Below are 144179 nucleotides of genomic sequence, written 5' to 3'. Positions count from 1 at the left end.
GAGGGGACATAACTTTAAACTGAGGGGTAATAGATATAGGACAGAGGTCAGAGGTAGGTTCTTTACGCAAAGAGTAGTGAGGCCGTGGAATGCCCTACCTGCTACAGTAGTGAACTCGCCAACATTGAGGGCATTTAAAAGTTTATTGGATAAACATATGGATGATAATGGCATAGTGTAGGTTAGATGGCTTTTGTTTCGGTGCAACATCGTGGGCCGAAGGGCCTGTACTGCGCTGTATTGTTCTATGTTCTATGTTCTAAGGAGCAGCGCTCCGAAAGCTAGTGACATCGAAACAAACCTGTTGGACTTTAACCTGGTGTTGTAAGACTTCGTACTGTGCTCACCCCAGTCCAACGCCGGCATCTCCACATCATGGCTACTATTAGTGTGAGGACAGAGAGATGGAAAATCCATGTTCACACTTGCGATGGAATACTCTCCACTTGCCAGGATTGGTGCAGCTTCAACAACACCCGAGAAGCTTGACACCATCCAGGACAAAGTAGCCCGCTTGACTGGCAACCCATCCACATTCGCTCCCCCCACCATTGACGCACAGTATCAGCCATATGTACTATCTACAAGACACACTGCAGAAACACACCAAGTCGCCTGAGACAGCTCCTTCCAAACTCACGACCGCTACCATCTAGAAGGACAAGGTCAGAAGATACATGGGAACACCAGCACCTGGAAGTTCCCCTCTATGCCACCTACCATCCTGACTTGTTAATATATCAATGTTCCTTCACGGTTGCCGGTTCAAAATCCTGGGACTCCCTACCAAACAGCATTGTGGATGTACCTACACCTCATGGACTGTGATGTGTTGGGCGTTCTGGATCACAAACAGGTCACCAACACTGGAAGTGGTGCAACTATATTTTATTATAAGGTTTACTATATTAACATACTTGAACTGTGGGTAAATGCAATACCAGCTTTAACTGTTGACCCTTGTCTAGTCCTTACCAGCTGATGCACTCAGCACACGGTGAATGTCTGTATTGCAGGCTGTGAGCTCTGTGCTCTGAGCTGGCTGCTCCTAGAATGAGCGGGAACTCTCCTGTCCCCTGTCTTTATAGTGCGTGTGCTCTCACTGGTGATTTGCTGCGGTGTTGTGTGTGCTGATTGGTCCCACTGCATGTCCATCAGTGTGTGTGTGTGTCTGCACCATAATATACTGGAGTATATTATGACATCCCCCTTTTTATATAAAGAACATGTGCCTGCGTGACAATAAATATTGTGTAGTGAATGTACCTGACTATGTGTCTGCGTGTTATTTACATGACTATGTACATGAGGCTAATCTATTTACACGGGAAGGTGCCTGGTGCCGAGAAATAGGGTGTCACACCAACAACGAAATGAACATTATATACAAACTACTGGAACGATGAAACAGGAGAACAGAACAGATCAAAGAGTCCAACATTGTAAAACTCATAAGTCAAGTCTCTGAGGTGGGCGACGAATTCTGGTTGACCGCCTCAACGGTGGGTCAGGAGCCACCGGCTGAGGAACGGGCTGGGCCACGGCAGAGTGAGGAGGATGCAGAGTATTCGGAATCTCCACATAGTCCAGGTTGGGGACAACAGGAGGGCGTGGCACCGGAGGAGGATCGCGTAGCGAGCGTGGAACAAGATGAAGGGCACGCCGATTGCGGCGGCGAATGGAACCATCTGGCAGACGAACCAGGAACGAGCGGGGAGACACCTGCCGAAGAACCACAGCAGTTGCAGACCAGCCACCCTCCGGAAGATGGATGCGGACGTTGTCATCCGGCGCCAGAGCAGGGAGATCAGTCGCCCGAGCGTCATGCGCTGCCTTGTGTTGTGCACGAGACTGTTGCATCCGCTGAAGGACCGGAACGTGGTCGAGGTCTGGGACGTGAATGGACGGCACAGTGGTCCTGAGGGTACGACCCATGAGCAGCTGAGCTGGCAACAGGCCCGTGGAGAGTGGGGCCAAATGATAGGCCAGCAAGGCGAGGTAGAAGTCGGATCCTGCATTGGCAGCCTTGCAGAGGAGCCGTTTGACGATGTGGATGCCCTTTTCTGCTTTGCTACTGGATTGGGGGTGCAAGGGACTGGATGTCACATGCACAAAGTTGTACCTGCTGCAAAGTTGGACCATTCCTGGCTCGCGAAGCAGGGGCCATTGTCCGACATCACAGTGAGTGGGATGCCATGACGAGCAAAGGTCTCCTTGCAGGCACGGATGACCGCCAATGATGTGTGATGTGATGTGATGCAGGCATACGACCTCCGGGTAGTTCGCAAAATAGTCTACAATCAGAACATAGTCCCTGCCGAGCGCATGGAACAGGTCAACGCCTACCTTAGACCAAGGGGACGTGACCAACTCATGGGGCTGTAGGGTCTCACATGGTTGGGCCGGCTGGAACCGCTGACAGGTGGGGCAGTTGAGCACTGTGTTGGCGATGTCCTCATTGATGCCGGGCCAGTACACAGCCTCTCGGGCCCTCCGTCGGCACTTCTCCATGCCAAGATGGCCCTCGTGTAGCTGTTCCAAAACGAGCTGGTGCATGCTGTGCGGGATCACGATGCGGCCCAGCTTCAGGAGGACACCATCGACTACTGCCAGATCGTCTCTGATATTGTAGAACTGCGGGCATTGGTCCTTGAGCCACCCGTCCGTCATGTGGCGCATGACACGCTGTAGTAGGGGGTCAGCCGCAGTCTCGCGGCGAATGTGGATAAGGCGTTCATCTGTGGCTGGCAGATTGGAGGCCGTGAAGGCCACATGGGCGTCAACCTGGCAGACAAACCCCTCTGGGTCACACGGGGTGTTGACTGCCCTGGACAGAGCTATGATCAGGTCCTTGCCCGGGGTGTATAGGAGCTGGAAATCGTACCGCCAGAGTTTAAGCAGGATGCGCTGGAGGCGAGGGGTCATATCATTCAGGTCTTTTTGTAAAATGTTGACCAGCGGGCGATGGTCGGTCTCGACAGTGAATTGGGGGAGGCCGTACACGTAATCATGAAATTTGTCGACCCCAGTCAACAGGCCCAGGCATTCCTTTTCTATCTGCGCGTAGCGCTGTTCCGTGGGGGTCATGGCACGTGACACATATGCAACGGGGGCCCATGATGAGGCCTCATCGCGTTGCAGGAGCACCGCCCCAATGCCGGATTGGCTGGCATCCGTTGACATTTTTGTTTCCTTCGTGGGATCAAAAAATGCCAATACCGGGGGCGTGGTAAGCTTGGTCTTAAGCTCCTCCCATTCGCGCTCGTGGGCCGGAAGCCATTGGAAGTCTGTCGTCTTCCTGACCAGGTTCCGGAGAGTTGTGGTATGGGAGGCGAGGTTGGGGATGAACTTCCCCAGGAAGTTGACCATGCCCAAAAATCAGAGGACCGCCTTCTTATCCGCTGGCTTCTGCATGGCCGTGATGGCTGCCACCTTGTCCGCATCCGGCCGCACACCCAACCGGGAGATGTGGTCCCCTAGGAACTTGAGTTCCGTCTGGCCGAAGGAACATTTGGCTCTGTTGAGGCGAAGGCCTTGGTCCCGTATTCGTTTGAAAACGCGCTGGAGGTGACTGATATACTCCTGCGGGGTGGTGGACCGAATGATGATATCGTCAACATAGATGCGCACACCCTCAATGCCCTCCATCATTTGCTCCATGATCCGGTGGAATACTTCTGATGCCGATATAATCCCAAAAGGCATCCTGTTGTCGCAGTATCTGCCAAACGGGGTATTAAAGGTACACAGCTTTCTGCTGGACTTGTCTAGTTGAATTTGCCAGAATCCTTTCGAGGCGTCAAGTTTGGTGAAGATGTTGGCCCGAGCCATCTCACATGTGATCTCCTCGCACTTGGGGATAGGGTAATGCTCCCACATTATGTTGCGATTCAGATCCTTTGGGTCAATGCAGATCCGGAGCTCGCCGGAAGGCTTCTTTACGCACATCATGGAACTAACCCAGTCGGTTGGTTCCGTCACTCTTGAGAGCATCCATGGTCCTGGAGGTCCTGCAGCTGCTGCTTGAGGTGGTCCTTGAGGGGTGCTGGGACTCTGCGAGGTGCAAGAATCGGACTCTTGTTTGAGCAGGATTTTGAAAATGTATGGAAGCGTGCCCATGCCTTCGAAAACGTTGCAGTGCTGGTCAATGATGGCATTTAGTTGCGCCCTGAAGTCCGCATCCTGGAAGGCAGACGTGTCCTCTGGAGAGAGAGTGTACTCGTTGAACGAGGTTTAGGAGTTTACACGCCTGTGCGTCTAGCAGAGAGTCCTTCGAGGAGCCCACGATCTCGAAGGGAAGGATGGCTTTTCGCGAGTTGTGTGTCACTTTGAATTGGCATGAACCGGTAGCAGGAATGACGTTGCCATTGTAGTCCACTAGTTGGCAGGTCGACGGAAGAATGGTTGGTTTAACCCCAAGGGTCTGAAAGTCTGACCACGCTTGGAGATTAGCGGAAGTACCAGTATCCAGGCGGAATCGTATCTGGGATCGGTTGACCGTAAGACTCGTCGTCTGGATCAATGCTGTGCACCGACAGCGGCTGGTGGTTTTGATTCAGGGACAGCCTGTTCTTTGTTATGACAGCGACTCGAAAAGGCTCCCTCGGGTCCTCAGTGTCACTGATCTGCGGGAAGTCGGAATCGGACTCGGTGAACGTGGGTTGAATTGCCCGAACGTTCCTGCGAGGCTGGCTGAAGCGATGTGAATTGGCAAGCTGAGCTGCTCGACAGCAGGCAGCATAGTGGCCAAGTCTGCCACATCGTAGGCATTGTCACGATTTTGCAGGACATTGCCGCTTTAAATGGGCGGAGCCACAGTTGCCGCACGTCGTGACGTCAGTACGCTCGTTTCGCCACCGCGCATGCACGGTGCGGTCCTGCGTGGTGCGTGCCTGTGCATCACATTCCTCCACGTCACCGTCCCCTCGTTTGGCACGTACAAGTGCGGGAGGCCGCGAAAAGCGCGCGAAATGGCCGCCCTCATCCAGGCTGCAGCCTTGGAGGTGTTCAAATGTTTGGACCCGTTCCGCCTCGTGGGGACCTTGCCGTGCCGTTTCATCTGCCTGTATGTGGGAGTACCGGCTGGTGGCATTTTCATGCAGGACACAGGTCTCGATGGCAGTCGCTAGGGTGAGTTGCTTAATTTTGAGGAGCTGCTGACGCAGGGGGTCCGACAGAACACCAAATACGATCTGGTCACGTACCATGGAGTCGGAGGTGGGCCCGTAGCCGCAGAACTGCGCAAGGATGTGGAGGTGTGTTAAAAAGGGTTGGAAAGGCTCGTCCTTACCCTGCAAGCGCTGCTGGAACAGGTATCTTTCGAAGCCTTCATTGACCTCTATGCTGAAGTGGGTATCGAATTTGAGGAGAACCGTCTTGTACTTTGTCTTGTCCTCGTCATCTGTGAATGTGAGGGAGTTGAAGATGTGGATGGCGTGTTGCCCGGCCGTGGAGAGGAGCAGAGCAATCTTCCTGGTGTCCGAGGCGTACTCCCTGCCCGTGGCTTCGAGGAAGAGCTGGAAGCGCTGTTTAAAAATCTTCCAATTGACCCCGAGATTGCCGGCGATGCGGAGCGGCGGCGGCGGGTTGATGTTCTCCATTCTTCAGGATGCCGGAATGCTGATTAGTTGCAGGTGGGTCTCAGAAGTGCTAGTATGCAACCACTCCTTGTACCATGATGTGTTGGGTGTTCTGGATCACAAACAGGTCACCAACACTGGAATTGGTGCAACTCTATTTTATTATAAGGTTAACTATATTAACATACTTGAACTGTGGGTAAATGCAATACCAGCTTTAACTGTTGACCCTTGCCTAGTCCTTACCAGATGATGCACCCAGCACTGGTGAATGTCTGTGTTGCAGGCTGTGAGCTCTGTGCTCCGAGCTGGCTGCTACTAGAATGAGTGGGAACTCTCCTGTCCCGTCTTTATAGTGCGTGTGCTCTCGCTGGTGATTGGCTGCGGTTTTGTGTATGCTGATTGGTCCCACTGCATGTCCATCAGTGTGTGCGTGTCTGCACCATAATATACTGGTGTATATTATGACAGACTGGAGTGGTTCAAGAAGTCAGTTCACCACCACCTTCCGGTGGAGGAGCGCCTTCTAGATGCCTGGGCCACCATTTTGACAGATCCAACCTCGTGGTGGAGGCCTTGCTCCTGGTGAGTAAATTGTTGATATTGTGCTTCAGTGATTTCGTGAACAGAGCATTTTTGTATGACCACTTCCAAAGTAAGGTTTTTGTGCTTCAGGAGAGATTTTCTGAGTCCCTCATCAGAGATGCCACTGACAATTTGGTCTCTGATGAGGGAGTCACGGAGGTTCTCATAATTACAGGATTGGGCCAGCAGCTTTAAGTCAGTGAGAAAACTGCTGAACGATTCTCCTGGTCTTTGTATACGCCTGGTGAATCGAAAGCGTTCAAATGTCTCATTAACCTCCGATTTGCATTGGGTATCGAATTTTTTTATAATTATGTCCCACTTATCCTCGTCCTCCCCTTCCGCGTAGGTAAATGAATTATATATCTCCATGGCCTGTTTCCCCGCCGCCAATAAGAGGTAGGCTATTTTTTTAGAATCTGGCGCAGCGGTTATGTCCTTAATTTCCAGAAACAGATTAAATTGTTGTAGGAAAATTTTCCAATTGTACTGGAGATTACCAGAGGTTCTGAGGTGTTCTGGAGCTGGAAGTGACTCCATCTTACCAGTTTGTGTCTGAGAGATCAGAGTGTTGCGATGCCTTCCTCGGCCGAATATCTTATCTGAATGTTTTTTCTTGTCTCTTCTTTTTTTAATTGTCGAACCTAATCTAGCTAGTTTCTGTTTTTGTTGTGAAGGCCAATACTCCTTGGTACCATGTGGTGTTACCTGCGTGGTCTATAACACGTGTTACTCAATCCTTGGTTGATGGTGAGGTCCTCTGAATCTTGTTGAAGAAGACTCGAACTCGTCCAGTAACAACAAAGATTTATTGAGTAACTATAACAATAAGTGCATGAGTTCTTTACCTTCACTTGGAAACTAGGCATAAGGTTAACAAGATTTAACAACAATAACTAAACGTAACTCCACTAACTATCTAAACTATTCTGATATTACCCTGTTCACAGTACACCCGAGAGCGAGACCCAGCGTGGCTGCTTTTTATACCCCTGTTGGTCCGGCCCTCTAGTTATCATGTGGTGCTGCTATTTGCCCATTAACCCCTTGTGTACATGCACCTACAGAGATCACTGCAGGAGAAGAAAAGTGATAGGCAGAGAGATCAAGGGCTCGTATCAGATAATGACACAGTAAAAAATAGGAGGGAAGGAATAGCGGATGTTAAAAGGACCAGGTTTTGTACCTGAACGCGTGGAGCATTCGAAATAAAATGGATGAATTAGTTGAGCAGATAGATGTAAGGGGATATGATATAGTTGGGATTACTGAGACATGGCTCTAAGGAGACGAAGGATGAACTAAACATTGAGGGCTATTCAGTTTTTAAGAAGGACAGAGAGAAAGAAAAGGGTGGTGGAGTTGCATTGTTGATTAAAGAAGATATTGATGCAATATTGAGGAAAGATATTAGTACAGTTGATGTGGGGCTGAATTCTCCGCCGTCCGGATTCTCCGTTTTTCCGGCAGCCCGGGGGTTTCCTGCCGGCATGACACTGCCCCACAATGGTAAACCCTATTGACCAGCCGGCGAAACAGCGAATCCTGACTGCATGCCGCAACAGAAATCTGATGCAGCGGAACAGAGAAACCCGACCGTGTGATTATGGGTGACTTTAATGTGCATATAGATTGGGTTGTTCAAATTAGTCACAGTACAAAAGAGGAGGAATTTCTGGAGTGAATACTGGATGGTTTTCTGGACCAGTATGTTGAGGAACCGACAAGGGAACAGGCCATCTTGGACTAGATGTTGTGCAATGAGAAAGGATTAGTTGGCAATCTAGTTTTGAGAGAACCCTTGGTGACCATGATAGGGTAGAATTCTTTATCAAGGTGAATAGTGAGGTTGTTGATCCTGAGACCAAGGTCCTGAACCTCAATAAAGGTAACTGATGGTATGAGGCATGAGCTGGCAATAACGGACTGGGAAACATAACTGAAAGGAAGGACAGCGGACGGCCAATGTCAGGCATTCAAGGAACGAATAGGTGAACTCCAAAAGTTGTTTATTCCTATTTGACGCAAGAGTAGAAAGGGAACTATGGCCAAACCATGGCTTACAGGGGAAATTAAAGATAGCATCAGATTCAAAGAGGAGGCATACAAATTAGCAAGAAAAAGCAATAAACATGCGGATTGGGAACAGTTTAAAATTCAGCAAAGGCAGGCCAAGGGATTGATTAAGATGGGGAAAATGCAATTTGAAAGTAAACTAGTGGGGGACATAAAAACTGACTGTAAAAGTTTCTACAGGTACATAAAGAGAAAAAGATTAATAAAAACGAATATAGGCCCCTTACAGTCTGAAACGGGGGAATTCACAACAAGGAACAAAGAAATGCCTGAGTGTGGTGGTATGTATTAGGGGTAATACGGTACACCAGGAATGCCGAGCAGCTATTGGAGGACAGATGCTGGATCCCGATTGGATCCCCCACCTATTGGGCTCCACCCAGATAGGAGGGATATAAGAACCTGGGTTTAATCCCCGCAGATGAATTCTGTGAGTGAGCTGCTGGGGAATGTGTCTGAACAAGTCTGCTCAATAAAGCCTCGATTGAAGTTCTTTACGTCGCGCCTCGTGTGTGATCGATGGTGCTACAATTTATTGAGCAGACTTAAAAAGGAATATGGAGCTCCGGATCACCCCGGAGTGCCTGCGAATCAGCCCCCACGCAGCAAACGCAACATCCGCGTTTAAACACTGGCTGGTGTGTTTTGAGGGATACCTCCGAACAGCCCCTGGCAGACCAACAGAAGACCAGAAGATGCAGGTCCTGCATTCCAGGGTGAGTCCCGAAATCTACTCACTCATCGAGGGCGCGGAAGAATTCCCAGAGGCGATCAACTTGCTGAAGGTGATCTACATTAAGCCCGTCAACCAGGTCTACGCACGCTACCAGCTCGCGACGAGACGACAAATCCCCGGGGAATCGCTAGACGATTTCTTCAACGCTCTAACGATCCTGGGACGAAACTGCAACTGCCCAGCGGTTACGGCGAACAAACATACGGACCTCCTGATCAGAGACGCTTACGTAGCAGGTTTGGCATCGTCGCAAATTCGCCAGAGACTTTTAGAGAAAGACTCTCTTGGACTCACAGGGGTACGGGCCCTCGCAGCCTCCCTCGACTTGGCCTCCCAAAATGCCCGCGCCTATGCCCCCGACCGCGCTGCAGCCCCTTGGGCTCCGTGGACCCCCGCCGCGACCGACCCCCCGGCAACCCCAACCCCTCCGCAAGCGTGCGCAGCCAGAATCCCAGACCACCCGGGGGGCCCCCGCTGCTACTTTTGCGGGCAGTCAAAACACCCCCGCCAGCGCTGCCCGGCCCGCTCGGCCACCTGCAAAAGCTGCGGTAAAAAGGGGCACTACGCAGCGGTGTGCCAGTCCCGTGGGGTCGCCGCTATCTCCGCGGAACAAATGGAACCACGGGCTCAACTCTCCCAGCGACCCACGGGCGGCCAACGGGCGCCGCCATTTTGGACCCCGGACACCACGAGGGGGGGACGAGCGCCGCCATCTTCCTACCCACAGGCCGCGTGCGATCCATGGGAGCGGCCATTTTGTCCACCCCCGGCCGCGTGCGACTCATGGGAGCGGCCATTTTGTCCACCCCCAACCGCGTGCGATCCATGGACGCCGCCATCTTGGCTGACAGGCAAGGACCCCGGTGTGGCCGGCTCCACACTGCCTGAAGACAACCACGTTTGGCATCGGTGACCCTCGACCAGTCGCGGCCCCGGACGCTCCAGACGACAACGACAAAGGTGCTGGTGAACAGCCACGAGACGCCGTGTTTGATCGACTCGGGGAGCACGGAGAGTTTTATTCACCCGGACACGGTAAGACGCTGTTCCCTTGTAATTCGGCCAAGCACCCAAAAAATCTTCCTGGCGGCGGGGTCCCACTCCGTTGAAATCAAAGGGTTCTGCATCGCAAACCTAACGGTGCAGGGGAGAGAGTTCAAAAATTACCGGCTGTACGTCCTTCCCCACCTCTGCGCTCCCACCCTCCTGGGGTTGGACTTCCAATGCAACCTCCAGAGCTTAACATTCAAATTTGGCGGCCCTATACCCCCACTGACTATCTGCGGTCTCGCGACACTCAAGGTCGAACCGCCCTCCCTGTTTGCGAACCTCACCCGGATTGCAAACCCGTCGCCACTAGGAGCAGACGGTACAGCGACCAGGACCGGACGTTTATCAGGTCCGAAGTACAGCGGCTGCTGAAGGAAGGCATAATCCAGGCCAGCAATAGTCCCTGGAGAGCCCAGGTGGTAGTAGTGAAGACAGGGGAGAATCAAAGGATGGTCGTAGACTACAGTCAGACCATCAACAGGTACACGCAGCTAGATGCGTACCCTCTTCCCCGCATATCCGACATGGTCAATCGGATTGCACAGTACAAGGTCTTCTCCACCGTGGACCTTAAGTCCGCATACCACCAGCTCCCCATTCGCCCGGGTGACCGCAAGTACACTGCCTTCGAAGCAGACGGGCGGCTATACCACTTCTTAAGGGTTCCATTCGGCGTCACGAACGGAGTCTCGGTCTTCCAACGAGAGATGGACCGAATGGTCGACCAGCACGGTTTACGGGCCACATTCCCGTACCTCGACAACGTCACCATCTGCGGCCACGACCAGCAGGACCACGACGCCAACCTTCGCAAATTCCTCCAGACTGCTAACGCCCTCAACCTCACCTACAACGAGGAAAAATGCGTATTTAGCACCGACCGTCTAGCCATCCTGGGCTACGTAGTGCGTAATGGAGTGATAGGCCCCGACCCCGAACGCATGCGCCCCCTCATGGAGTTCCCTCTCCCCCACTGCTCCAAAGCCCTGAAACGCTGCCTGGGCTTCTTTTCTTATTACGCCCAGTGGGTCCCCCAGTACGCAGACAAGGCCCGCCCACTAATCCAGTCCACTACTTTTCCCCTGTCGTCAGAGGCCCGCCAGGCCTTCAGCCGCATCAAAACGGATATTGCAAAGGCCACGATGCGCGCCATCGACGAGTCCCTTCCCTTCCAAGTCGAGAGCGACGCGTCCGACGTCGCTTTGGCGGCCACGCTCAACCAAGCAGGCCGACCCGTAGCCTTTTTCTCCCGGACCCTACACGCTTCAGAAATTCGCCACTCCTCAGTAGAAAAGGAGGCCCAAGCCATAGTGGAAGCTGTGCGACATTGGAGGCATTACCTGGCCGGCAGGAGATTCACTCTCCTCACTGACCAACGGTCGGTAGCCTTCATGTTCGATAATGCACAGCGGGGCAAGATAAAAAACGACAAGATCCTGCGGTGGAGGATCGAACTCTCCACCTACAACTACGAGATCTTGTACCGTCCCGGAAAGCTGAACGAGCCGTCCGATGCCCTATCTCGCGGCACTTGTGCCAACGCACAAGTGGACCGTCTCCAAGCCCTCCACGAGGACCTCTGCCACCCGGGGGTCACTCGTTTCTACCACTTCATAAAGGCTCGCAACCTCCCTTACTCCGTCGAGGACGTCCGAACAGTCACCAGGAACTGCCAAATCTGCGCAGAATGCAAACCGCATTTTTTCAGGCCAGATAGAGCGCACCTGATAAAGGCTTCCCGTCCCTTTGAACGCCTCAGTTTGGATTTCAAAGGCCCCCTCCCCTCCACTGATCGCAACACGTACTTTCTTAACGTCGTGGACGAATACTCCCGCTTCCCCTTCGCCATCCCCTGCCCCGACATGACCGCGGCCACGATCATTAAAGCCCTCGGCACCATCTTTACCCTGTTCGGTTTCCCCGCCTACATCCATAGCGACAGGGGGTCCTCCTTCATGAGTGACGAGCTGCGTCAATTCCTGCTCAGCAAGGGCATAGCCTCGAGCAGGACGACCAGCTACAACCCCAGGGGGAATGGGCAGGTAGAGAGGGAGAACGGAACGGCCTGGAAGACCGTCCTACTGGCCCTACGGTCTAGAAGTCTCCCAACTTCCCGCTGGCAGGAAGTCCTCCCGGATGCACTTCATTCTATCCGGTCCCTGCTATGTACCACCACTAACCAAACGCCTCACGAGCGCCTCCTTGTCTTCTCTAGGAGGTCCGCTTCTGGAACGTCACTTCCGACCTGGCTGGCGGCCCCGGGACCCATCCTGCTCCGGAAACATGTGCGGGCGCACAAATCAGACCCGCTGGTGGAAAAGGTACATCTACTCCACGCAATCCCGCAGTACGCCTACGTGGCGTACCCAGACGGCCGACAGGACACGGTCTCTCTGCGGGACCTGGCGCCCGCCGGAGCTCCCCACGCCCCCCCCAACACAAATCACCTCCCCCTCAGTCCCGCCGGTGCACCCCACAGCCACCCCCTTCCCGGGGGGATCGGTCCTCCTCCCAGGCCCGACCAGGAGTAAGGAAACAGAAGGGGACAGCGCGATGCTCCCAGAGTCGAACGGACCCGAGCCAGCACCACCACCACCCGGGCTGAGACGATCGGAAAGGGCGACCAGAGCACAATCTCGACTCATCGAATCGACTTAAGATGTATATAATTCAGTGGCCCAGCAAAGCGGCATTGTTGTAAATAGTTAACGCTGCAAATCGGGTAAAATGTGAATAATTCGGTGGCCCAGTAAAAGCGGCATGATTGTATATAGTTCAATGGTTAAGGTACCGACCCTGTAAACCCCTACCACCATACCACCCACCACCCAGCAGGGTTCTTTTTTAACAAGGGGAGAATGTGGTGGTATGTATTAGGGGTAATACGGTACACCAGGAATGCCGAGCAGCTATTGGAGGACAGATGCTGGATCCCGATTGGATCCTCCAACTACTGGGCTCCACCCAGCTAGGAGGGATATAAGAACCTGGGTTTAATCCCCGCAGATGCATTCTGTGAGTGAGCTGCTGGGGAACGTGTCTGAACAAGTCTGCTCAATAAAGCCTCGATTGAAGTTCTTTACGTCTCGCCTCGTGTGTGATCGATGGTGCTACACTGAGGAACTAAATCCGTACTTTGCTTTTGTTTTCACAAAGGAGGGTGTGAATAATGTACCTGTAATTCTGAGAAGCACAGGTTTTAGTGAGGAGCTGAAGGAAATTAGTATTAGTAAAGAAATGGTTTTCAGGAAATTATGGAATTGAAGGCGGACAAATCTCCAGGGCCTGATAATCTTCATCCCAGAGTACTTAAGGAAGAGGGCCTAGAAATAGTAGATCCAATGGTTATTTTCCAAAATTCTTTGCACTCTGTACTGGTTCCTACAGATTGGAGGGTAGCAAACAGAAAATACAGAGGCATGGGATTCAGGGTGATTTAGCAGTTTGGATCAGTAATTGGCTAGCTGGAAGAAGACAAAGGGTGGTGGTTGATGGGAAATGTTCAGACTGGAGTCCAGTTACTAGTGGTGTACCACAAGGATCTGTTTTGGGGCCACTGCTGTTTGTCATTTTTTATAAATGACCTGGAGGAGGGCGTAGAAGGATGGGTGAGTAAATTTGCAGATGACACTAAAGTCGGTGGAGTTGTGGACAGTGCGGAAGGATGTTACAAGTTACAGAGGGACATAGGTAAGCTGCAGCGCTGGGCTGAGAGGTGGCAAATGGAGTTTAATGCAGAAATGTGTGAGGTGATTCATTTTGGAAGGAATAACAGGAAGACAGAGTACTGGGCTAATGGTAAGACTCTTGGCAGTGTGGATGAGCAGAGAGATCTCGGTGTCCATGTAGATAGATCCCTGAAAGTTGCCACCCAGGTTGAGAGGGTTGTTAAGAAGGCGTACGGTGTGTTAGCTTTTATTGGTAGAGGGATTGAGTTTTGGAGCCATGAGGTCATGTTGCAGCTGTACAAAACTCTGGTGTGGCCGCATTTGGAGTATTGCGTGCAATTCTGGTCCCCACATTATAGGAAGGATGTGGAAGCATTGGAAAGGGTGCAGAGGAGATTTACCAGAATGTTGCCTGGTATGAAGGGAAGATCTTATGAGGAAAGGCTGAGGGACTTGAGGCTGTTTTCATTAGAGAGAAGAAGGTTGAGAGGTGACTTAATTGAGGCATACAAGATGATCAGAGGATTAGATAGGGTGGACAGTGAGAGCCTTTTTCCTCGGATGGTGATGTGTAGCACGAGGGGACATAGCTTTAAATTGAGGGGAGATAGATATAGGAAAGATGTCAGAGGTAGGTTCTTTACTCAGAGAGTAGTAAGGGCGTGGAATGCCCTGCCTGCAACAGTAGTGGACTCGCCAACACTAAGGGCATTCAAATGGTCATTGGATACACATATGGACGATAAGGGAATAGTGTAGATGGGTTTCAAAGGTCGGTGCAAAATTGAGGGCCGAAGGGCCTGTACTGTGCTGTAATGTTCTATGTTCTTAAAGGCAGTTAGGGATGGGCAATAAATGCTAGCCTAGCCACATTCTTCAAATTATTTTGAACAAAATGAAGAATGCATGGTTTTACATATCAGTACTCTTCAGTAGCTGAATTGTATCGTGGCAGTATAGCTTATGCCTTGACTACATTAGTTTAATTGTGTATCAAAAATTAATAACAGCTTGTCTCTGTTAAGCTATTAAAATTAGATCTGGGTTTTATTACTTTGAATGCAAGGGACAAGTTATTGAGCTTTCAGGATCACCAGGATGTGGGCTGGATCAAGATGGATTTCGGGTCAATCAAACAGGCACTCGCTACAAATGCCTCTAAGTGGCCCAGGGCTTTCACAAAATATTTAGTGAACCAGCCGACTGCAAATACATCTCTTGAACAATGGGGGGGAAATTATCTTGGTAGTTCAGCATGCGCTTTTAATTTTCATCTTTTAGGAACATCACATTTAAATTTGTAAATGTGTTTCGTCGCACACAGACCGATTTTGTATTACACAACAACACCAAGGTAATTATTAGCAGAACTCTGCACAATAACGGGTACTTGGAAATGAGTTAAAGTCGATATTCGGATTAAGACGTTCAGACAACATCAATAACCGCAAGAGCACGCTGGGGCGCTTTCTAACCATCATTTGATCCCGTCAGTACAATTACAGACTTATATCATTGCAGTGTATTGATCTCTTTGTAGTGCTTGTGTATTATGAAGTTCATTGGAACTGTTCAGTCTGGACAGGTTATTTTGCTGCCACAGCTCATAGTACCATTAACTGATGTATCCTGCATCATTCACACATGATGACTGTGCTGCAATCACTATAAAATTTACGAATTAAAGACCTATGGTTAACCATCATAAATATCACAACTTATAAATAAAGTTACACATATTAATCTTTACAGAAATATGCACAGTTATGAATAGAGTTATGAATGTTTCTTGTGCAAGAGTGGTTGTGTATGTTAGGGATTTTAGTTTGTGGAGTTTACATCAATATTAGCTGACTCAGGCTTGAGTGTGTGAAGTTTCATTTTGCAGTTTGATATCGGGTAGTATGACCGGTTTTTAAGTAGTTTTTGTCAGTATTTGTACTGTTATGGGAGGAGAACTGTTTTGGAGGTGTATTGTACTGAACTCTATGGGGAGTTTCTGCCCCTGTTTTTGGCGGTCAGGAGTGGCGAGGGGAGGATGGAAATCCACGGGAGACCCCAAAGAGCTTTTACGCTGTCATGGGGTTCCCGCCATGAAAGATCAGGCACCCAATTAGCATACATTGTAATATCATCAGACGTAACGTGGACGGGGTTTACAACAGCTTTTGACAAATGTGGACCTGGTGAAGAGAAGCCGCCAGGGGCATATGGGCTGGTTTAGCACAGTGGGCTAAACAGCTGGCTTGTAATGCAGAAGAAGGCAGCAGCGCGGGTTCAATTCCCATACTGGCCTCCCCGAACAGGCGCCGGAATGTGGCGACTAGGAGCTTTTCACAGTAACTTCATTAAAGCCTACTTGTGACAATAAGCGATTATTAATATTAAGTACAGCCCTAAAGGGGGGAGAGAGACATGCATGGGCAGCACCATGGCACTACCCCCATGAGACAGTGCCAGAGGCAGTTCCCAGGCACTGCCAAGGGTAGTATCAGAAGCCAGTACTGGGACAGTGCCAGGGAGTAGTGCCGGGGGTGTAGCTGGGGAGGGGGGGCTTCCGTTGGGGAGGTCCTTGGGCGGATATTCCCGTGTCCATCGTTGGGGAGATTTCCTGGGGGAGGGGATCCTCATGTACATGGGGGGGGAGGATTCCCTCCAGATGGGGGAGGCATGTGCATGTTGGGGTGGGGGGGTGAGTTCCTGTGTCCAGTGGGGGGGAACCTCTTTCATATTTTTATTATGTTTAAATTGGGGCGTCCTGATTTCTTGAAAGCCGATGGGGATAGCTCATTCAGAGCCAACATGAGGTCATGGCATCCACTGCCAAGAGTTCTTTTGACCAAGTATAAAAAGATATGGCAGGAAAATTCAGCATTGGAGCCGTGAGGCTGCACACCGCTTTTCCCACCTGAGTTGACTTGGTAAAAATAAATGGAAAACTCCACCCTTTATGTGTATTGACAAAAATTATTTCATGAACATTCGCTCTGGGTAGAAAAGACTGTCTTTATGATTCCATTAGAAATGTTCATCAAACGGGATCTTCATTGAGGCAGTTAAACATGTTGCTGTACCTACAGACTGGAACAACACTTCCCTGATAATTTTTAATTGTGGAAACCACATTCTCTGGGTGGGATTCTCCCATTCGGCGGCAGTGTGTCTACGCTGTCGCGTTTCACGACGGCGTGAACGGGCCGCTGGGAGTACCGATTCTGGCCCCTACAGGGGGCCAGCACGGCGCTGGAGTGGTTCACGCTGCTCCAGCCTCCCATCCCGGCGCGAACTGTGCGCCGTGCCAACCCGCGCCTGTGTGATGGCCTCCCTCAATGTGCCGGCCCCGACGCAACATGGCGCGGGAGTTCAGGGGCCGGCGCGTAAGAAAATAGGCCCGGGGAGCGAGCGGCCGGCCCGCCGATTGGTGGGCCCCAATTGCGGGCCAGGCCCCATCGGAGGCCCCCTCGGGGTTGGAGTCCCCCCCCCCCCCCACCACAGGCTGCCCCTGACCCTACGCGCAGAGTTCCCGCCGGCTGCGACCGGGTGTGAATCGGCAGCACGGGGCCCGCGACCGGTACTGCGGCAAACGAGCCGGCGCCAATGGCTCCGCGGAGAATCACGTGCTGGCGTCGGGGCGGCGTGGCGCGGTTGCGGGGGTCCTTGCCTGTATTAGTTCCAATGTTTGTCTGTACGTGCACAAGATATTTATATGTGCATTTCACATTTTTTGCAGGGGCATATAAAAGTATTCATATTTCCTTCAATTATATAAAAATACGTTGAAAAATAATCATTTACACAAAATATAATATTTATTAATTTCTTCTAATTCCATAGGGTTTAGGACTGTATACATGGGCCATTGCTATTTCTGACCTGTCACAGGTAAGTGTAAAGGGACGGTGTGAGGTAAATTCTCTTTGATTTTGGCTCTGCTGCATGAGAAGGATCGGTTGAAAATGAAATGAAAATGAAAATCGCTTATTGTCACGAGCAGGCTTCAATGAAGTTACTGTGAAAAGCCCCTCGTCACCACATTCCGGCACCTGTTCGGGGAGGCTGGTACGGAAATTGAACCCGCGCTGCTGGCCTTGTTCTGCTTTACAAGCCAGCTGTTTAGCCCACTGTGCTAAACCAGCCCCTGTTGTCTCCTTTGTGCCATGTCTGAGTTAGGTGGATGCAAACTATCCAATCGGCCTGTGACACATCGGGATGGATATTCAACTTACTGCCTGCCCATAAAACAGATGTTGGCAATCAGCCACCTGTTATTGAGACTGCACAGTTTTCATTTCCGAATGACCCTTGTTTTAACATGTTCCACCTCCGCTCTCTCAACTGAATAATAAAGCTACTCTTAGTTGTACTCCTCATCGATCACTGAGCATCAAACATGTAGGAGGGTCTCCTCACAACTTCATGAGCTTGTCTTTAAACTTTCGTCCAACATTTGAATTCCCCCTTGTCTTGCCCTCCCTGAAGGAAATACAGTTTGGACTATTTTCTTATTTTCCAGTTTTTGCTGGTTTTCCATTTTAAGATATACAAGACCAGTTTGGACCAATACTCCTATTTCCCCATTTTTACTGTTTTTCCTTCTGGACTATCCCGCCTCCCTACACCTTTCCCTTAAACTCTTCCCTGTTCCCCTTTCACTCTCTACCAGACTCTCCTCCACCTCTTTTCCACCCTCCTCTTTCCTTCTACTTTTTCCCCTCTGCCGGTACTGTCATCGTCCTTTAACCTTAGCTTTTTCTCGATCCTCCATTCCTTCTCCCTTATCCTTCTCTTGTCCTCTCTCCCTCTCACCCCAGTCATCCTTTCTCAACTTCTCCCTCTTCCTAACCCCTCATGCTTCCCCTGTAAGCTTGGCTCTTCCCCCTTTCCATCTCCTTTCTCTGCTCCCCACTTCCCTTTCCTCCTCCCATCCCATGTCTGGATCCAATTAACCCTCACCCATTAACTCTGCTCGACTAAAATACTGCACTTGGTCTTGATGCGTGACTCAGAAGAAATCAGCATTTAAAAATGCTAGTAGTCTTTGTAAGTCTGACAAACATAAGGCAGTCGCCATTATTAGTTCCTTGAATCTCATGCGTAATTCAGATGTGAAGTTACAGTACAATAGTAACGTTGCCATAGTCCCAGATGACCATAGATGGCTTTCCCCTTTGAGGGGGAGCGCTGACTTGGTGGTGACTTAACCTGAGGATCACCACACCTTAGGCGAGGGGCAAGGTTGAGAAGACAGGGCCATCATGAATAACCTCAGCTGGTATGGGAATTGAACCCACGTTGCTGGCTTTAGTCTGCATCATGAACCAGCTGTCTAGCCAAGTGAGCTTAACCGGCCCTCATGACAAACTTATCCACATAGCGGCCGTCACCTTTTAAATTAACGCACCGTGCTGTGAGACTCTCCCCATTGATAAACTCCCAATACCAAGCCCTGTGTAATCTGGGAGTTTGCCCAAACTTTATCAATGAAGCATCAATGATGCGGTCAACATACTAGGTGCAAGCCAAATGCACGCTTCCTGACTAACTTGCATTTGGCAGTGAGCTGAGAACATTTGTTTCTTCCTAACCAGGGTAAAACACTTCTAACTTAAATTATGATCGATGGCAGCAAGGTTTAAAAGCAAAATTTTGCATCACTTTGCAAAAAAATACAGATGCTTGACATATGTGGTAGATTAACAAAACCCAATCCCCCAGGTTGCTTCATTATGAGCATTAATCAGCCATGGCATGCACTATAGGATCAATAAAAGAGCAAAGGTGCAGAAACAGTCAACATCATTTTTTGTTACGTTGCCAAATATTAATTATTCTCTGTGTTGCATACGAAACCGCATCATGAATTATAAATTATATGAAAAAATATTCAATTGAGTTGTTACTTAGCCAGCAGCAAAATTATTCTTCTGTAAAGGTACATTGTAATTATCTCCCACACAAGTTTGAATTTGTTAATATTGAAATTAACTTGACCCTGAATAATTACATAAATTAAGTAATCATTTAGGTTTGAGCTTCTCATTCATTATCAGGTTAATATTAAAATGTATGTCTTTATATTACTATTAAGGTTCAGGGGGTTTTACATCAGATAATAGGTTTTCCCTTCTCCAGTTTTTTTCCTTTCCTCCTGAAGGCATTGATTCCATTATCGGTGCTTGGACACTCACTCCAATATCTCATCCGAGTGCCGTTATTCATCTGTGAGTTGGCAAACTATCCACCTATTGATAACAATGCACCCAGGTCTAATGTTGCCTTCGCCCGGTGTTCACAGAGAACCACTTTCACAAAGGGGTCACTGTGAAGTGATTAAGAACATCGGCCATTGTTGTTTTTTCCTACCTTTGTCTAACTCACAAGCAGCGTGGCCAAATTCAATGGTTGTGCCGTTACCCCAGCCGAGAATGGCAACTTCACACAGGCCAGACATCAATCCTGCAACCTTCCTAGTTTTTATGGCTCAGGGATCGTAAGCTAGATTTTCTGCCGTGGGGTAGTTCAGAACTGGTGAGTAAGCTGACTCAAACGGGGGCGACACAATTGCACAGTGGTTAGTGTCATGATATACACCAGTATATCATGGTGCAGATACACACACACTGATGGACACACAGCAAGACCAATCAACACACACAACACCGCAGCCAATCACCAGTTAGAGCACACTCACTATAAAGACAGGGGGCATCAGAGTTCCCGCTCATTCGGGATGCAGCCTCCTACAAGGACAGAGCTTACAGCTTACAGCACAGGTCCTCACCATGTGCTGTGTGCATAGACTGGTTCGGACAGGCATTGGTCTTTAGTTTAATCTAACATCGTGTTAACCCACAGTGAAAGTATGTTCAACAGCTTCTAACTTAATAAAATAGGCTTGCACTATTTTAAGTGTTGGTGGCCTGTTTGTATTCCACGGATCCAGAACACCCAACACATCAGTTAGCACTGTTGCTTCACAGCATCAGGGTCCCAGGTTCGATTCCCACTTGATGTCTGTCGTTTTACTCTGCACCACTGTACATACTCTGCTCATGTGGAAATTAACAATATTGGGACTAATTGGAAATTAGTTAGCCGAAAAATTCAGCTCCAAAGCTTCACTGGCTTTGCTGCTACAGGAGGCCATTCGTCATGTTTTGAAGAGCGATAGCATGGGCATCCCTTGCATGCACCAAAAGCGTGCAGGATGGGCAGATAGACGTCGGTCTGTGCCTGATGTTAATTTTGTGCCATTTTGGATCTCGCTGGCCCTGTCATCACCCTCTCCTAAACACACACAGCTGAAAATGAACTTAGTTACACAAGGGATACACTCCACCACCCATTGTCCCAAAAGCGCCAATTAAGAATGCTCTGGGGTCCTGGGTTCGAATCCCACCATGGCAGATGGCGACATTTGAATTCAACAAAAATCTGGAATGAAAAATCGTACCCGGTCTGGCATACATGTGACTCCAGACCCACAAGTGATGTGCTGGACTCTTAACTGCCCCCCTCCGAAATGGCTGAGCAAGCCACTCAGTTAGAGGGCAATTAGGGATGGGCAACAAATGCTGGCCTAGCCAGCGACGCCGCATCCCAAGAATGAATTAAAAAAAAGAAGCTGTTTGCTCTCAGCAGGAACTGGACCGACATTACCACATCAGGTCTTGAGAAGGCACTTCTCCACCCCAGCCAGGAGCAATGTCTGCAGCAGCTACACCTACCAAAGAAATAGTCATGGAACTGTGAATGCAGATACCCTTACAGGGTTCCTTCAAGCAGGCTTCAGACTGCGCCAACTGGGTGGCAGCAATCTGGGCTGGCAGTGCAAGCGAAGATATCATCGATCGGATGTTATGTATTGGCTGGGTCCACGAGTGCTGCCATGGAGGTGGCCGGTACTGCCATGCTGGAAAGGATGGGCTCTGACTAAGCTTCATGCAAAGCTCTGTCCTAAATTGCCATTCGACATTACCATGCTCTGTTACCATGCAGCACCACTGGTAGGATTGACAAAGCATCAAACATGCCTTTTTCTGTATTCCCCTCAAAGTTCTCATCTGAATCCTCTGCAGTAGAACTCATTTCATCTTCCAAGGAGCTGGCACATATGCTACCCTCTACCTATTGACCTTGTTGCAGCCCACATGTGCCCAATGATTACCACATGAGGTTCCCACATCTATGCTACCCTCTATAGTATGCACAATACCAGGTATCTGAGCTGATGGCTGTATCAAGTTAAGTCAAGGCGCTTCTTTCTCAGAGGCCTGCTCTTCTCCTGGTCCTTCATGATCAGACACCACACTGGTTGCCCAGGTGGAAGGTCTTGGGCCTCTGAAAACGGAAATGTACATGGGGAAGTTGGGGGTGAGGGAAATGGGCATTGGGTCCAAAGCAAGGCATGGTTACACCATTTACAGCTTACACATCTTATTGAAGGGTGAAGGTGAAGTGGGATTTGAGAATGTACACACGGCAGGAATGTACTGTCATCCCAGATGGCTTCTGCGGTCCCAGTTGTCATGGTCCCAGTGATAGCCACGCCAAAAATGAAGAGCCCAGGTTCCGCCAAGGGTGTGAGGAGATGCAGATGTGCCTGTCTCCCACCGATTCCTTGTTCCTCCCTTCTGCAATGCACCACCTTGCGAGATGTGGGCGTGAGACCTGCAGCTAAATGTGTGAGGGTGAGGAGGTACAAATGAGCCCTGATTGCTAGAGATTGCTGAAGGGTGAGCGATGGGCATGTGGCGCAACCAGCAATGTGTGAAGTAGGAGATGATATTTTAAGAAGCATTCATTGACCTCTACTAATCAAAAGAGGTCATTAAACCTTTTGCGACAGTGTATGTAGTTTCTAAAGGCAGACTCATGATGTTGATCTTCATACAGCTCCCATTCCCCTCTAAGCGCTGGTCTAGAGGGTCCCCTTTCCACCTACTGCATTAAGTGCTGCAACTGAGAGCCCTCTCTCTGGCCTGCTGCTCCATTGCTCTGATTTCTTCTGGCTTGGACACTCTTTCACAGCCACTTCTAGCCCCTCCCCAAAGAGGAGTTTAATTGGTGCTAGCCTTGCACGAACCTGGCCCGCTGCTGAGCATGTATCCACTCAACAATGCGTTTAGACTAGGCCTGCACATTATGGTTAAGGAGATGAGCAGCATATTTCCATAAGGCACAGGTTAACCGTACATCATCACCCACATGCTTACCGACCAGCATTCTTCAATTTGTAGCCCAAAGTCTGTCAAAGTGCAGTCTCGCCATCTTTGTTGACAGACGCAGGTATGGGACACACTGCAGGCAGCATCCCTCGCACAGTTTGCCTTTCTTGGTAACCTTCTCTGGCTCCGTTTCTTTCATACACCTCAAGAACCCATAAGTACGGTAAACAGAAATGAATAAAATTGCTTTTAATATCAAGGATTGACATTACTTCCCTTTAAAGCAGACAATGCCGTAGATCATTCTCCGGCAACTTTGAATGTTCTTTAAGCTCCATATTCTGTAAACCGAAGCATTAGGAAATTAGTTGCAGGATGTTGCCACCCATAGATTAATAAAGCCAGTTTGAAGCGTGTACCTCTGACGCTGCCTGTGGACCCCCAAGAATCTTGAGAGGTGCAGTTTCCTAGATTGTTCTCGCCAACTCCCAATAACGGAAATATTATTTTCATTCCGTCTTCAACACTGTATGTTCTCACTAATACTGCTTTTTTTCATATCCCTATCAAACAGGTGCAGTAACCCCAAACTGCACAGATTAAATTTAAGATTTGAAGATCGCTTGTTAATTTGCCAGTTTTCCATCAGTTCCACAACATTCTACATTATCCCAACCTTTCTCACCATTGAGTTCCCCGGAGGGTTTCCCTGGTTACCACTCTGCGGCATTATCCCTGGAAGGCAGCAGTGCAGGGACTTGGTGGCCAGGAAATGAGTGACTCTATCTTTGCAGGATGGCTTCTTGGTATTAGAGCCCTTTGTGGAACATTTCGTAGAGCCATAGACTAATGCAGCACAGCAGAAGGCCATTCAGCCCCTCGTTCCTGTGCCAGGTCTGTGAAAGAACCATCCAATTCCCTGCTCTTTCGTCATAGTCCTACCATTTGTCCCCCTCCCCCCACCCCTTTTCATAATTTCAGTGCACCTATCTTCGGGTGAAATACTTGAACCATTTGTCTGAGTAAGTGAACTTTTGCACACCCTGTTCTCTGTGCCAGCGTTAAAGACTCTGGACTAGATTCTTCTGCCCCACATGCTACAAGAACGCCACGGGCGAGACACGGACAATGGAGAAGTCCATTGACCTCGGGCGGGATTCTCAAGCCACGTCCGCCCGGCGATCGGAGAATCCCACCCACAGTGAAAAGTACACTGGTGATTTCTGAGCCAAAGCTGGATGATATTCTCCGGTTCCCACCACACCAGTATTTCTACCAGGAAGCCGATTGACTGAGAACGCCACTCCACAATTTGCAAAGTGCCAAATATAATGGCTGGGATTTGCTGCCAAAACAACGGCAAATTTAATCGTGCTCGCTGCTATTAATGCACAATCGTTCGACAATGTGAAGCGAGGAAGACATACCCTGTGAATTGCTGTTAGCCTGAGGAAAATGGCAGCTCCCCTCAAACTGTCTGTGAGTTTCGTATAGTTTCTGCATTTGCACATTAATTGCTCATTAAACCTGCTGCAGAAAGTTAGGGCCAGTACTTACTAGCACACATGTCTTTTTAATGAGGAGATTTATGTTCCCGCAATGCCAATCACTCACTCCAACCCAGAATGGGAACAAAATACATTTTTTTCAGTTTACCCAGATTCTTAATCCAAATTGAAATTGACTTAAGCTTCCATAAATTTGCAACTCAACATGTTCCATTGCAAAACATACTTTTGAAACAAGCAGACACGTGCTTCAAAACGGAATGCAATATGCTTGGAGCACTAACGCGTCATACCGTCTACCACCCTGCCTCAATTCCATTTTAATTGACTTGCGTGTCCTTGAGAGTCACTCAGCTGAATCCAGTTTGCCAAATAGTTTGAGTAGTTCCCCTGCTACAGGGAACAATTACTCATCATCCATCACCACTGAATTGTACAAGGGGATTTAGAAATTCTGCTCCGCTCATGTATCATTTACAGGGAATGAAACTGCTTCCTACCCAATCTAGCTACAGGGTATGGTTACAGCTGACAAGTAGATTAACTGCTGTCTGTGGCTAAAGAACAAGAGCATCTAATTACCCAAGGCATAACTTTTTTGAAATGGTTCCTCGGGAGGAAGGTACAAAGAATCAGATAGCAAAGCTGTCAGAGAAGCTTAAATCCCGAGTCAAGTTTAGTTTTAGAGGCATAGGTAGTGACAGCAAGTTTTTAATAAGAGGTGAAGGTCATCTGGAAAATAGATACTGAAAGATGAAAGGGAACTGCGTAATGAAGATGGATGTGGGAAATTAGGAGAGTAATTAGATGAAGTGCGGTTACATTATTTAAAAAGTTTTGATTAAATCACTGTGCTCAATAGCTCAGTTAAGTCGGGAAACAACACACGGGCTTTGAAAATCAATAGCTGGGTTGTCGGCGTAAGTGCTGAGGTGCACCCACCCTGGACCTCTAATGTTGATCCTACTGAAGTTTTCGAGCTCAGGGTTATGTCCTTTCATTACTCTGACTATGACTGGTGTTTATGCCACTAGGATTGCTCTAGAGTGTCTGAACTTGCAGAGAGCTGGTAAGTATGTTATAACCTGCCTACTTACGATTGGCTGGGGACTAATGACTATCCCACAATCCTATGGGAGTATGAACTTCCCCAATGAGGGGGGTGGAGAAACTCCTAGTATAAATAAGCTGGCCAGTTCAGGAACCAGCAGGAAGGAGAAGGTAGCAAGGGAAGTTACTGCTACTGTTATGTATATATTGTTATAGTAAATAAACGTTATTATTTTGTATCCTTAAAACTTGTGCTGGATTCTTCGTGGCCCTTACAAAAAAGTGCAATACAAGTACCTGGGTTTGGTGGTGCTAGGAATCTTTCTCCCCTCCTCCGAACCCCTGGAGAAAAACAAAGGGTATTATGGCATAAGGGGATAATTATAGGACTATCAGCTCAACTTCAGCAATATGTAAGATGCTTGAAGGTGTCATCAGAGATGCCCGACAGAGTTTTTAAACAGAGAAGGCATTATTTGGGGCTCCCAACACAGCTTCTGGAAAAGAAGACCATGGGTGGGATTCTCCGCTTGCCAACACCGATTTTGTAATCAGCGATTGGGCGGGGAATCCCTTTTTATGACCGAATAGGGGGCGGCATCTGTTTTCGGATGCTCTGCCCCCTCCAAAATGGCGTCATCGGGGAGTACACCACACGCTATTGGGACAGCCTCAGGACATTATCTGAAGGCCCTCCCCGATGCTCCGCCCCGATGGACTGAGTTCTCGACAGCGCGGGACACGTGTGTTTTCGGGAACCTCGCGTGGTGGTTGCAGACAGTGTCCAGCACCGCTACACTCGGCGGGGGAGCCGTGCCGCTGGCTGGGGGGACTTCAGTGAGGTTTGGGGGAACTGGTATGGGGTGGTCAATGGTAGCAAGGGGGTGGGTCCAAGGAGGTATTATCTGGCAGGTCGGGTTCGCGTGCTGCCGGCGCCGTGTTGTACGGCGCGACCGCTGCAGTTTGTCGCCGTGCGCATGCGCGGCCACAGGCCCGGCCATTCTCCAGCCGTTTTTGCCGCGGGAGCCGGGAGTTCTACCTGGCGCCGCTGTGAGCCCCTCACCGGTCCCGGAATTGCTGAGGGTTCGGCGCTAATTTTGGCATCGTAAAATGCCACAGTTCTCACACAGGCAATGGCATTTAGATGCAGAATCGGAGAATCCAGCCGTGTCTTTAATGTTTGATAACATTTTTGCATATGTTAGCAGGTTAACGGATGAGGGTAGCCCAGTATAATTTTTCTGTTGGACTCTTAGAAAGTGTTTAGTGTGTTATGTCACGAACCATGTTGATATTATTTGCGAGGGTATCCCAACTTGGAACATCAGTTCGTGGGGGTGTATGGTTCAGTCTTTAGAATGGTGTGAGGATTCATGTAAAACCCCAGTGCGAATAGTCAGTCCAGTCATCATGTAACAGTTATTAGAACATAGAACATACAGTGCAGAAGGAGGCCATTCGGCCCATCGAGTCTGCACCGACCCACTTAAGCCCTCACTTCCACCCTATCCCCGTAACCCAATAACCTCTCCTAACCCTTTTTGGTCACTAAGGGCAATTTATCATGGCCAATCCACCTAACATGCACGTCTTTGGACTGTGGGAGGGAACCGGAGCACCCGGAGGAAACCCACACAGACACGGGGAGAACGTGCAGACTCCGCACAGAATCGAACCTGGGACCCTGGCACTGTGGAGCCACAGTGCTAATCACTTGTGCTACCATGCTGCCCCAGCGGCAAATCGCTGATTAAACTAAAGAAAAGACAAATGCAAATGAATAGGACTATAATATTCCAAGACAATTAAGTATATGAAGCACTAAATGGGTTTACTATACTGGGCTAAATCGCTGGCTTTGAAAGCAGACCAAGGCAGGCCAGCAGCACGGTTCAATTCCCGTACCAACCTTCCCGAACAGGCGCCGGAATGTGGCGAGTAGGGGCTTTTCACAGTAACTTCATTTGAAGCCTACTTGTGACAAATACGTGCAGAAAAATACTTTTCACTGTACCTCGGTACACGTGACAATAAACAAATCCAATCCAATCCAATAAGCGATTTTCATTTCATTTCACACAGTATTGTGTAGAAAGTACCCCTTGTTCCAAGCAACCTCCAAATTAAATAGATCTATCAATTAAATCCAGCTTATAATTACCACACAATTATAATTGATAATCAATTCTGGGAAATGTCTTTTCCTGGTACAGCGAAGATACTTAAACTCCCTTTTCAAAGATTTATGCACTGCTTTGGCTCTAAGACGTAGAGTTTGTTAGATGCAAAACTGGCCCTATCAGCTGAGAGCTGTAGAAACTGGCCTCCAAGATTCTAGGTGGAAACTAGCCTCCCTGCTCCTGAGGGTCCTGGTAATTATACCATATCTCCCCTTTGATTCTGCATCCTGTGTATTTAATTGTCTGCCTCTATCAAATTCCTTAGTGCTAGACATCAGCAAGCGTATACCTCATTGATCTCCCAATTGTCTAGATAAGCTGTTTCTACTAATATGCAGTTCATGCCTGATTCTATCTAGATGCAGACTAATCTCATTACTGGGAAAGACGTATCTCATCCAGTCTTTTGAATACTGGCCATTGCTGTAGCTAGGCAGATTTCTACCTATTGCTGGGCAGATCGCATCCTATTATGTCTTGTTATATTCGTATTACTGTTGTTACGAGATGAATCCATGGCATGTCCCCACTTTTTAGAAGTGAAATGCCTTAATTTAAAAGACATTTCATTTCTCAACCATTTTCTTATTAGTTCTATCTTATTAAAAATTATGAAATTCCAGAGCGTAAATTAAACAGAAGGTACCCCAGAAAACTATCCCCCATTGTTCCCAAAAGTCTCTTTTATACTGTGGCTAAAGCGTCCGCAATGACATTTTCTCTCCCGCCATAGGAAACATTTTAAAATTAAATGGTTGCAATAGCAAAGTCCATTGGAATAACCGAGTGTTCCAGTCTTGGAATTTCTCCAGAAATTTAATTATCTCTGCTGGGTTGCTGGCAATATCAATCTTGAAATGTTGCAATGCCAGTACCAGGCTTCACGTCTCTTTTTCAATGGTCAAATACTTCTGCTGGTGCCAGTTTAATTTCCTTGAGAAATTTTCCACTGGCTTCTCAAGGCCAAGTTCATCTTCGAGCAAAAACATGGCTTTCTGTGTCCCAGCTATGAAATTTGTGCTTTAGTAAATTCACTAGGTTCACCATGATATTGGCTTCATTTAAGCGGTCAAACAGTTCCTTTAGGTAGTGAACATGCTCGCCCCAACTCTGGCTGAACACCACTAAGTTATCAATATATGCAACACAGTGATCCAATCCCCGAATTCCTCTGTTTGTGAATTCCTCTGTTCTTCATCCCGCACAACATAACTTTGAATTGATAAAGTCCTTGGGGCATCACAAAAGCGAAGATCTCCTTTGGCCTCTCAGTCAAAGGTACTTGCCAACAGCCCTTTAGCAAGTCTATTTTGGTGAGGAATTTCGACCGTCCAATGCTTTTGATATAGTTTTCCAAACATGGAATAGAAAACGAATCCTTCTTGACTACGGCATTGACCCACCCGTAGTCAATGCACAATCTCTGGGTTCTATCCGGTTTGGACACCGTGATGATAGGGAAGCTCCCATCACTAGGACTCAATTCAGTAATTTCATTCTTGAGCATATACTCAATTTCCTTCTGTACCTGTGATAACTTAGCTGAATTTAACCGATATGCATGTTGTTTGATTGGAATGGTGTCCCCCACGTCATGTGCCATTAACTCTGTTCTACCTTGTTTATTCCCGCAAATACAATTATAGGACTGCAGTAACTCAGTCAGTTCACTCTGGCTTTTATCTAGGAGATGACTCAACCACTGATTTAAATTTTCCAGTACTTTCTCATTGTCCAAATGAATTACAAGGAAGTCATTGTCAGAATGTAATCCCTCGTCTTGCCCCTGCTTTGTTACTAACAAGACCCCATGCTTGTTCTCATCTCCTCTAACCCAATACTTCTTTAACATGTTCACATGACACACTGTGCGATTTGTGTCTAGCTGGGGTGCGTACCTCGCTCAATTTCCTTTCAATGCGATACGCCTCACTGAATCTAGCTTTCAGGGGTTCGCCTGACACAGGCAATAACACGAGCACGCTCTATTGTGTTGTGAAACTATGAGTCTGAGCCTTCCTATCAGCCCTTGTTTTCATTCCCTGCTGGGCTGTCTTTAAAGGCTTTAATATTGAGTCACATTGCTGCAACTCAATCGCCCTTTTTGAATTGAACACATCTGTCTCACAAGATGGGATATTGTGAAACGAGTGATAATCTACTGAAGTAGATTGAGAACAGGCAGAGTGCACTTGGACAGAAAGTTGTTGAAAAGTTTGGATCTGCTTAGAGGCTGATTACTGGTGATGCACCTGCAGGGATTGGTGTTGGAACTGCTGCTATTACTCTTCATAATAATGACCTGGATGTGGGTGCAGGTAGAGTGATCTGGAAATTATTGCGAATGGTGCCAATAAATGTGTAACTGTAGATGCGAGCAGATCCCTGTGTCGGGGAAATTGGCCCATGTTTGGCAAATGATGTTTAACTTCGATAAATGGAGTATCCATGAACGGGGCTAATCCTTTTGTTTTAAATAAATTTACAGTACCCAATTCATTTTTTCCAATTAAGGTGCAATTTTAACGTGGCCAATCCACCTAGCCTGCACACAGAACATAGAACATAGAACGATACAGCGCAATACAGGCCCTTCGGCCCACGATGTTGCACCGACATGGGAAGTCAAAAAATAAAAGCCATCTAACCTACACTATGCCATTATCATCCATGTGCTTATCCAATAAACTTAAAAATGCCCTCAATGTTGGCGAGTTCACTACTGTTTCAGGTAGGACATTCCACGGCCCCACCACTCTTTGCGTAAAGAACCTACCTCTGACCTCTGTCCTATATCTAGTACCCCTCAGTTTAAGGCTATGTCCCCTCGTGCTAGCCATTTCCATCCGTGGGAGAAGGCTCTCACTGTCCACCCTATCTAACCCCCTGATCATTTTGTATGCCTCTATTAAGTCTCCTCTTAACCTTCTTCTCTCTAACGAAAACAACCTCAAGTCAATCAGCCTTTCCTCATAAGATTTTCCCTCCATGCCAGGCAACATCCTGGTAAATCTCCTCTGCACCCGCTCCAAAGCTTCCACGTCCTTCCTATAATGTGGTGACCAGAACTGTAAGCAATACTCCAAATGCGGCCGTACCAGAGTTTTGTACAGCTGCAACATGCCCTCATGACTCCGGAACTCAATCCCTCTACCAATAAAGGCCAACACTCCATAGGCCTTCTTCGCAATCCTATCAACCTGGGTGGCAACTTTCAGGGATCTATGTACATGGACACCTAGATCCCTCTGCTCATCCACACTTCCAAGAACTTTACCATTAGCCAAATATTCCGCATTCCTGTTATTCCTTCCAAAGTGAATCACCTCACACTTCTCGACATTAGACTCCATTTACCACCTTTCAGCCCTGCTCTGCAGCTTATCTATGTCCCTCTGTAACCTGCTACATCCTTATGCACTGTCGACAACACCACCGACTTTAGTGTCGTCTGCAAATTTACTCATCCACCCTTCTGCGCCCTCCTCTAGGTCATTGATAAAAATGACAAACAGCAACGCCCCCAGAACAGATCCTTGTGGTACGCCACTTGTAACTGAACTCCATTCTGAACATTTCCCATCAACCACCACCCTCTGTCTTCTTTCAGCTAGCCAATTTCTGATCCAGATCTCTAAATCACTCTCAATCCCCAACCTCCGTATTTTCTGCAATAGCCTACCGTGGGGAACCTTATCAAACGCTTTACTGAAATCCATATACACCACATCAACTGCTCTACCCTCGTCTACCTGTTCAGTCACCTTCTCAAAGAACTCGATAAGTTTTGTGAGGCATGACCTACCCTTCACAAAGCCATGCTGACTATCCCTAATCATATTATTCCTATCTAGATGATTATAAATCTTGTCTCTTATAATCCCCTCCAAGACTTTACCCACAACAGACGTGAGGCTCACCGGTCTATAGTTGCCGGGGTTGTCTCTACTCCCCTTCTTGAACAAAGGGACCACATTTGCTATCCTCCAGTCCTCTGGCACTATTCCTGTAGCCAATGATGACATAAAAATCAAAACCAAAGGCCCAGCAATCTCTTTCCTGGCTTCCCAGAGAATCCTAGGATAAATCCCATCAGGCCCCGGGGACTTATCTATTTTCAGCCTGTCCAGAATTTCCAACACCTCTTCCCTACGTACCTCAATGCCATCTATTCTAATAGCCTGGGTCTCAGCATTCTCCTCCACAACATTATCTTTTTCCTGAGTGAATACTGACGAAAAATATTCATTTAGTATCTCGCCTATCTCTTCAGACTCCACACACAACTTCCCATCCCTGTCCTTGACTGGCCTTACTCTTACCCTAGTCATTTTTTTATTCCTGACATACCTATAGAAAGCTTTTGGGTTTTCCTTGATCCTACCTGTCAAATACTTCTCATGTCCCCTCCTTGCTCGTCTTAGCTCTCTCTTTAGATCCTTCCTCGCTACCTTGTAACTATCAAGCGCCCCAACTGAAACTTTACTCCTCATCTTCACATAGACCTCCTTCTTCCTCTTAACAAGAGATTCCACTTCTTTGGTAAACCACGGTTCCCTCGCTCGATGCCTTCCTCCCTGCCTGACCGGTACGTACTTATCAAGAACACGCAGTAGCTGCTCCTTAAACAAGCTCCACATATCCAGTGTGCCCAACACTTGCAGCCTACTTCTCCAACCTATCCCCCGCAAGTCATGTCTAATGGCATCATAATTGCACTTCCCCCAGCTATAACTTTTGCCCTGCGGGGTATACTTATCCCTTTCCATCACTAACGTAAACGTCACCGAATTGTGGTCACTGTCCCCAAAGTGCTCACCTACCTCCAAATCTAACACCTGGCCTGGTTCATTACCCAAAACCAAATCCAATGTGGCCTCTCCTCTTGTTGGCCTGTCAACATATTGTGTCAGGAAACCCTCCTGCACACATTGTACAAAAATCGACCCATCTAATGTACTCGAACTATATCTTTTCCAGTCAATATTTGGAAAGTTAAAGTCGCCCCCACAACCCAAAAGTTTTCTGTTACAAAACACAATGTGTTTCCCTGGGCTCATTTTTTGATTGCCTAATTGAGTTGTGGAGGAATCTTCCCCAATTGACTTGAGTTTTTATCTGGTTTTTCGACTGTCTTCGGAGATTCTATGGCTCCAAATAGGTAGGGAGTATCTGCATCATGATGCACAGATCGCCACAAATATATGGGTCCGGGTAGAAGTAAATAACAGGTACAATTTACAGAGAATCACATAGAATAACAGGACAGAAACTGGCCATTCAACCCAATCAGTTCATGCCGGTGTTAATGCTCCTCTTGAGTCTCCTGCCATCCTTCCTCATCTAATTCCGTGTAACCCGCTTTTCTCTTCTCCTTGCCTGATCTTATGCTTCTCTAGGTTCTTCTTAAATGCATCTTACTATTCCCCCTCTGGCAGACCCTCAGGATCAAGGATAACCTGTTTCCACTCCAGTTTCATGGGTTCCGAGATGGTTGATAAGTTCAGTGCATGATCTGCACACATGTGGGGCAGGTGGTGCTTGAAGGGTTGAGCAGGTGATGTAATGGAGACTTTTGCGGGCTCTCCAAGACTCTACTTCACCTCTGTACATTCCCAACAAAGTCTTTCCATATTTGGTGCCTTTTGGGATGCGTCGTCTCTATTTTGGTCAGTCACAAGCCAGGACATCCCATGAGTTGGTGTGAATGTTTGATCTCTTCAGAGTTGATCCAAGGACATCCTTAAAGGCATTTTTGTTATCCTCCTGGAGGTTTCCTGCCATGATGGAGTTCCAAGTGTAATGGTTGCTTCGGGTGCTTTGTGACAGGCATATGAATGACATGTCCTGCCCAGGCGAATTGGTTCTAAGTGATGCTGGGCATGTTGGCCTGGGAGAGGACGCTGTTGTTGGATGGCTTTTCTTCTTTTTCCCATAGAATTTCAACAGTGTAGAAGGAGGCCATTCAGCCCATTGAGTCTGCACTGACCCTCTGAAAGAGCACCCTACCTAGGCCCACTTCCCTACCCTATCCCAGTAACCCCACGTAACCTGCACATCCCCGGACAACATGGAGTAATTTAGCATGGCCAATCCACCTAAACTTATCTTTGGACTGTGGGAGGAAACCCGATCACCCAGAGGAAACCAGAGCAGACATGGGGAGAATGTGCAAACTCCACACAGTCACCCCAGGCCAGAATTGAACCCGGTCCCTGGTGCTGTAAGGCAGCAGTGCTAACCACTGTGCCACTGTGCTGCCCCTACATCCGGGGGGGCTACCATTGATTAGAAACTAAACTAGTTCAGTCACATCAGTACAGAAAGAAGGCAAACCCTGGTTACTCCGTGACAAGTGGTTCACATCCTGACCCCTCAACTCCACCATGTTAAATCAAAGGTCTAATGGGTGTGCGCCACTTACCGGTAAGGGGCGTTTGCGCCCATGTCCAAGATGCTTGGTATCATCTGAGACAATGCGACTGCTTGGCCTTCCAGCCACTGACTCAGTATCAACCCTCAGCACCCAACCGTGGTTACATGACACAGGTTTTCCAAGTTCATCTCAACAGTACCATCCAGTCCCATGACTTCTACTGCATGGAAGGAAAGAGGCAGCATCAAGTGAATGTCCTAATTTTTACCTCCACATCATCCTAACTTTCACATATAATGCTCGTATTTCCTTTGTGATTGACCAAAATTGTACAAGTCCCTGTCCGGCGTGATCATGGGAGCACCATAATGCACATATTTAAGGACAAGACTAAGGACAGCATCTGAAGGCGACTTGGGATGACTAATAAACAGGCTGTGCCAGCATTGCCTTCATGCAGAAAACAGATTTTAATAAAAAATACTTATTTTTTTTGACATGTAAGGCTATATTGCAAGCAGCATTAGAATGCCCTTGGACAGAAATTATGAAACTATCGTAGTGTTATTTTCATCTTTAGCTCCCGAAAGGGACAAAATCATTTTCTAAAAAGAAATATTTGGCAATATTTTTCCCTGCGTTTGCCAAATGATGTGTTGCCGACACAGCCCATATTTAAATACAACATTATTTTCCAGAAAACCTCATTACATTCAGCTGTGAAGACAAAGCGGTAAAAATAAAATAAGGCTCTTTTCCTCCCAGGCATATCGAGGCTGCCTCTGCAGTGTTAATCTCAATTACTTGTGTATTATTAATTCACAATTTTCGAGGATGTTGACCCTTGACTATTTTCAGTACAATTTGTTTTCTTGCTGAATTCTGAAATGTAAAATATCCATATTCATTGGGTTGTGTTGGGACAGAATCCAGGCTCATTGGAAGGAAGATTGTGGGGCTTGAAGGTGAAATGAAATGAATGAGATTAAATTAAATAAAGTTTCAAATATCCATTGTAGAGTTTATTGATTTTTAAATGCTCTCATTCATAAGAACCCATTTGCTCCATTTACATTCCTTCAACTGTATTATCCCTTATAACAACAGACATTTCACTCAATTACATAATTCCTTATAAACCAAACATTGGAATTCATAGTCCGACTTCAAAGACTCTGAAAACAACATGGAGCTGTCAATCGGACTGTGAAATGGCAGACACCTTACTGCAATAATGGACTGTTGTGAAATCAGCTATGCAGCATTAATCCAGTAATAGCAGTCCTAATGTTCATGTCAACAGAGTAAAATGGTAAGCATAATTTTTTTGACATTCCAGTTTTTTCAAAGAGTTGCAGGGCAAGAATTTTAAATGCCCTGACAGCTCATTTTGACAGTTCATCTTGACAATTTTGACATTTGTTTGATAGTTCCATGAGTCACAGAGGTCTGCAGCCCAATAAAGGCCCTTCGATCCATCACATCTGCGCCAGTCAAAAACAACGACCTAACTATTCTAATCTCATTTTCTAGCTTTGACCCATAGCCTTGTATGCCCTGGCATCGCAAGTGCACATCTAAATACTTCTTAAATGTTATGCGGGTCTCTGCCTCCTCCACCTTTTCTGGCAGTGAGTTCTAGACTCCCAGACTCCCACCCCTCTGGGTGAAACAGTTTTTTCTCACATCCCCTCTAAACCTCCTTCCCCTTACCTTAAATCTATGTCCCCTGGTCATTGATCCCTCCACCAAAGGGAGAGGTTTATTCCTCTTTATCTATGCCCCTCATAATTTTATATATCCAATCAGTTTGTGCACATCATTCACATTCATGCCTATTTTTAGTAATCCAAAAGGGCACTTGACCTCCATCAGGTTCATATCTCAAGGGATACCTTACATCTGCAAAAGCCTATGTGGTGATCTCTGTATATGTTAATACATGATTAGTTAATGTGTGGTCAGTACAGTCAGATGATCACTAGATGGCAACACTAACAGGACCTATATAAGGAGTTTCGTGTTTTTTTTTAGTATTAGTGTGTGTATTACAGCTAGAGGATAGAAGTGACCAGCTCAGAGTGCAGTGTATTATATTAATTGTTAATCTAATCTAATCTTAGTTAGTTATCTTACTAGTCAAAGTATTAAAGTAAAAGAACTCACAAGTATATTATTTTGTTACTCAATAAATAATTTGTCATCAACTGGAAGACTTTGATTGTTTATCATCAAAGTAAATACAAGACAAATAAGTAATATATATCTCTGTAATATAACAGCCTACACTGGCTATCCAAATGAATCCGCAAAGTTGCAACCCGCTCCTCCAAGGCCTAATCTGCACACATCAGGTTTCAGCCACCTCTCACACCAGAATCACATGAGTGGAAGCAGCTGCTGCTTTCTATGGGCTGCTGCTTTCATGAAATGTGCATGTGCAAATGCCGATCTGCCTGCAAAAATGGTAAGTGCTCTGTCAAGGATGGGAGTTACGGATTTGGGCCTCTTCTGCCATTTTCACAAAGATGGAGAGGCTCCCCATCAGCGTGAAAATCCAGGTCCTACCTACACTCAATCTCACTCATGTGCTCCCATACACACCCATCATTGGACTAAGTATTCAGTACCTTTAGTTCCAGTGATGCTCTTTTAATGTCTTGATGGTTTTTGGACATCATTAGCATCCACATCTTTGCCTGAAGGCCTAACCTTATTGTTGTTGTAGCTGGCTAAACCACAGTGTGTCTTAACCCATATACGGTGGACTATGAGACTCAGTTTATAAAACAGAACAATATTTATTCACGCGCACACAATGGTTATGGTTATTCAATCACGCACTCCCAATCATAGGTTACACTAAAGACCAATAGTTCCAAGATCTTAACTTAACTTGGTAGTGACCGACAAGTGCGGGCAGATACAGGCCTGTTATCTGTGATCGCAGTCTTGTAGTCCTCTGTTAGTTGGTTATCAATCTGGTTCTCTTCTGACTCTGGTCTTCCTTCTGTTGATAGCGTGGATGGCCTCCTCCTTCGGCCGGTGGAAATCACTGTTGTTGGTTGCTGCTGCTCAAGAGACAGAATGAGGGCTGTGCTGTAATTTTTATCCTGCTTGGATTTTGTGCCCTTTGATGGGCGGCCTCTGGGTCATTTGTCAATCAATTGATCAGGATTAGATCAGCCTGATCGATCAAGTCCAATCAGGGGCTGGCACATCAATTTTGGGATGGGCAATCAGTGGCCATGCCTGCAAGTGTTAGGGCATGGAGGCCCTTCCAAATAACGAGTTTAGCTGCCACTGTGTCTGGTAAACAAGTGTGCTTGACAGGATAGTTCTATTGTCCCATCTGGGATGGCCTGGAGGTGGCCTTTTGCCTATGTTGTTTGCAACAACCTGCAAAATCTTTCGAAGTCTGCAAAGCCTTTTGCTGCAACTTGACCTAGTCTGCAGCCTGCTTATTCATACCCCTGACCACTTTTCCCAGCATCCTTTGCTGGACACCATTTTAAATGGCCAAGTCTTTTTCTAGGTAACAAAGTGGAGTTACTAAGGGACTGGATATTTTGGATCTAGCGCTGTGTTATAAAGAAGGGTCAAATAACAATCTTGTGGTAAAGCGAGCTCCAGGGAAAAGTGACCTAAGTATGTAGAATTTTATATTGAGTTTGAAAGTGATTTAGTTAAGTCTGAAACTATGGTCATGAATCTAAACAAAACAAATTACGTAGGTATGAAGAGTGGATTGGCTAAGACAGATTGGGAAATTACATTAAAATATATGATGACAGGCTATCAATGGTTAGCATATATGTTCCTTTGTGGCAAAAAACACAAGGGTTTAGCCGCAGTCATAAGTATGATGCCGAAGGGCCTTTTCTGTGCCATAGACCTCTATGACAATGAAAACCTTTGATTATGTTTGTGCTACAGTTGCAGATGAAATGGGAGCCCTCTGTATTGGGTCTGAGGGAATGTGCAGTCTTTCATTTCACTACATCAGTCACTATAGCTTGTTAAGTGGGGGGAGGGGGGGGGGGGCGGTAGGGCATTCATTATTGCTTTCATGTTAGTTCTACAAATACATTGCCTGTGCTACAAATCACAATGCTGAATTATGCATGTCTTAACCTTTGTCACGGCTAATGTTTTCTAGAATTTGAAGCTTTCATAATGTTGTGCACATGAACGTTCCTTTTAATTGACTTCTCATGAAAGTGCTTCCACATTTATATTTTATTTAGCACATATATTTTATGAAGTCACTCCATATTTAATAATTTAATTTCAGAAAGAATGCCCGCATCGCCCCCCCCCCCCCCCCCCCCCTCCTCCACCTCTGTTTTCACATCACTGTGTTTTTGTGCCTTTGAGCAGAAAGAAATACAGTGCGAGGAATGTGGAAGTGGTCGAGTTACATGTCAGATTGCCCCTAGCAAGTGTACATTAGTGGCTTGGAGAGGCTGCTTGCCCGAGAGATGCAAGGCTAAAAATCAAGACACCAGCTCCTCAAAGGATCTCCACCATGCAGTCTGATTCTTTTTTTTCCTGACTACTTTTAAATTCTGGCTTATTTTCCCCTGAAAAATTGCTATTTTACAGCTTGCACTTCGCAATCGTGAACACTTTAGGAAAGACTGCTTTATCGATGTTGATCCAAAATCATTTCCAGTGTTATAACAACATGCCCAGGATTGTTTGCTGAATGATCAGTTTCTGGGTATGCCGGCCCTGTGGCACAGTGCTGCTTCACAGCGCCAGGGACCCGGGTTCAATTCCAGCCTTGGGTGACTGTCTGTGTGGAGTTTGCACATTCTCCCATGTCTGCGTGGGCTTCCTCCGGGTGCTCCGGTTTCCTCCCACAGTCCAAAGATGTGCAGATTAGGTGGATTGGCCACGACAAACTGTCCCTTAGCGTCCAGGGATGTACAGGTTAAATTACGGGATTACGGATATGAGGTGGAGTTGATCGGTACAGAATCGACAGACGCGATGGGCCGAATGGCCTCCTTCTGCACTGTCGGGACACTATGAGATGTGATGGCTGAAAGGGTTGGACCGAACAAAGGCAGCAGTCTGGTCAGTTCAGTGTGTCTTCTGGATTGACCTTTCTGGATGCACTCTGAACAAATTCATGTCACTGCAAAGGGCACATGTTTTGCACTCATCAGAAGGCACAGATCCAGAATGAGTCATAATGATATCTTCATTTAAGTGTTCCCAGTGGATGATATTACTTAATGGATTGTTATGATTTCACACTGCAGTGAGTGCACTTTAAAGGATGTTGTGCCTGCAGTCTGTTTTAGATCATTTCACGATACCCTGACATCCTTATGCAATTTAGGGATTAGCTGAATTCAGTCAGCTCAGTTACACACAAACAATTCTGTTCCTAATCTAAACTGTCCTCCCTCACATTGCCAATGGAATCATTGAGTGGTTACAGCACAGAAGGAAGTGATTCATTCTGGTGCAAAGAACATGGGGAGACCAATCTAAAATAAAGGATATAATGTTATAGAGGGTGCAGGAGCAGAGGGCTGTGGGTGTACCTGTGCATAAATCACTGAAGCTGACAATAACATTGAGAGTGTGGTTAGTAAAGCATACAGGATCCCAGGCTTTATTAATAGGGGCATAAAGTACAAAAGCAAGGACTTAATGTTAAATTTGTACAAAACACTGGTTTGGCCTCAACTGGAGTATTGCACCCAGTTCCAGACACCTCACTTTAGGCAGGATGTGAAGGCATATTAGAGAGGGCGCAGTAATGATTCATGAGAATGGTTCCAGAACTTCAATTACGTAGATAGATTGGAGATGTTGGGACTGTTTTTCTTGGTGAAGAGAAGGTCGAGAGGAGATTTAGGCCAGGTATTTAAAATCATCACGGGTCTGGACAGAACGGATAGGGAGAAACTGTTCCCTCTTGAAACATCAGTCCTGGTCATCACCAAACCGAGAGTCAATGAGCATGTCCCTAGCCCTGCGTCCCATGCGGGCCTTGGCCATCGCCTAAGGTCCTTCCTCCTCCCCGGGATACCCATCGCCGCCCTCCTCGACATCCTCCTCACCTGAGGACATGTAGAGCTCCCCCATCTCCTCCTGGCTCAGATACTCGCCCTGTGGCCGTGCCAGGTTGTGCAAAGCGCAGCAGACCACTATGATGCGGAGCACCTTCTGGGGGCTGTTTTGGGGGGCTGCCCCTGACCGGTTCAAGATTCGGAACCGCATCTTGAGCAGTCCAATCGCCTGCGCGACCAGTGGCGCATGAGCCTCATTGTATCGAGTCTGAGCGAGTGCTGGTGGCCTCCACACTGGCATTGTTACCCACCTCCTGAATGGGTAACCTCTGCCCCGAGGAGCAATCGCTCCAGGTGCTCTTGCTGAAAACGGCTGGAATCAGCGTGTGCCCAAAGATGTAGCTATCATTGATGCACCCGGGAAATGGACGCACACCTACTCATTGTGAGGTCACAGACGATCTGGATGTTGAGGGACTGAAATCCCCTGTGGTTCACAAATGGTGTCCCATGTTGCCATGGGGAGCGCAGAGCTACATGGAGGTGCAGTCGATGCACCATGCACCTGGACATGCCTGCGATGTGAGTGAAGCCCAAAGCCCTGGTGCACTTGCTCGCCTGGTCCCGGTCCATGTTTATGTACATATGGGCCCTCACACGTAATGCATGTGTGACCGCTGTTATGCACTTGTCCGCTGCTGACTGGGAAATGCCACACAGGCAACTCGTGCAGCCCTGAAATAAGGCTCTGGCATAGAGGTTCGGAGCAACAGTAACTTTCAGGGCCACAGACAATGGGTGACCTCCGATCCATGTGGTGCCAACTCTTCGCCTGGCACAGGTGTCCAGCCTCCTCCATCACTGGAACTCTGACATCTGGAGGTAGGAAGTTCTACATTGGAACACCCGTGGCTGGTAGTGTTTCCTCTGAGGTTCCCTGCTCCAGGAAGATCATCAGGCCCAGCCTCCTCCTCCTCTGCAGGGCGCTGATCCAGTCAGCGGGCAATTCTTTGGATTGTTATCGAGCAGCAAGTCGATGCCGCTGCTGTTGCTCGATAACAATCCAAAGAATTGCCCGCTGACTGGATCCATGATTCATAGAATTATCATAGAATTTACAGTGCAGAAGGAGGCCATTCAGCCCATCGAGTCTGCACCGGCTCTTGGAAAGAGCACCCTACCGAAGCCCACACCTTCACCCTATCCCCATAACCCAGTAACCCCACCCAACACTAAAGGCCATTTAGCATGGCCAATCCACCTAACCTGCCATTTTTGTACTGTGGGAGGAAACCGGAGCATTCGGAGGAAACCCACGCACACACGGGAAGAAAGTGCACACGCTGCACAGACAGTGACCCAAGCCGGGAATCGATCCTGGGAGCCTGAAGCTGTGAAGCAATTGTGCTAACCACTATGCTACCGTACTGCTCGTGCTTCCCCAGAATCAAAAACTGAAAGGATGAGAAGATCAAAGTGAATGATGAGGAGTCCTGGCAATACCCTGACCCACAGCCCTCTCAGGATTTGGGACATCCAACCATGCACCTTCCCAATGAGCCTCACTCCTCCCTCTCACACAATAGACAATTCCCCACGGTTGCCCCTCTCAACTCCACCTGAATGAAGTGCTTCAACCCTTAGGAGCCTCAGCGGTCTGTGTGCTGCCCCCCCCCCCCCCCCCCCACCCCCACCTCCGTGGGTGAGGAATGAGCATCAACAGACCAGCATTCTAACCTCAAGAGGGAACAAGACACTTTCCTCCATCATCCCTTGAACAGGGTGACGTATGAGCGAATTCACCATAACATCTTGCATTGGAGGCTGCATCTGTGTCACCTTGCCGTTATGTAGATGTAAGTTTCAGTCTTGGCGTTCAATGCTTGGGGGCTAGGCTTCCAAAGGGTTAAACATTGGGTGCTAATCAGTGGCATACTTAAACAATACAATGCTGACTAAATTGGCACAATTGTTTCATCAAGGAAAGATCAGCGAACTGAACAGGCACCTGGCTTTCCCTTTTGGCAGGGGAGGCACACCTCATTCGTGTGAAGACTCAAATTAGCGTGTCAACTTCATCCTTAGAGGGCACTCTCATTTCCCCATGTCTCAAAGGCTGCAGATTAAATGAGCCTTCCGCCTTGAACAGCCAGCCACCCAGACATTAATCCTTGACAGGCTGGCCTCCATAACCTCCAAGAACATCTATACAACTCATGCCCTCTGGCTTCAAAGTGCTGCCTGAGTGTGGGGGCTTCATTCTGACTGTACTCATCCTCTCCCGTGTGAGGTTCTTCAGAGCTCATGAGGCTGGGAACCATCTTGTCAGAGTACCTTGCTCTTCTCATGCAGCCTGTCAATGCATGGGACCCCACCTCTGAACCTCACAGTCGCCCTTGCGCTGGACCCATGGATTCACCTGCTCCCACCCACTTTCCAGCTGCCACTCTGGAAGGGAAATCTCTCAGCAGTGATATCACCACAAGCCCAGAAAGGAGGATACGGGAAATGCTGCCTGTGATCCAGCCGACAGACCCCTTTATAACTAGAGGTTTCCAGCCATGCAGGGCTGCTAAGGCTGGTGAGCAAACCCACCTCCTAAGATGCCAAGGCTGAATCCCATCCCCCTGGCCCTGGGTTGAACCTATCTTACCCTCTGCCCTCTCTGCTGCCCCCTCTGTGACAGGCATCCTGGATGGTAATGGCGACCTGAGCGCTTACTTCTGATATCTCCTTCGAAGCTGAGGCCGCCAGGTTCTCGTTTTTAAAGAGCTGTTGTAAATTGCCGTTACTCCAGCAACCAATGGATGTTTAGTGAGGGGGAAATCCCAGCGGGAGGGCTCGTTAATATTATAATGTATTTAAATTAAGTTCCCAGCCTTCTCTGGTGCGATTCCCGTTACCCCACTGGCGAAGGGCTTGGAAAATCGGAAAATGCGATCCCGCTGGTGAGAATTGCGTTTCCCGATTCTTGCCGCATTTTGTGCTCACGTTGTTGTTCTTGCTGACGGCTAATACGGGCTCAAAATTCAGCCCATTATTTGAAAAGGAAGAATGTGCCGGGCTATGGGGAGATGATAGGTGTGTGGTACTAGATGAGTAGTTCCTCCAAAGAGCCCCTATTAATAAAGCCTGGGATCCTGTATGCTTTACGCTGTACAATCTGAATCTAACACTAGAATCCAAGATTATAGTTCCCAACCAGAGATATAATGTTACCAGAACAGCAGATTGTAGAAATTGCCTTCAATGTTTTTGATTGTGGGAATTCCAAATCAGTACAAGTCTTTTGACTCATGGCACTGTTGCTCATTTTAGCCTTAGTTTAATTGCTCTTGTTCTATCACCTTTGCTCTTGAGTCGCCAGGTATCTTTCTGATACCGCCATGTGGTTCAAGTCCGAGTAATGATCAATAATCCAACACACCGATTAGTAAGAGTTAAATCAACGCACATTTATTATATACAGTAATCAATACTTATACATTAATTCTACTTCTAAGCTACTTACTACAACTAACAGGCCAATACTTAACTTTGGAAATGGCCCACCAGGTCAGGGAAACAAATGGCCTTTCGTATGGGTTCTGATCCTGCGGGATTCAAAGCTGGTACAGGTCGATAGCCAGGAGCGCCTATCTCATAGCGAGCGTTGGAGTAAGACTTACGATTCTAGTGGCTGTTGTAGAAGGTCAGCAGAACGGTCTCGAAGGGTGCAGAGAGGAGAAGAAGGGTTGATTTGAACTTGGACTCTATTTTTATAGTTCCCAGGGGCTTCCCGCCTTTCATGGCGGACCCTGTACCTGGTTCCAAGTGATTGTACTTCGTCCCAATCACTTGGTTCGATATTCACCAATGCTGGAGCGATTCCTTGATCGATGGGCGGTTTTGAGGTGGTCGTTCACCTCTCTTTGTGTAGGCTCCTGCTGGCGCCGAAAAGTCTGGGTTGGCTTTGTGTGTCTAATTTGTTGCACATTGTTCCCGGGGATTGCTAATTTATATTCAGATGGCTGGTGTGTTGTTATGTTGATGGCTGCAGGTATCGATTCTGTCTGGCCTCCCCAGAGGCGAATACACAGCTTTGCCTGCAGCTGCCTGTTTGAGTCCTGTTGGCTGATTTTCCCATCAGCCTCTTCTGTTTGCCATTTTAAATCGGGGTTTGGCCATTCTAATCGTGAATTAGCCATTTTAACTGGCTACATTCCCTCCTTGTGATCCTAACGCAAAGTGTGAAGGATCACATCCTTATGTTACTTTCCATTCCCTGACCCTGCGGGGGCGGGGGGGGGGACACACCTCCTACATGGCCTCTGCACTGACCATAGCTATGCACAAAAACTTTTAAACTAATAATTCTAAGGGCGCTATGTCAGACAGGCACATGCATTACAAAACAATAAACTTGGAACCTCTAACTTATCCTTAATATACTACACTCGCTTAAACATTCCATTATCCTACCTTCCTCAATCATACAACAAAATCACCGTATTTCAAACAGTCTTTCCTGGCTTGGCAGTCAAGCTCAGGTTCATACAATTTTTTTGTTCATGAAAAAGTTTTTTTACATTTCTTTATTTACAACAACAATAAACGCAAGTGAATGCACTTTATTATTTTATAATAGATCGCGGGGGTCGGGGGTCGGATTGTAACCGAACATAGGGGATCTGATCCTATATACCGGGGTAGGCTCTCCTTCTCCATTTTCGTAGACGCATAGTCTGCACTACACAGCAGAGTATCGCCAACGCTAATAGTGTTTCGATCACATAGGACAGGGAGTACCAGGTTATGAACCTGGCACACCAAGAAGATGTAGTGTCGCTGGTGACTGGGCTCTGGGTACTGCGGGGCAGTGAAACATTAACGGCTGGGGGGGAGGTTTGAAGTCATGGGGTTTGCGGTCACGCGCAACCAAATGTCCATATACAGTATGTTGATCAATATGAAGGAAGTCCTCATGGCTGTTCTCTTTCCTTCTCTTTCTTTATTTTCTCCGGTCCTGGAGCTTCTGGGGTTCTGTAGAAACAAGTGTAGTGTGTGTAACTATCTTTGTTTAATATCTGGTATGCTAGTGTGTCTGTCCTTTGGTGCCAATTATTCCCTTTATAATTGGCCACTATGTGTGACTCCCTCATTTTTCTTTCCAAAAAACAAATTTTAGGACACGGCCCACTTCCCAATAATGAACCAGTGCTGATTTACCATCCAAATGTTCCAGGATGTAAATAGCAGATGGCCGGCAACCTAAAGGTTACCTAAACAAACAAAATTTTTTGAAATGAAAATGCCGAAATGAGGTGCGAATAGGCTGGATGGAGATTTGGATGGAGTCCCTGGGTAGGACGGCTACCAATGCCGTATCTCTCCTACCCGAGCGTAGTTGACCAGCGGGGGGGTTCCCAGGCAGGGCGGGTCTCAAGCCGTTTCTCCACTGCCTGAGCAACCGACAAGAACGGGCAAAAATGTAGTCATCGTGGTGGGGCTGCCGTAGTGGTTCTACCTTCGAACCAGAAGGGCAGTTACGAGCGGGCGTCTGATACATGAACAAGTATCAGCTGAAAAGCTAGTTCCTCTGAACAAGCGTGTGGCAACGGTGGGTCTCTGAGGGCAAGTCCTCAGAGGTTTCGGCAGAATGGGCGTGTGGCAGTGAGAAAAATTCTCCTGTCGGACATACAACATGTAACAAACTTACAAACAACATAAAACATTCTGCAGGTTCCATCAGAAAGGACAACACTTCTCCCAAGCGGTTCCTTTTAAAACATCATCTGGACACCTCAGTCCTCGGTTGCGAACAGGGTCGCAAAGGGGTTGGCGGTTTGGGAGTCAGACCCAAGGTCGTCCTCTTTTCCCAGGTGCCAAACTCTGGAGTGGATTAGGGCTGAAAGGGCTGCATGGTGTGAGGTGGGGTTGCTCTCGTCGTTGCGGACGAGTCGGTATGAGTTGTCACGGTGCCAGTAATTGGTGTCTAGTTGTGTGGGGACAAATTCGGGGTCGTCAGTGTGGTTCGGTGGTCGGTGGTGGGGTTTGTTCAGAAAAGTGATCAGGAAGGGATCACTTGGATTGCAGTCGGAGTCGCTGGGTGTGGGTCCGGTTGCATGGGGATAGTAGGGAGGCGTGCTGTGGCTATCGTCCGAGTCACAGTCGCTGTCTCTGCTGCTGCAGTTTGTGGGCGTTCCGGGGCGGAGTGTATATTTTGGGGGTGGAGTCGAGGTCGAGTCCGTGGCTGGGCTGGACGTGGTGGGGGTTAGTAGGGTTACGTTGGCTGTGGGCGGGGTGTGGTGTGCTGCGTCAAGCATGACGTGGTGTGCGTGGTTCGACTGTGTTCCATAAACCTTCAGCTGGTTTATATGAAACCAGGCAGTCTCACCATTGGGGTACTTTATTTTGTAAACGGAAGGGCTTACTTTATCCGCAATGGAATACGGACCTGAGTATTTAGGCGACAGGAATGTGCTGGGGTTATATACAGAAAGCATCACTTGCTGTCCGATATCGTACTCAGTCGCACGCACCGTCTTGTCGAAACAAGCCTTGCTCTGTTTCTTTCTGGTGTCCAATTTTACTGCGGCTGGTAACTGAGCCGTTTTAACATTTGCAACTAATTGCTCCACAGCCTTCTCGTGTGTGAGGGCCGTTACGTCAGGGCTGGTCAGGTCGAAACCTAACAAGTATTCTGTGCCTTTCATGGGGCGTCCGGTCATGAGAGTGTGTGGGGTGTAACCTGTGGATGTAGAAGTAGTGTTACGCAAAAACATCAGCGCAAAAGGGAGGACTGAGTCCCAAGTGGTGTTGTTCTGCTGGACCATTTTTCTGAGGGTGGATTTTAGGGTCCGATTCATGCGCTCCACGATACCACTCGACTGTGGGTGGTATGCTATGTGGAATTTTTGGGTGATACCAAATATCGTGAGGAAGTTCTGCATGACACGTCCCGTAAAATGGGAGCCTTGGTCAGATTCAATGCTGCGGGGGAGTCCCCATCTTGTAAAGATGTGGTGGGTTAGAATCTTGGCTGTGGTTTTTGCAGTGTTTGTGCGGGCTGGAAATGCTTCCACCCATTTTCTAAATGTGTCTATGACCACAAGTATATATTTATAGCCATTCCTGCAAAGGGGCAATGGTCCTATAAAGTCAATCTGGAGGTTAGTCCAGGGGCCATTAACAGGTCGGGTGTGGCTGAGTTGGGCCCTTTTGGCATATCTGTTGGGGTTATTCTGCGCACAGATAAGACAATTTTCTATGTAATGGCTTACATCTTCCTTTAAATTTGGCCACCAACAAAGCTGTTTGAGATGGGCTGTAGTGGGATCGATTCCCTGATGTCCATGACCGTCATGGAACAAACATATCAATTGGTTCCTGTCCTGTTCAGGAACCACATAAAGGGTGTCCTTTAACACCACACCGTCATGTGTGGTCAGTGTATTTCTAAACCTCTCGTAGGAGGCGGGATACTTTCCCTTTACAATCTCCTTGAGATTGGTGTCCTGCTTCTGGGCCTCTACTAGATCCTCGATTCTAGTCTGTGTGACCTGAACTGCACTCACTGGCGTGCTTTCGGGGGGTTTCCAAAAATACCCATGTCTGGAACCTGCTTTAGCCAGTGCGTCGGCTTTTACATTTCCAGGGGGGAGGAATGATGGTGGCTGCGGACTTTGATGATCCCAAAAGTCCTGTTCTGAGCTTTTTCTAAAATATGGCGGAGCAATGGGGCTGAGGGGAGGGGTTTTCCATCTGCGGAAACAAATCCTCTTGCTTCCCACAGGGGCAGAAATTCAGTAAGGCTGTTACAGACAAAGAAGCTGTCCGAATATATGTCTGCTGGGCTGGGGAAGGAATCTGGGTGCTCAACTATATATGCAATGGCTGCAAGCTCTGCTGCCTGCGCGCCTAAGTGTCCGGGTAGTTTCAGAGATATTTCCTCAAGGGCGCGCCCCTGCGCGTCCTCGACATAGATCCCGCAACCTGTTATGTGCTTCCCATCCAAGACTGTGGAAGATCCATCCACATAAATCTTAATGGGCTCACACGTGTCCGTGTGCGGGGGGCACTGAGTTGAATTTCCTATCTTTCTGGGGGTGTTTTCGCGATAAAGGGGCCTGTGTTGTGGTGTGGAGAGATAATTTCACATTCATGGGGGGTTCCGGGGTACTGTAAATTGTCAGCTAAATAGGTGTGTGTCTTTGTCCTTTTCACAGTGATGTCCCATCCCTGCAAGAGAAGGGTTCATCTGGCTGCTCTTATTTGGCTTACTGTACCGTCCTTGAGTCGTCCGTCCAGTAAAAGTTGGGTGGAGGTGTGTTTGGTCAGAATTGTGATGGGGTTCAGTCTGGTAATATATGAAAAGTACTGGACTGCCCAGAAAACTGCGAGCAGGTGCCTCTCACAGGCTGAAAATCCCTGCTCCACAGGATCTAAAAGTCGGGAGGCATAAGCTACGGGCCTTAACTGGTCGTGCCGTTCCTGGAGGAGCACTGCTGAAAGGGTGCGGTCTGTGGTCGCTACCTCTATGGCGTAAGGGGAAAGCGGGTCTGGAACTTATAGTGCGGGGGCTGCAAGAGTGCCTGCTTTAAAGAGTCCACAGCATCGTATGCTGCGGAAGCCATTCCCAGGGGGCTCCCTTCTTTAGGAGGTCTGAGAGGGGCGTTGCCTTGCTGGCAAAACCGTCAATGTGGTTCCGGCAGTAGCCAACCAGTCCTAAAAACGACCGGAGGGCTGAAACGTTCTGGGGAAGGGGCAATTTAGCAATCGAGTCAATTCTTTTATGCTCGATCTCGCGTTTACCGTGCGTGATAATTGTTCCCAAATATATCACTTTTTCTTCCAAAATCTGGGCCTTTTTGGGGTTGACTTTACAACCGATTGAGTGTAAGAGTTCCAGGAGTTCGGACAGAAGCTCGATGTGCTCTTCCTTGGTGCCTGTCTGCAGTAGTAGGTCGTCTACGTACTGTACCAGACATTCGGGGCGAGAAAATTTGGCTAAACCATTTGCCAGCTGTCGGTGGAAAATGGAGGGGGGAGTTGTGGAAGCCTTGTGGCAGGCATGTCCACGTGTACTGCTGTGCTTTAAAGGTGAAGGCAAATTTGTACTGGCACGCCTTTGCCAATGGAATAGACCAGAATCCATTACTGATGTCCAAAACCGTGAAGTAGCGGGAATTGAGTCCCTGCTTGAGCATGGTCTCGGGACTTGTTGCTACGGTGGGGGCTGCTGCGGGGGTGACTTTGTTGAGTTCCCGATAATCAATGGTCAGTTGCCATGATCGATCGGGCTTTCTCACTGGCCAAATCGGGGCATTATTAGTGGAGGCTTGATCTAAGTACGCCCTGCTCTAATAAGCTCTCTATTACTTTTGAGATTTCTCCCTCTGCCTCTTGGGGAAATCCGTACTGTTTTTGGGGTCTAGGGTCAGGTCCTGTTACTTGTACGGAGCCAGTCATCCGTCCACAGTCGTGCTTGTGGGTCGCGAATGCTGCCCTGTTCTTTTGCAGAACTGCCCTAACCTGCTTGTCCGTACTAAGCGTGGTCGGGTTGAACCAAAATTCGCCTACGGTGCTAATTTTGTTCATATATTCGCCTATGTTGAGCGTTGCGGGGGCTCTTGCAGATTTCGCCATCTTCCAGACACACTGGTTGACTGGATCGAATAATAAGTTGTGGGAATTCATGAAATCAATTCCCAGAATGTGTTCTGCTGTGTGGGGCAGGTCAACTAAAACCACGGGGTGCTTGGTGGTGATGGTACCGATTTGAATGGGTACAGGGGCTGTGATGTGTCCCTGCTGTGAGTGACCTGTAAAGCCGCTGAGGGTGATAGTGGCTGTAGTGGGCCACGTGTCCTTTTGAAATAGGGTGGAGGAATTTATGGTGGTGCGGGACCCTCTTGTGTCCCAAAGAAATTCGATAGGCTGTCCCCGAATTTTCGCTGCAACTATGGGTCATCCTGACCTATCCCAAAGGGTGTCGCAGGCCCAACTGGGGGAGCCCGTACACCGTCAGTCTGTTCCGGTCAAGTCCGTCTAATCCGAACGGGCGCTAACGCTATGAATGGGCTCAGTCCTTTTCTTACTCCGAGTGCCCGTCTGCTGGGCTCTTTGTGGCTTTTTAGGGGCATTGCACTCTTTTGCAAAGTGTCCCAACTCTAGTGACTTGGGTGGGGGCTGTTCTTTCCCTCGTTCACCCATGTGGGGTTCTGGTGTATTGTTTTTACTGCCTGCATATCTGCGCCGGCCTGCTTTTCCTCACTATTTTTAACGGTGGGTTTGCTCTGAACAGATTTCTCCCAAACGCAGGACAATCTTTTAGCTACCCACTTCTCGTTATGGGCCTCCTCTGAGGGATCATAACTCGTACAGGCTTTCTGTCCTGCATCTGTGGCATGGGAGATAAGGATGCGGGCCCATTTGGCCATGTTGTCTGGGGACAAATGGGCACGGTCTACGTCTCCGAAGACTGCTGCGAAGTGAATCCACAGGCGTCCAGCGAACGCTGTGGGGTGCTCAGATTTCTTCTGCCTACATTTATTGAGGCCATCTACGGGGTCACCCATATTATACCCGATCGCATCCAGGATCGCGGTATGCATTTCTGCAAGGGTGCCTCCTCCTACATTCTGTGGGTCGGGAAGGGCTGCTGCTACTGACGGATCTAAACTTAAAACCATGAGCTTTACATGCTCTCTCTCGTCCAGGCCATACATGTTCGCCTGATGTCTAACTGTGGCAAAGAAATGGTGGGTGTCTGAGGCGGGGAGGAACGGTGTGATCTTCTCGCACGCGTCCCGTAATTGGGTCACTGTTAAGGGGGTGGAATATAGAAATTCCGCATTGTCTGATGTGGCTGTGCGGTGGGTGGTTACAGGGTTCATTGGAGCCTGAACTATCTGCTGTGTGGGGGGTTGGGGTGCTTTTCTCTTTTGGGGATTTCCCTGTGCACATGTTCCCTGAACATATCTCTGCGCTGTTTCGTGTAGCTCTTTCCAATCAGGGCCATCTTCCTGGTCTAACTTTTCCCCAAAGGTTTCCTGAAAACCTTTCTGAACAGAAAGCAGTGATTGCAGCTCTGCAATCTGCTTCCGGCACTTTGCGTGATCTAAGGTGCTCTGTCTTTGTTCTGTGGTGGCAGCGTGGAGTGCTCTTAATGCTGCCTTGAGATCACTACACTGTTTCTGTAATGTCTCTACCTGTTTTTCTGTCTCTTCTCTTACCAGGACTGAACGTTGCGTGTCCTGATAGGCCTTTTCATATTGTGACTGGAAACTGCTTAAATGCGCCAGACAAGACTGGTGAGCCCGTTTGGCGTCAGCCACCTCTCCATCTTTTGCTGCCAATTTCCTCCTTAATTCTAAATTCACTTTTTCAACTTTGCTTACATCAACTTTACTCATCCGATGTATGCCCTCAACTTCTTTGCGGAGTGTCTTAACGATCTCCTCTGTGCCTCGCAATTGTGCCAAACAGGACACGATTGCCATCAGCTTGCGAGCTTTTCCCAAGCTCTTTTTGTGTATCTCGCTCAGGTTCTCCCACCAAGTATGCCCTATACTTCCGGGACCTGATTCCTCATTATCGCAGAAATCATTCCACAGGGGCCATCCTTTCCCCTTGAGATATTTCCGGATTTCCTCCTCCCAAATGGGACACTGTCCCACTCTACTGCTGCTGGTCGCTGCGACTGCAAATTCCTCAGGGTTCATGAGGTGCTGTATTGCCTGCACGGCCATCTTTCCTATCCGACTGCTTGTTCTAAATTTGGAACAGGGGGCTAAGGCGGTGTTGTAAATGCTGGTACGGCTTGCGCTATTTTCCGAAAATACAGACTTCCGAAAGTTTTGACGCAACAAAAATCGATCAGTTTTACCTTATAGCCCTGTTAGTTACGCATGCATACACACACTTCCGAATTATGGGTATTGATCAGAACTGCTTGAACACTTGTGGTTTTCTGATTCCAATTGGGTTTCTAATTCAAATTTCTTGGGTTCTCCCGGAGTGGTTTTCCACTTCTAGATCGGGTCCCGGTGGAGTCACCAAAATGTTGCTCGTTTTAGCCTTAGTTTAATTGCTCTTTTTCTATCACCTTTGCTCTTGAGTCGCCAGGTATCTTTCTGATACCGCCACGTGGTTCAAGTCCGAGTAATGATCAATAATCCAACACACCACTTAGTAAGAGTTAAATCAACGCACATTTATTATATACAGTAATCAATACTTATACATTAATTCTACTTCTAAGCTACTTCCTACAACTAACAGGCCAATACTTAACTTTGGAAATGGCCCACCAGGTCAGGGAAACAAATGGCCTTTCATATGGGTTCTGATCCTGCGGGATTCAAAGCTGGTACAGGTCGATAGCCAGGAGCGCCTATCTCGTAGCGAGTGTTGGAGTAAGACTTACGATTCTAGCGGCTGTTGTAGAAGGTCAGCAGAAGGGTCTCGAAGGGTGCGGAGAGGAAAAGAAGGGTCGATTTGAACTTAGACTCTATTCTTATAGTCCCCAGGGGCTTCCTGCCTTTCGGGCGGACCCTGTACCTGGTTCCAAGTGATTGGACTGCGATATTCTCCAATGCTGGAGCGATTCCTTGATCGATGGGCGGTTTTGGGGTGGTCGTTCACCTCTCTTTGTGTAGGCTCCTGCTGGCGCCGAAAAGTCTGGGTTGGCTTTGTGTGTCTAATTTGTTGCACATTGTTCCCGGGGATTGCTAATTTATATTCAGATGGCTGGTGTGTTGTTATGTTGATGGCTGCAGGTATCGATTCTGTCTGGCCTCCCCAGAGGCGAATACACAGCTTTGCCTGCAGCTGCCTGTTTGAGTCCTGTTGGCTGATTTTCCCATCAGCCTCTTCCATTTGCCATTTTAAATCGGGGTTTGGCCATTCTAATCGGGAGTTAGCCATTTTAACTGGCTACAGCACTGCCTGGCAGCACACATTGCTGCCAACAGCTTTTATCTTGAATAAAAAGCATCAAAACAAAATCAAGCTCTCTCCTGACAGGCAAACATATCTCCAGAATGCTCTGTATTGTTACATCAAGTGTGTGAGCAGACATTGACTACTTGTGGAAGCAAGAACAATGTCAGTTAGCTCAATAAAGCAAGAACAAAGAACAGAGAAAGGTACAGGAACAGGCCCTTCGGCCCTCCAAGCCCGTGCCGACCATGCTGCCCGACTAAACTACAATCTTCTACACTTCCTGGGTCCGTATCCCTCTATTCCCATCCTATTCATGTATTTGTCAAGATGCCCCTTAAATGTCACTATCGTCCCTGCTTCCACCACCTCCTCCGGCAGCGGGTTCCAGGCACCCACTACCCTCTGTGTAAAAAACTTGCCTCGTACATCTACTCTAAACCTTGCCCCTCTCACCTTAAACCTATGCCCCCTAGTAATTGACCCCTCTACCCTGGGGAAAAGCCTCTGACTATCCACTCTGACTATGCCCCTCATAATTTTGTATACCTCTATCAGGTCGCCCCTCAACCTCCGTCATTCTAGTGAGAACAAACCGAGTTTATTCAACCGCTCCTCATAGCTAATGCCCTCCATACCAGGCAACATCCTGGTAAATCTCTTCAGCACCCTCTCTAAAGCCTCCGCATCCTTCTGGTATTGTGGCGACCAGAATTGAACATATACTCCAAGTGTGGCCTATCTAAGGTTCTATACAGCTGCAACATGACTTGCCAATTCTTATACTCAATGCCCCGGCCAATGAAGGCAAGCATGCTGTCTGCCTTCTTGACTACCTTCTCCACCTGTGTTGCCCCTTTCAGTGACCCTGTGGACCTGTACACCTAGATCTCTCTGACTTTCAATACTCTTGAGGGTTCTGCCATTCACTGTATATTCCCTACCTGCATTAGACCTTCCAAAATGCATTACCTCACATTTGTCCAGATTAAACTCCATCTGCCATCTCTCCGCCCAAGTCTCTAAACGATATAAATCCTGCTGTATCCTCTGACAGTCCTCATCGCTATCTGCATGCAGTATTCAATATCGTGACAGGAAAGTAAATAAATTAGTCTGCTTATTTGAAGCTTGTTCATAAAAGTTTTTTGTGATTCTGATGAATAACATGATAAATATCCAATACCATTTCTTTCCAAAATGTGCTCACCAGCCCAGTGAGTGAGAAGATTTGAAATGTGGTCCCTCCTGTGAAATATCCCCGTTCTGCACTATCCTCCTTGTAGTTCACAATAGTTCACAAGTTTTGTGCCATCCGCAAATTTTCAAATTGTATCCTGGTAGCAAGGTCTAGATCATTATTATATATCAGGGAATGCAGGGATCCTAACACTGATCCCCGAGGAACTCCATTATAGACTTTCCTCCAGTCCGATAAACAACTATTCACCACTACTCTTTGTTCCCAAACTCTCAGTGAATTTCATATCCATGTTACTACTGTCCCTTTTATTCCATCAATCCTACTTTCCTCTCAAATCTATTGTGTAGCACTTAAAAAATGCCTTTTGGAAGTCCATGTACACCACACATCAATAGCATTATCCTCTTAGAATACCTACAGTGCCGAAGGAGGCCATTCGGCCTATCGAGTCAGCATTGATCCTTTGAGTGAGCAGTCTACCCATGTCCATTGCCCCCCACTCCATCCCCAAAATCCCATCTGCCCATCCCTGGACACTAAGGGTCAATTTAGCATGACTAATCCACCTAACCCGCACATCTTTGGAATATGGGAGGAAACCGGAGTACCCGGAGGAAACACATGCAGACACAGGGAGAAAGTGCAAACTCCACACAGGCAGTCACCCGAGGCCGGAATTGAACCCAGGACCCTGGAGCTGTGAGGTAGCAGTGCTAACCACTGTGCCACCGTGCCGCCCTACCTCATCAATTATTTCTGTTACCTCATCAAATGTCTCAAACAAGTAAGTTAAACGTAGTTTGCCCTTAACAACTCCTTGCTGATTGCTCTTTATCAACTGGCATTTGGTCAAGTGATTATTCATTTTGACCGAAATGATCATTTCTCGAAGCTTCCCATCACCGAGGTTAAACTGGCATTAATTCATGTTGCTGATTCTCTTTGTAATTTTATGAATCAAACAAGTGAGGACCTCAGTCCGAGTGCTTCAATGGTGAGAGTTATTTCTGTAGTCCAATTTAAGAATTGCAGGTCCTATTTCCTCTTGGAACAGGTTTGAGAAAGCCAGTAAATTTTGTCTCACGGATGACAAACCAGTACTGATAAATCAACAAGAACACACTGCTTTGCAAAGTGTAAATCCACTGAAAATTGATTTGCCGGCCGCAACAGTAGTATTGACAAATCATGACACTTCTCAAGTAGTCAAGGTCCAATATAAATGTCCCACATTTTACAAAAGCAGCTCTGGAAAGAATTAGTGAGGCAAAAAATACATTTCACTGGCTGAACATATTGCTGTCCCTTCTCAATCTTTTTAAGACTTCAGGAATTAAACCTTTTCTGAAGCTACAACCTCCACTTTAGTTTCCTGCCTCTGGAACAGAATCTTTCCCAGTGTCACCCATGGGTGTTCCCTGCTCATGTATAGTAGTGAGCAGGGAACCAGCATTTATACATGGTAGTGCTGGGTTTAGTTAAGCAGCTGGGATCAGTGGTAGGTTCTGTGCTGTTCTTTGTGTTGCTAATTTTAGGATTGTTGGGGTAGTGTTCACAAAGACCACAAATAGCTTTAAATTGAACAAAGCTATAAATTTACTAACGTTACTAATTTGGATTCGGCACTTACTCCAAGATAATACACAGTTGATAATAAACATATAATCTACACTCATCCACTTCTAATCTCTACACTATTACATTAACTATGATCTGCTCTCACTCACACTATTTTTCCTTCAGTCTGTTCTCTAGCTTTCTCCTCAACCTTACCCCATAAGGCTTAGCATCAATGTCTTATATACTTGTACATCAAGCTCCCTCTAGTGGTTGTTTTAGACATTTCATTAACCCTTGCAGTCCTTACATTTATGATAATATCACAGATTCAAGGGATCAAAATAGTGTTAATGGTTTATGGTGTAGGTGTTTGGCAAAATGCCCCTAGGTCCCATTTTCTGAATTCTCTGTGACAACTGCCTGAAAAGAGGCATCTCCAGGTCAGAAAACCTCTCTCCTAGCTCCAGTGAGGCAGGTTAGAAGGTGGCACCCGGGGGAATCTTAAGAATTAGCACGTCGGGCCTTCTACCCGGTGTTTTTCCATCTCGTAGAAACCTTGCCAGAAGTGGAGTGATACAAGCATCTGCTGTCCACATGACAGCAGCAACCTGCTAAATACAGGCCCGGATACTGGCTGTAGCCGAGTGCAATTATGCACACATCAAGAAAGAAGGTCTGGCAGTTACCTTCGCCATGAAGAAATTACATCAATAAGTGTACGGTCGACGTGTCCACGATTATTACGGACCACAAGCCACTGCATGGTCTTTTTAAGGAGGACAAGACGATTCCTCCCATTGCCTCCGCCCAGGATACAACGTTGGGCCCTTCTGCTGGCCGCCTACGAGTACTCATTTGAGCATCGTCCTAGCGCTCTGATCGCAAAGGCGAGCTGAGCTAATTGCCCCTGGCGACAAGCCCTGCTTCTCCTCCCAGGACAGGCAAAGTAGTGGCCACGCTCAACTTTATTGATTCGTTGCCTGTAACTGCATCCCAGATCAGTGAGTGGATTTGGACTGTTCCAGTCCTTTCGAAGGTTCGACCAATAGTCCTATATGGGGGTTAACATAAGCATTTTCCAGGCGTGTTGCAGCAGTTCTTGATGAAGATGCCTGAGTTTAACATGGAGGATGGCATCCTGCTGTGGGGAACATGCATCGTCCTTCTGGAAAAGGTGCAGTACCTGCTTTTGAGGGTCCTGCACAACAGACACTGTGGGGTGTTCTAAATTAAAATGTTTGGTGGCCAGACCTGGACGCTGACATTGAGAGAGTGGCCCAGCAGTGCGACGTACTCCACGAGGAGCGTAAGCTTCCGCCGGTGCTCCCCTTCGCCCCTGGGAATGGTCAGGGCGACCATGGGCTCAGTCGCATGACGGTTTTGCCGGCCCTTTTCAAAGCTCGGTGTTCCTTCTCCTGATCGATGCCTTCTCTAAGTGGTTAGAGGCCCAGAAAATGTTGGCTACCACCTCCAAGGCAACCTTCGAAAAACTGCATTTGCCCTTAAGTACACGCGTCCTCCAAGAGGTGTTAATTACTGACATTGGAACATCCTTCACAAGTGAAGAGTTCTCTGGATTCTTGTAAGCTAACGGGGTGCGGCACACCCGTACTGCCCCGTATGACCCGGCTTCGAATGGGCTGGCGGAAAGGACTGTGCAGACGTTCAAACATGGAATGAAGAAACAGTCTTTGGGGACCATTTATATGAAGCTGGCCAGGTTTCTGTTCTGCTACAGAACCACTCCGCATGCCATGACTGGGGTGGCTCCGGCTGAACTGCTGATGGGCTGGAGGCTTCAGACCCGTCTCAGTCTGATTTTCCCTGATATAGGAGGAAAGATGCATCACAGCCATGAGCTACTAAGCTGTTGTCCCATTCATTGATGACTGCCCAGACTCTTTGTACCAGGTGACGCAGTCTATGTTAGAAGCTTTGCAGATGGCACTCAGTGGATCTCCAGGACAATCATCCACCAGACAGGACAGGTATCTTATCATGTACAGGGTGCAAGGTCGCATCATGCAAAAACACCTTGACCACATTCAGTCCAGACGACCAATTCTCCGTAAAGTTCCTAAGGGAGAAAAGTTCTTCTCAATCTAAATCTGATGCCCGAAGAGGCTAGACCATTGGCGGCATGAGAGAGGTCGACAATACAGATTCGGACATGGAAATGCAGGCAAAGGAAGTGTTCGACATGGGGCAGACACTGCAGCAGCCTCCGACAGTGCATCCACCATGGCGTTCATTCCTGAAGCAGCATTCGCTGTCCAGGTATGCACTGCCCGATCCAGCATTGCAAGTCATAGAAGCACCGCTGGATGTGAAGAAGGGCTGGCACCCTCCTACTCTCTGTAGAGGTCAGAGGAATCTTTGGACTTTGAGGAGGAGGGATGTTATAACCTGGACGAGACCTACGAGCTACCCTACCAAAAGGGCGGGAGCCCTAGGTCATCCATAGTTAAATTCTGTATGAAGTCGGTCAGGTATGGTACCGACAGCCCAGACCCTGTTGGGTTCTGGTGTATATTGTAAATACTCCTGTGTATTAATAAATCTACTCAGTCCGGACTCGTTTGTGGTCTACAAAAGTGCGCCACCAGTAGAAACAAAAAACCTATTTGTCTTTGTTTAGACATAGCTATTAAAAGGATACACTGTAAGTAATCTTCATAGGCCTACTTAAACCAACAAAATCTCACTATATCCAGCTGAAACATATTGAAACTATATTGAATTCAGATTTACGAATTAGCTCATTAACTTACAATCTACCGCAGTGTTTTGTCGATGTGAATACTTCACAAAACTCAGTCCACAGAAACGAAAGAGCTGATGGTGCCTTTCACCTCAAGGTGCCTCAAGGTGCTTTACAGTCACTGAAGTACAGCCATCTCTCATTTAGCACTCCTAATATGTTCCTGAGAAATGGCTTGCAAAACAAAAATATGCTGAACAAAGATAATTTCCCATAATAAAACAAGTAATACGAATGGGTTATGATCCTGACCTGCAATTTGTACATTAAAAAGCGTTTGACAGGGCAGCATGGTGGCGCAGTGGTTAGCCCTGCTGCCTCAAGGCATCAAGTACCCGGGTTCGATCACGACCCTGGCTCACTGTTCATGTGGAGTTTGCACATTCTCCCTTGTTTCTGTGGGTCTCACCCCCGCAACCCAAAAAGATGTGCAGGGTAGGTGGACTGGCCACGCTAAATTGACCCTTAATTGGAAAAAAAATAATTGAGTACTCTAAATTTATTTTAAAAAGCATTTGCATGCCATGAGCTTAACTGACATAAAATTCCTCTTACTAACTTTTACAAGCATACTAACTCTCACATTTGTCTCTGTTGACAGAAAAGATTCTAAGATGGGAAGAGTCTGCCCTGCATTTTGTCTGACACTTACTGCTGTTGAACTGAAACAAAGTGGGTAATTTTAATCTAACATGGGTTGATTGACTGCCTGTTTCATGCTCTACTTACTTTGCTCCCCATTCACTTCATTGAAAAGTAAAACGGACTGTGGTGTAAAACAGGCAGTAGATCAGATCCTGCCAGTTTCCCATTGGACAGTTTAGGTGATAATTACTCCACAGGGCTGGTATAAAGATACACTCCCGGAGGCATTTTACGTTGAGCAAACAAACTTGATTTACAATGTTTCTTCATTAGCTGTATGCTTTGAGCTGTCTATAGCACACTTTTTCTAACCTGACTTCTCCTTTCCCCACTCTAGGTGTTGTTTGGTTGTTCAGACCATGTGACCCTCACTCAGTGAGGCTTATCTTAAAATGGCAATCGTCACATCCCTCCCCCCTTTAACTCCTTTTTGCAATCCTTATTTACCAAATCACTTTATACAAGTGAATAATGGAAAACACTATCAAAATCTGAGAAATAATTACATTTGTACTTAGTTCCGAATTCTAATTACACACCATGTACACTGGTTCAATAATTATAAATCAATTTGGGGAGGTTTCCTATTTCTGGTCGAGCAGTGCAATTCCATAGTTTGAGATGTTTCCACAGGATTGAGGTTAACATGAACTGCAATAACGGGTGCCTCTTTTGGCACAGACATTTCATTACCATTTGCTTCAACGGAGTCATCAGTTATCTCTATAACTGATTGATTAGGTACTTTGGTAGTTAGACGTTTGAAAACATTTCTTGATGGCAACACTGACTGTTGGAGCATCGCTGTACTCCTCAAGCGGTCTTTGTGTTCATGTACGATCCATCCCTCTTTGTCTACTTGTTATAAAAGGGGTTCAGTCTCAGAGACAACAATTCCTGGGTGCCAACTTGACCCACTACCGAAGTTTCTCCCGTATATGGTTTCATGCACCATAAATTCCCTTGCTCCACTATGCAACCATGGCTTGCTTCTGGATTACCTTGGCTGGCCTCTACCATCCCTGTGAAATGTGGAAACATGAAGCTCAGTCTCGTTCTGAGACAAGGTTCCATTACCAGTTCTGCCGATGGAATTCTCGTTGTTGCATGTGGAGTGGTACGGTAGCCAAGAAGGAAGCAAGGGAGTTTGGTTTCCAAGGTTCCTCTTGACAGTTTCTTTCGTCCAGACTTGAAAGTTTTGGCCCGTAACTTTCAGCCATCGGCGGGAAGCCACGGGCCGCCAATTTTAATGTGCAAAGCCTGTGCTCGGATAATGCGATGAACCTCCCTCTCGGTGCGGCAGCCTCGGGCCTCCAGTGCCTCGGTCCGTACAGGCTCCAGCGCGGTTCAGGAGGAGTGCAGCCCCATCCCCTTATGACGGGGCCAGGTTGGGAATGCCCAAACTGCAGGTTTAGATTGAACCCAACATGCAACATATTTATCAAGTGTTTCAAAGGTATGTAGAAGTTTTTGTTTACCAGTTTTCTCCCCGCTCTTTCTTTTATACAGGCATTACTGTTGTTATTGATTCTTTTAAAGTAATATAATTTTTTTTTTAATGATTAATGGTGATTATTTATTTATTTATTTATTTTATTTAAAAAAATACATTTATATTATCCAATTAATTTTTTCCAATTAAGGGGCAATTTAATGTGGCCAATCCACCTACCATGCACATCTTTGGGTTGTGGGGACGAAACCCACACAAACACGGGGTGAATGTGCAAACTTCACACGGACAGTGACCCAGAGCCGGGATCGAACTTGGGACCTTGGCGACGTGAGGCAGCAGGGCTACCACTGCGCCGCCGTACTGCCCAAAGGTGATTATTTATAAGTGTACATAGGTTTGGTTATTTGTTTCAAGTCTATGAAACTATTTAAATCTGCACTATATTATTATATAATTTTGCGTGTGGCATGTTTAAAAGTGTTTGTGTTTTAATTTAGATTCGGTCATAAGATTTTAAAAGCGCCGCAGGGCTTTTTGCTGTCACTGTCCTTGTTCTGATTTTATCTGATTTGTGTTTATAGAATCATAGAACCACTGCAGTGCAGAAGAAAGCCATTTGGCCAATCGAGCTTGTACCGACACTCCAAAAGAGCACCCTGCCCATGCCCCTGCCCGATCAGCATAACCCCACCTAACCATGAGACACTAAGGGGCAATTCAACAAGCCAATCCACCTAACCTGCACATCATTGAACTGAGGGAGGAAACCGAAGCACTGGAGGAAATGGTAGCAGCAAGGTGGCACAGTGGCTAGCACTGCTGCCTTCCAGCGCCAGGGACCCGGATTCAATTCCAGCCTCAGGTGACTGTATGGACTTTGTACACTCTTCCGGTGTCTGTGAGGGTTTCCTGTAGGCGCTCTGGTTTCCTCCCACATTCCAAAGATGTGCAGGTTAGGTGAATTGGCCGTGCTAAATTGCCTCTTAGTGTCCAGTGATGCACAGGTTAGGTTCCTTGGATAGGGTGAGGGAGTGGGCCTAGGTAGGGTACACTTTCAGCGGGTCAGTGCAGACTTGATGGGCCGAATGGCCACCATTGTAGGAATTCTATGGTTCTATTCCACGGTTCCAGGATGTGCAAACACCACACAGTCACCCAAGGTCTGAATTTAACACAGGTCCCTAGTGTTGTGATGCAGCAGTGCTAACCAGTGGACCACCGTGTTACCCGTGTTGCTTTGTTTCTGCCTTGTTTTCTTCAATGATCTTATTCATTTACAATTATCTCATAATTAGACATTGTGTTTAGAAGCTTGTAAAGTTTAATGTAAAATATTTATTAACAAAAATAATTTCCTAAATAAAGAAGTTTGATACCAGTTAACATTTAACTTAACTAATGTGGCAGGGGGATGGGAACCAAATGAGGAGGTTAGTGGACAGTAAGGAGGTAGTAACTAAAGCCTGTAAGGAACTAGATCATGAAGTCAGCGTAACTAAGGGGAAGAGTAGGCAGGGAACAGATGATGAACGCAAAGGGACTGGTGGTCTGAGGTGCATTTGTTTTAATGCAAGAAGTGTAGTAGGTAAGGCAGATGAACTTAGGGCTTGGATTAGCACCTGGGAGTATGATGTTATTGCTATTACTGAGACTTGGTTGAGGGAAGGGCATGATTAGCAACTAAATATCCCAGTATATCGATGCTTCAGGTGGGATAGAGAGGGAGGTAAAAGGGATGGAGGAGTTGCATTACTGGTCAGAGAGGATATCACAGCTGTGCTGAAGGAGGGCACTATGGAGGACTCGAGCAGTGAGGCGATCTGGGCAGAGCTCAGAAATAGGAAGGGTGCGGTAACAATGTTGGGGCTGTACTACAGACCTCCCAACAGCAAGCGTGGGATAGAGGTACAAATATGTAAACAGATTATGGAAAGATGTAGGAGGAACAGGGTGGTGGTGATAGGAGATTTTAATTTTCCTAACATTGACTGGGATACACTTAGTGTCAGAGGTCGAGATGGAGCAGAATTTGTAAGGAGCATCCAGGAGGGTTTTCTAGAGCAGTATGTAAATAGTCCAACTTGGGAAGGGGCCATACTGGACCTGGTGTTGGGGAATGAGCCCGGCCAGGTGGTTGAAGTTTCAGTCGGGGATTACTTTGGGAATAGTGATCACAATTCCGTAAGTTTTAGAATACTCATGGACAAAGACGAGAGTGGTCCTAAAGGAAGAGTGTTAAATTGGGGGAAGGCCAACTATACCAAAATTCGGCAGGAGCAGGGGAATGTGGATTGGGAGCAGCTGTCTGAAGGTAAATCCACATTTGAAATGTGGGAGGCTTTTAAAGAGAGGTTGATTAGAGTGCAGGACAGACATGTCCCTGTGAAAATGAGGGATAGAAATGGCAAGATTAGGGAACCATGGATGACAGGTGAAATTGTGAGACTAGCTAAGAGGAAAAATGAAGCATACGTAAGGTCTAGGCAACTGAAGACAGACAAAGCTTTGGAAGAATATCGGGAATGTGGGACCAATCTGAAACAAGGAATCAAGAGGGCTTAAAGGGGTCATGAAATATCTTTAGCAAACAGGGTTGAGGTAAATCCCAAAGCCTTTTATTCATATATAAGGAGCAAGAGAGTAACTAGAGAAAGGGTTGGCCCACTCAAGGAAAAAGGAGGAAAGTTATGCGTGGAGTCAGAGAAAATGGGTAAGATTCTTAACAAGTACTTTGCATCGGTATTCACCGAGGAGAGGGGCATGATGGATGTTGAGGTAAGGGATAGATGTTTGATTACTCTCGGTCAAGTCGGCATAAGGAGGGAGGATGTGTTGGGTATTCTAAAAGGCATTAAGATGGCTAAGTCCCCAGGTCCGGATGGGATCTATCCCAGGTTACTGAGGGAAGTGAGAGAGGAAATAGCTGGGGCCTTAATAGATATCTTTGCAGCATCCTTGAACATGGATGAGGTACCAGAGGACTGGAGAATTGCTAATGTTGTCCCTTTGTTGAAGAAGGGTAGCAGGGAAAATCCAGGTAAGTATAGACCGGTGAGCCTGACGTCAGTGGTAGGGAAGTTGCTGGAGAAGATACTGAGGGATAGGATCTATTCCCATTTGGAACAAAATGCGCTTATCAGTGGTAGGCAACATGGTTTTGTGCAGGGAAGGTCATGTCTCACCAACCTAATAGAATTCTTTGAGGAAGTGACAAAGTTGATTGATGAGGGAAGGGCTGTAGATGTCATATACATGGACTTCAGTAAGGCATTTGATAAGGCTCCCCATGGTAGGCTGATGGAGAAAGTGAAGTCTCATGGGGTCCAGGGTGTACTAGCTAGATGGATAAAGAACTGGCTGGGCAACAGGAGACAGAGAGTAGTAGTGGAAGGGAGTTTCTCAAAATGGAGAACTGTGAGCAGTGGTGTTCCACAGGGATCCATGCTGGGACCACTGTTGCTTGTGATATACATAAATGATCTGGAGGAAGGTATAGGTGGTCTGATTAGCAAGTTTGCAGATGATACTAAGATTGGTGGAGCAGATAGTGAAGGGGACTGTCAGAGAATACAGCAGAATATAGGTAGATTGGAGAGTTGGGTGGAGAAATGGCAGATGGAGTTCAATCTGGGCAAATGCGAGGTGATGCATTTTGGAAGATCCAATTCAAGAGCGAACTATAAGGTAAATGAAAAAGCCCTGGGGAAAATTGATGTGCAGAGAGATCTGGGTGTTCAGGTCCATTGTACTTTGAAGGTGGCTGCGCAGGTCGATAGAGTGGTCAAGAAGGCATACAGCATGCTTTCCTTCATCGGAAGGGGTATTGAGTACAAGAGTTGGCAGGTCATGTTACAATTGTTTATTTATTTATTTAAAAAAAAATTTAAAAAAAATTCTCCTCCATTTTCACATTTTCTCCCACATTTACATCCACCAACAACAAACAACAATCAGCAAGATATGTCAGTCCCCACAACAACAACAACAATCCCATCTACCCACCAACCCCCAAACCTCAACCCGCATGTCTACACAAACAAATGACAAAAATAAATCAGGGATTACCCGTAGTCACCCCCAATCTTACACAGCTCCGACCCCCCCACCCCCCACCCCAGGCCTCCAGCTCCTCCCGTCCACTGCCTCTTGTAAAACTCCTCCCCCTACCCTCGGTTCCTTCCCCCCCCAACTTTCCACCCCGGCTAGACCACTCGGACCCTGTTCTGCCAGGCTCCGATGGCCGCAGCCCCTCCCCCACCTCACTCTCGTCCACTGGCCGGCACACACCGGCCAGCGTGGAGGCCCCCGCCCGGGTCCCTTTCCCACTTGCCCGGCCCCAGGAAAGCCCAAAGATCCACTTTTAGCACACAAACCCCGCCTATCCACCTACACCCCAAAGAACTCTCATTTTGAGTGAAAGTCCCGTCCCTTCCCTCGTCCAAATATATACCACCTTGGCTCCTTTAATCTCTACACCCGCGCGCAGTGATACAAAAAAGAAGAAAATACAGTCATGAGGTTACATCGGCATATGGCCATTCCTCAGTTTGTCAGTTCTGCCACAGTCCTTCTGCTTTCGCAAACTCCTCTGCTGCTTCCGCCGTTCCAAAATAAAAGTCCCTGAGCTTGTAAGTCACCCTCAGCTTCGCTGGATATACAATGCCGCACCGCACCTTGTACAGTGCCCTCTTCACCCGGTTGAAGGCAGCCCGCCTCCTTGCCAGCTCCACCGTAAAGTCCTGGTATACACGTATACCAGCTCCAGCCCACTGCACCACCGGCTTCTGCTTGGCCCAGCTCAGGACCTTCTCCTTCACCCTGTACTTACGGAAGCACAGAGTCACTGCCCTTGGCGGCTCACTTGCCTTTGGTACAGGCCTTCACGACCGATGAGCCCGATCCAGTTCATATCAGGAGGGGTCCTCCCCCTCCCCCAGTAGTTTTGCCAGCATCGCGGCAAAATACTCAGTCAGCTTCGGTCCTTCAACTCCTTCGGGCAGCCCCACAATCCTCAAGTTCTGTCGCCTGGATCTATTTTCCAGGTCTTCCATTTTTCCTCACAGATCCTTGTTAGTATCCATCACCTTCCGCATCTCTTTCCCCATCGAGGCAAGTTGATCACCGTGCTGCAATAATGTCTCCTTCACTTCCTTCAGCGCCTCCCCTTGCTCTCGCACCTCCGCCACTGCGCTCGCCACCTCCGTCCTCGCCGGGGAAACCGCCTCCTCCACCAGCACACTCAAAGCCTCCCTCATCTCCTTCCTCACCGCCTCCATGCATTTCGCAATCTGCGCCAACTGCTTTTCAAATTCCGCAGCCATCACCTTGGTTATTTCTTCAGCCGTAAGCAGTGCGGCTTTCCCTGGTGCTCCAGCCTCCATTTTTCCTGGTGACCCCGCGGTGACCTTTCCACTCCCCGACGGACCTCCAGCTGGTTTTTTTCCGGTCGTTTTTCTGCTCACCCTCGACATTTTCTTTGGTCTTTTTTTCCTCCTGTGTCTTCTCAGTGCCTCCTCCGTGCCTTCTCCCTTCTTCTACTGCCTCCGCGGACCCTGGGACCAGGCTTAAAGCCCCGAAATTGCCGTTCCCGAGCGGGGGCTCTCCATTGTGCGCGTCATGTTACAATTGTATAAGACTTTGGTTCGGCCACATTTGGAATACTGCGTACAGTTCTGGTCACCACATTACCAGAAGGATGTGGATGCTTTGGAGAGGGTCAAGAAGAGGTTCACCAGGATGTCCCCTGGTATGGAAGGCGCTAGCTATGAAGAGAGGTTGAGTAGATTAGGATTATTTTCATTAGAAAGACGGAGGTTGAGGGGGGACCTCATTGAGGTCTACAAAATCATGAGAGGTATAGACAGGGTGGATAGCAAGAAGCTTTTTCCCAGAGTGGGGGACTCAATTACTAGGGGTCATGAGTTTACGGTGAGAGGGGAAAAGTTTAAAGGAGATATGCGTGGAAAGTTCTTTACGCAGAGAGTGGTGGGTGCCTGGAACGCATTGCTGGCGGAGGTGGTAGAGGCAGGCACGATATCGTCATTTAAGATGTATCTAGACAGATACATGAATGGGAAGGGAGCAGAGGGATACAGATCCTTAGAAAATAGGCGACAGTTTTAGATAGAGGATCTGGATTGGCGCAGGCTTGGAGGGCCGAAGGGCCTGTTCCTGTGCTGTAATTTTTCTTTGTTCTTTGTTCTTAACATTTAACTTTGTCAGCTAAACAACAACATTAAATCACCTAAATTTCTTACAATGAAATATATTTTGTCACTTAAACACAACGTCAATAAAATATATTTTCCTGCATAAACACAACGGTTCTGTATATTTGTAAAGAGGATGCAAGAGGGGGGGGGAAGGGGTGGGAAGGAAAGGGTTTTGACATATCAGTTGTTAATGTTACAAGCTCAAAGTCCTAAAGCAGCATTGCTGAAGTGCAGTGTCCTGACAGACATCTCCTCTGACATCATTTTGGGATGTCCTTTGGCAGTACACTCTTCGGGATGGGTGATTGATTTGTTGCAATACCTGTCAGAGGGATAGTTCACATTAGCTTACAGATGGCTTGAATATGTCAACTGAGGCATTAAACTTTGTTGATGCATTTGATGTAATCCCTGAGGCTTGTAAGGATGAACATTACACCAGGGAGACTCTTAAACAACACAGCTTAACTACATTGCAAAATCCTAATGTACTTTCGCTCCAAATCAGCTGGGAGGACAGGCATGCTATCAGTGGTGTCCTTGAAAGAGTCAACCAGCATCGAGGCCATGGTCATCCAAAACCATCTCAGCTGGGCCAATAAAAAGGTCTCCTGATGTCTCCTGCCTCTGAACGATAATCCTACACCGAAAAATAAAAGTGCAAATAAAGAGGTGTAAAAACTTACCTAATATTGGGACAAGTTGTTCAAGTTGACGCTGTACCTACATTTTTCATTCAGCAGCTCCAGCTCAGTGTATCACTTCAAGCAGCATAAAAAAAGGCATTTGTGAGTTTAAACGCAACGTGATTTCAGCGCGCATGCCTGTATGCCCTCACTTTCGGGTCGTCGCACCGTGCATGTATGGCGGACCAGCGATTTAAGTTACTAACCCGGCACGATAGCACTGTCGGTAGCGCTGTTGCTTTACAGCTCCAGGGTCCCAGATTTGATTCCCGGCTTGGGTCACTGTCTGTGTGGAATCTGCACGTTCTCCTCATGTCTGCGTGGGATTCCTCCGGGTGCTCCGGTTTCCTCCCAAAAGACACACTGTTAGGTGTATTGGACATTCTGAATCCTCCCTCTGTGTACCTGAACAGGCTTCGGAATGTGGGGATTAGGGGTTTATCACAGTAACTTCATTGCAGTGTTAATGTATGCCTACTTGTGACAATAAAGATTATTATTAACCCGAGAGGAAGTTATGGGCCAATTTGTTTAATATCATTGAGAGTGGTGAAGTTTTCAGCACTTGTGAAGCTGGTTCCATTGTCTGATACAGGCATGCGCGCTGAAATCGCGTTGCGTTTAAACTCACAAATGCCTTTTTTTACGCTGCTTGAAGTGATACGCTGAGCTGGAGCTGCTGAATGAAAAATGTAGGTACAGCGTCAACTTGAACAACTTGTCCCAATATTAGGTAAGTTTTTACACCTCTTTATATGCACTTTTATTTTTCGGTGTAGGATTATCGTTCAGAGGCAGGAGACATCAGGAGACCTTTTTTTAACAATATTCTGGTAATCCGTGAGTTGAAAAGCCTGGCATAAGCTTTCAATGGTAGCAAGCGATGTAGATGATTTCACCTCAAAAATCTCCATCCATTTAGAGTATGCGTCAATCACGAGCAAAAACATTGTGCTCAGGAATGGGCCAACAGATTCATGATACATCTGTACTGATGGCCGGCCAGGCCATTCCCAAGGGTGTAGTGGGGCTGCAGCTGTCAACCTTTGTTGCAGTTGGCACTGTGCTAGCTTTTCAATATCTGCATCAATACCAGGCCACCACATGTAATTCCTGGTGAGCATCTTCACCTTAGAGTTGCCAGGACGAGCGTTGTGTGATTCAGTTAGGAGTGACCCTCTGCCTGGTACAGGAATGGCTACCCTTGCTCCCCAGAGTATGATGGCATCCTGACATCTCAATTCACCTTTGCGGGTAAAGAATGGCCTAATTTCCTCGGAAATTGGCTCATTAACCGTAATGTAAAGTATCTTGGGCGGGATTCCCTGTTGCCCGACGGCGAAATCGGGAACGGCGATCGGACGGAGAATGGCTCACGACACTGATATTGCAGCAACCGCCGGATGGATGCTGGGTCGTGATGCTCCGCGCCTTCCAAATCGGCGTCATCGAGATGCTCGCTGCACGTAGTCGCAGCCCCATTTGAATATCATTATCGGGCCCATTCATGATGCTCCGCCTCCGATGGGCCGAGTTCCTGGCAGCGCGGGCCATGTGTGGTCTCGGCGGTCGTGAGCTTGGCGTGGCGGCTGCAGAGATAGAGAGGGCGTGCAGACAGTGTCCAGAATCGCCATATTCCTCCGAGAGCCGTGCCGCTGGCTGGGGGGGGCCTCTGCTAAGGCTGGAGGGGAGTAGTGGGGGTGGCCAGGAGGTGGGCTATGGGGTCGGGGTCAAGCACAACCGCCGCTATCTTTTCCGGCATGATCGATGCGTGTGTAGGGGGTGTATGCGTACGTGCGGCTGCAGCTTGCCAGCCCTGCGCATGTCCAGCATGCACCCGGCAATTCTTACACCGTTTTTCAAGCGTTCCGCGGGTGTTTCACGTGGCACCGGTGCTAGCCCCTCACCGGTAATGGAATCTTTTTTCTGTCGTGAAACACTACGGATCCTCCTTTGGCGTCAGCACTTAGCCGCAGAATCAGAGAATCCAGCCCCTTGTCTCTCACATTCGATCGATGCGGATTTCAATTGGTTCAGTTCCTGATCTGTTTCTCACAGACTGGCAATATGTCAAAAAATGTAATTTCAAGATGATTTTTTTGAGGTGCAGGAGTACATGTGACTCTTTTGAGCGGCTAGAATTTTATTATTTATCGTGAGGGGAATTAATTACAAAAGTTGGGAGATTATGCTTCAGATGTCCAGGACACTGGTGAGACCACATTTGGAGTGCTGTATACAGTATTGTTCTCCTTATTTAAATGTAAATGCGTTAGAAGTTCAGAGAAGGTTGACTAGACAAATGCCAGGAATGGGCAGGTTGTCTTATGGGGAAAGTTTAGGTTTGTATTTACTAGAGTTTAGGTGAGTAAGAGGTGTCTTGATTGAAAGCCTCCTTGGGGCAGAGTTTAACGGGACAAAAACAGAGTCCCGTTTTGGGTGTTTCTTGGCACGCAATTTAATGCAATTTAACAGGACTATGCCGTTTTTTTGGCCTCAGAGAGGAATGCCCCGCCAAGGCTGCACTTACTTCATTTCCTCCTCAGCTCGCAAGGCAGGAAGCTGTCCCGCAGACCGGGATGCCATTTTTAAATGCTGCCCTGATCTTTCGACCCCCCCTCCCCCTCAGCCACCCTACTACATCTCCCGGACTCACACACTGCACCCAAGTTACCACTTATGGGGTCCTCAAGCCCCTTCCCCTTCACCCTACCTCATAAGGGCAAGGCACCCCATGGGCCTGATACCTGGCATGGTCAACCTGGCACTCTGGCACCTTAGCATTGTCAACCTGGTACATTGGCAGGGCCCCCACCAGCCTGGCCAAGCCACCTGGGAACCCTGGCAATGCCAAGATGGCACAGCCGGGTGCCTGGGTGGCAGTGCCAAATGCCTGGGTGCCACCAGTGTGCCAGGGTCCCACCTTGCCCAGAGTCTGACAAATTGGGGGCCTCTAATGACTTGGGAGACCCCCACTTGTCGTTACGCCTGGTCCACATTTGTGTGGACCAGTGCTAAACGGCGCCCTAGCGAGGTCACCCAGGTGAGGTCGTTAGTTCCTGGCCCGGGTGCAGATATAGTTAAATGAGCCGAATGGCTGGTTGAGATCCAGTGCGCGACATGTTCTGAGATCTCGTTAAATCTCTTGAGCCATTTCAAGTGACCCGAATCTCACAAGAAGCCTCTCGCGAGATTCAACAGCCTTGTTGCGTCACCAAGTCCGGTGCGATGAGGCTATTAAATTCCACTCTTGGTGTTTCTTTGGCAGAATATGCAAGATAACATCTGTCAATAGTAGTTTACCATCCCCCAAAATTATCTAAGTTCAGATATGCTTGTGGGGGAAGACACCTCCTTTATCGCCTTGTCCTTTTCCTCTATGGGGTGTAATGCTTGTGTGTCTACATGATTCCCCAGGTAGGTCACCGCAATGGCTTGACAGGTGCACTTCCCTTCATTGAGGTGGACTCAAGCTTCCTGAAACCTCTTCTAAATTTTCTAGATGCTTAGCCTCTGTCTATCCAATTATAAGGATAGTGTCAAAGTTTACTACAACATGGTCTAGCTAGCCTTTGGCAGACTCTCCATTGTCCTTTGAAACATTACACGTGCTGAACACAAGCAAAAAGATTGCATGTGTACTGGATTAGGCCTTTGTGTATGTCTATTGTGACATACCCACTGGGGATGTGGGCACTGTGCGGGCAGCACGATAGTACAGTGGGTAGCACTGTTGCTTCACAGCTCCAGGGTCCCAGGTTCGATTCCCAACTTGGGTTACTGTCAGTGTGGGGTCGGCACGTTCTCCCTGTGTCTGCGTGGGTTTCCTCCGGATGCTCTGGGCTCCTTCCACAAGTTCTGAAAGGTGTGCTGTTAGGTGAATTGGATATTCTGAATTCTCCCTCTGTGTACCCGAACAAGCGCTGGAATAGGGCGACTGGGAGCTTTTCACAGTAACTTCATTACCGTGTTCGTGTAAGCCTACTTGTGACAATAAAGATTATTATTATTGTGTTCTGTAATTCGAGTTTCTGGTACAGGTGACTCATGTCGAGTTTTGTGTAAGATTGACTTCCTGCCAGCTTAGCATACAGGTCTTCAATTCTTGGAATTGGATATTTATCCAACTTGGAGGCCTGTTTAAATGTTTTTTTTTTTTAATTTAGAGTACCCAATTATTTTTTCCAATTGAGGAGCAATTTAGGATGGCCAATCCACCTATCTGGTACATTTTTGGGTTGTGGGGGTGAAACCCATGCAGACACGGGGAGAATGTGCAAATTCCACACGGACAGTGACCCAGGGCCGGGATTCGAACCCGAGTCCTCAGTGCCGGAGGCAACAATGCTAATCACTGTGCCACCATGCTGCCCAGGCCTGTTTAAATGTTATCTTATAGGGTGGCACAGTGGTTAACACTGCTGCCTCACTGCGCTGAGGACCCGGGTTCGATCCCGGCCCTGGGTCACTGTCCGTGTGGTGTTTGCACATTCTCCCCGTGTCTGCATGGGTCTCACCCCCACAACCCAAAGATGTGCAGGGCCACGCTAAATTGCCTCTTAATTGGAATTTAAACAATAAAAGTTACCTTATAATCGCTGCAAATGCAGATGCTCTTATCCGGTTTCAAAGCGGGGACGATGGGTGTTTCCCATTCCGTAAACTGAACTGGCTGGTTGATGCCCAGTTCCTCCAACCTGGTTAACTCATCATCGACTTCTTCTTGTAAGGCATATGGTACCAGTCTTGCCCTAAAGAATTGTGGAGTTGACTCTAGATCAATGCAAATCTTAGCTCGCAAGACTTTGATTTTTGTCTAATTTGTCATGGAAGACATTGCCGTATTTTTGTAACGATTCTGGCAGCCCCCCTGCCTGCACTTGAGAGACCTTGACCAATTCAACTTGATTTCTTTAAGCCAATCGTGCCAAGAAGGCTTGGTTCTTCACCTGTCTCCATTATTACTCCGAACTGGGCAGACTGCTTCCCATAGCTCACAGGTACTACTATCGTGCCTTTTACTTTTATTGCTTCTCCCGTGTTCGTCTTCAACTCTCCAAGTTGAATGGTTGGGCATGCTCTCCCAGGTGCTGAAATGTGTGCTCACCCATCACAGTGGCTACTGTCCCTGTATACACTCCCATACTTAGAGACTTCACATTCACAGTAATTGGGTCTGGCTTGACTGCTTTAAGATTGAAGAGAAGATAAATATAAGAATCAATGGTGTTAGGCTCTTTTACACTGTGTACTTGTAACATCTTGGTTGGTTGGTTACTCAGCGGTCGTGACTTATCCCTGCACTGTTTTATCCAATGTCCTCTTTTGTGACACTAATGATACTCAGTCTCCATACACCTACATGATTCAGGAGCGTGGCTACCCCCACATTGGTCATATTTCACCTTAAGAATCATTATCTGATTGCTTCCGATGTATCTTTTTATTCTGTGGGTGACTGGAAATGTTGTCTGCCTTGCAGCTGCTTCAGTGGCTTTGGCACCGCGGCTGGATGCAAGTTCCTACCCTAATTGGTATGCAGCACCATTTTCTGCTCTCTGCAGCGCCTGTGAATCTTTTTCTGTGCTTTCCATGGCCAATGCTATCTACATTGTCTGTTTGAAATGTATGTTAACTTCTGCTAGCAATCGGCACTGTATGGCTTCGTTTCTCACACCACAAACGAACCGATCGCGCAGCATCTCATTTAGGGTCACTCAAAAATCACAATGCTCTAAAAATTGCTTTAGTTTTGCCCTGTAATAACGATCGATTCACCTCGGCCTCACCCTCAAATTAAATTTTGATTTCTGGATTATGACTGATGGTTTGGATTGAAAATAACCCTTCACTAAATCTATGAGCTCACTGAATGATTTGGAGTTGGGTGCACTTGGGACTGTGAGACTGTGAATAAGGTTGTAGAGCTGACTTCCACAGACACTCAGGAGAATTTCTTTGAATTTTGCCTCCTCCCCATTTAATTTGCCTGGATATTAAACCTGAGGTTCTCAATGTACTGACTCCAATCCTCGGTGGAAGAGTCAAAAGGGTCTATTTGCCCGAAGAGAGGCATTCTGGTGAGTATACATTTTTGTGTTCAGTCCAAAATGCAATACCCACACATGCAAAATGCGAGGCAGCACCAGGAACATTTGTCCTCGTCGCCATATATGATGATGTACTCCCGGAGCTTTCTTAAGTTGAACAAATGAACTTTATTTACAAGGTTGCTTCATTAGCTGCGTGCTTCAAGCTAGTCCATAGTACACTCCTTATAACTCGGAAAACTCCTCCCCGTACAGAGATTCCCTGTGCTAGGCATTGATTGATTGTACAGACCATGTAACCCTTATTCAGTAAGGTTGGTCTTAAAGTGACAGTCACTGCATATGGTTAGATTGGATAGTTGTTGATAATTATTTGGTTCCATGGATTTGAAGGCCACTTGATATGTGAGACTAGTGGCAGAATTTGCCAGTCATGGATTGGTCACTTTAGCCATCGCAAAAGTGAATCACGTGAAGCTACCCCAAGCCCATCCGCCAGGCTGCAATTCGCTCATCTTACGAAGATGGAAGACAGCTGACAATGGTTGTAAAGGACCCAAGACAAATTGATAAGCTAGCAGTGACATCAAGACAGCATCTGACTGAGTGTTACAGTAATTGCGTCTGGCTTGACTGCTTTAAGATTGAAGAGAAAGAGTGTGGCATAAAGGAGGATCCGGCAAAACTGGAGTCAATAGGAATCAGGGAGAAAACCCTCCGCTGCTTGGAGTCATCCCGAGTACAAAGGAAGATGGTTGTGATTGTTTGAAATCAATCATCTCAGTTCCAGGACACTGTTGCAGGAGTTCCTCAGGGGAGTGTCCTAGGCAAAACATCTTCAACTGCTTCACCAATCACCTTTCTTCCATCATAAGGTCAGCAGTGGGATGTTTGCTGTTGATTGCACAATGTTCAGCACCATTTGTGGCTCCTCAGATACTGAAACAGTCCATGTCCAAATGCAACAAGATCTGGACAATATCCAAGCTTGGGTTGATAAATGGCAAGTAACATTCGTGCCACACAAGTGTCAGGCAATGATCACCTCCAACAAAAGAGAATCTAATCACTGCCGCTTGAGATCCAATGGCATTCCATTGCTGAATCCTCCACTATCAACATCATGGCAGTTACCACTGATGAGTCTAAAGTGGACTAACCATTAAAATACCGTGGATACAAGAGCAGGTCAGAGGCCCGGAATCCCTCACCTGGAAGCTCACCTCCTGATTCCCTAAAGTCTGTCTACCATCTACATGGCATAAGTCAGGAGCATGGTGGAATACTCTTCACAAGCCTGGATGAGTGTGGCTCAGACAACACTCAAGAGGCTCGACACCATCCAGGATAAAACAGCCTGCTTGATTGGCACCCCATCCATCACCAATGCACAGTGGCAGCAATATGTTCCATCTACAAGGTGTACTGCAGGCTCCTTAGACGACAGCTACCAAACCCAAAACTACTGCCACCCAGAAAGGCAAGGGCTGCAGTTGCATGGGAACACCATCACCTGGAAGTTCCCCTCCAAGTCACTTACCATCCTGACTTGGAAATATATTGGCGTTCCCTCACTGTCGCCAGGTCAAAATCCTGGAACACCCTCTCTTGCAGCACTGTGGATGTATCTAGACCTCATGGACTGAAGGGGTTGAAGAAGATGACTCACTAGCACCTTCTCAAGGCAATTAGGGATGGGCAGTAAATGCTGGCCTAGCCAGCGACACCCTTGCTGATTTATAATCCGAACGCATTCATTAAGTATTTTTTGAATCAGATTTAATAATGCTTCACACAGCTGGGTGTTTGATTTATTATTTTTATGACCTTGCAGAGTGTCCATGTGTATATGAAACTTACACAGCAGTTTTTTTAAACAGACGGCTAGCAACTAGCTACAAATGATTATGTCACCTTTCTTCAGCCTGCGTGCAAATGTGCTAAGCTGTTTTCACATTGTAGCCTTGAGTACAGTTCGCTTATCTTTGTTGGCAGACGTATTATTTCATCTGAAAGGCGCAGTAGCTTTTAATGATGAAGTCTGTTAACTAGCAGGTGTAGGGCAACCTTCACAGAAAGGGCAAGGAGGAGATGTAAGGATTATCAAAGGTAAGAAATTGATTTTTCTCACCATCAAACAAATCGTTAAAGATATTGCTGCCTGCATCTGATGCTCTCTTATTTTTTCTTTCTATCTCCGACTGAGGTGTTTTGTGTGTAAGGCTGTCATTGTATTGGCACTTCATTTTTGCACCTTAACATAATTTAACATACTCTTGCCATAGCTAAGATAATTCAATGAGCTGTTCATCCTGAAATGATGAGAAATATATCACACACGGCACAGTAATTACCCACCGGTGAATAATATATGACATTATAATTTGTTAAATATAACATTTCTTGGTGAAATTATTTTTCTTTCACCCCAAGGATATGCAGAGTTGAATATCTCACTGGGAATCAGTGTGGGCCTTGATGCTTTAACCCCCAGGAATTTTCTTCCAGGAATTTTCTTCCGTCATTCCAATTTCAGTAAGCAGAACTGCCCTTTGCGCTGCTCCTCTGAGTCCATAATGATCTCTGGTGTCAGTGCATTGTGTAGTCTGCAGTACCTTCCTGTCTGATGCATGACTTGCTTCACAGAACTCCATTAGTTCACGGTATCTTATTTTGTAACAGCTGCCATAGTGCAACGGTGCAGATCGCTACAAGAACAGGATGATGTTGTTCTAAAACTCCACTGCGGTAATTCTAGTCATTCTCTAGTTTATCAAATGATATTTTTTTGTTCCCTCAGGCTGTTTTTTCTCACTTGTGTCATTGTGGGATCTCCAGGCTGTGTGATTTCCCATTGATATCCCACCTGTTACAGCTCTCCTTCCAGGAGCAGAGGGTGAGTTTCCAACATACCTCAGTATTCACGAGCCTGAGGCCTGCACAGAATTAGAAATTGGGATTCATGTTTTGTCAAAGAGAAACTCAGTGTCTAATTATGCCCTCTTTCGGGCTGGATACTCCCTCCCAGGGTGGTAAACAGAGGCCCAGGTAGTTTGTCTAGTGCTGAACCTGAGGGGAAACAGACACCCCTTTGTGATTTTCACAGGGTTGCCCCCTTAATTAGCCTGTGTGGTAAACCACTGTTGCACCTGTATTAGGTGATGTAAGGTAGGAACTCTACTATAGGTTCGCCGGTAGCCCCTGCCTGCTGGCTCCGCCCAGTAGGAGGAGTGTGTCCTCTATTCAGCAGCCATTTCGCTAGCTGCTGTGGGAGGCCACACATCTGACTGCAATAAAGCCACAGTTGTATCCAACTTTAGTCTTTGTACAATTGATCGTGCATCAATTTATTGCAGTAAGATTTTCTAAAAGATGGACCTCCGAATCAAACCACATCGCCTGCAGCTAGATCCGCAATCAAGCGATGCCAAAAAGGACTTTAATCACTGGCTAGCTTGCTCCGAGGCCTATATCAACTCAGCGACCACCCCTGTTCCGGAGGCTCAGAAGATACAGATCCTGTACTCAAGGTTGAGCTCCAGCGTGTTTCCGCTGATCCAGGACGCCCCGAACTACGCAGACGCCATGGTGCTCCTGAAAGAAAAGTACGCACAGAAAACAAACACACTCTTCGCCAGGCACGTACTCGCCACTCACTTTCAACTCCCTGGTGAGTCCATAGAGGACTTCTGGCAGGCCCTAATCCCACTCGACCGGGACTGTGACTGTCAGGCCATTACGGCCACCGAACATTCCAACCTTCTTATGTGCGATGCGTTTGTAATGGTGATTGGGTCGGACCTCATACGCCAAAGACTGCTAGAAGGGGCCACGCTCGACCTAGCTGAGACTAAAAAGCTAGCACTCTCCATGGCGGTCGCCTCACGTAATGCTCAGGCCTACCCCTCCGGCCGCGCGGCCCACCACTCCTATCCCTCATGGACCCCACAGACGGCCGCCCCTGCCGGGGCTTCACCCAGCAGTACGCCTGTGCCACACGCCAACCCGCGCACCCCTGGGGTCCCCGATGTTACTTCTGCAGCCAGCAGAAGCACCCCTGCCAACGCTGCCCAGCCCGCACTGCCATTTGCAAGGCTTGCGGCAAATAGGGGCACTTCGCCGCGGTGTGCCAGGCCAGAGCAGTCGCCGCTATCGCCCACTTCCCCCTGACCTATACACAATGGGCGCTGCCAATCTCGTCCCAGACCACGCGCGGCCAGTGGGCGCCGCCATCTTCACCTCCGTGAACCACACGCAGCAAGTGGGCGCCACCATCTTCACCTCCTGGGGCCACGCGCGGCCATGGGCGCCGCCATCTTATCCAGCTCCCGCAACGTGCGGCCCATGGGCCATTTGTCCCCCGCAGGATCTTCAGGCACTGCCATCTTGTCTTCCCCACGAGGCGTGGACGCCGACAGCATTCCACGACCTGGGCTCCCCACACTCCAATCTTCTGACGCCAGCGATGACCGACCGCAGCTCGCCTCAGTGACGATCGACCAGTCTCGTCCGCACAACCTGGCCACTGCTTCATCCGCACAACATGGCCAACGCTTCGACCAGTGTAAGAATCAACGGTCACGTGACCTCTTGCCTGCTGGACTCCGGGATCACCGAAAGCTTCATCCACCTGGATATGGTAAGGTGCTGCTCCCTCGCAGTCCACCCCGCCAATCAAAAAATCTCTCTGGCCTCCGAGTCCCATTCCGTCGCGATCCGGGGGTTCTGCACTCTCACTCTCACAGTCCAGGGCGTAGAATTCAGCGGCTTCCGCCTCTATGTCCATCCTAATCTCTGCGCTGCACTACTACTAGGCCTGGACCTCCAGTGCAATCTTTAGAGCCTTACCCTCAAATTCGGCGGGTCCCTACCACCCCTCACTGTGTGTGACCTCGCGACCCTAAAGGTCGACTTTGCCAATCTAACTCCGGATTACAAACCCGTTGTCACCAGGAGCAGATGGTACAGCACCCAGGACAAGACCTTCATCAGGTCCGAGATCCAGCGGTTGCTTCGGGAAGGCATCATCGAGGCCAGCAATAGCCCCTGGAGAGCCCAAGTGGTAGTCGTTAAAACTGGCGAGAAACACAGAAAGGTCGTGGACTACAGACAGACCATCAATCGGTACATGCAGCTCGACACGTACCCCCTCCCACGCATATCTGATATGGTCAATCAGATTGCGCAGTACCGGGTCTTCTCAACGGTAGACCTGAAATCCGCCTACCACCAGCTCCCCATTCGTAAATCGGACCATCCATACACCGCTTTCATGGCGGCCGGTCGTCTCTATCACTTCCTCAGGGTTCCCTTCGGCGTCACTAATGGGGTCTCGGTCTTCCAAAGGGAGATGGACCGAATGGTCGACCGGTATGGTTTGCGGGCCATCTTCCCGTACCTAGACGACGTCACCATCTGCGGCCACGATCAGCAGGACCACGACGCCAACCTTGCCAAATTCCTCCACACCGCCAGTGTCCTCAACCTCACCTACAACAAGGAGAAGCGCGTGTTTAGCACAAACCGCCTAACCATCTTCGGCTATGTGGTCCAGAACGGAGTTCTGGGGCCCGATCCCGACCGCATGTGCCCCCTCATGGAGCTTCCCCTCCCCCACTGCCCCAAGGCCCTCAAACGCTGCCTGGGGTTCTTCTCCTACTACGCCCAGTGGGTTCCAAACTATGCGGACAAGGCCCGCCCACTCACTCAGTCCATCCACTTTCCCCTTACGGCCGAGGCACAACAGGCCTTCACCTGTATCAGAGCTGATATAGCCAAGGCTGGGGTGCACGCAGTAGACGAGACACTGCCCTTCCAAGTAGAAAGCGACACATCAGACGTCGCACTTGACGCCACCCTCAATCAGGCAGGCAGACCCGTGGCATTCTTTTCCCGCACCCTTCATGCCTCAGAAATTCGGCACTTGTCCGTCGAAAAAGAGGCCCGAGCTATCATTGAAGCTGTGCGGCATTGGAGGCATTACCTGGCCGGCAGGATGTTCACTCTTCTCACTGACCAACGATCGGTAGCCTTCAGGTTTAACGACACGCAGCGGGGCAAGATCAAAAACGATAAAATCTTGCGGTGGAGAATCGAGCTCTCCACCTATAATTACGAGATTTTGTATCGCCCCGGCAAACTCAACGAGCCCCCAGACACCCTATCCCGAGGTACATGTGCCAGCGCACAAGTAGACCGACTCCGGGCCCTACACGACAGCCTTTGTCACCCGGGTGTCACATGATTGTACCATCTTGTCAAGGCTCGCAATCTGCCCTACTCCGTCGAGGAAGTACGGACAGTCACCAGGGACTGCCAGGTCTGTGCGGAGTGCAAGCCGCACTTCTGCCGGCCGGACCGTGCGCACCTGGTGAAGGCCTCCTGCCCCTTTGAACGCCTCAGCGTGGATTTCAAAGGGCCCCTCTCCTCCACCGACCAAAACATGTATATTCTCAGTGTGGTCGATGAATACTCCAGGTTCCCCTTCGCCATCCCATGCCCCGATATGACGTCTGCCGTCATCAAAGCCCTAAACACAATCTTCGCTCTGTTCGGTTTCCCCGCCTACATCCACAGAGACAGGGGATCCTCATTCATGACTGATGAGCTGCGTCAGTTCCTGCTCACCTGGGGAAACGGGTAGGTTGAGAGGGAGAACGGGATGTTATGGAGGGCTGTCCAACTGGCCCTACGGTCCAGGAACATCCCAGCCTCTCGCTGGCCGGAGGTCCTCCCTGAGGCACTACACTCCATCCGCTACGAATAACACACCCTATGGACGTCTTTTTGCCTTCCCCAGGAAGTCCACATCCGGGGTGTCGCTCCCCACTTGGCTCGCAGCTCCAGGACCGGTCCTGCTCCATAGGCACGTCCGACTCCACAAGGCGGACCCGTTGGTGGATAGGGTGCACTTGCTCTATGCCAACCCCCAGTATGGCTATGTGGCATACCCCGACGGCCGTCAGGATACTGTCTCCCTCAGGGACCTGACACCAGCAGTTTCCAGCCATACACACCCTTCCGGCCCGGCGCCACCCTCCCCTCCCCCCGCGCTCCCAACATTAACCCCACCAGGACCATCCCTCCTTCCCCTGCCCACACCAGAGGATGAAGAGGATTTCGGCACACTTCCGGAGTCATCCAATATCAGGCCAGCATCGACATCGCCAGCATCGACATCGCCGCCACCGCTAAGTCGCTCCCAGCGGAACGTCAAGGCCACCAGACCGGTTGAATCTCTAACTGCCACCGGACTTTCAAAGGACATTTTTTTTGCCTTTTCCCTGATAAAACACTGTACATAAATTCACTACTGTATATAGTTCTCCACCATCCCCGCCGGACTCATTTTTAACAGTGGGTGAATGTGGTAAACCACTGTTACACCTGTATTAGGTGATGTAAGGTAGGAACTGTACTACAAGTTCACCGGTAGCCCCTGCCTGCTGGCTCCGCCCAGTAGGAGGAGCGTGTCCTCTATTCAGCAGCCATTTCGCCAGCTGCTGTGGGAGGCCACACATCTTACTGTAATAAAGCCACAGTTGTATCCAACCTTAGTCTTTGTACAATTGATCGTGCATCAGCCTGGTGACAGGTTTGCTGTGCAATTAGGAACAGTGAGCAGGTTTGCAAAGTTGGAGGACCAGTGAGAGGCCTTCTAGATTAAAAGGAGCAGTGTAGAACCTGAACGGGAGAGACGACAGAGACACATGGTAGGGTAGAAATGAACGACATGTTTATTACGGTGTACACAAAACTAACTCCTCTCCCCGAAGGGCCACTCTCTAGTTTTTATACTGTGTGGTTTTCCTTTGTTAAGGGGAAACCCCGCTCGCAATTACCGTGGGAGCTCATGTCAGCTGTGTAAGGTGGAAATCGAATGGAGCACAGTCCTTGGCCCCCAAGGGGGTTATAATAAGCGGCTAGGCTGATAAGGAAGGAAGGGAATGGACACTTCAAGATGGAGGTACCCTCTGTAGTGTTACCTTGTTCAGGACTATTAGAGTTAATGTGGGACGAGGGAAACAATGCCACCTACATTATGATGTAGAGGGTCACATGGGTACCATGTAGTAGTGAATGGGGCAGAGGTCATCATGAGCATAACACCTAGTCAGGACTGTGTGTGATATATATATGCATATCGTTTTTTAAAATACATTTAGAGTGCCCAATTATTTTTTTTTCCCAATTAAGGGGCAATTTAATGTGGCCAATCCACTTTCACAGTAACTTCATACTTGTGACAATAAAAGGTTATTATTATTATTAACCTGCACATCTTTGGGTTGTGGGGGTGAAACCCACGGAGACATGGGGAGAATGTGCAAACTCCACAAGGACAGTGACCCAGGGCCAGGATTCGAACCCGGGTCCTCAGCGCCGCATTCCCAGTGCTAACCACTGTGTCACATGCCACCCCATATATGTATACAGTTGTGTGTTATTATAAAACAATTATTATTCAACCATACAAACCTCGAGACCTCTTCACGAGATAACATACATTCTTACAACACGCTCGCCCCAACTTTCTCAAATCTAAATTGAAAAACCGTGGCTTTTATACCCAGGCCACCAGTGTGGATGGGGAATCCTTCTACAGGGCAGCCTGTGGCTGCTCCTGCACCCATCAGACAGGGAGGGATACTTGACATCTGCCTATGTACAGCACTGCACCCCACACCCTCCCATCCCACTGCCCAGCCTGCTGTCAGGAGGCCCTAGGGTTGCCAACCCTCCAGGATCGGCCTAGAGTCTTCAGGAATTGCAGATAAATCTCCTGGACTCTGCTGTATGCAACACTGGAGAGAAATCATCAGGACATTAAAAAAATGTTTAGTCACTTTCTTTGAACTTTTCTCTTTATTAGATATGAACATGTTGTAAATGGGAGTAAAAGGTTGTTTGGGTGACAGTCAAGTATCATCCAATTGGGTGATGAGTCTTTTTGCTTTCCTATTGGCAAGGGAAGGCAGTGTGTCACAAGAATGGACATGATGGCTGACTAATGGCTGGAGCAACATTTCTGATGAAACCTCCAGGGACACATATTTGGTAACCCTTGGAGGCTGCCTCCAGGTACCTAGGCTGCTGGGCCCTGCTGCCTGCCGGAACCTGGAGGCCGACTGGAAAATCCCAGTCCACCTCTGTGAAGTGGCTCCTAATGAGCTTGCTTGTCTACCTGCTGCACGTGGGTAGCCCTGCGACCACCCCTCTCGCACTGGTGTGCAGGGTGGCCAGTGGGGGGGGGGTAGTTGTGAGGCACTATATAAATGCAAGTCTTTCTTCAGTAAACACACAATGGCTGCATTTAGAAGTTAATGTCATAGTTTGGGAAGACACAGTTTTGGATCAAAAATTAGCTGCCATTGGTGAAGTTAAAAGTGACTGCTGGGTAAAGCAAGCCCCCCCCATCCAGTTACCTCATCAATGGGGCCATGGATGAAACAGGAAATTACTTGTGTGATTTTCCCTGTGGGTGACTGGGAGAATTTGGGAGAATTTGATCATATCTTTCCTTTCTTCTCAATTTCCCCAACTCTCCTCCCATTTTGGAACATAGGAACTGAAAAGTAGCCCATTCATTCCCTTTAGCCTGTTCTCCCATCCAGTTAGATTATGTCTTCAATAGACTTCGATACTGCCACCAGCAAGGGACCAGGGCCTGGCGTTGGAATCGTCAGCGGGCGCAAAAACAGACATTTTTCCGTTTTGCGCGATTCTCCGCCCGATCACGATTCTCGCTGCCGATGCCGCGGCGCAGAGAATTCAGCACAATATTTTGGCCTCCACGGTGGCGCAGTGGTTAGCACTGTTGCCTCACAGCACCGAGTCCCTGGGTTCGATCCCGGCCACGGGTCACTGTCCGTGTGGAGTTTGCACATTCTCCCTGTGCCTGCATGGGTTTCACCCCCACAACCTAAAGATGTGCAAGGTAGCTGGATTGGCCATGCTAAATTGCCCCTTAATTTGAAAAAAGTAATTGGGTACTCTAAGTGAATAAAAGAAAAATTTTGGCCTCAACTGCTTTCTGTGGAAAAAAATTCCATAGGCTCATCCCTCTCCTCACCTCAGTCCTAAATGGTTTACCCTGTATCCTTAGACTGCAACCCCTGCTTTTGGACTCCCCCGCGATCGGGCATAACCTTTCTGTATCTACCCTATCAAGTCCTGTTAGAATTTTATAGGTTTCTATGAAATCCCCTCCTCATTCTTCTAAACTCCAGTGAAGATAATCCTAACCGACTCAATCTCTCCTCCTGCGTCAGCTCCGCTATCCCAGGAATCAGTCTGGTAAATCTTCGCTACAATCCCTCTATAGCAAGAATAATCTTCCGATAAGAAGACCAAAACTGCACACAATATTCCAGGTGTGGTCTCACCGAGGCTCTGCATAATTTCAGAAAGACATCCCTGCTCCTGTATTCAAATCCTCTCAGTATGAAGGCCAACATACCATTTGCCTTCTTTAATGCCTGTTGCTCTGTGATGCACTATCAATTACGATGAGACGAGAGTAGAATGTAATCAAGGCTTTATTACACAGAGATGTGTGGCTTCCTACAGCAGCTGACAAAATGGCTGCTGTACGGAGAGCACACATATTTATACTCCGCCTACTGGGCGGAGCCAGCAGGCAGGATCTACCCCTGTACCTGTAGTACAGGGGCCTTACCGTAAAACCCACATATATACAGTATAATACATCAGTGGTGACTATCACATTCACCCCCCTGTTAAAAATGAGCCCAGTGGGGGTGGTGGAGATATACAGACAAGCTGCTTTTAAAAATCACAGAGAATATTACAAATTTAGGCAGTCCGGTGCCTTGATCTGTCGTCAAGAGCGCCGCAGTGCTGGTGGCGACTCAGGTGTCCTCTTCATCCCCGGGTGGGAGCAAGGGGAGGACGGATTGTCCTAGAGCGAGGGCTGTGGTGGGGTGCGCTGGGGGAGGGGAGGGTGGCGCCGGGGCAGGAGGGGGGGGGGGGGTGTGGGGACCCAGCTGGTGCCAGGTCCCTGAGGGAGACTGTGTCTTGGCGGACATCGGGGTATGCTACGTAAGAGTACTGCGGGTTGGCGTGGAGTAGCTGTACCCTCTCAACCAACGGGTCCACCTTGTGGAGTCGCACGTGTCTTCGGAGGAGAACGGGTTCTGGAGCTGCCAGCCACATTGGAACGAAACCCCAGAGGTGGACTTCCTGGGGAAGGCAAAGAGACGTTCATGGGGGGTTTCGTTAGTCGCGGTGCACAGGAGCGACCGAATGGAGAGAAGTGCGTCGGGGAGGACCTCCTGCCAGCGGGAGGCCGGGAGATTTATGGACCGTAGGGCCAGCTGGACGGCCCTCCAGACCGTCCCATTCTCCTGCTCCACCTGCCCGTTTCCCCTGGGTTTGTAGCTGGTCGTCCTGCTCGAGGCAATGCCCCTGTTGAGCAGGAACTGGCGCAGCTCATCGCTCAGAAATGAGGATCCCTTGTCGCAGTGGACGTAGGGAAACCGAACAGAGCAAAGATGGTGTTGAGGGCTTTGCTGACGGTGGCAGACGTCATGTCGGGGCATGGGACGGCAAAGGGGAATCGGGAATATTCGTCGACCACACTGAGGAAGTACGTGTTGCGGTCAGTGGAGGGGAGGGGCCCTTTGAAGTCCATGCTGAGGCGTTCAAAGGGGCAGGAGGCCTTCACCAGGCGCGCATGGTCTGGCTGGTAGAAGTGCGGTTTACACTCCGCGCAGACCTGGCTGTCTCTGGTGATAGCCCTGACTTCCTCGATGGAGTAGGGCAGATTGCGGTCTTTAATGAAGTGGTAAAAATGGGTGACTCATGGGTGACAGAGATTGTCGTGCAGGGTCTGGAGTCAGTCCACTTGTGAGCTGGCACATGTACCTCAGGATAGGGCATCGGGAGGCTCGTTGAGCTTACCGGGGCGATACAAAATCTCGTAGTTGTAGGTGGAGAGCCCGATCCACCACTTCAAGATTTTATCGTTTTTGATCTTTCCCCGCTGTGTGTTATTAAACATGAAGGCAACCGACCGTTGGTCAGTGAGGAGAGTGAATCTCCTGCTGGCCAGGTAATGCCTCCAATGCCGCACAGCTTCAACGATGGCTTGGGCCTTCTTTTCGACGGAGGAGTGCCGAATTTCAGAGGCATGGAGGGTGCAGGAAAAGAATGCCATGGGTCTGCCTGCCTGGCTGAGGGTGGCGGCCAGAGCGACGTCTGATGCCTCGCTCTCGACTTGGAAGGGGAGCGTCTCGTCGACCGCGTACATCGTGGCCTTGGCGATGTCGGCCTTGATACGGTCGAAGGCCTGGTGAGCCTCAGCCGTCAGTGGGAAAACGGTGGATTGAATGAGTGGGCGGGCCTTGTCCGCATAGTTTGGGACCCACTGGGCGTAATACGAAAAGAACCCCAGGCATCGTTTGAGGAACTTGGAGCAGTGGGGGAGGGGGAGTTCCATGAGGGAGCTCATGCAAACGGGGTCGGGCCCCAGAACTCCGTTCTGCACCACATGGCCGAGGATGGCTAATCGGTTCGTGCTGAACACGCACTTCTCCTTGTTATACGTGAGGTTGAGGAGAGTGGCAGTGAGGAGAAATTTGGAAAGGTTAGCATCATGGTCCTGCTGGTCGTGGCCGCAGATGGTGACGTTATCCAGGTACGGGAAGGTGGCCCGCAGTCCGTACCGGTCAACCATTTGGCCCATCTCCCGTTGGAAGACCGAGACCCCGTTGGTGACGCCGAAGGGAGCCCTAATAAAGTGGTAAAGGCGGCCGTCCGCTTCAAACGCAGTGCAGGGGCGGTCCGCCTTACGGATGGGGAGCTGGTAGTAAACAGATTTCAGGTCCACTGTTGAGAAGGCCTGGAATTGTGCAATCTGATTGACCATATCAGATATGCGTGGGAGGGGTACGCATCTAGCTGCATGTACTGGTTGATGGTCTGACTCTAGTCAACGACCGTCCTGTTTTTCTCCCCGGTTTTCACCACTACCACTTGGGCTCTCCAGGGGCTGTTGCTGGCCTTGATGATACCTTCCTGCAGCAGCTGCTGGGCTCAGACCTGATGAAGGTCCTGACCTGGGCGCTGTACCGTCTGCTCCTGGTGGCGACGGGTTTGCAATCCGGGGTTAGGTTTGCAAAAAGGGAAGGCGGGTAGACCTTAAGGGTCGCGAGGCCGCAAACTGTAAGGGATGGTAAGGGCCAGCCAAATTTCAGGGTTAGGCTCTGGAGGTTGCACTGGAAGTCCAGGCCCAGTAGCAAGGCAGCGCAGAGGTTGGGGAGGATGTAGAGGCGGAAGCCGCTGTACTCCACGCCCTGGACGGTGAGGGTGGCGATGCAGTACCCCCGGATCGCCACGGAGTGGGATCCGGAGGCCAGGGAAATTCTCTGGTTAGCGGGGTGTACCGCGAGGGAGCAGCTCCTTACCGTATTGGGGAGGATGAAGCTCTCAGTGCACCCGGAGTCCAGAAGGCAGGAGATCTCGTGCCCGTCGACCTTCACCTTTGTCGAAGCAGTCGTGAGGTTGTGCGGTCGAGACTGGTCAATCGTGACCAAGGCGAGACGCGGCTGGTCGTCGGCGGTTGCAAGCGATGAGTGGCCTGATGAGGTACCCGGCGGGCAGGGGTCCTGAGGCAGGTAAGATGGCGGCACCCACGGGTTGCATGTGTTGTGAGTAGAGCAAGATGGCGGCGCCCACGGACTGCACGTGGTCCGAGGAGGGGACGATGGTGGCGCCCACTGGCCGCACGTGGGGGGTGCCGGGACAATAGCGGCGATTGAGCGGGCCTGGCACACTGCAACAAAATGTCCCTTCTTGCCACAGGCCTTGCAGAGGGCGCTCCGCGCCGGGCAGCGCTGCTGGGGGTGTTTTGACTGTCCACAGATGTAGCATTTGGGTCCCCCGGGGTTGGTTGGCTGCCGCACGGCGCAGGCGTGGGGTTGGCTGGGGGCTGCCGCTGATGGGGTCCATGATGGGGTGGCTGTCGGCGGGGTCCACGATGCACGGGGGGGTGGGCCCGCTCGGTCGGGGGCATAGGCCTGAACGTTGCGTGATGCGACCGTAAGCGAGAGCGCTAGTTTTATGGTCGCCGCAAGATCAAGTGTGGCCCCTTCTAAGAGGGGCTGGCGAATGTAGTCAGACGCTATGCCCGTAACGAACGTGTCTCTCATCAGTAGGTTCGAGTCACAGTCTCTCACTAGTCTTCCACAGACTCACTGGGAAGTTGACGCCGCATGTATAGGAGATGCCTGGCATAGATTTTGTTGGTCCGCTGAGCGTAATTTTCCTTCAGTAACGCCATGGCTTCTGCGTAGGTTGGCGCATCCTGGACGAGGGGAAAAACGTTGGCGCTCAGCCGCGTGTACAGAATCTGAAGCTTCTGTGCTTCTGGGATTGTGTCTGGCGTAGGCCCAATGTAAGCTTCAAAACAGGCTAGCCAATGTTCAAAGTCTTTTTTGGCTTTGTCTGCTTGAGGATGCAGCTGCAGGCGATCTGGCTTGATGCGGAGATCCATCTCTGAAAAATCTCTGTTTAATAAATTGATGCACTATCAATTACGACGAGACGAGAGTAGAATGTAATTGAGGCTTTATTACACAGAGATGTGTGGCCTCTTACAGCATCTGACGAAATGGCTGCTGTACGGAGAGCACACATATTTATACTCTGCCTACTGGGCGGAGCCAGCAGGCAGGGATCTACCGCCGTACCTGTAGTCCAGGGGCCTTATCGTAAAACCCATATATATACAGTATAATACATCAGTGGTGACTACCACACTCTGCATGCTTACCTTCAGAGATTGCTGTACAAGGACAAATACCTCATATTTACCCACATTATACTGCACCTGCTATGCATTTGCCCAATCACTCAACTTGTCCAAATCACACTGCACCTCCTCATAGCTCACACTCCCACCTACCGTCTGCAAATTTGGAGATATTACATTTAGTCCCCTCATCCAAATTATTAATGTGTATTGTGAATAGCTGGGGTCCTACCACCAATCCTTGCGGCATCCCACTAGTCACAGCCTGCCATTTGGAAAAAGACCTGTTATTTCCTACTCTTTGTTTCCTGTCTGCCACCCAGTTTTCTATCCATCTCAATACAATACCCCCAATCCCATGCGTTTCAATTTTACACGCGAACCTCTTATGTGGGACTTAGTTGAAAGCCTTCTGAAAGACCAAATAAACCACATCCACTGGTTCCTCCTCATCAACTCTACCCGTTACATCCTCGAAGAATTTCTCTGGATTTGTCAAGCATGATTTCCCTTTCGTAAATCCATGCTGACTGTCTGATCTTACCACTTTTCCAAGTTTGTTGCTATTAAATCTTTTATAATTTTATATTCTTGAATTTTCCCCACGACTGATGTTAGGCTGACTGGTCTATAATTCGCTGTTTTCTCTCTATCTCCCTTTTTAAGTAGTGGGGTTACATTAGCTACCCTCCAATCTGTAGGAACTGTTCCAGAGTCTGTAGAATCGTGGAAGGTGACCACCAATTTCTAGGTCCACTTCCTTAAGAATAGTTTCTTCGCTTGAAAAAATATATATTTTTGGATGTGGATGCCACTAGCAAGGCCTGCATTTATTGTCAATCCCTTATTTCCCCCGAGAAGGTGGTGATGGGCCTTAAACCTGAACTCCAGGAGCTCCCATAGGACAGTTGGCAGGGGGTTCCAAGATATTGATCCAGGAGTGTTGAAGGAATGGTGATATAGGTCGAAGTCAGGATGATGTGTGACTCTGAAGGGAACTTGGAACTCACAGTGCTTCCATGCACTTGCTCTGCTTATCTTTCTCGGCAGGTTAGGTCCGGCCTAGGGAGGTGTTGTTGAAGGAATCTTGGGACGTTACTGCACAGTATCCGGCAGATCATACACACTGCAGCCATGGAACAGCGGTGATGAACGGAGTTGGTCTTTAGTTCACTCTTCACTAATTTTAGTTAAAATAGTAGACGTGAAGATGAAAAAAATCCACTTCTTTGCGATAGTTAGTGAACAGAGGAAAGTACACCACCAGCAGTGCAAGTTGCCTTCTCCACGGCAGTGACATTCTTGATGACTTCAAACATTTAGATGCATATCGTGTTTGTGGAAACTCTGGTGGAAAGATTGAAAATAATGTATAATTTTCTTAAGCATTATTTTCAGGAATTATTATGATCCTATATATTTGAAATCTCACTGCATTTTGGTGATTGGCTGCTTATGTTTCTAACTGGGATATATTATATAGCGGCCTTCAGCTTGCACTGAAACTCAGGACGTTATTGCTCATTTTGCAAGTACGAGCTTGGAACCACAAAGCTGGAATTCTGTTTGGGATGAAACACAGGAACCATCTAAAATTTCCTCCCGGGAGCTTATTTAGGAGTTTATCTTATTTTGTTAATCCGTTTTCTGCTGGTGGACCTGATTATTGGTTGCAATTGATAATATAGTTCACTTCTTCTTCAAGGAAAGAGGCAATTAAGCAGGCATTTTTAAATAATAGACTGACAGAAATGAGCCATCTTTCATACCAGAACAGCCATTAATCTCTTGCACATCAATTTCCATATCATTTCAGACGTTATTTCACAGTCGTACATTATAAAACCGGGCATTTGTGTCAGCCTTGATGCAGTATAACATGCTTGAACATGAAATGCAGTAATTACCTCTTTGGTCATTAGAATTGCTAACCAGAGCCTGACATTTGCAAATCATTCCTTTTTCCAAATGATCCAGAAGTAAGCTTGTGCATTACATGGGCTGCATTTAAATGAGATAGTTCAGCCTTCAAGTGGGAGTTTGTTGCTTGCCTGTAGAAATGTTCGGATTTCAATTCTATGTCGCTGCCTCTGCCCTCACCTGAAAGCTGGGTAAAATGGTGTTTTTGTTTATTGCGACAGTAACAAACATGCACTAAATACACAAACATTGCCTTGGCAAAAATGAACCACTTTAGAAATGCTGAGGTCCGATGCAACTGTTCACATATCTTTCTTCCCCATTCTCAAGTCACAACACACTGACAATCATGGTGATAAACCATGTTCGATCCATCCAAGCAGCAAACACATCCTGGAAGCACAGTTAAACTGCAGGCGATAAGAACAAACAACTATAATTTAGTTTAGTCTCAGTCTTTCCATTGCTTCTGTCACCCTTTCTGTCTTCCCTCTCTGTCTTCTTTCTCTTTTGCAAGTATCTAATGTGTCTGCTTGGCTTCAACACATATTCCTAAACTGATGTGTATTCAGTGTTGCATTTTCTCCCCGTGTCTGCGTGGGTTTCTTCTGGCTGCTCCGGTTTCCTCCCACAGTCCAAAGATGTGCAGGTTAGGTGCTAAATTGCCCCTTGGTGTCCAGGGATGTGCAGGTTAAGTGAGGTTACTGGGATCGGGCGGGGAAGTGGGCTTAGGTAGGGTGCTCTTTCAGAGGGTCAGTGCAGACTCGATAGGCCAAATGGCCTCCTACTGCACTGCAGGAATTCTATGACCAGTGACTAGATCTTTGATGCTTTTTTATAAAGGCCGAGGCATTTAGGTGTGATGCAATGTGGGAGGTAAGGATTGAGGAGACGTGGGCAAGTGAAAAAGAAGGTGGAGCTAAGAGACAGATCAGCTTGATCTGATATGGCAGGGGAGCAGCAAGTGGAAGGGGAGGGACAAGCAAGGCTTTGATCAGGCAGGGGTGAATCAAGAAGATGGCAGTGGGAAGAGACAACACAAATAGGAGCTGGAATTAGGCCCTACAGTTTTAGCTGAATAGAAGATGGTTTTTAGACGGGGATGTCATGGGAATGTCACTTTAAGAAATGTTTGTCTTCTCAAGTGGCCACAGTGATGTCATTGTGTGGGTGGAGCTGGGCTCTGGCTCTGCTTTTTACTTTCGTTTTGAGCTGGAAGCTGTTTTTGGATCTGAGTTTTGGTTTCGTTTTCAGTTGGAGAGCTGCATTCAAACCAAGGAGGTGTATTTTGGTCTCTCTCTGCAAGCTAAAGTATGTCTCCAGATCACATGATGATTTCAAAGTAATACCTGTTTCTGTAAAGAATGCAAACCTACTGTTTTTGTTACAAAGGGTCTTTGACTTATGGATGTTGTTAGGAAAGCTACTAAGGGTTACCTATAGTGTATTGTATCTTTGGGGGGAGTATCAGTGTTGGTAGTTGATAAGACGTTTACTGTGTGTTTATAAAATGTTTCCTGGATTCATAGAATAAACATTGTTTTTGTTTAAAAACACTTTAGATCGCTGTTGTATCACTCATGTAAAGTGAGTCCTTGTGCTTCTCAAAACCAAAATCTATTAAACGTTGTTGGTCAGGTGAACTCCATGATATACTTTGGTGTTCTTTAAATTCTGGCACATTATAGGGATCAGAGCAGAGGTGCCAGTATAGTCCCCATAGGTATTGGGATGGACCAGGGGTGCACATGACTAAGCTTTACTAAGTGACAAAACGCTACAGTACAATATTTAGGTCTAAAAAATTTATATGCATTACGTTTTGGGTGCGGAGGGATCGCAATTCTAGTTGGGGGTGCGACAGCACGGTGGTGCATTGGGTAACACTGCAGCCTCACGGCGCCGAGGTCCCAGGTTCGATCCCAGGTTCGATCCCGGCTCTGGGTCACTGTCCATATGGCGTTTGCACAATCTCCCTGCGTTTGCGTGGGTTGCGTCCCCACAACCCAAAGATGTGCAGAGTAGGTGGATTGGCCACGCTAAATTGCCCCTTATTTGGAAAAATGAATTGGGTACTCTAAATTTATAAAACAAAATCTAGTGGAGGTAGGTTTATTAAGGGCACGAGGAGTCCACGGCAAGTAAGAATAAAGAACTTTGGTTATATCCATCTACCGGGTCTCTTTATGGTCGGTGTCTTACTGGCCGACCTTTTATACATAGCTGAATGGAGTTCCCCTGCCACTCCTTGGGGGAGCCCGTACTCGCTGAGAACCATAGCAAAGATTTATTTTTATTAATTTAGTGTACCCAATTCATTTTTTTTCAATTAAGGGGTTTAGAGGTAGGATGGGCATATAATTGAACAGGATGGAGGTGTACTGGTATCAGATGGGAGTCTCCGCCCTGGGACGCCTGGATTGCAGTCCCCAATGGGACGAAGAATCAAGCTTTGGGACATAATCGAGTTTGACGCCAGACGGCGACCTGTCATAATGCTCCGACCCACCGCTGGTGGCAGGACCTAGGTCCATGACCGTGCTCCAGCGGGAGCATGTAAATGAATGCAAATGGGTCTTAATGACCACTTGTATTCATTTAGCGGGCCCGACACTCTATGGGCAGGCCTTACATGATTCTCCGGTTACCGTGGCAGGAAATCACGTGGGCGCGGAGCACTTGTGGTCTTTACCAGCGTGCCCTGGGGTGGCGGACCTCACGGTGGGACAAGTGGGTAACTACCCCAAGGAGTTACCTCCTTGGCCCACCGCAAGATCCACCACACCAGGGCCACGGTGGTAAAGACCATCGGAGTCCAACTGAGGGCTACCCCCTACCCCCAAACAATGCACTGCCTGTCCACCCCTCCTCTCGCAGAGCCTCCTCCCCCGCCACGCTTGAGTGATTGGAATGCACTTGGTGATTGGAATGCACTTACCTCTCTTTGATGTGGTCAATATTTGTAAACATTGGGGTTTTACCACTTAGGCCACTGAACCATGAAGGGAGATGAATGAATCAAAGGTGCTGATGGTTTGCAAAAGCTGTCAATCACAGGATACTACTAAAAAGCTATGAATGGCCTGCAGCTAATGGATCTGTGGGAACCAGACATGGGTTACAGCTGCTCTCCTTCCAGGAATGGACACGTAGAGCTTCAAGGTAACTTGCGGCTGCAAATCTTCTCACTGCCCCTGTTTGAATTGCTCTCTAACTTCCAGTAAGGGTCTCTTTTCTCGGGTGTGGGGGGGGAAAGCGGTCTGTGTGGAAGGGGTCAACGAGGGGTCCCTTTAGGCAGTGGTCCCTGTGGGAGTCCCCATATTACAGGGGTCCCCGTGGTGGGGTGTCTCTTTATTATAGGGACCCCTGTGGGGGGGGGGTCTCCCTATTACAGGGGTCCCTGTGGGATGTCTCCCTATTACAGGGGTCCCTGTGGGGCATCTCCCTATTGAAGGGGCCCATGGGGGAGGGTCGGGTCACCCTCATACTTGGGGGTGGGGGGGGGGGGCGCGCATCCAGGCTATCCAGGGGTGGGGGGCTGGTTTGCTGTGCAGGGGAGGGGTGTATTCGGGGCTGATATGCGGTACGGGGGGAGGGGGTGGTTGGCAACTGGACCTCGTTATCAGCCATTTGGTCAAGATGGCAGGCCGCTAGTGGGATTCCCTCAGGAACCCCTCATACTCCACGTCATACATAAATTTGCATGGCAAGGTACACTGAATTGCTTACCGGTTTGCGCTCCCAGGGGAACCGTAAACCGGTTGCAATTCACCTCCGGTGGGAGAACATAGTCTCCCAAACAGAGATTCCAGCCCCTCGACTCTGTCATGATTAATTTCTGAGTCGGAAGTCCCATGAACGACCTACCCGGCCTGCCACCAATCAAGTCCTTAAGTGGCCAATTAATGGCCACTTAATGGCCTCATCCCGAGCTTCAACAAGGTTCCACCCAAAGCTTGTGAGCATACATCAGAACACCTTATGGAGGAGATCGTTCGCTGCCTTGTGGGACTGGCTGCATTAGAGACCATGGAATCTGGCATCATTAAAAATATTCAGGATGATGGTATGTTCTTGCCTTACTCCCCATCTCAATTCCCAGCTCTGCCTTATCCTGCTCTCTAGAATGGTGAATAATCTGCAGATGACGTGACCATCGACCTCTAGCTTTCCAACCACATTCAACTCTCCCTTCTGAGTATCTGCTTTAAGCTATCCAAGGGCAGTCATCTGCCCAGTGACAGCAGCCCCAGGAAGAAGACAGAGGGCAGTAGCTCAGCATTGATGACGCCGTCATCAATAAACACCAATTAACACATAAACACCAGCACAAGCTTAACCTTAGGAATGATATGGAGTTGGCACCTGGCACATGGTGACTCACCAGGCATGAGTGGGCTGCCGCCTTGCCAGGGAAAAGGATGTGTAGGAAACTGGCTATTTCTGATAGGTAAAAGGGTCATTGATTTAGCCATTTTAGTGTAAATACGAAAGCCCAGTTTAAAATCCATTTTAAAATGGATTTCATCCAGCTTGCAGAATTTGCAGTGGCAAAACACAGAATCTGAAACCTTCAAAAACCAGCTAAACTTATGCAACACTTTTACTGATATCATAAATACTCAAGGTCGCCATGACTACATGAACACACCATTGTTCAGAATCCAGACAAAAGCACAGTCAGCAATAAACCAGTGAAAACTAGAATTGATTAAGAGGATATATCACATTCTAACACACACAAAAATCTACAAATGCAACATATCCGAATATATGTTGCACATTGATGATTGACAACTAACCATCCAACCAAATGCATTTGAAACCCATCCAAGCCACTCAGGGGTAGGGACAGATGGAGTTAGACTGATAAAATTTTCCTTAAAATTCGGGACGCCATTTTCCATCCCGGATCACTCTATATTTTTTACTTAACTACTCTCTATCCTTATTTCGTAGCTTCATATTTCCACTGTAGCTCTTAAAGTTCGCACAAGCTGTTTTGCTTTGAGCAAAGAACCGTTACTGTATTTTGAATGTTAAATTTGTTGTAAACTATTAAGCCAATTATTTCTCTTAAAGTCTTTTTGCTGGCAAGGGCTTTTTGAGAATATTTGATTTGTAACCACAAGAAGATCTTAGTATCATAGAATTTACATAGAATTTACAGTGCAGAAGGAGGCCATTCGGCCCATCAAGTCTGTACCGGCTCTTGGAAAGAGCACCCTACCCAAGGTCAACACCTCTCCCCTATCCCCATAACCCAGTAACCCCACCCAACACTAAAGGCAATTTTGGACACTAAGGGCAATTTAGCATGGCCAATCCACCTAACCTGCACATCTTTGGACTGTGGGAGGAAACCGGAGCACCCGGAGGAAACCCACGCACACACGGGGAGGATGTGCAGACTCCGCACAGACAGTGACCCAAGCCGGAATCGAACCTGGGACCCTGGAGCTGTGAAGCAATTGTGCTATCCACAGTACTACCGTGCTGCTGTCTCTCAATTATAATCAATAGACACAATAAAAGATTTTTATTTCGCATTCGAGAAGTGTAACTTAAATTCTACTGAGTTTTGAAGTGTATACGAGATTACACTTAAACCGCACGGTAGATTCCTACAGGATGGTTGATGTGCCGGCTGCAGGGGACTCAGATGAGGACCACGGCAGAGTAGCATACAGGAGGATGCGGAAGGCCATACAAATTGAGTTTCTGGGTCAATTGGCTGACTTAATAGAGAGCCTTTTTGCCACCATAAAGGAGCATGGAGCAGTCTGGGTAGAGGTCATCGCCATAAACTTGCCTTCTTCGCAAACTCTGCTCCACTCCCTGTCATCCTGCAGACAAGAGGCAGTGAAACCGCAACCTTTATTGGACAGTTCAGCTAATACTCTTATGCCTCTATCCTGCCCCATGTGAGGATGCAGAAACATCCCCTATCAACTCCAGGAACATCTCCAACAGCAAACCAAAGCACTTTGACATTTTGCAACAGCAGAAGTTCATTCAAAGTTACCTTACTTGCAAATTGGGTGCCTCGCCCTTTAAATAACACCAGTGTGTGGACAATCCTGCAGCTGAATGTTTGATCTTTTGTGAATGAAGTGCCAATTTATTGAATGGACCCATGTGGCCCAAATTTGGAAAATAGCTGGTAGGACAGTGTGGTCTCACACATTAGCAGATCAGTTTCTTCTGGTGCTTCCAAGCACTGTCGTAAGATGTGTGTAGTTTGGTAAGCCTCATGAAGAGGTTCTGAGTCTTGTATAATTTAACAGCAAGTGTTTCTAAACAAGTTGTATACATATATACAGTGTATGGTCTAATCTCTGAGCTGTCTTCATGCTTGCCTCTACGCACCTCCCTGTCCAGTACAAGACTGCCCCCGAAACTCAGGTCATGTGTGGGTGGTATTGTAACTAGTCCCATGTTAGCCCCTTCTATGCCAGATCTTTATATTATAGGGATGGCCAGGCAAAAATCCTTCTCAAGATGGAACCTGCGTCAGAAATGACTGGCTGTGCAGAGCACACCAATTTCTTTGTCATTGGCATTGTCTCCAATTTCTCAATTTCTAAATTTCTCAAGCTTAGATTTTATGATTCAAACTTCACCTTGCCCACAAATATTCCAGCCATGTAACTACAATCTTTAATTTTTAAAATAAATGTAGAGTACCCAATTCATTTTTTCCAATTACGGGGCAATTTAGCGTGGCCAATCCACCTACCCTGCGCATCTTTGTGTTGTGGGGGTGAAACCCACGCAAACATGGGGAGAATGTACAAAAATCCGCGTGGACAGTGACCCAGAGCTGGGATCGAACCAGGGACCTCGGCGCCGTGAGGCAGCAATGCTAACCACTGCGCCACTGTGCTGCCCTGCCATGTGACTATAATGATAATCAGAATAATAATTAGTATCTAGTTCAATACCTCACAAACATATTGTGGCCAAATTCTTGCCAAACACTGTCAATGTCTTGTGCCCTTCCAGCTGAAGTCTGGACAGAAGTCCCAAACTTGCAAAATACCTCTCCCCACCTTCCCTTCTCTTTCATTTCTGTCTGCTTCACTCTCTCCCTTCACTTCTCTATCCTCCTTCAATTATTTCTACATTTCATTCACTTCTGTTTTTCGTTTCCTGTCCATTTTTAACTTTTTCAGACTCCTCAATTTCTGTCTCCAACTGTTAATCACATTGAAAACAGTCCCATGCTTTCTGACTGTTTAAAGTCATTTGAATCCATCATTCATTTGAAATTCCTGAGGTTCCTTGTAGCCCAAGGTGGGAGATTTGAAACAGTGGTGAATTTGAGCGGGAAATGTAACATTGTCCTAACTATCTGGCGGACACAAGTCAGGAATATGGAGGATTCGATGAATTACGAGTGGGTAGTAAGTATATACTTAGGCATGGTAGAAATAGAGAGATGGAAATAGGTCAAATGCTACTCTGGCACTTAGAAGAAGTATATGTTATACACACAGTATTAATGTATACGCACATATGTGTGTAAGCTGGATTGTTGGGGCAAATTGACCAATTGTAATTACTGGCTATGGCAATTCTGATCAAATACCTTACTTTTAAAATTCTGACAGCAATCAGTCCCTTTGTTGAAAGACCCCATTTAACGGTTTAGAATTTAAAATCCATATCTGAAAATTTCAGGCATCAAATTAAGTTTCACCCGTCTTGTTATATAAAATGCTCAACTGAACAATGCCATGGGTTAAACAGTTAATAACAGAAGCACCTAATGATCACACCAGTTGAAAGTAGTGAACAGTGAGCAGATGAATTAACATAAATTTGATGTTACGTTATGTTTATGTATTCAGAATTATATACCCTTTGAATATTGTAATCAAATGCTATTCTCAGAACGCGACTAAAATGCATTTAATTCAGCAGCGCTGAATGGATTTTTGTATCATTAGATGAGTATGTAAGCCATGCTTTTCTGTTTCTCTTATGTCATCGCTGCTTTGTGCTTACTGGAGCACTGCCAAAGAATGAATGTATGTGTGACTAAGTGTTAAAGCAGTTGTCTTGCACTAATTGAGTTTTTAAAGTACGTTATGATCTAATTCATTCCAGACTAAAAGAAGAGGATAGTGATATTGCTAAAGCTAGAATTGATTCCACTTTAAGCTGATATCTATGCAGCATTGGTAACAGGTAAGAAAATATTTGTCTCTTGTGGCTTTGCCTGGGGTCTTTTGATCAGCAGCAAATTCAATAACTGATCGGAGTACGTCTCCAAAAGAAGCTGTAAAGAGAAATTGTGATTGTCGGGCAAAAAGGTAGTGGATGGAATTCAGTATCAGTAAATGTGAGGTGTTGTGCATTTGGTTAAAAACGATCATTATATCAGGAAGGGAGTGGGGGGAATTAAACTGGGTGACGTGGAAGAGAAGAAGGATTTTGGTCTTCAGGCTTATGAAGGCTTTGGAAAAGCTAGAGGAAGGCTGTGTTTTATGACAAGAGGTGTAAATTGAGTTGTAACAGTGAATCTATATAAAACCTAGTGAGGCCACATTTGGAATATTGTGTGCTGTTTTGGACTGGGAAGGGACTTGAGGCAACAGAGAATATGCTATGCATTTTCATTAGGATGTTGGTTGGTTGGCAACATGGTGAAAATATCAAAAATTGGTTCTACACAAATCCACTGATTAAGGATTGATTTGATTGAACTGATTAAAAGTTTGAAATAGGTCGAAACGACAAGGGCACAAGAGTTCAGCTAACTCAACAAACTGGTATCTTTCTGATTTGGATGGTTCAGTGACCCACTGGAAATCATAATTATAGGCTAAACACTGTGCAATTTTCCCCATAAATAATAATAATAAGCGTTATTATTGTCATAAGTAGGCTTACATTGTTATGGGCCAGGGTTTAGAGAACCCCAACGTGTATCATGGAGTTCACCTGACTCACAACTTTTAATAGATTGTGGTATGGGGAGCACACGGCCCACTCTACAGGTGTGATACAGCAGAAATGGAAAAGTATTTTTTAAAGCAAAACAATGTTTATCCTATGAACTCAAGTTAATCTTTTTAAAACAGACAGTGAACATCTTAGCAATCATCAATTCAAATCAACCCCCAAAGAATACAACACTAAGTAATCCTTAATAACTTCCCAAACAACACCCAGAAGACAAAAGAAACACCTTTTTTCAGAAGCACATTAGGTTTGCATTCACTACTGAAAATATTTATAATTCTGAATTCACCAAATGATCAATAGCCTTTTCATGGCAGAGAGATCAACAGTACACCTGCTTTGTCTGGATCAGCTCCAACACTGAAAACAAAACTAAAACACACCCTGCAGCAAACAGCATAAAACGAAAGTAAAAAGCTGACAGACAGCCCAGCTCCACCCACACTCTGACATCACTGATAAACATCCATTTCTTAAAGGTACATTTCTTCTGATCCAGAGGTAGGGATATACCACTGTGGCAATAGGTCCCATGTTGGAAGGATTAACAAGCTGATTACCAACCTCTTCTGTTGTGGCCAACAAAGGTTCTGGTGTGGGATTTCCAGCTCCGAGACAGGCGGGCTACTGACTGAGACACAAGATTTCCTCGTTGCAGAATGAATCCAAATCTCTGAAAATAGTGAATCACTTTTCTACTTGCCATCTGCTCATAGAATTTTGTATTATCAGTTAATTTAATAATCCTATGACTGGCACCCTGTTCCAAATCATTTGTAAATATTGTGTGTAAAAAAGCTGGATATCAGATAACCGTTGATTACTTTTTTCTGGAAAGAGCTTTATCTTTTGGTCATCGCCTACTGCTGCCAAGTCTGTCTTCAGATTATCAAGGCAAAGTTGTCAACGACATAGCTGTTTCCCTCTTTACATTATCGAACATTTCTTCTGATGTGAGAAACGCTGCAAGTTGGCAGATCATTTTAACAGAGAGTCTATTTCTCATTGGGGAAATATAAAGCTATAATTGGGATCTATTTTTCAGACCAATTCATAAGACATAAAATACACAATTACTTGTTTTTTTAAAAACATGACATAATTGTCTTGTTCATCTGCCCATTTTGTCTTCATTATATTTTTAGACAATCTGAGACAAAAAAAACCCCTCAATATATAGGAGGGAATCCAATATGGAGAAGAGAGCAGTTCCATCCACAACTGCTTGTTTCCACGGTGACTGACGATCCTGACATAGTGACAACCCGCTGGCCTCATGTCAATATTCCAGCAACAACATCTGTCAGCGAGAATGACACAAATGGTGCAACTAAGCTACTTGTGAAAATAACAAAGAGACGACAACACAAGTAAGATCTGTCAGACGTAGTTAGCAATTCTAAATTAATGTCTTGACATGATGTGACTGCTAATCTAAACTAAAAGGAAAGACCTGAGTCCCATCAATATTAAATTATCCAGCGTGTGAAAGTTAATTGTAAGACTTTGACAAATTGAAGAGTTTAGATAACCATTTAATCTATGAGAACAAAGTCTATGAATCATCTGAATGTCACTCGAGCCTTTAGATTGGATTCCAACCTTTAGTTTCTTCTGATGTGCTTAATATTTCAATTAATATGTTCTTGAAAGATTGTATTTAAATGCTTATTTTACTTCTGTAAGTTCCTGCCATTGTGCCCTCCCCCAGCTGAGTAGAGTGTATAGGCTGGATCTTGCAGGAAAATTAATGACGTACAAATCATGTACGCAGTTACTCATGAGTAAATGGGCCAGCAAATTCAGGCAATTAAAATACAGGTCAGGCGGTGAGAATCTCCTGAACTTGGACCACTCTGTGTGCTTTGCACGATTGGTTACTCGTAATTAGACTTCTCATTATTCTAAAGAACTTGCTGGTTTTGCTCATTAATTGCTCATAGAACATAGAACATTCAGTGCAGAAGGAGGCCACTCGGCCCATTGAGTCTGCAACGACCCACTTAAGACCTCATTTCCACCCTATCCCCATAATCCAATAACCCCTCCTAACCTTTTTTGGTCACTAAGTGCAATTTACCATGTCCAATTCACCTAACCTGCACATCTTTGGACTGTGGGGGGAAACCGGAGCACCCGGAGGAAACCCACGCAGATACGGGGAGAACGTGCAGACTCCGCACAGACAGTGACCCAACGGGGAATCGAACCTGGTACTCTGGTGCTGTGAAGCCACAGTCTAATCACTTGTGCTACCGTGCTGCCCCTTGAAGCACATCACAGGAATTTGGTAATGGAAGCGCCTTTTTAACAACACAAAAATTGTCAATGCAGTGACGGCTTTACCTCTCTGGCTCAGAAAGAGAAGAACGTAAAATGGGAGTTTCATTCTGACATGTCGTAGGTCATTGCTAAAGATTTTTTAATAAGGTTCACAGAATCACAGAACGGCTACAGTGCAGAAGGAGGCCGTTTGAGCTGTGATGTCTCAATGGTTCTCCGAATGGACAATTCACTTAGTGCTTTCCTCCTGCCTTCTCCCTGTAACCCTGCACATTCGTCCTTTTCAGATAACCATCTCCCTTTATTACTGCTTCAGTTGACCCTGTCTTCATCATACTCAGGCAGTGCATTCCACACATTGACCACTTGCTGGGTGAAAAGGTTTTTCCTTGCGTTGTTTTTGCTTCTTTTATCAGGTACTTTTTTCTCAATCCTTACACAAGTGGAAAACATTTCTCCCTATTTAATCTGTTCAGCCTCTTCATGGTTTTGAATACATCTGTAAAATCTCCTCTCAGCCTTCTTTTCTCCCAAGAAACCAGTTCCAACTCTTCCAATCTATCTTCTTAACTGAAGTTCCTCATCACTGGAACTTTTCTCCTGAATCTTTTGTGCTCTCTTTCTAATGCCTTCACATCCTTGTCGTTCCCGGAACTAGCCCCAATACGGTGAGGTCTAAGTTTTACATTTTTCTTACGTTTCCTTTCTGCCTTTTTTCTCTCGCCGTCTGAATCCAATATTTATTTCACTCGATTTCTTTAATTTACCCACACGGATTCACACTCTGGGGTGATTATCCCTTTAAGGGCATCATAGCAGAATAAGGATCACCTGGTCTGGGTGACTAAAATGAGTATGGAATCACCCCAAGGTGAGAAAGCCTCCAAGGCAGAGACATTTTGGAAGCAGCTAAAGCCATGAGCCTGCTGTACAATTCTTATTAATAAGTATCTTTTGTGTTCACTAATGAAGTCTTTGAAAGTGCAGCTTTACATCTGGCGATGAGGATAAATTAGCGTGACACTGCCTCGGGCCCGACACCTGTGAGTATCCTGATTTAATCAAAGTACAAAAAAACAAAATGTACTCACCAGAATGCTTCTCTTTTGGGGCATCGACCCATGTGACTCCTCCAAGGAGGACTGAACACAACATGTTGAGTGCCTTTGGGTATTATTCCCAAGTAACTGAAATAGGGGAAGAGGTGACATGCAAAGCAATTCTCCTAAGTGTTTGTGGAACTCAGACCCGTAATCTTATTCGCAGTCTTACAGCCCCAGCACTAATGACTCCAAATCATTTTGTGAGCTTGTTAATTTAGTGAAGGCTCAATTGCAACAGCAGCCATCAGTCATACTCCAGGGATTTAAAATTAATTCAAGGATGAGAGCCCTAGGCAAATGAATGACAACTTACATTACTTTACTGAAACAATTATGGGAGTATTGTGATTTTGGAGCCACCCTAAATGACATGTTATGGGATAGGTTAGTCTGTGGCCTGAACAACGATGCTATTCAATGTAAATTGTCAACCTGTTTGCAGAGATCAACATAATTTTTAAACGAGTAATGGAGATAGCGCTGGTCATGGAAAGCGCTGAAAAAGGTACTCAAGAACTGCAGGGTGCACAAAATGATGCAGTTCACCAGTTAGAGCAGGAATCTGCAGCCAGCTGTAGCACCAAAACCACTGAAGCCACTGTGAAGGGGGAAACAATTTCAGCCACCAATAAAAAAAAAAGGTACAGAATAAGCAATCAGTCAGTAATGCTTAAAGTGGAATGTTACTGATGTGGAGGTAACCACAATCCTGGATCTTGTCAGATTAAAGAGGATGAGTGTGTATATTGTCAAAAAAGAGGAATTTGATGAAGCCGTGCAGAACTAAGTCAAGATTCCTGAGTAATAGATCAACCACAATGTTACAAGTATGTGGAAGAGCTTAGCACCAATGATTCACTCACTGTTTAATCTAAAAACAGGCGAGGTAGACCCTATTATTGTAACGCTCCAGATAAATGGGAAGTCTCTTAAGATGGAAGTGGATACAGAGACATCAGCCATTGTGATGGTTGATCATACATTTCAGTACCTAAGAGTAGGAGTCTAACCAATGACGCTGAAGAGCACTTCTGCCGAACCAAGACTTACACGGGAGAAACAATAAAAATAAAATACACCACAGTAGTACCTGTAAGCTATGGACTACAGTCTACCCAGCTCCCATAATAGTGATGGGTGAAGGACAACGCCTTCTCTGCCTTGATTGGCTTAAAGAAGTCCAGTTGAATTGGGCTGAGATTTTTCAAGTGCGGGAAGGGAGGCTGCCCAAACTGATAAAAGAAAACTCGAGAGTGTCTTCTGTGATGAAATATGAAAAATCAAAGGACGACAAGCTGAGAGTTATGTGGATCCAGGGGTGACTGCCTGAATCTATCAGGAAAGACCAGTGCTATATGCCTTAGAGAAAGTGGATACTGAGTTAAACAGGTGGGAAGAATTGGGCATTGTCCAGCCAGTTCAGTTCTCCGAATCAGCATCGATAGTCCCCATATTGAAACCGGACAACACCATGAATTAACAATGTATCAGGCCCCTGTTGTAGTGTGAGGTAATACAGCGAGGCAGAGTTATATCAAAAGGGTGATTTATTAGCAAAGGAAGACTTTATATTTACAAATCAACACAACTCTAACACAGGACTAGTTCCTAGGACCCTTGGGCTTACACTGAAGACCCCCACTTCTTAAGTCCATGCCATGGCACCTGATTGGTCCAGATTTTCGCATTCCGTCCCCAAACTGGTCACGTGACCGGTGAAGGATTGCCCCTTAAAAAAGGGCACTCTATCACAATCCTCCCTCCTTAAGTTCGCTTACAATTTCATTTTAAAAATCTTATATCAAACTATATACAGTTAAACAGTATACATAGGAACATCGGAATTAGGAGCTGAAGTACGCAATTCAGCCCTTTGAGCCTGCTCCGCCATTCAATCAGATAATAATAATCATTTATTGTTACAAGTAGGCTTCAATGAAGTTACTGTGAAAAGCCCCTAGTCGCCACATTCTGGCCGCCTGTTCGGGGAGGCCGGTACGGGAATTGAACCCGCGCTGCTGGCACTGTTCTGCATTACAAGCCAGCTGTTTGACCCACTGTGCAAAACCAGCTCCTGGCTGATCATGGCTGATCTCTTCCTGGTCTCAAATCTGTCATGATATGCGGACACACACATAATGATATACAGACAAGCAGCTGATGGACACAGAGAACAGGACATGACCAATAAGCAGGCAGGACACTCAGTGGTGGGATCTGACTATAAAAGACAGGAGGCACTCACACACTGCCTCTTACCACTGATGAACGTCTAGAGAGTCAGTCAAGGGTGTTGTTACAATCTCACACCTCCACCACGTGGCGAAGAGTTAGTCTGGTTCAGTCAGACAGAGTAACCACACTTAAGTTAGCAGAGAGATCGGACTCACAGAGAACTGTGCTAACTGTGCTATTAGTTCAATAAACCTGATTGAACTAACTTCAAGGTCTGGAGTATCTTTCTGATCTAATCTGCATCCAGTTGCAGCCAGTGTTAGACTAGTGTACCTAACACGACATGATACCAGGAGACTACTAATTTAAGGTGGCTTACCTCAGTCCATTCCGTGACGACCAGCAAATGTATCCCGGCATCATGGAGAAGATTCAGGCTCCTCACCAGCTCAGGACCTCTGGCAATCTCAATGCCAACTGGCGGACATTCACGCAAAGGTTTCTACTGTACATTGCAGCCTCAGACCTCGAGGGTGCGTCTGATGCAAGAAAGATTGCGCTTCTCCTCTCAACAGCGGGTGATAAAGTCATTGAACACTTCAACTTGTTTAACTTCACCGAAGGCCAGGACAAGACAAAGTTTCAGACCATCCTGGACAAGTTCGATAGTCACTGTGAAGTGGACACCAATGAAATCTTTGCACGCTACATATTCAAACAACATCTTCAAGATAAAGATGAATCTTTCAATGCCTTCTTAACTAGCCTCCGCCTGCTAGTGCTGTCCTGCAACTTTGGTGATATTGCTGACTCCATGATCAGAGACCAAATCATGTTTGGAGTTCACTCTGATCATCTGAGAGAGCAGCTCTTAAAGATTAAGCATATGACCCTGCCAGTCGCGATTGAAACATGTACAGTGCATGAGCACGCAAAAAATCGGTATTCCCAATACAAATCGGCTGAAAATGAGAAACTTGCTTCCCACGAGGCAGTGAGTGTGCAGGCCATCTCCCGGATGCAGCGCCTCAGCATTGAAGACAGCGGCTATCTCCTGCGCTTTTCCCGGAACCCCACGCATGCATGACGCGAACGGGATAACGAAGCGGCCGACACCCACACTGCACATGTGTGACGACGACTACGCATCAAGGGGAATGACGCCCACCGAACAAAGGTATGCACAAATCGAGAAGGAATGCCTGGGCCTTCTCACTGGCATTCTCAAGTTTCACGACTGTCTACGGCCTGCTGACATTCACAGTCGAGACGGATCACAGGCCCCTGGTTCCCAAGGACCTTAATGACATGACGCCTCGGTTGCAGCGCATCCTCCTCAAACTCACAAGGTACGACTTTGACCTGGTCTACACGCCTGGCAAGGAGCTCATCATTACCGATACACTGTCCCGCTCCATCACCGTGCCTAGTGAACCACTGAACATCATCCGGCAAATTGAGTCACAGGTTGAGTCACAGGTGCAGCTGTGTGCTAGCACCCTCCTGGCATCTGATGAGAAGGTGATTCGTATCCGCGAGGAGACAGCCAAAGGCCCCCTCTTGCAGCATGTTATACAACACCTAGCCAATGGCTGGCAAAAAGGGCAGTGCCCTCAATTTTTCAATGTAAAGGACGACTTGACAGTGGTTGATGGTATCCTCCTCAAACTGGACCGGATTGTAATTCCACACAGTCTCCAGAGCTTGGTGCTCTGTCAAATCCATGAGGGCCACCTGGGTGTGGAAAAGTGCAGACGCAGAGCCAGGCAGGTTGTCTACTGGGATCAGCCAGGACATCGCGAACATGGTCCTTAACTGTGCGAACTATCAACGCTTCCAGCCAGCGCAGAGTAAGGAGACACTTCAGCAGCATGAAATCGAAACCTCTCCGTGGTCCAAGGTTGGCATTGACCTCTTTCATGCAAAGGGTCATGATTACGTGTTAATCATTGATTACTTTTCCAATTACCCTGAAGTCGTGAAGCTCTCAGACCTCACATCTTGGACTGTCATCAAGGCCTGTATGGTACCCCACTCACTGTCATGAGTGACAATGGCCCGTGCTTCAGCAGCAATGAATGGTCTCTGTTTGCCCAGTCATATCAGTTCAAACACGTCACTTCCAGCCCACACTATCCGCAGTCAAATGGAAACGTTGAGAAAGGGGTGCACTTTGTGAAACAGCTCATCTGCAAGGCCGCGGATTCTGCGTCTGACATTCACCTTGTGCTGCTTGCGTACAGGGCGACCCCACTGTCCACTGGCATGTTGCCAGCTCAACTCCTGATGAACAGGGACCTGCGAACGACACTTCCAGCCAGACACTTGCCCAACCTGGATCACTTCCCGGTGCTGCAGAAGGTGCAGCATCTCCGAGACCGGTAAAAACAGGGCTGTGATGCTCATGCCACCGATTTGCCCGTGTTATCCCCGTCAGACACTGTTTGGATCAAGATCCCTGGTGGAGGCTGGTCAGCTCCAGCTGTCGTTGTTCGACAGGCTGCCCCCCGCTCGTATGTTGTGAGTCTGGCTGATGGTTCTGTTGTGCGACGAAACGGACAGGCACTGTGCAAAGTTGCCTGCCCGCAACCACATTCTTCTCCGTTTCCTTCTGTTGTTTTGCCACCTCCTGATACCTCAACTCACGAGGCCACCAGTCAGACTTCAATCCCGCCCATCAAGACGCTGTCGTCCCCACCACCACCTCTCCGGCGGTCGACCAAGATCAGATTCAAGCCACAGAGACTGGACTTATGAACATTTGTTCTGTTTGCTATGTTCTGAGTTCTCGCATTAGACAGCTGTTTTCACATGTACATATGTTCACATCCACTGCATGTATATATGTTAATATTGGCCTATTCATGTAAATACATTCACATATGTCATCAAAACATAAAAAAGGGGAGATGTCATGATATGCGGACAAACACATAATGATATACAGACAAACAGCTAATGGATACAGAGAACAGGACATGACCAATAAGCAGGCAGGACACTCAGGGGTGGGATCTGACTATAAAAGACACGAGGCACTCACACTCCGCCTCTTTCCACTGTGAACATCTAGAGAGTCAGTCAAGGGTGTTGTTACAATCTCACACCTCCACCACGTGGCTAAGAGCTAGTCTGGTTCAGTCAGACAGAGTAACCATACTTAAGTTAGCAGAGAGTTGAACTCACAGAGAACTGTCCTAATTGTGCTATTAGTTCAATAAAACTGATTGAACTAACTTCAAGGTCTGGAGTATCTTTCTGATCTAAATTGCATCCAGTTGCCGCCAGTGTTAGACCAGTGTACCTAACACGACAAACTCCACCTCCCTACCTGTTCCCCATATCCTTTTAACCCATTTTAAAATTCAAAAATATATCTATCTCCTTGAAACCATTTAATGACTCAGATTCCACTACACTATGGGGCAGTGAGTTCCACAAATTCACCACCCTCTGCGAGAAGTAGTTCCTCCTCATCCTAGTTCTAAATCTACTGCCTCTCAATCTATATCTGTGACCTCTCATTCTGGATTGTCCTACAAGCGGGAACATTTGCTCTACGTTTACTTTATCAATTCCTTTTAGTATTCTATATACCTCGATCAGATCCCCTCTCATCCTTCTAAACTCCAGTATAAGCCCAAATGGTTTAATCTCTCCTCATATGTCAACCCTTTCATCCCTGGAATCAATCTGGTGAATCTCCTCTGAGCTGCCTCAAATGCCACCACATTCGTCCTCTGATAAGGAGACTAAAACTGGTCACAATACTCCAGATGTGGCCTCACCAACACCCTATGCAGTTGCAACAATACTTCTCTACTTTTATACTCCAGTCCATTTGCACTAAACGCTAACATTGCATTTGCCTTTTTAATTACACGTTGTACCTGCACACCGACTTTCTGCGATTCATGAATAAAGATACCCAGAACTCTCCGCCCAGACTCATTTTGAATCTACTTTCCATTTAGATAATACTTTATCTTTCTATTTTTTCGGCTAACCTCACACTTATCTACATTAAACTCCATCTCTATCCTGGCCTATCTATATACGTCTGTAAAGTCTTTATCTCCTCTTCACTGTCTGCTTTCACACCTATTTTAGTATCATCCACAAATGTTGTTAAGTTGTACTCTGTCCCTGCTTGCAGATCATTTATATAGATTGTAAACTGTTGACTGGCCCCTGCGGCACCCTGGTAGTTACAGTTTGCCAGCCAGAGAAGGACTCATTTATCCCAACTCTCTGCTTTCAGTCAGTCAGCCAATCTGCAATCCAATCTAGTACTCTACCCCCAATCCCCTGCAATCTCACCTTCTCGATTAGTCTTTTATGCTGTGGAACCTTGTCAAACACCTTCGGGAATTCTAGAGGTGGGATTCTCCCTTAGCCAACGCTGAAATCGGGAAAGGTGATTGGGCGGAGAATCGGTTCCGATGCCAAAAGTGCGGCAGGCGCCGATTTGACGCCAGATCGCAATGCTCCAGCACCTCGACAGCGGCGTCATTGTGTTCCGGAACGCACGTGCAGTAGACACTGTTTGCATATCATGAGCGGGCCCGACCCGGTACTTTCTGGGGCCTCCGCAATTCTCCACCTCTAATGGGCCTAATTCCCGACAGCGCGGTTCACTTGCACTTTTAAAAAGCGTGAAACTGGCGTGGCGGCTGCTGAGGGACAGAGAGGGGGTACGGTAAGTGTCCAACATCACCATAGTTTTCTGACGGTTGTGACGCTGGCCAGGGGGCTTCTGCCAGGGCCAGGCGGAGTAGCAGGCGGTGGCTGTGGAGTCGGGTGGATGGGCAGGGAACACCATTGCTGCAGCCGGCAAGGCAGCCATGTAGCTACACACACCGCTAATAGCCCAATTCGAACTTAGTGCTGCGGGTCGTATAGGTGTCACTCCAGGGCACCCCCCTGGGTACCCTCTGGCCCCAGCCGACCCGTCAGCTGTATGGGCGTGCTCCAGCACAACCAGTGCCATCTTTTTGGCTCAGATAAGTGTATGTGGGGAGTGTAATGTTTACGTGCGGCTGTAGATTGTCAGTCTCCCGAGTGTCAATCACGAACCCGGTGAATCCTGCACCGTTTTGCATTGGAATTGATTGAGTTCCATACAGCACCAGTGCTGTATGCCGCTTAATATTAGCAGAGTCGGTCCAGTTTTTCTTTTTTTTGTTGTAAATTTAGTGTACCCAATTCATTTTTTCCAATTAAGGGGCAATTTTAGCGTGGCCAATCTACCTAGCCTACACATCTTTTGGATTGTGGGGGCGAGACCCACGCAAACACGGGGAGAATGTGCAAACTCCACACGGACAGTGACCCAGAGCCGGGATCGAACCTGGGACCTCGGCGCCGTGAGGCAGCAGGGCTAATCCACTGTGCCACTGTGCTGCCCTGGCTCCAGTTTTTCTATCGTGAAAGTCCGCGAATTCTGCATTGGCGTCAACACTTATTCTCAGAAATGGCGAATCCCGCCCTAGACATACCACATCCATAGGTTCTTCTTTATCCACCTTGCTGGTTACGTCCTCAAAGAACTCAAGCAAGTTTGTCAAGCATAACTTACCATTCATAAAACCAGGCCGACACTGATGGATTGAGCTTTGACTTTCCAAATGTTCAGTCATCTCCTCCTTAATGATTGATTCCAGCAAATTCCCCACCACAGAAGCTAACCGGTCTGTAGTTTCCTACTTTTTGCCACTCTCCCTTTTTGAATGGGGCACCACATTAGCGTGTTTCCAATCCACCGGGACCCTTCCTGAATCCAGGGAATTCTGAAATGCCATAACCAATGCATCCACTATCTCTGCTGCTACCTCCCTTAATCAACAGTAAGTGAGCCCATGGGCAAAGTTCATAAGGTCAGTCTATCAGGGAACATTCGGACTCTTGTGGAGTGCCGCAACTCTACAACCAGTTTCTCTGTACTAGAAGCATCAGAGTTCACATCAGGGGCAGGAAAACTTACAGATTCCAAAGATGAGCCAGTACCTCCACCCTCCTCAGCTCCTTCTGCTGACACACAAGATCCTCTTGGGAATACCTTGGCTCGACCACTGCTGACTCTGCGGCTGATTCACTGGTAACTGCTACTGGGTCGACAAGCCTTGCTGTGGGGCGGCAGCTTCCCATTTTCTCAAATGATCTACATGCCTCTGCCCCTCATGGACCTGTAGGGCGATAACAGGCATCAACCCATCAACAACTTGGACGGAGTAACCCCAGTGGTAGTATATGGGGTCGTGTTGTACGCGACTAGAAAATTGGCTAAGTGGAGCGGCAGTGGTCTGTTGAACTGTTTCCCCAGTGAGGCTTTAAAGATTTGGACTGCTCATTCCACCAGCCCATTGGAAGCAGGGTGGCAAGGGGGCCGTACAGATGTGCGGAATCCTATTAGATTTGATGAAGAGTTGAAACACCTCGGCTGTTGAAAGCAGTGATGTTGTTAGAAACGATCATCTCTGGGATGCCATGTATTGCGAAAATCTGTAGCAGCTTGTCGACTGTGGCTGACGCAGTTGTTGAATGCGTGTGTTGGACGTCCAGCCATTTTGGGTGACTCTGGTGTCTGGGTATTTAAATGAGCCCAATGCCTCATTAACATATGCAGATCTGGATCTCGCCCAGTGAGGGCAAGACGCAGATCACACTTGGCGGAGCGAGTCGGGTGACTCCCGATTGGCCCGCTGCCCGGTTCGGAACCCGATTTTGGGCTCTTGCGTGATTCACCTGTTGCGTCCAGATCTGCACCAGTTCCATTGGTGTCGTCGAACCGTGCTGTCTGTCTCTTTTGCCTATCCATGGCACCAAATATAGCTCCTAGCCAACTTGGTTCGGCCAGGATGCATGTCATGGAACTCCTGGAGAAGTGTCGTTTTTGGTGTGTGTGTGTGGGGGGGTGGGGGGGGGGGGGGGGGGGGGGTGGACTGAACCCTCTTCGCAAGTAATTTCAACCCTAAGCTGCAAGTAGGGCCTGACCTGCTCTGATTTATCAAAATGCCAGCCACTTAGAACTACCCTTTTAACCTTCCTTAAAACGGGGTCACTGTCAGTCCGTGTCTTGATATGGGTCGACAAAGCATGCAGTGTCCAGAAAATTCAGAGCAAGGGCACAGTGGTTAGCACTGTGGCTTCACAGCGCCAGGGTCCCAGGTTCGATTCCCCGCTGGGTCACTGTCTGTGCGGAGTCTGCACGTTCCCCCGTGACTGCGTGGGTTTCCTCCGGGTGCTCCGGTTTCCTCCCACAGTCCAAAGATGTGCAGGTTAGGTGGATTGGCCATGCTAAATTGCCCTTAGTGTCCAAACAAAAGTTTAGAAGGGGTTATTGGGTTAGGGGGATAGGGTGGAAGTGAGTGCTTAAGTGGGTCGGTGCAGCCTCGATGGGCCGAATGGCCTCCTTCTGCACTGCATGTTCTATGTTCTATGATCTCCTGTAGAATGGGAGCCTCAGATATTGTCTGTGGTCTTCCAGATGCTTCAACTCTACATAAACCTTTTGGTGCAGAACATATGGCATTGGTCAGGCTTAAAAATTTTGGTGCAGCCTCAGGCTCTATGTAGATTTTGGCCTCCACCCCTTTTAGGCACCCCAGCTTTCTCTGAGAAATGTCATGGTATTTACACAGACATTCCTGGAAAACCCCATCCAAGATGCTGAATAACTCCAACCAATTTAGCCTCATTTTCTTTGGTCTCTTTCCATTTACTACAATTAAGGACAACTGGGCAGCACAGTAGCTTAGCGATTAGCACAAATGCGTCACAGCTCCAGGGTCCCAGGTTCGATTCCAGGCTTGGATCACTGTCTGTGCGGAGTCTGCAAGTTCTCCCTGTGTCTGCGTGGGTTTCCTCCTGGTGCTCCGGTTTCCTCCCACAGTCCAAAGATGTGCAGGTTAGGTGGATTAGCCATGCTAAATTGCCCTTCGTGTCCAAATTTCCCTTAGTGTTAGGTGGGGGTTACTGGATTATGGGGATAGGCTGGAGGTAGGATGCTCTTTCCAAACCCGGTGCAGACTCGATGGGCCGAATGGCCTCCTTCTGCACTGTAAATTCTATGAAATCTATGACTAGTGCTGATATGATACTCGTGTTGACGCCCTGCCCATTATCTTCCGGGCCTCCCCAGTATAGGTGGCTAAAGTGGCTGATGTACTGCTGAGATTTCAAAGGTGCAGCCCTCCCTGTAGGTACTTAAATAATTAATCTCCTACAACCGTGGCAGCAGCACCTGTATTAATCTCCATATTTAATGGACGGCTGTTAACAAAGGACAATTTCGATGGGGGGGTGCCTTGCTTAACTTCACCAAGTTGAGCTTATAAACTTCGGACTTCTCTTCTCGGTCTTCCACGAGCTTATTCACTAGAGTCACCAATGTTTTTTTGGGAAGCAGGTGTATTCTGTCTGACTCTTGATCTGGCTTGCATATGGCCTTTCCTGTTACATCAGAAACAAATAGGACTGGATTCTCCGTCCCGCCGTGCCACGTTTCTGTTTTACCCTACTGGCGGGGTGCTCCGTTACGCCGGCTAGTCAATGGGGTTTCCCATTGTGGGGCAGCCCCACGCCGTCGGGAAACCCCCCGGGCAGCCTGCAAATTGGAGCATCCCGCCAGCGGAGAATTCAGCCCCTGAACTCTTTACATTTGTGTCTGTCTTGGGGATGGTCTCCCCCACAACCATAATACATCTCTAGACCCTGTGATTGATGGTCACTCTTCCTTTTCTCAGGCTCCATCGTACCCTTACAATGGGTACTTTGAGTGGCTGCCTTTTCCAACCATGATTGATTCATCTCACTTTGCATGCTTTGTAGTTTAAAATCATTTTATTTAGTGCTTTCAGTCACTTGAGCCAACTCTATCGCTTAGTCTAAGGGTATTCTGGCTTCTGCCAGCAACTTCTTCTGAATGTTCAACTTATTGATACCGCAGACCAAATGGTCACATAATGTATCACTGAGAGCCGGACCAAATTTGCAATGTTCAGCCATCCACGGAGCTACAAAAGATACACAGGAGCCCGAATGGCTGAATGAAATTTAGAGCACTGCATTATAATGGAGGGCTGTGGATTGTAATGGTTACTCACTAGTTGCATTAGTTAATCAAAGGATTTGATATCTAGAGCCTCTGGATATGTTAGGCTTCTCACAAGGTTATATGTTTGTGGGATACAAACTTTGAGTAATATAACGTTTTGCTTGTCTTCTGCCGTGATTTCATTGGCAGTGGAAAAGTAGCGAAGCCTTTCCAGAATTGGCCCCAACCTTCAACCTCCGAATCGAATGGATCGATATTCCCAAATAGTGGCATAACTATTTGACCATGGCTGGTTCTTTACCTTTTTGCAGGACACCAAGAGGCCACTCTTTCCCCCCACCCTTCCAAACGTTGATGACTTGTCCTTTCGGTTGGTCTGATTTATTCTCATCGCCAACACAGGACTAGTTCCCTCGACTTCCGGGCTTGCACTGAAGGTCCCCTACTCCCCGGGTCCACGCTCTGGCACCCGATAGGCCCAGGTCTGCACATTCCATCCCCAAACAGCACTATTTGGCTTGTTGTCCCTGTGCCAGCTCTTTCTGAGAGCAACACACCATTATCATACCTTCAACCTGTGATGGGCCCTTCAGTTCTTAAAGCCACTTACTGTCCTTAATTGGACAGCGAACCTGTCTCCAGGGCTATTGAGGGAGCTCCTTTGTGAGAATCACGGCGAGTGACTGTTTGACCCTGGGGGCAGTTTCAGCACCTGTAAACAGTCACGGCCTGTTTCCCAGGGGCAAAATTCAGCCTGATGTTCCCTTACATAAGCTTACAATCTGAGGTCTTGGTTACTTCTCCAGATGGAATCCTGCACAGTAAGGAATAAACGGGTGCATAGTGCGTGGAAAGGTTATTATGTGCCTTGAAGCTCGAGTTGCTTGTTTGGCTCAAACTTTTTTAATTCCACTTGTCTGGAGTTTACTGATGGAAAGTATTTCCATTATTCCAGCTGGTACGGGGAAAAGCAGGAGAATGGCGCTCAGTCATGATGCTCGCTTGGAGAGCCAGTGCAGACACGCTGGGTTAAATGGCCTCCTTCTGCGCTGCCATTCTCTGATCTCTTAACTGATATAATGGTTGAACAAATAAGGTATCACATTATAAAGAGATTATATTATTTTGGTAAAGGTGTCTTTTAAAACAAAACCACATTGCTTCTCTTTCTGCTCATATCATGCCTTTGATTTCAAAATAATCCAAGCATCAACTCCTGATAAAAAAAGATGAGTGTTGTGTATGCTTGGGTTGGTATGCTCACTGTGGTTTATAAAAAATATTAATGTGAATTTGCAAAATTTCCAGCATAATTATTTTGCCCTCTACAGAATTACAATGTTTTTGATGTTTCCTAAAATGTGTAAAAGATAAAATATACAGTAGATTTGTTATCAGACTAAGAGGGAGATTGAAATTAATAGAATATCTCTATTATTGTTGCAAATGAATTTATTCAGACCCTTGTAATTCTACTCTCTTTTTTGTCTATGTATCCTTTTGGTAAATTGGTAATTAACTCAATGAACACAAAAAGGAATGCTAAACTTTGCAACTGTGGATGGTAACCTTTGATGAAACACTTACTTAATGGTTCAGCTAACATCAATTATTGCTTCACAGTAAGGAAAGGACGTTGAAACGGGCGACACAAACGGAAAAGGAAAAAGTAAGTTTGGAACAGATATCAAGGTAAAGCCTAATTGATGGAGCAACTTTGGGTTGAATCTTGTGCCCGTCCAGGTGGGGAGTTTGGTGATGGGGGTTATTTAATCAGATGGAACAGTGGCGATGGGGACCCTCCACCTACCTGCCTCTGGCTTCTGTGCAGCATGGGGAACAGTAGACATTTGCAGCATGTCTCGTGAACAGAATAAGAATCTCCAAATGGCGTTTGTTAACCTGACCAAGGTTTTTGACACAATAAGCAGGGAAGGTTCTGTGCAAATGTGGCTGCTCTGAAAAGATGATGCTTCATTCCCTCGTTTCACGATGGCCAGGGTGGTGTAGAATATGATGTAATTGGATATTCCCTATCGCCAATGGCATCAAGCAAGGCCGTGTATTAGCTGCAGCTCTGGTTGGTCATATACTTCTCGACTGTGCTCCAGTACACTCTCAAGGACCTTGACGCAGGAGAACAAGTTCAATCCAGGACAGACAGCAACTACTTCAACTTGCAAAGGCTCGAGGCTCGTGCAGATGTTATTGAGCAGCTTCTGAGTCAACTCTTGTTTGCAGATGACTGTGTTCTCACTGCACATCCTGTGGAAGGAATTCAGCTGCTTGCTAATCGCTTTGCCTCAGCCTCAGGACACATTGGCCTGACAACCAGTCTGAAGTCAACGGCGATCCTGTATCAACCCACCCCTGCCATGTACTCCAAGACCCCAGAGTTATCATCCACAACACACCCCTCCTTTCAGCCCAGACATTTTGCTCTCTTGGGAGTATCCTCTCCAACAACACTACATTGGATGATGGAATCAACCATTGCCTGGCGAGAGCAAATTCAATGTTTGGCAGGTTGGCTCACAGAAGGAGTATGGAGGATTTCTCAGAACAAAGTTCAAGGTCTACCAGAAAGTAGCTTTCACATTTATTTATGGGTGTGAGATTTGGACAACTTACTGGCATCACATAAAGCAGCATTCCATCTTCGCTGTCTGAGATCTCTTTGCAACATCAGATGGCAGGACAAAATCCCCAACACTGAGGTTCTTGCAAAGTGCTGCGTATCTGGCATTGAGAGTATGCTGGCCAGAGTGGGCCTCAGAGCAGGGCCTTAGAGCTGGGGGGACTGGAGCAGGCCATGGAGCAGTGGGTTGGAGTGGGGGCGCTAGAGCAGGCCTTGGAGTGGGGGTGGGGGGGGGGCGCAGAACAGGCCACGGAGTGGTGGTCGCAGCGGGGGGATGGGGTGGCTAATGTGTCAGAGCAGGCCATGGATCATGGGGTTAGATCGGGGGCCGTGGAGTGAGGGGGTGCAGAGCAGACCACGGAGCGGTGGGTTGGAGCGGCAAACCAGAGCAGGCCTTGGGGTTGGGGGGGGCGGTGTGTCAGAGCATGCCATGGAGCATGGGGTCGGATCGGGGACACCAGAGTGGGCCTCGGGGTGGGGGTTGGGGGGTGGGGGTTGGGGGGGGGGGTGCAGAGCAGGCCGCGGAGCTGGCACCAGAGTGAGAGACCAAAGTGGACCTTGGAATGCAGGGCCAGAGCAGGCCACGGAGCAGGGGGGACCAGAATGGGCCTCGGACACCGGAGTAGGAGATCAGAGGGGGCCTTGGAGCAGGCACCAGAGCATGCATCAGAGCTGGGCCAGAGTGGGCCTAGGAGCTCATTTATAACGCTCCTGTATTATCTTTTATTACACTTCCCTGTGTGTTTTGATATACTACGGAGTGTAATATGTGTTACTCAAACCTTGGTCACTGATGAGGTCTTCTGAATCTCGAAGAGTACTTGGAACTCGTCCAGTAGTTACAAAAGGTTTATTGAGTAACTATAACAATAATTGTGTGAGTTCTTTACTTTAACATTGATACCAGTGATAAGGTTAACAAGACCTAACGACGTAACTATGCATACCTACACTAACCATCTGAGCTAATCTGATACTCATGTCTTGGTCACAGTCCATCCAAAAGAGAGAGAGAGAGAGACCCAATGTGGTTCTTTTCTACACCTGTTGGTCTGTCCCTCTAGTGATCATCTGGTGCTACTGATTACACATTAACCCCTTATGTACCTGCACATACAGAGATGACTACGTCCCCCTTTTTTTCTTGTGTTACATATTTTCTGTACGTTGTAAAGAAAATTGAACAAACATAATGGATGCAGTTTGCAAATGCATTACATAACATCAATGAGTTAATTAGTCAAATGTTAATACATTTAGTATTTTAGGTTTTTTTCGTTTGCTTGAAACAGGTAGATAAATGATAATATGTACAAGTTGTGATGATATTGATGATTATACAAAGCCAATTAATATTTATGAGTCCAATTTTAATAAAATAAAATTTGTGAGTTCAAACTTTATGAATTTAATCGGTTGAGTTGCTTTCTTCTTCTGCTGCTGAAGTGGTGATGTTGATGTTGTCATTTCTTTGTGAACGTCGTCAGTGTTCTTGTGTTTAAGTAACCAACAAGTCATCATGAGGTGTTCGAATGGTCGAATCACTTTGTTGTCTGATTTTGACTATTTGTTTCTATGCCTGTGGTAGCGATTCTGTGTTACATCTTTGTTGTCTGGCCTGGACTTTTTCCTGTGCTTGCGGTATTGATTCTGTATGTCATCTTTGTTGTCTGACCTGGACTTTTTCCTGTGCTTGCGGTATTGATTCTGTATGTCATCTTTGTTGTCTGACCTGGACTTCTTCCTGTGTTTGCGGTATTGATTCTGTATGTCATCATTCTTGAAAGCTGCTTTGCTTGTTTGCTGTGGAGCAAATGTGAATTTGTGAGATTCGTTGTCATGCCATGGTATATTTGTACTCTTGTCATTGTTTTGGAGTGTGCTGTTGCATTGTCCTTCATGTGCAGAGTTGTACCATGTCTTACAGGTCATTGTTTCATTGTTGTTGTTTCTGTTGTTTCTGTCTTTGTTGTTTTCGTTATTGTTCTTGTTGCGCTTATTGTTTCTATTGTTGTTCTTGCCGTTCTTGTTGTTTCTGTTTTTGTTGTTGTTCTTGTTTTTGTCATGCTTGTTGTTGCTGTTGTTGTCTTTGTCATGCTTCTTGTTGTTGTGCTTGTAGTTTTTGTTGTTGTGCTTATTTTTGTTGTTATGCTTGTAGTTTTTGTTGTTGTGCTTGTAGTTTTGTTGGTGTTCTTGTTCTTTTTGTAGATTTTGATGTTGTTTTTTTTGTTGTTCTTTTTGTGGTTCTTGTTGTTGTTGTTGTTGTTCTTGTTTCTGTTGTGCTTCTTGTGGTTAGTGTTATTCTTGTTGCATTCAATGACTGTTCCGTGTGGATAATTTGAGTCATTCTCAAAGTGATTGGTGTCAGTGTCCTTTGTGGTATCTGATGTTTCATTGAGTGTTTCTTCTTGAGGATTGTGAGAATGATCTGATGTTGCATTGAACTTGGTGACATCAGTCGTTTGTGGTTGATTTGATTCCTCTTCGTTGCTTCCTTGGTGCTCCTCTTATGGAGTCATTTCTGGTTGATCTGCTTCATCTGTGACCTCTTGGTGCTCCTCTTCAGGTTTATTTGAATTATCTTTGGTTTCTTGGTGCTCCTCTTCTGGAGTCAAAATCTTCAAGATTTAATTTTCTTGTGGGTAGTTTAGAGTAGATGGGGTTTTAATTGACATGGTCTCACTGGACTCATGAGTTGTGTTACTTTGATTGTTGAGTGCTTCTGTACAGACGAGCAGAGATCTGTGAGTGTCGCTGAGATCTTGCACATCTTGTATGTTGATTGCGATCACTATTCTCACATACAGTGGGTTGACATTCATTGTCTTTTTGTTGTTCATGTGTGCTGGGCAGGTTTTCATAGTCGGGGCTGAGGGGGGTGGGGATGGGAGGGAGGGGGGTGGGGTTGGGGGATGGGGAGGGGTGGTGGGGGTGGGGGAAGGGTGGTGGGGGTGGGGGAGGGGGGGCGGGGGGAGGGGGAGGCAGGGGTGGGGGAGGGTGGGCGGAGGTGGGGGAAGAGGGGGCGGGGTGGGAGGAGGGGGGGGCAGGGGGCCCGGGGGGCCAGGGGTGGGGGGAGGGGGGGGGCCGGGGAGGAGGTGGGTGGGTTGGGGGGGTGAGTGTGTAAGAGAGGGGGATAGGTTTATGAGAGAGAGGGAGATAGGTGTATGAGAGGGGGATGAGAGTGTGAGAAAGAGGGGAATGAGTGTGTGAGAGAGGGGGATGAGTGTGTGAGAGAGGGGGTGAATGTGTGTGCGAGGAGGGCGAATGTGTGAGAGAGGAGGGTGTGTGTGAGAGAGGGGGATGTGTGTGTGAGAGAGATGGAGGGAGATGTGGGTGTGTGTGAGGGGGAGAAATGTGCATGTGTCTGATATGAGAATCAGCTTTCCAGCATCGCTCCTCCTATTAAAAATGAAAAAAGGTACAGGGATTAATATTAAGGGGTCATGAAGCTGGAAAATGTATTTTTGAGTCTTCCTAATATTTGCATTGATATAGCTAGAAAAGACTTGTTTGCATTTAATCTCTGCATTTGCACCAATTTCGCAGCAAATAAAGGTTGTCAACATTATGAGAATGTTTGGGGTTCTCTGTAACACTTGGGAGGTCACTAGGGGTTCTGCGGCATGAAAACTGTGGGAAACCCTGACATGGAGGATTCCCGCACACCAAAGGCAGCCAGCTGAACATAGGAACCCGCAGCACAGTGTTATAACGTGCCTGCTTACCATTGGCTGGGGACTAATGACAATCCCACAATCCTGTGGGAGTATGAACTTCCCCAATGAGGGGGGGCAGAGAAACCATTAGTAAACTCCTAGTATAAATAAAGCTGGCCAGTTTGGAACCAGCAGGAAGTAGTGTGTAGGAAGGGAAGTTGCTGCTGCTGTTATATATATATGTTATTATAAATAAATGTCATTACTTTGTATCCTTAAAACTCGTGCTGGATTCTTTGTGGCCCTCACAAAACACAGGACGTCACAATCTTAGATATAAAGACAATCTGAAAGTCGACCTCGGGGCCTGCTAACTGGATCCTAACACATGGGAAAAAAATTACCCTGGGCCGATCCAGAGGAAAAGTCTCTGTCACCAAGCGTCTTCAACATTTGAGAAGAGAGTCAAATGCCATCAGTCAAAGTGAGTGCGGCGCAAAGCCAATTCCTTCATTCATCCCTCCAAAAACTGACGTCATATGCAGTATTTGCAATCGATTATGCAGATTGACACTTGGCTTAACACCACACATGATACGACATCAACCTAGAGTGTGAACTTGTCTTTTTTCTTTTGCTGAACACTAATCTGTCAACGTATCAGGAGAATCCATCATCATCATCATGGCTGCGAAGCTGTGCCCTACCAAAGTCCTGTGATGACACTTTAAAGCTGCACACTGCAATCTGAAATAAATTCATGTACGAGATAACCTAAGCTCAATGAGTGAAGCTACTTCTTTACGCTCATTATTTCTTCTTTATTTCTTCCAGTAACTAATGACAGTTCGCTTGCGTGCTAAGTCCACTTGCTATTTATTTTGGCAAGACCTTTCTTACGTTGCAGAGTTCGAAAGTTCTTTTTGATGAATTTCAGTGTTGATTCAGGTGGGCTGGGCCTTTACTATCTCACTCTTGCCAAAAATATTCCTGTGTTCCAGCCATTTTAATGTGGGCTATTGTATTTCTGTGTTTGCTTCACATAAACGTACCAATTTCACACAGGAATGGTAAACTAAACATAGGCTTGGTTTATTTGAAGATGTGGTTTGGATTGCTCAGCAGACAGATTTACTGTAAAGATTCAACAGCTATTGTTAACTGGAGAGAACAGCTGCAACTACTTCACGCCACATACTGCTCGCTAAACTAAAATGTCTGCTGGTTACATGGTTTACATCCTGGCATTTAATCATCAGCACATTCTCTCTTAAAGCAATATCACATTTTTTTCCTCAAGATAACATTACATTTGTTACGAGTGAAAACACATATATGTTAGGGTTGTTGCAAGAGCTAGTTACACAAAAAATAAATCTCTGTTCAAGAGCTTAAGAATTGAAGTACTTAACCTTTTACGACTCTCTGTAATGCATAGGTGGTTTAATGATCCTCCTGGGTTTGTAATGACGTGACTTTTCTGAGAAAAATTAAAGGAATCCTAAAGGGTATGTATATGGATTGTTGGAACTCAGTGATACAATCTACAACATACAAACTAACTACATACATTTTCACAGTAGGTCTGGCAGATGACACTTTCCACATGACTTGCTTGTGTTCTGTGTCCTGGCCATCATGCCAACACTGGTAGTTGCATCAAATGCTTTCAGGTGGCAATACTTTGACAAAGAGTCATCCAGACTTGAAACGTTATCCCCGTTCTTTCTCCACAGATGCTGTCAGACCTGCTGAAATTGTCCAGCATTTTCTGTTTTATTTTCGGTTGTTGCTGGCCAGCTCACCATGGCTTCATATTTTAGCAGCACAGCAATGCTGTGACCTCTTTATTTCCTCCGATAGATATTTCTGGAAAGCTTCAATTGGCGTTGGAGCTACAACCAGCTCCAATATTCATCCGGCTGCTCATCTTCCAGCCCTTGCCCTTATCGCGGCACCTGCTCCCAACCTGACCAATTGATTCTTGTGTCTGTCATCTATGAACCACCAGCTTTAGCTGGTGCATTCTACACGTCCGTCTGTACACGAAGCTGATCCTCCAGAATGTTCCACAGCTTTGGTTGATCCTCCTCAGACAGGCCGGAAGAGTTGGCTTTCTGCAACTCCTCCTTTCCAATCGCTATCTTCATTTTCACCACCTGTTTACCCAGCGTCAAGATGAATAAATCTAAAAAGCACAGCTCCATCCTTTGTTTAAAAAGCCTGGTTTCAGATAGGAAACCTGCCTTTTGTGTGGGAATGGGACCCGGGGACATCGCAGTGGCCATGCAGTTTACGCTGTCCAACTCAAAATCAACTGCTGGCTTCAAAATCGACTGGCTGATTCATCACTGACCCACACCAATCCAGCTACCCCACAAATCAGGTACTTATTGCTCTGTCTGAAACACTGTCTGTAGAGGGTCTCTGCCTTTTCGGTCCTTCAATTCATCTCAGCCTCTGTAAAGCATGTAATCTTGTCTGTGGCTTGTCCTGTGATCTTCAAATCCTCACCATTTTGTTTAGGGTGAGCCACTGCTGCTCACAATGTTGTACTTCCATGTTAGCTGCAGGACTGGTAAGATAAACATAGGTTCAGTTTATTTGTGGGTGTAGCACAGGATCGTGCAGCAGATTTAATAATAATACTCTTTATTGTCACAAGTAGGCTTACATTAACACTGCAATGAAATTACTGTGAAAAGCCCCTAGTCGCCACATTCCGGTGCCTGTTCTGGTACACAGAGGGAAAAATCAGAATGTCCAAATTACCTCACAGCACATCTTGGCGGCAAATGGTAGTTGCACCGAATGCTTTCAGATGACAATGTTTCGATAAAGAGTCACCTGGACTCGAAATGTTAGCTACAAAGATTCAACAGCTATCGTTAACAGGAAGGTAATTCCTTCACACCACATGCTGCTGGCTGTTCAGAAAGCTCCTCTGAACAATGTCTGCTGGTCACATAGTTTATATCCTGACTACTTGCTCATTATTATAATTCTCTCTTACAGCGACAGTCTTGGACCAACCAGTGAAGGCAGAATCAAAACCACAGGAGGCCCAGCTCAGTTTATTTTGTTTACTTTTTTGAAGGTTCCCTGTGAGCCGACCAAAGATCTAAAATCCTTTTTTTTTTGATAGATAATTTTTCCCCTCTCTGTCTTGGACTGCATTTCAAGCTTTCCTGCCATTAACCATTATAACCCCTTTAGGAGGCTCATGGAAATGATAACGTTTACCATTAAAAATTTAGAGGCTTTATTTTTCTGCTCAGAGGTTGGTGGATGGGTGCTTTGGGCATCCTCACTCCAAGATTCGCACTACAACATCTGCTTATGTTTTTTGGTAGATTGATGAACAGCAGATGGAGATCGCACAGGCTGTTTTCAGCAATACTGGTGAGTGCCGTTGCCTTGTCATGTTTTGGAGTACTCAAGTGACAGTAAAGCCTGCTTAGCAGATTTATGTAAACACCCGAAGGCTGATTGCACATTTAAGTGAAGACCATTTTTAAAAATATTGCAAACCAGATGTTCTGCTTAACATGAAGCCACAGCTTTAATTAACACTTGTTACTAACTCTTAGAATGTTAATTTTTGTTTAATCAATTCAACTTCAATAAGGGCAATTGATATTCATGTTATATTAAGCAGTTAATAAGTGTAATTCAGTTTAGACCCCAGCATGATATTTTATTACACTTTTCTCCTCAGAATAACTTGCTTTTTTTGCCTGAATGGCATCATTCCATGTACATAAAAAAACAAACAAACACATAGAAATCCGGAGAGCTCAAATGTGACATTCTCAAATTATATATACCAGACTGCAGTTAAATGGTACGGACTAGGAAAGAGGCATTGCAAATGAACAATGAAACCAAGAATAACTGATATTTTAAAAAAAATGCAATTTGCATCTACTTAATTAATTGCCATTTTGCTCCTTTTATGTTAAATATAAATAGAATCTTACGTTTCTGCTATCTTTCATAGATCATCGTAATTTGCAAAGATGGTTCCTTCTATATCATTGTAGATATTCATCGCAAAATGTAGATTTTGCGGCAGGTATATTTCCTGCCTTAATGTACTCCGGCAATAACTTGGGGCGGAATTTTCCCCAAAACTAGAAAAGGGCGTGATTTACCGGGCGAGTCCCGATGGAATCAGACTGGGACGTGGCCGGTATATCATGGGGAGGCCTCTTCCTGGATCCCCGACAGTCATTACGTCTCGCGAGATCCGACCAAGTCTCGTGAGACGTGGTGATCCGAATCCCACCCAGAATGGGCGGGACACAGTCTCGCTCAGTTAAGTGAGGTGGCAGTGCCACCTTGGTGTCACCCTGGCACTGCCAGGGTGCCAAGCTGGCATTTTGCCTGAGCCGGGGATCGGGTCCGGGAATGCCCTGCCCAGATGAGGTGGAATGCGGAGGGTTCTGAGGACCCCCTTAAAGGTGGGTTGGAAAAATCGCGGGTCCGGGGGTTGCGTCGAGGGGTCAGGAGATCAGGGCGCCATTCAATCTCTTCTCACTGTAGCTCCTCAGTGCAGGAAATGCGACTGAATGCGGCCTCGGCGGGACGCTTCCCACCCGTGCTTGAAAAACAAACAAATTGCCATTGGATAGTGGAGTCGTTCCTGGCACTGTAAGCGGCGGGAATGACCCTGCTAATCCCGTCCAGAATGGACTCTGGTTTTTTTTTAGTTAAATCGCGTCCAAAGTGTCAGGTCCTGACTGAAAACCAGCATGTTTCTCCCCAGGGAAACAGCCAGATTCTTTTCGTCAGATCTTCTGATACTTTGTCAAAAACTGCCGGGTGGGGTGTGGGGCTTGTTTTGCACTGTCATAAGATCGGGGCGCCATTTCTAAATGGTGGTCCAATCTCAAAGTGGAGTCAAGGCCCCCCACACCACCATCGCCACCCCCCCCCCCCCCATCACCATTGTTGGCACCCGGGCCTCAGTGCCCTCCCTTCCATCACCATCGCTGGCATCCCCACATTGACTTCAGGAAGCAAAGTACTGTACACACCCCTGTCAGCATCAACGGGGCCGAGGTGGAGATGGTTAGCAGTTTCAAATTCCTAGGGGTGCACATCTCCAAAGATCTGTCCTGGTCCACCCACGTCGACGCTACCACCAAGAAAGCACAACAGCGCCTATACTTCCTCAGGAAACTAAGGAAATTCGGAATGTCCACATTAACCCTTACCAACTTTTACAGATGCACCATAGAAAGCATCCTATTGGGCTGCATCACAGCCTGGTATGGCAACTGCTCGGCCCAGGACCGCAAGAAACTTCAGAGAGTCGTGAACACCGCCCAGTCCATCACACAAACCTGCCTCCCATCCATTGACTCCATCTACACCTCCCACTGCCTGGGGAAAGCGGGCAGCATAATCAAAGATCCCTCCCACCCGGCTTACTCACTCTTCCAACTTCTTCCATCGGGCAGGAGATACAGAAGTCTGAGAACACGCACAAACAGACCCAAAAACAGCTTCTTCCCCACTGTCACCAGCCTCCTAAATGACCCTCTTATGGACTGACCTCATTAACACTACACCCTGTATGCTTCATCCGATGCCAGTGCTTATGTAGTTACATTGCATGTCTTGTGTTGCCCTATTATGTATTTTCTTTTCTTCCCATGTATTTAATGATCTGTTGAGCTGCTCGCAGAAAAATACTTTTCACTGTACCTCGGTACACGTGACAATAAACAAATCCAATCCAATCCAATCCAATAGTAGGAACCCCTCCCTCATGTGGTTCCCTGGGGGCACCGACCCCTGCCTCTGCCTCTGGCACTTCCAAACTGGCACTGTCAGCCTGGCACTGCCAGGGCACCAGCCATGTCCCTGACCACCCGGGAGATACACTGGCCTCTGCGGCCCTGGTGCGAGCACCACGACTTCTGGAGAACAGGAGTGATACCGCTGGTGCGACACCATAGAATTTGATCATCATAGAACTTACAGTTCAGAAGGAGGCCATTCGGCCCATCGAGTCTGCACTGGCTCTTGGAAAGAGCACCCTACCCAAAGTCCACACCTCCACCCTATCCCCGTAATCCAGTAACCCCACCCAACACTAAGGGCAATTTTGGACACTATGGACAATTTAGCATGGCCAATCCACCTAACCCGCACATCTTTGGACTGTGGAAGGAAACCGGAGCACCCGGAGGAAACTCACGCACACACGGGGAGAATGTGCAGACTCCGCACAGACAGTGACCCAAGCCAGGAATCGAACCTGGGACCCTGGAGCTGTGAAGCAATTGTGCTAATCACAATGCTACCGTGCTGCCCAGCAGGGGGGGGAACATCTCACCAGCAGTGGGGGGAACATCTAACGCTCCCGGAAGATACAACGTTATGTGGTTTAGGAATATTTAAGTGCATGCAAATGGATGATAATCAGGTTCATGGCCTTGCTGGGCGTGAACCTGATCACATTGCTGGCAGGGGGTGCAGAAGAGATCATTTGATATCTCCCCAGAGAAAATTCCATTATGGCCCATTATCGCGAGAGTTAGCAGCTGTAATGGGATTTGCGCCTGTGACGAACGAGGCCGAAAAATCCCCCCCTAAGAATTGGTGCTTTGCAACAACAGCGATTGTTCTTACGGGTTTAAAAAAAATTAATGCTTCCTTCCTCTTCTGGAAGCATTTTCTTTTGCTTGAGTAAGGCCCCACATATAATCCCAGCCAGCTGGCAGCCCCTGCTAAGTGGCCACATTTTATTTTCAGCTGAGACAGTGAGTGTTGAGAAAGGACTCCTGTTCACATAGCATTACTGCTAAATTCCGGCCCTCTAATCGGCCAACATCCACAAGCAAGCGTTCTGGCAGAATTCACTGGATAATGACCAGGGGTGGGTATGCGGGCTGATTTTTCTTCCTTCCTAACTCAGTAATGTTGTTACCAGTTGTAACATCCCCAGAGATGTTCCACTTGAATCGGCAGCGTGATCCCATGGTGGGAATTGGACGAGATTTATTAGTATGGCCGCGGTGAATGTGAAAGCTAATTCCATGCTCCTATGTTCCCAGTTGGGAGCTAAACTTTCAGGATTGCGAGTTGGAGGACTTGGGCTTTATTGTTGGTGCTCTGTCTCCAACCAATACTGTAGCCATGGCTTGGCATTGCGAGAGCAGAATCATGGAATTAATCCTGTCATGCCCTACCAGGGTAGTGAACCTTCGTAATTTTAGGCAAGGAAGCGTATCCTTGAGACTGTCATTCCAGCCCGACAACTGTTCAAACAGATTAATAAGGATCTTTGTAACTGTTAAATTGTGACAAATATTTGTGCACTGATTTTTCAATTAGTTATATATTCCCAGGATATTTAAAAAATAATGACACATTTTTAAAACAGATTGTTTTGGCATTTAAAAAATTAAATGATGGGTGATTGGTTTCTTAATTTTTTTTAATTGTGCATTTTAATGGTTATTAACATTGATTTCAAAATTTATATTTTTTATTCAATGACAATCTAGTTGCTTAGTGATGAATCTTTGATATTTTGAATCAACTTAATGAGATAACATTATTTGTTAAACCTTTCCATTATATAATAAGAAGTAATGCACATAATACCCAGATGTTTTTATGGGTAGTGCATTCAGATCGGATCGTTGGTGGCATGTCAATAAATTAATAAAGGGCATACATTAAGCACTGGATTCCTTCAGAGACAGCTTTCCTGCTGGGACTGGGTTTGAGTGGGCCCAGTGCCTTAAACTGGTCAACCGACTCTGATCCTGATCCATTTTGCTGGGCCAGTATTCACTACGTAGGCCAAAAGAAGTCAGCGGCTGCCTGAAAACAGTCCAGGATAGTTTTTTTTAAAGGTATATGCTCAGCATGTGTGGCAGCATCTGTGGAGACAGGGACTGAGCTAATGGGGCAAATTTTATGGAGGGAACTGGGGACTCTGAGCCGCTGCCAACTTGTGAGAAATCAGCAGGCGATTAAGAGACACGTGGCGGGCATTCATCGGGATTAGGATCCTGGGGAGGGATGTCCAGCAGCTCTTTTGCTGAGCAGCACTGTCTGGGTGTCATTGGCTGCTGAGCCCATGATCGCAGAGCGACCCGGCCCAGAGCTAAGAGACGGCGGGAGGGGATTGCTGAATGAGCCACACACGCATACACACACACTGTTTAAGTTTACATATCGGGCTCTCCACCTGGTGACAGACCTACCTGCTACTGCTTTAACACCAGCGGCAGTTGGATGAGGCTCTTAACTTGGCATTGTCACCCTGCCATGAATTTAATCGGGATGGCGGTGGGATGATGGCGCAGACCTTACCCGCCACCAACTTGCCAAATGGATTGCCCCCCACCACCAAAGCCATCAAGGGGAGGGGTATAAAATGCTGCCCAATGTTTCAGGGCAGGGACCTGTCATCAGAACTATATAAATAAATAAGCAAAGACAGAAGCGTGCAGCCAGCAGAGAAAATCTCCGTTCAGAAAATCTCAAAACTGACTTCAGCTACTTTTAAGAGCTTATTAACAGTAGGGATGCGAAGTGCTCCCAAAGTAACCTTTAATTGGCCACATGAGGACCTCATTTTGCACAAAGACAGTCCTCCACCTTTCCTGCCAGTAATAAAAATGCCAAAGCGCGGGGAAGGCTGCCACCTCTTCGCCCCTCACCTTGCCTGGTTTTCTTTACATCTTCCTCCCCCCCACCCACTTCCAAGTCACCTTTGATAGGTCTCGCTAAACTCCATTCCTGGAGTGCCTTTTGGACCAGCCTAGGGCGGCACAGAGGCACACTGGTTAGCATTGCTGTCTCACAGTACCAGGGACCCAAGTTCGATTCAGACTCGGGTGACTGCCTGTGTTGTGTTTGCACGTTCTCCCCGTGTCTGTGTAGGTTTCCTCTGGGTGCTCCAGTTTCTACCGACAATCCAAAGTTGTGCAGGTTAGGTGGTTTGATCATGCTAAACTGCCTCTTAGGGTGATGTCACGGGAATAAGGTGGGGGATTGGGCCTAGGTAGGTTGGCCCTTTGAATGGTCATTGCAGAATTGATGGGCCGAATAGCTTCCTTCTGCACTGCAGGGATTCCATGATTCTAAAGTCACGCCTCTACCATGGAACAGTGTATCTGGAAAAAGTATCACACAAAAATGTGAGCTTGTTGCGCACATTGAAATTGGCCAGTCCGATGTTGTGGGCATCACAGAGACATGGCTGCAAGGGGAACAGGGCTGGGATCTAAATATACAAGGATATGTGTCCTATTGAAAGGACAGGCAGATGGTCAAAAGGGGCGGGGTTGCATTGTTAGCAAGGAGTGATATAGAATCAGAAGTCATAGAATCTCTGTGGGTAGAGTTGAGGAATCGCAAAGGTAAAAAGACCCTGATGGGAGTTATATGCAGGCCCCCTAGCAGTAGTCAGGATGTGGGGCAGAAAATAAATCAGGAGCTAGAAAAGGCATGTAAAAAAGGCAATATCACAATAATCATAGGCGACTCCAATATGCAGGTGGACTGGGAAAATCAGGCTGGTAGTGGATCCCAAGCAAAGGAATTTGTTGAATGTTTAAGAGGTGATTTTTTTGGAGCAGCTTGTGATAGAGCCTACTAGGGAACAGGCAATTCTGGATTTGGTGATGTGTAATGAGGCAGACTTGATTCGGGATTTCAAGGTGAAGGAACCCTTCGGGAGCAGTGACCACAATATGATAGAATTTACCCTCCAGTTTGAGAGAGAGAGAGAAGCTGGAGTCAGATGTAATGGTATTACAATTAAATAATGTTAACTACAAAGGCATGAGGGAGGAGCTGGCCAGAGTTGATTGAAAAAGGAGACTAGCAGGGAAGACAATGGAACACCAATGGCAGATGTTTTTGAGGATTATTCAGGAGGCACAGCCGAAATTCATCCCAAGGAGGAGGAAACATGATAAGGGCAGGACAAGGCATCCATGGTTGACGAGGGAAATCAAGGACAGCATAAAAGCAAAAGAAAAAGCATACAAAGTGGCAAGGATTAGGAATCATTTAAAAGCGAGCAGAAGACAACAAAAAAGGCAATAAGGGGAGAGAAGGTGAAGTATGAGTGCAAGTTAGCTGGTAATATAAAAGAAGATAGGAAGAGTTTCTTTCAATATATAAAAGGTAAGAGAGAGGCAAAAATGGACATTGGACCATTGGAAAATGTGACTGGAGAAGTAATAATAGGAAACAAAGAAATAGCAGATGAACTGAATAGTTACTTTGCATCAGTCTTCACGGTGGAAGACACCAGTAGGATGCCAGAGCTCCAGGAGAATCAGGGGGCAGAGGTGAGTGCAGTGGCCATCACTAAGGAGAAGGTTCCAGGGAAACTGAAAGGTCTGAAGTGGATAAGTCACCTGGACCGGATGGACTACACCCCAGGGTCCTAAAAGAGATAGCTGAGGAAATTGTGGAGGCATTGGTGGTGATCCTTCAGGAATTCCTTGAGGCAGGAAGGGTCCCAGAAGACTGGAAAGTGGCCAATGTAACATCACAGTTTAAGACGGGAGGGAGGCAGAAGATGGGAAATTACACGCTGGTTAGCCTGACTTTGGTCATTGGTAAGATTTTAGAGTCTGTTATTAAAGATGAGATCGTGGAGTACTTGGAAGTGCACGGCAAAATAGGACTGAGTCAGCACGGCTTTGTCAAAGGGAGGTCATGTCTGACAAATCTGTTAGAGTTCTTTGAGGAGGTAACAAGGAAGTTAGACAAAGGAGAACCAGTGGACGTGATTTATTTAGATTTCCAGAAGGCCTTTGACAAGGTGCCGCATAGGAAACTGTTAAATAAGTTAAGAGCCCATGGTGTTAAGGGTAAGATCCTGGCATGGATGGAGGATTGGCTGACTGGCAGAAGGCAGAGAGTGGGGATAAAGGGGTCTTTTTCAGGATGGCAGCCGGTGACTAGTGGTGTGCCTCAGGGGTCTGTGCTGGGACCTCATCTTTTCACAATATACATTAATGATCTGGAAGAAGGAACTGAAGGCACTGTTGCTAAGTTTTCAAATGATACAAAGATCTGTAGAGGGACAGGTAGTATTGAGGAAGCAAGGGGGCTGCAGAAGGATTTGGACAGGCTAGGAGGGTGGACAATGAAGTGGCAAATGAAATACAATGTGGAAAAGTGTGAGGTAATGCACTTTGGAAAAAGGAATTTAGGCATAGACTATTTTCTAAATGGGGAAATGCTTACGAAATCAGAAACACAAAGGGACTTGGGAGTCCTTGTTCACAATTCTCTTAAGGTTAACGTGCAGGTTCAGTCGGCAGTTAAGAAGCAAATGCACTGTGAGCATTCATGTCAAGAGGGCTAGAATACAAGCCCAGGGTTGTACTTCAGAGGCTATATAAGGCTCTGGTCGGACCCCATTTGGAGTATTGTGAGCAGTTTTGGGCCCCGTATCTAAGGAAGGATGTGCTGGCCTTGGAAAGGGTCCAGAGGAGGTTCACAAGACTGATCCCTGGAATGAAGAACTTGTCGTAAGAGAAACGGGTGAGGACTCTGGGTCTGTACTCACTGGAGTTCAGAAGGATGAGGAGGGATCTTATTGAAACTTACAGGATACTGCGAGGCCTGAATAGAGTGAATATGGAGAGGATGTTTCCACTTGTAGGAAAAACTAGAACCAGAGGACACTATCTCAGACTAAAGGGACGATCCTTTAAAACAGAGATGAGGAGGAATTTCTTCAGCCAGAGGGTTGTGAATCTGTGGAACTCTTTGCCACAGAAGACTGTGGAGGCCAAATCACGAAGGATCTTTAAGACAGAGACAGATAGGTTCTTGATTAATAAGGGGATCAGGGGTTATGGGGAGAAGGCAGGAGACTGGGGATGAGAAAATATCAGCCATGATTGAATGGCGGAGCAGACTTGATGGGCCGAGTGGCCTAATTCTGCTCCTATGTCTTATGGTCTTATATTTGTGAGGAAATTATTATTTTTCTCTGCAAAATGGAGAACTGGTTTGAATAAAAAGTGTTAAACTTTTCTTCTTTATGTTTTCCTTTCTGTTAAAGGGGCCCATGGAGCAGAACGTGTTTGAAAAACCCAGTAGGCCTGGCAGCATCCGTGGAGAGAGTTAGCATCTCAAATTCAACCTGATTCTTCTTCAGAATTCATGGATTTGTCAACTGGGGAGAGACAATTCTGTATTCATTTTGCACTAAGTACCTTTAAAAAGTAAAACAGTATTTATTCTAAAGCTCTGGAAGGACTAGCTAGCATCAAATCTCTTTAATCTGCTTTTGTCTCCCATCCATTCTCCTGTAAAAAGCTGACGGGCGAGATTCTCCGACCCACCACTGGGTCGGAGAATCGCCGGGGGCTGGTGTGAATCCCGCCCCTGCCGTGTCGCGAATTCTCCGCCACCGGAGATTCGGCGGGGGTGGGAATCGCGCCGCGCCAGTCGGCGGGAATCCCCCTGCGATTCTCCGGCCCGCGATGGATTAAACCACCTATCTTACCGGCGGGAGCAGGCGGCGAGGACGGGCTCCGGGGTCCTGGGGGGGGGGCGCGGGGCAATCTGGCCCCGGGGGGTGTCCCCACGGTGGCCTGGCCCGCGATCGGGGCCCACCGATCCGTGGGGGGGGGCCTGTGCCGTGGGGGCACTCTTTCCCTTCCGCCTTCGCCATGGTATCCACTATGGCGGCGGTGGAAGAGACTCCCTCCACTGCCCATGCGCGCGGATGCCGTGAGCAGCCGCTGACGCTCCCGCGCATGAGCCACCCGGCAAAGTCATTTCCGCGCCAGCTGGCGGGGCACCAAAGGCCTTTCCCGCCAGCCGGCGGGCGGAAATCACTCCGGCGCGGGCCTAGCCCCTCAAGGTGAGCCTCGGCCCCTCAAGATGTGGAGAATTCTGCACCTTTGGGGCAGCGCGATGCCGGACTGATTCGCGCCGCTTTTGGCGCCGGTCGGCGGACTTTGCGCCGATTACGGAGAATCCCGCCCGACATTTCTCCTCAAATGCTGACGGTACTTTGCACAATTAAGTTGGTTAGAATCCACTTCACTGACATTTGTCGCTGTTTCCAGGAGGTACTCACAGTTTCTTTTATGGAGGGTGGGATGTGAAATGCTTCACAGAAAACTAGTTCAACAATATTTTCCAAGAGTGCTTTAAACATTTCAAAACATTTTTCTCTCGTCCCTTCAAAACCTATGGATGATCTTTTTGAAAGACAGGCACATGTAAAGAATTAATGTTGTTTTCATTTTGTTTGAGCCTGTCCATTCTCATTCAATTTTTAAATATTTGTGCTATTTCTAACTCATCAGCGCCTCTTTGCAAATACCACTGGCAGCCGCCTGGTGTTCACTTGGAAGTAGGAGATGTCTGCGTTCCAATTGAGAGCTAAGAGTGATGGATTGATTTGGCCTTCAATATCCACCCTGTGAGTTAATGCTTCTCTCTGACAGAATTGGAAGGGTTCCTAAACACCAGTCTTGAGTAGTCAAGAGTGACATTCAGATTTGCAACAGCTTTCCAGTGTTAAATGTCTCCCTATGATATTCATTGACCTTGTTTAACTTTGTAATGATCACCAATACAAATATCAGTGAAATTGACAATGTAACAAACAATGACCCTCAAAACCTCTTCACTGAATTTTGATCACATGATGAACAATGTAACAGCCAATATTTTAGACTTTCACTATTAACCAATTAAGGATTTTTCAAGGGCAAAACAATACACCATCTCATCATCATCATAATAATTTATCATTATTAAAATTCATTAATCCCAGTGATGATTCATTGTGCCTTAGAGCATTTTATGGCTAATTGTCACAGGAACGATAGATAAGATCATTGTAAGCATTTTAAAATAAATTAATCCAGATGTCTCTCAATCTTCCTGCATTTCTTCAATTTAATCCATTAACATTCCCAAGTATTCTGTTCTGTTTGAGGAGATTTGTGGACTGATATTGATGTGCAATGAATGTCATCTGGAACAGATATCCTAAATGCAATGGCAATCTACTGATTGCATCTGATTGAACGCAACTGCTTTAGGAATTTAGACTGCTGAATGAATCCTAGGCTTTTCACTGTAAAAGCCAGTTATGCCTGTAGTGTAAAAATATTCCAGTCGGTATACAGATACCAGGCACCGTTACTTTAGCTGGTGGATTTGTTTGTTTCTAGTTATGCTTTCAATTTTGAATGTTGCTGTCTAAATGGTTGACTGACATATCCAGCCTTTAGTGTGCGTTCATGAATCATTGTGGATGTCTAAATTCCCATATTGTAACTGGCAGTGAATGCAGTTCACTGAACAAAACTGCTATAATCACGGCTATATTAAACATTTGTTGCTTATCTTCTCAGATCCAGTTACCAGTATATAAAACATTGCCAGTAGATGGTACTGTCTGCCCAATTTAATGCAAATTACATTATTGACACAAATGGTGTTCCTCGTTGCATTGTAAAAAGTAGCCTTTCCATCAAACAAGTTCATTGAATTTTGTACGAGTCATATTTCTACATATTAAGTAATTACTTGCGCTGTATTTAGTCATCCAGAACTGCTTTACAATCCCAGTTCCTTGATTTGAAGGATGCGGAGAAGTGTCAAGAGCACAATTTCTGCTGTGCCTTAACATTAATTAAATACATATGTATAGCTGATGCAACCATCAATTCACACGAGACGGAGAGTTGAAGTGAACAGTGGTTTTAATCAGCTAGAACTGTGCCTGCCTGCGACTGCTCTGTACTGAGTGCCGCCTACAGGCTGCAGATCTATATACCTCCCCCGAGGGGGCGGAGCCATAGGCGGATCCCACAAGGGCACCAACATAATACAATGTAATGTAAAGTAATACAATGGTGGGCCATAGGTGGAGCCCACAAGGGCATCAACATAATACAATGTAATGTAATACAATGGTGAATGGTAGCAGTAATACATTCACCACAATAGCAAAGGATCCTTTTGGATAAAGAGAGCTAGCTACCGTTGTTGCTGGTGTGTGAGCACAATCTAATCTAAAATGCCCTTTCCTGATAGGATTCTCTTCATGCTGAAGGAAGACTCAATCTGAAGCATCAAAGAGGTGAACTCTGACATTGCTCTGAAGGTAGAGCCCCCATGACCAGTTTGTTTTTGGAAAGGGTTTTAATGGAAAACCATGGAATTCAATTAAAGCAAAAGGAAATGGTTTCCCTCCCAATTGCTGTCCAGAACATGTTCCTATCTTTGATTTTTCATAACATGACAACGATTTACTGGCCTCGTCGTGCCTAACTTAGTGACGTGACACAGCCATTGAATCTCGCGAGAGGCCTCTCTCTCTCTAAAGATTCGCGATGCTCGAAATGTCTTGCAAAATGTAATGGAATCTCATGAGATGTCACGATCTGGATCTTGCCCTTGCTGGGTGAGATCCAGATGAACATATTTAAGTGAGTCATTATGCTCATTTAAATGTGCCGCGCTGGATTCTCCAAGTGCCACGGAACTAACGGCCGCACATGGGAGACCTCGCCAGGATGTCATTTAGCACTGGTTTCCACACACATGGACCAACATAACGGCATGTGGGGTGGGGTGGGGGTTCTCCCAGGCAATTTGAGACCCCGGCATGGTACCCTGGCTCTCTCTCTGGCACATGGACACACGGGCACTTCCAGTCTGGCACTTTGGCCGTTCCACCAGGGCACCCTGGCACTACCGGTTGCCCATGCAACCTGGGGGTGCTTTGCCCTTAAGAGGTGATGTGAGGGGGGGGGGCTCGAGGACCGTGCAAGAGGTAAGTTGGATGCAGTGGGGGGGGGGGGGGGGGGGGGGGCGTTCGGAGGCCGCTGTGGGGTGGCTGAGGGGGGTTGGGAGATCGGGGCGGAATTTTCCTGCTGAGCTGAACTCGGCAGTGCAGTGCAGGAAAAGACGTGGGGCCTCGGCGAGACCAAAAAATAGGGCAAAAGTGGCGATAAATTAGCACTGTATCTGTCCCGTTAAATCGCTGCCAACAACTTGCATTTATATTCTATCTTCAATGGAATGAGATTTGCCAAGCTGCAGCATAAGAGAGTGGAATTGGGTGCAATGGATGCAAAAAAGAACTTAATCTGATGAGGCGATGAAAGCTGTGATCAATAAGCCAAGTAAAGAGTTATGGAAAGTGGTGATAGCTGGAAGTCTGATGTACTGATGCTGGAGCAGAGGGATTGCATGGATAAGTAGGAGTAGGGCCACGCACTGTACAGAAGTCTGAACGGTGACATTCCAATGAAACATAGAACATAGAACTGTACAGCACAGTACAGGCTCTTCGGCCCACGATGTTTTGCCGAACTAGTCTGAAACTAAGATCAAATCAACCTACTCCCAATCATTCTAGTGCACTCCATATGCCTATCCAATAACCGCTTGAAAGTTCCTAATGTGTCCGACTCCACTACCATAGCTGGGAGTGCGTTCCACCCCCCAACCACTCTCTGAGTAAAGAACCTGTCATCATATCCACTCATGTATATAATGAGATGCAGACAGGCAGTGATTGACACACAGGATAACCAATGAACACACACGACACAGAACAGCCAAATACCAGACAGGACACCACCACTATAAAGCCCACAGGGCATTAAGACTCTCTCTCTCTGACAGGACACAGCTCTGACAGGCCACAGCTACTGAGATAGTTAGAGTGCACAAGCCAGTGAGCACCATCTCCATGTACCAGCCTCCCCGAACAGGCGCTGGAATGTGGCGACTAGAGGCTTTTCACAGTAACCTCATTGAAGCCTACTCGTGACAATAAGCGATTTTCATTTCATTTTCATTTTCATGAGGTAGAGAGCTAGTCTGGTCAAGCCAGTAGGAGGTTATCAGTTAGATTAATAGAGTGTCAGCCCACAGCAGATTATGTACAGCAATCAGCAAGTTCAATAAAACAGTGTTGGACCATCTCCTGTGTCGGAAGCCTGTTTCTAGTTTCACTGTATCCAGTTGCAGTCAACGTTGAACCAACTCACATAACACATCAGAACCTACCTCTGACATCCCTCCTATATCTTCCACCTTGAAACTTATTTTTAACCCTGGCTGCCCCCTTGTAACAGCTACATCCACCCGAGGAAAAAGTCGCTGAACGTCCACTCTATCTATCCCTCTCATCATCTTATACACCTCAATTAAGTTACCTCTCATCCTCCTTCGCTCCAATGAGAAAAGCCCTAGCTCCCTCAACCTTTCCTCATAAGACCCACCCACCAATCCAGGCAGCATCCTGGCAAATCTCCTTTGCACCCTTTCCAATGCAATCATCTGCAAATGATTGAAAATTATGAGTTTGCCAGTAAGGAAAATGAACAATTATAGTGACTCAAGCTGCAAAAGAGAAGTGATTAGACCAAGCAACAGGTAACGGGAAAATCTTCTTGGGGAAAATTTATATTTTCAAAGAGTAAATGTTGCTGCTGTTTGCAGGGTGTATGAATCTCATTGAGTGGACTCAGTGAATATTACAAAAGTAACAATTGTATTGAAGTATCTCAGAGTTTAACTTGATCTATGTCAACAACTTAAATACCATTGCACCATTTGTAATGACTATCTTGAAATGTCTGTAACATATCTTTAACTGTATTGAAGCACCTCAAGGTTCAAATCACGCCACTGCAGATGGTGAAATTTGAATTCAATAAAAATCTGGAATTAAAACAAAAATAAATCTAATGGTGACCATGTCGATTGTCGGAAAAACTCATCTGGTTCTCTAACGTCCTTAGGGAAGGAAATCTGTTGTCCTTACCTGGTCTGGCCTACATGTGATTCCAGACCCACAGTAATGTGGCTGACTCTTAACTGCTCCCTCAAGGCCCATTAGAGATGGGCAATAAATACTGGCACAGCCTGCGACGCCACGTCCCATGAACAAATTTAAAGAAATGATATATGTAGAAGATCTGAATATTATTGCATTTTTGAGTGAAGGCCACGTTGAAATGTTTGTAATGTTCTTTCAGATATTTTACAAATAAAGTATATTTTTGTAAAAAAAAAGGAGCAGTGGAGAGATTCAAATTGGGATATCTCATGAGGCCAGAATTGGAGGACACGAGGGGAGGTGGTTGTGTAGTGGCATTGTCATTGGGTCAGTGACTAATCCAAAGACCTAAGGTAATGTGGTGTAAACCTGAGTTCGATTCCCACCACAGCAGATAGTGAAATTTGAATTCAATAAAAATCTGGAATTAAAAGTCAAATGATGACCATGAAACTATGACCCAGGTTAATGCTCTGGGGTAAAACACAAAATGCTGGATAAACTCAACAGGTCTGGCAACATCTGTGAAGAGCAACAGAGTTAATGGTTCAAGTCCAAATTACCGTTCCACAGGAGTGAAGAAAGGTAAAGATGTAATTAATTCTAGTAGGGGAGGTGGTGCTAACTGAACAGGAATAGAGCGGGGCAAAAGAGAGATTGACAAAGGTGTCATGGACACAAGACAAATGAAGGGATGAAGAGTGCTAATAGTAACAAAAGGTAAGGTAGCAAAATGTGTACCATGAATACAGTAGATCAAATTGAAGGAGGTGCAAGTGAAGTGTTGCTTCACCTGAAAGGAGTGTTTGGGCCCTTGGACAGTAAGGAGGTAAAGGGCCTGTGTTGCACCTTCAGCGATGGCATGGACAAGTGCCGAGGGAAGAGGATGAAGGGTTGGGGGCGATGGAATAGCGGACCAGGATGTCACAGAGGGAGTGGTCCCTGTGGAATGCGGAGTGGCGGGGGTGTGAGGTTGAGGGAAATAAGTGTCTGGTGGTGGTCTCATGCTAGAGTTGGCGGAAATGGCAGATGATGATCCTTTGAATGCGGAGGTACTGGAAGGGAGGGGAAGGGGTGAGGGCAGAGGTGCGCGACATGGGTCGGACACGGTTGAGTGCTCTGTCAACCATGGTTGAGGAAAAAGGCAGACATGATCAAAGTGCTTGAAGTTTTTGTAGATGGCATTTTGAAGATTGGACTAAATGCGGTGGTGGTGGTCGAGAAACTGGGAGAATGGGATGGAGTCCTTACAGGGAACTGGGTGTCAGCAGCTGTAGTTGAGATAGCTGTGGGAGTCGGTGGGTTTTTAATGAATAGTGCTGGTCAGCCTTTCATCGGAAATGGAGATAGAGAGGTCAAGGAAAGGGAGGGAAGTGTCGGGGATGGACCATGTGAAGGTGAGAGAGGGGTGGAAATTGGAAGCAAAATTGATATATTTTTCCAGGTTCAGACGTGACCATGAAAAAGTACCAATACAGTCATCAATGTAACAGAGAAAGAGTTGTAGGAGAGGGCCTGAGTAGGGCTGGAACAAGGAATGTTCTACATACCCTACAAAAAGGTGGGCACAACTGGGGCCCATATGGGTACCCATAGCCAGACCTTTTATTTGCGGGAAATGAGACAAGTTAAAGGAGTACCCAGTTTCAAATCTTATCATCGCAGATTAATTCAATAATAATCAATAAAAGTCTAATGATGACCGTGAAGCCATTGCCAACTGCCTCAAAGACACATCTGGTTCACTAATGCTGTCCTCACCTGGTCAGGCCGACATGTGACTCCAGACTCTCAGCAATGTGATTGACTCACAAATACCCTTTGAAATGGCCTAGCAAGCCACTCAGTTCAAGGGCAATTAGTGACGGGCAATAAATGCTGGCTCAGCCAGCTCCACATCCCATGAATGAATAAAAAAGCTCAGAAAGCTGACAGAAACGAGGTTACAGAGGAATAGTAAGTGATCCTGATGCAAACTGCAGTCACCTAATGACTGCAAGATAACTTCCTCCTGGAAGATAAATTAGTGATAAATTAGTTCATTGGCCTAATTTACTTGTTACTGGTGTCAGCTCAGTACAGAGCTTGATTTTACTCTTTGGGGATCTCAACTGGCTTCAGAAGCACCACGAAGGGATTTGAAATCGAGGTTGAAAATTTGAAGCGTCAGGCATTGCTGGACCAGGAACTGACATACGTCAGCGAACGCAGGGGCAATGTTGAACAAAGACTCGCTGCAAGTTAGGATATGGATGAGCTCAATTTCATGAAAGGTGGATGATGTGAGGTCGGCCTGGAGAGTACTGGAATAGTCGAGCCATGAGGCAAATAAGAGAAGGGTAAGGGTTTCAACAGCAGATGAGCTAATCTATCCAGCCATAAAGAAGTTTAAAAAAATTAATGAATGATGGATATTGGTCAAATGACATTGGTCAAATGAGCACAGAATGACAATTCTACAATGTGAACAATTATCAGAAAGGAAGAGAGTGGGAATGTTTTAAGCTGGCTGTAGGCTGTGCCATGATGCTAATTAAAGCAAATAGACAGAAATTAGACTTCCCCATACCGGAAATATCAGCTTACTGAGAACGAAACCACTGAGGTATATTGGAATTGTGTAACCTGTAACCCAGAGGGTTGAGGAGATTAAACAGTCCAATGTCAAAGTGTTATATTCTGTAAATCACAATTTCCAACTCGTGTGTCTAATTTATATACCACACATGTTTGATTTCTTGAATAATTGATGAATAGATTTGAATGTTGATGTTTTATTAATAAGTTGATTTTTTTTGGATGGTTGGTGTTTAAAAAAAAATATTCCAGCAATTTAGCCTATATGCTTCACTGAAATATTCAGCTCTTAAATAACATTTCACCATCAGTTTATATTATTTATAAGTCAAATATTTTATTCATCCCTGCTAAAACACCAAATGCAATAATCTTGCAAAAGTTCTGACCCCTTCTTGCACGAGGTGAGAAACAGCTATTGAAGTGACACACAGATGCTGAGGAATGATTTTCCCGCGACTTGTTTATATGGCAATTAAATAAAAGCCCTGATTTTAACCTTTCCTGCTAAGGGGAAAGTGTGGAGTTAAAATACAGGCAGTGTACTCCAACTTCCATCTATGATGTACTGCCATCTGCCTCCATGTTGACTGCCTGGTTACTGTCAGGGCACTCCAGGCAGGGTGGAGTGGGCTTCATTAATAAATATCCAAACATCAGGATACTGCCATGCAAATGTGATTTTTACTCATAATCGTGGCAGCTGCATGGACTGTCCGACCCACCAGTGAATAGGGTGACCAACTATTCAGTATTGTCCTGGAGTCTCCAGGATTTAAAGATTAATGACCCAGACATCGCAGTAAGAAACCTGGGAGCAAGGACACAGGAACATTCAAATATATTCTGCATTATTTTTATTTTCTTTGAACAATTTATTCATCGTAAAAATATTGGAAATGAGGGAAAGACTGCTTGACTGGATGGAGCAATTGGAGGCAAGAGGTCATGTGATGAAACTTCCAGGAATGTGTCCGACCAGAGGGGCAAGCTTAGCAGTGAAACCTGGAGGGAAAGGGGAATGGGGCCTTGGAATTAGTTTGCTAATGGATTCTTTGCATGTTAGGAGGACCGGGTCCCACAAGGTAACCTTATTTCTCCGCTGCAACAGGCTTTCCTCACGCTGCCTGGCAATGATTCCATCCCTTCCATTTCCCCCCACCTACTTTATGCCATTGACTGTTCCCCTAAGGCAGAGGTTTTCAAACGCAGGGTCACGACCCGCAGGTGGGTCGCGGGTGGGTGTCGGGAGGGTCGTGGAGCAATCGGTTGTGGCATTCCCGATCGCTGGAAGAAGTTCCAAACTGCAGTCCTCGATTGGTGCGATGTTTGAGGGGGCAGGCAGCGCGAGACTGGGCTGTGTGCTGGTCACCACACGCAGAGCGTTGCGGGGGGGAGGATGGGCTGGCAGGCATCCACGTGGACGCGATGCTAACAGTGGTGGCCCCAGCTTGGAGCTCCGCTCTGGTGCTCGTCCTTTGCAAGCTGCTTGGGTCGTCCCCTGCCACCGATCGGCACTATGCTACTTGGCAAATCTGTTCAATGGCCAGTACAACGTCCATTTGCACTCCCGTGACGGTACGTACTGATCGGGAAGTGATCTGTGACTGGGGTGGGTACAGTGAGAGGAAGCCAGGTCAGGTTTCTCGGAATACTGATTAACCGAGGCCAGTCAATAGAGCTGAAATATGTGAACGCTGCAAGAAACCTACACAGTCAACACTTGGTGTCGACACTCTTTGGAAACCAGGAAGTCAGAGCTTTTGGTGAGAATGGAGCAGGAGGTGACTTGGATGTTTGGATAGTGCAATGCAGTGGAACCAGTAAGAAATAGTGTGACATTTTGTGTGTTTGACAAGTTACTTCAACTCCTCTAAAGTCATAGTTTGTAAAGTAAAAACAAGGGGCGGAATTCTCCACCCCCCCCCCCCCCCCCCCCCTCAAGCCAGGTGGGAGAATCGCCCGGGCGCCGCGCGAGTCCCGCCACGCCGTCTCGACTCCCGCACGCGATTCTCCCACCCCCCTCAAACTGGCGCGGCGCAATCACCGGCGCGGTGATTGTTTAGCACAGGGCTAAATCGCTGGCTTTGAAAGCAGACCAAGGCAGGGCAGCAGCACGGTTCAATTCCCGTAACAGCCTCCCCAAACAGGCGCCGGAATGTGGCGACTAGGGGCTTTACACAGTAACTTCATTTGAAGCCTACTTGTGACAATAAGCGATTTTCATTTCATTTAGGGCAGCACGGTAGCATTGTGGATAGCATAATTGCTTCACAGCTCCAGGGTCCCAGGTTCAATTCCGGCTTGGGTCACTGCCTGTGTGGAGTCTGCACATCCTCCCCGTGTGTGCGTGGGTTTCCTCCGGGTGCTCCGGTTTCCTCCCACAGTCCAAAGGTGTGCAGGTTAGGTGGATTGGCCATGATAAATTGCCCTTAGTGTCCAAAATTGCCCTTAGTGTTGGGTGGGGTTACTGGGTTGTGGGGATAGGATGGAGGTGTTGGCCTTGGGTGCGGTGCTCTTTCCAAGAGCCGGTGCAGACTCGATGGGCCGAATGGCCTCCTTCTGCACTGTAAATTCTATGAAATCACGGCTGGCCGCTGGGAGAATCGCCGCTTGGCGTTGGTATTGGGCGAACGGCAATTCTCCGGCCCGGATAGGCCGAGCAGCCTGCCCAACATGACAGGTTCCCGCCGGCGCCATCCACACCTGGTCGCTGCCGGCGGGAACAGCGCGGGAACGCTGGGGGGGTGGCCTGTGGGGGGGGCGAGGGGGGTTCCTGCACCTGGGGGGGGCTCAAAAGGGGTCTGGCCCACGATCGGTGCCCACCGATCGGCGGGCCGGCCTCTCTGAAGGAGGACCTCCTTTCCTCCACTGCCCCGCAAGATCGATCCGCCATCTTCTTGCGGGGCGGCTGCGGGGAGGACGGCAACCGCGCATGCGCAGGGTGGCGCCGGCCAATCCGCACTTGCGCGGGTGACGTCATTTACGCAGCGCCGGTCGTGTCATTTATGCGCCGCCGCTTTTACGCGCCGCCATAGCCCGGCGCGCGTAAATGACGCGGCGGCGCTCCTAGCCCCCTGGGGGTGGGAGAATAGGCGGCTGGGAACGGCCTCCAACACCGGAGTGAAACACTCCAGTTTTCACTCCGGCGTCGGGACTTAGTCTCTCGATGGGAGAATTGCGCACAAGTTTGTACTTTTTTCTATAATTGGTTAAATTTCTAAAGAAATGGGAATATAAATTTCTAAAGAAATGGGAATATATTTAAAACAAAGTTTGTGTGTAAATGTAAGGCTGCACATGTTCAACTGAAGTTAATTTAATTTTTAGCAGTAATAAAATCATAAATTTGGAAAAATTAGGTGTTAGAAATAAAGTTTCAAAGTAAACAAAAAAATGCCGGCCCCGACCGGCCTTTAAGTATGAACAATGAGTCTGTCCGCCAGAGGCAACGGCAGAGAGACGGTCATGCGCCCGGCATGTCAATAATTTGGGTGCAAAATTAATCCATTTTGTAGCTGCCAGTAAGCAAGCAACAGGACTGTATGAAGAACTGAAGATGGGTAATTTTGTAATAAGGTCGAGAGGGGGGCCAGATTCTCTCAGCCGAGGCCGGGCCAGAGAATCGCCCGGCGCGAATCACGCGACGCCGCCCCGACGCCGGTCAGATGATTCTCCATAGAGCGGAGAATCGGCGCCATTG

The 144179-nt window shown here is 47.2% G+C and overlaps 1 long non-coding RNA gene across 2 annotated transcripts; it reads left to right on the top strand.

The window, feature by feature from the left end:
* The first annotated feature begins 75499 nt into the window (after window positions 1-75499).
* Window positions 75500-132610, top strand: LOC140387263 (uncharacterized). Of its 2 annotated transcripts, none has more exons than XR_011933811.1 (5): window positions 75500-75611; window positions 98308-98388; window positions 100311-100535; window positions 123429-123477; window positions 132137-132610. It is a non-coding gene; the product is annotated as an uncharacterized lncRNA (long non-coding RNA). The 2 variants fall into 2 exon arrangements; XR_011933812.1 differs by lacking the exon at window positions 75500-75611 and adding an exon at window positions 76324-76398.
* Window positions 132611-144179: the final 11569 nt, after the last annotated feature.

Source organism: Scyliorhinus torazame, chromosome 12, assembly GCF_047496885.1.
Source record: "Scyliorhinus torazame isolate Kashiwa2021f chromosome 12, sScyTor2.1, whole genome shotgun sequence".
Classification (NCBI taxonomy): Eukaryota; Metazoa; Chordata; class Chondrichthyes; order Carcharhiniformes; family Scyliorhinidae; genus Scyliorhinus; species Scyliorhinus torazame.
This window is presented reverse-complemented; position numbering and strand designations above follow the sequence as displayed.